The 144,179-nt window shown below is 38.7% G+C and overlaps 12 protein-coding genes and 2 pseudogenes across 13 annotated transcripts in view; 1 reads left to right on the top strand and 13 right to left on the bottom strand.

Moving 5' to 3' along the window:
- Window positions 1-8,752: 8,752 nt before the first annotated feature.
- Window positions 8,753-11,817, bottom strand: LOC109101868 (protocadherin alpha-2-like). Its single transcript, XM_042737896.1, has one exon. The coding sequence runs from the start codon at window positions 11,126-11,128 to the stop codon at window positions 8,753-8,755; it is 2,376 nt and encodes a 791-aa protein (XP_042593830.1). The 5' UTR covers window positions 11,129-11,817.
- LOC122139560 (protocadherin beta-9-like) lies at window positions 11,703-20,132 on the bottom strand. The gene is made up of 7 exons (XM_042737715.1): window positions 19,905-20,132; window positions 18,360-18,455; window positions 18,060-18,293; window positions 14,659-15,450; window positions 13,963-14,115; window positions 11,833-12,591; window positions 11,703-11,738 (listed from the first exon to the last, which is right to left on the bottom strand). Exons 1-7 carry the CDS (start codon window positions 20,130-20,132, stop codon window positions 11,703-11,705), a joined length of 2,298 nt encoding a protein of 765 aa, XP_042593649.1.
- Window positions 20,133-20,858: 726 nt separating this feature from the next.
- On the bottom strand, window positions 20,859-23,769 carry LOC109101869 (protocadherin alpha-3-like). Its single transcript, XM_042737894.1, has 2 exons — window positions 23,712-23,769; window positions 20,859-23,599 (listed from the first exon to the last, which is right to left on the bottom strand). Exon 2 carries the CDS (start codon window positions 23,572-23,574, stop codon window positions 21,193-21,195), a length of 2,382 nt encoding a protein of 793 aa, XP_042593828.1. The 5' UTR covers window positions 23,575-23,599; window positions 23,712-23,769; the 3' UTR covers window positions 20,859-21,192.
- A 420-nt stretch (window positions 23,770-24,189) lies between these two features.
- Window positions 24,190-27,404, bottom strand: LOC122139588 (protocadherin alpha-8-like). The gene has a single exon (XM_042737893.1). The coding sequence runs from the start codon at window positions 26,712-26,714 to the stop codon at window positions 24,333-24,335; it is 2,382 nt and encodes a 793-aa protein (XP_042593827.1). The 5' UTR covers window positions 26,715-27,404; the 3' UTR covers window positions 24,190-24,332.
- Window positions 27,405-27,639: 235 nt separating this feature from the next.
- LOC122139561 (protocadherin beta-15-like) lies at window positions 27,640-33,916 on the bottom strand. The gene is made up of 5 exons (XM_042737716.1): window positions 30,618-33,916; window positions 28,682-29,054; window positions 28,448-28,594; window positions 27,746-28,105; window positions 27,640-27,669 (listed from the first exon to the last, which is right to left on the bottom strand). Exons 1-5 carry the CDS (start codon window positions 32,957-32,959, stop codon window positions 27,640-27,642), a joined length of 3,252 nt encoding a protein of 1,083 aa, XP_042593650.1. The 5' UTR covers window positions 32,960-33,916.
- A 4,904-nt stretch (window positions 33,917-38,820) lies between these two features.
- LOC122139595 (protocadherin gamma-A7-like) lies at window positions 38,821-39,735 on the bottom strand. The gene has a single exon (XM_042737903.1). It carries the CDS (start codon window positions 39,681-39,683, stop codon window positions 38,895-38,897), a length of 789 nt encoding a protein of 262 aa, XP_042593837.1. The 5' UTR covers window positions 39,684-39,735; the 3' UTR covers window positions 38,821-38,894.
- A 4,849-nt stretch (window positions 39,736-44,584) lies between these two features.
- LOC109101531 lies at window positions 44,585-57,245 on the bottom strand (annotated as a pseudogene).
- On the bottom strand, window positions 47,743-54,523 carry LOC122139599 (annotated as a pseudogene).
- Window positions 57,246-57,349: 104 nt separating the features above from the next.
- On the bottom strand, window positions 57,350-60,060 carry LOC122139598 (protocadherin alpha-C2-like). Its single transcript, XM_042737907.1, has one exon. The coding sequence runs from the start codon at window positions 60,058-60,060 to the stop codon at window positions 57,580-57,582; it is 2,481 nt and encodes an 826-aa protein (XP_042593841.1). The 3' UTR covers window positions 57,350-57,579.
- LOC122139597 (protocadherin beta-16-like) lies at window positions 60,004-63,310 on the bottom strand. The gene is made up of 2 exons (XM_042737906.1): window positions 60,606-63,310; window positions 60,004-60,131 (listed from the first exon to the last, which is right to left on the bottom strand). The coding sequence occupies exons 1-2, from the start codon at window positions 63,009-63,011 to the stop codon at window positions 60,045-60,047; spliced, it is 2,493 nt and encodes an 830-aa protein (XP_042593840.1). The 5' UTR covers window positions 63,012-63,310; the 3' UTR covers window positions 60,004-60,044.
- A 137-nt stretch (window positions 63,311-63,447) lies between these two features.
- LOC122139600 (protocadherin beta-16) lies at window positions 63,448-66,023 on the bottom strand. Its single transcript, XM_042737909.1, is given in 1 exon segment — window positions 63,448-66,023. A coding segment is annotated over 1 exon segment (2,421 nt). The 5' UTR covers window positions 65,884-66,023; the 3' UTR covers window positions 63,448-63,462.
- A 184-nt stretch (window positions 66,024-66,207) lies between these two features.
- pcdhb (protocadherin b) lies at window positions 66,208-68,404 on the bottom strand. Its single transcript, XM_042737717.1, has 2 exons — window positions 66,299-68,404; window positions 66,208-66,216 (listed from the first exon to the last, which is right to left on the bottom strand). Exons 1-2 carry the CDS (start codon window positions 68,402-68,404, stop codon window positions 66,208-66,210), a joined length of 2,115 nt encoding a protein of 704 aa, XP_042593651.1.
- A 9,282-nt stretch (window positions 68,405-77,686) lies between these two features.
- si:ch73-233f7.1 (uncharacterized protein LOC100537710 homolog) lies at window positions 77,687-85,445 on the bottom strand. 2 transcript variants are annotated; one of them, XM_042737912.1, is made up of 5 exons: window positions 82,761-85,445; window positions 82,554-82,667; window positions 80,742-80,800; window positions 80,218-80,336; window positions 77,687-78,832 (listed from the first exon to the last, which is right to left on the bottom strand). In XM_042737912.1, exons 1-5 carry the CDS (start codon window positions 85,077-85,079, stop codon window positions 78,501-78,503), a joined length of 2,943 nt encoding a protein of 980 aa, XP_042593846.1. In that variant the 5' UTR covers window positions 85,080-85,445; the 3' UTR covers window positions 77,687-78,500. The 2 variants fall into 2 exon arrangements, with proteins under 2 accessions (XP_042593846.1, XP_042593844.1); XM_042737910.1 differs by having other exon boundaries at window positions 82,554-85,442.
- A 46,446-nt stretch (window positions 85,446-131,891) lies between these two features.
- Window positions 131,892-144,179, top strand: part of LOC109049401 (fibroblast growth factor 18-like) — a 19,755-nt gene continuing 7,467 nt past the window's right edge. The window contains exon 1 of the mRNA XM_042737913.1: window positions 131,892-133,646. Within this exon, the coding sequence (XP_042593847.1) occupies window positions 133,615-133,646 (32 nt within the window). The 5' untranslated portion in view covers window positions 131,892-133,614. The remainder of the gene's footprint in view (window positions 133,647-144,179) is intronic.

Genomic DNA, 144,179 nt, shown 5'->3' on the forward strand with positions numbered 1-144,179 from the left:
AATCTCTTCCACACCCTCAGCAGAACCGTTAGCGCTGACTGGATATAAGATCACTGGAACGTTGTCGTTCTGATCCAGAATAAACACGTTTACTGTCACGTTACTGCTCAGAGACGGAGTTCCAGAGTCTGTAGCAACAACTTGGAACTGGAACATTTTAACAGTTTCAAAGTCAAAGCTTTTTAGCGCATAAATCTCCCCATTTTCAGAGTTAATATTAAGGAAAGATGTATATTTGTTTTCCTCGTTATTTTCTCTCAGTATATGATAGCTGATTATAGCATTTTCGTTTGAGTCTTTGTCAGAAGCAGACACAGAAAATAATATTTTGCCTGGGACGTTATTTTCCATAACATAAAACGCATACGGGGAAAATGAGAATTCCGGAAAATTGTCATTTACATCTGATATCAGAACAGATATAGATTTAACAGAAGACAGTGATGGCTCCCCTGCATCATTTGCAGCTAATCTTATGTCATACTGAAATATCGATTCTCTGTCAAGTAATCCAGAAGTAACTAAAGAATAAATATTATCGTGTGATGACGGCATTAGTTTAAAAGGTATTTTATCAGATACCGAACAGGAGATTTTTCCATTGCGCCCAGAGTCTAAATCGGTGACGCTTATCAAAGCCACTGTAGTACCAGGTCTAGAATCCTCTGGAATGGCGCTTGAAAATGATGTCACCTCCATTTCCGGTGCATTATCATTTACATCGACTATTTTTATGATTACACTTTTATCCGTCGCAAGAGGAACAGTTCCTTTGTCAGATGCCTGAATGTCAATTTCATATATATCTTTTACCTCAAAATCTAAAAGACCAGTCACAATAATTTCTCCAGTGACTGAATTAACTTGAAAAAGTTCGTGTAAATTATCGTCAACATTATTTCCTAAAGCATAAACTACTTGTCCATTTTGACCCTCGTCCAAATCAGTGGCATTAACCTGTACAATTGTTGTGCCCACGGGTGCATTTTCATTCAATACAACAGTGTAAGTGTCTTTCGTGAATATAGGCACATTATCGTTAATATCCAGTACATCAATAAATATTTCTATTGAGCCAGACTTAGGAGGTCTCCCTCCATCTAACGCAGTCAAATCTAATTTTATGTTTTTCGTCACTTCCCTGTCAAGTGGCTTGTGTAAAATCAGAATAGGAATTTTAACATCTTCTCGGTCTTTAATTTCAAGACGGAAATGGTCGTTGTGGCTGAGTTTGTAGGTTTGAACCGAATTGCTTCCACTATCAGGATCACGCGCTGCGTGTAGCGGATATCGCGCGCCTGGCAGAACAGATTCCCCAATTTCCAGGCGCTTTTCATTCTCGGGAAACCGTGGACTGTGGTCGTTTACATCTAATATCTCTACAGTGACATAGTGAATTTCTAGTGGGGTTTCTAAAGCAATTTTCAGATTAATTAAACACGGTGTGCTTCTCTCGCACACCTCCTCTCTATCTATTTTACCATTAACATACAAGACACCGTCATTCTGATTCACACTGAACATTGACTCGCCTGAAGTCGAGACGATGCGAAATCCTCTTTCCTTTAGTGTTCTGTGATCAATACCTAAATCCTTCGCGATATTTCCCACAGCAGCTCCGTCCTTCTGCTCCTCCGAGATCGAGTACCGTATTTGTGCCCAAACTGCTCTCCAAAACAACAGCGATACAGCAATGAAAGCGAGTTTCGCATTCATATCCAGCTGATGAGAGCGTCTTCTTTGTTCCATTTTTTTCTGATTTTACAAAAACCCGTTCCAACGAAACTTCACGATCAATCTACAAATATATGTTGTATAGTTCCATCGTTGCTCAGATTTACGCTGAAAGCCAATCAGACAATAGAAATACGCTGTACTCAATCCTGACAAATCTAACAGCACCGGTGCTAAAAACGAGGAAACACGAATAAACCGAGAGGGCGGAACAAGAAAAGAAAAACAGAAAAAAATACCTTAACCGTTTGACGTCACGAGTCTTTCTCTAGGTTACACTGACATCTCTCGATCTAAAGCGTTAGTTACATTGCAGCGTCCAAAAACATTTAACTGGTGTCAAATGCAGGTAGTTTTATCCTAATAAAAAAAAAAAATCCATATAAACCATGATTTAAGCTATGCTGAAGTACCCAATAGTATTACATTAGATCATACATATTGTTTTATGAAAACAAGTGAGTGAGTGAAAGGAAAAGAGAGAAGAAGAGATATTCTAAAAAAGACCCAACTTGCAAGACCAACCTCATAATTTTAAATTAGACAGTATGCCCTTAGAACACACTTAGAACTACACAAACCTTAGAATAAACATCAGCAGCACAGGAAACTTCAAAACTGCAAACAATCAGGGGGACAGGGCATAAAGAGTGTTGCATTGTTGAGAAGAATATTAATTTACATTTCAATCAGAATCTGTCTGAAAATAATCCAGTCAGTTACAAAAACCATCACACTCTATGGATGTGCGATCTGGGGTCTGTTCACAGACCAGCTGTTTACTAAAAGGACAAACACCATTAAAGACTGTAAGCAGAGTTCAGCAAAAAATCTACTACTATTACAGTGTAAAATTCCAAATAATCCCTTCAAGAGCAAATAAAGAAGGGAACACACACATAATTAAAATAAAGCAGCCATTAAATTCCATGACCACCTAAATAGTAGTACCACCTAATAGTGTGCTTTGTTAATGTAAAATCCTAAGTCTAAATCATAAATAAATCAGAATCTAAGGCAGAGATACTAACGGTGTTCCATTTGAAAAACAGTACTTAACCGAGCAGGTTCAGTACCATGGAGAGCAGCCAGCTTCTGTCTTAAGACTGTTTCCTACAACTAATACACAGATGCATAAGTCATTTGCTTACCTCTCCAGAACATCTCCTCCTGTGATCTGGGATCACTAGAGTATTTCCATTACTTCCCGGGACAATAGTAGAGCCGATACTCATTCTGGGTCCAACTAACATGTACCGTTTGTCTCCAGATCTGTACTGGATGCTGTGACACAGAGTCCCATCATAATTTGTATCCTGTAAATACTTGGACGAATAGTCTGTCGATTTAGAGCACTGCATTGCAATCAGCACGATGATGCTGATGACAAAAAGCAATGAAACCGAGCCCAAAGTGATGATCAAATAAAATGTCACGTTGGTTTCCTCCTCGTCTTTTACTGTGTTTTTCACATCAGAAGCTGCAAAAGCCTCTTTGGGCTCCACAACTTTGACAATCACAGTCGCAGTTGCGGAGAGAGAAATGTTCCCATTGTCTTTGACCAGTATGATCAGTTTATGCAGGGCCTCGTCTGTTTCTGTGAATGAGCGAAGGGTTCTTATCTGTCCTGTGTAGCGGTCCAAACCAAAGAGACTGTGGTCACTAACTTCCTGCAGTGAAAATAATAACCAGCCGTTGTATCCTATATCTGCGTCATAGGCTCTGATTTTAGTCACCAAATGACCTGCGTTAACATTACGGGGAATCTCTTCCACACCCTCAGCAGAACCGTTAGCGCTGACTGGATATAAGATCACTGGAACGTTGTCGTTCTGATCCAGAATAAACACGTTCACTGTCACGTTACTGCTCAGAGACGGAGTTCCAGAGTCTGCAGCAACAACTTGGAACTGGAATGTTTTAACAGTTTCAAAGTCAAAGCTCTTTAGTGCATAAATCTCCCCATTTTCAGAGTTAATATTAATGAAGGACGTATATTTGTTTTCCTCACTAGTTTCTCTCCATGTGTGATAGCTAACTATAGCATTTTCATTAGAGTCTTTGTCAGTAGCAGAAACAGAAAATAAAAATTTGCCTGGCACATTATTTTCCATCACATAAAATGCATACGGGGAAAATGAGAATTCTGGACTATTGTCATTTACATCTGATATCAGAACAGTTATAGTTTTAAGAGAAGACAATGATGGCTGTCCCAAATCTTTTGCAGCTAATGTGATGTAATACTGAAATTTTGTTTCTCTGTCTAAAGGTGAGGTGGTAACTAATGAATATGTACTATGCTGTGAAGAAGCTACTAGTTTGAAAGGCATGTCATCTTCTATAGAACAAGTCACTTTGCCATTGAGTCCAGAGTCTAAATCAGAAACACTAATCAAAGCCACTGTAGTACCAGGTCTAGAATCCTCTGGAATGGAGTTTGAAAATGATGTGACCTCTATTTCTGGAGCATTATCATTTACATCAACTATTTTTATGGTCACGCTCTTATCAGTAATCATCGGAATTAGTCCCTTGTCAGATGCTTGTATATCAATCTCATAGCTGTCTTTGTCCTCATAATCTAATACCCCCTTTACTGTTATCTCACCAGTGACGGTGTTAATATCAAACAGCTTTCTTGCTTTACTATTAACACTTTTACCAAATGAATAAACTACCTCACCATTCGGGCCCTCGTCCAAATCTGTGGCGTTGACCTGTATCACAGTTGTACCAGCAGGTGCATTTTCATTCAGCATGACCGAATAAAAATCTTTTGTAAACAATGGCACGTTATCGTTTATATCTAATACATTGATAGTTATCTCCATTGTCCCAGACTTGGCAGGCTTTCCCCCATCGACAGCAATTAACTGCAATTTAATGTTTTGAATAACCTCTCGGTCTAAAGGTTTTTGTAAAATCAAGATGGGAATTTTACCGTCTTCTCCACGATCTTTGACTTCAAGGCGGAAATGATCGTTATGAGTGAGTTTGTAATGATGCACAGAATTACTTCCACTATCAGAATCGCGCGCAGCCTCAAGCTGGAATCGCGTGCCGGGAAGGGCAGATTCTCCGATCTCTAAATGCATCTCACTCTCAGGAAAACTCGGAGCGTGGTCATTTATGTCCAGAATCTCTATAGTTACATAGTGGATTTCAAGTGGATTTTCTAGAGCGATTTTCAGATTAATTAAACATGGGGTGCTCCTTTCGCATACCTCTTCTCTGTCTATTTTACTGTTCACATACAAGACACCGTCATTCTGATTCACACTGAACATAGACTCGCCTGAGGTCGATACGATCCGAAATCCTCGCTCTTTTAAGGTTCGATGATCTATGCCCAAATCCTTCGCGATATTTCCCACAGCAGCTCCGTCCTTCTGCTCCTCTGAGATTGAGTACTGAATTTGCTCTCGTCCCATTGCACCAAACACAAGCAGTGCAGCCAACAAGAGAGTCAATTTCGTGTGCTCCATCTGCCTTTGCGCGAATTTTCTTTGTTCCATTTTGCAGATAATACAGGCTGGTTCTACAACAGTTCCTCTACATCACTCGCTCGACTAGATATAGCATTTCTTTTACACCTAAAGGTTTACATTTACTGCAGAAAAAAGAAACGAACCGCTTAATAGCAAAAGCAAGAAATCACTAAATCCATCGACCAGTAGGAAGGACAAGCAAAAATGCAAAGGGGAGGAATAAAAGTAGTTGACGTCATGAGCCGTAGTCTAGGATTACACTGACACCTCGCGACCACTGCATTCTGTTGCACAGTAGCTATGTATCAAATATGAGAATCATGCTGCGCGTCCACATAGATACACATAAATACAGCACCAATACAGAAAATAATATAAAGCAAACAATATAATAAAAGATCAGCACCATAGACAGCAATCCACGTCTTTCCCAAGTTCAGAAACAATTTAGTGACCGTTTTACTCCAGTTGAACAATACGCTCCTTATGATAGAGTCTTATGATAGAGATCTTACAAACAGCAAAAAAAAGAAAAAGAAAAAAAGAAAAAAAGAAAACAGGAAAAAGAAAAAACTCTTTCTTTCTTTTTTTTAATGAAATTAACAACATCATTTCTGTTATGTTCTTAAAATGTGCTTACCTCCCCAGAATCTCTCCTCCTGCGATCTGGGATCACTAGAGTATTTCCATTACTGCCCGGGACTATAGTAGAGCCGATACTTATTCTGGGTCTAACTAACATGTACCGTTTGTCTCCAGATCTGTACTGGATGCTGTGACACAGAGTCCCGTCGTAATTTGTGTCTTGTAAATATTTGGACGAATAGTCTGTCGATTTAGAGCACTGCATTACAATCAGCACGATGATGCTGATGACAAAAAGCACTGAAACCGAGCCCAAAGTGATGATCAAATAAAATGTCACGTTGGTTTCCTCTTCGTCTTTTACTGCGTTTTTCACATCAGAAGCTGCAAAAGCCTCTTTGGGCTCCACAACTTTGACAATCACAGTCGCTGTTGCTGAGAGAGAAACGTTCCCATTGTCTTTGACCAGTATGAGCAGTTTTTGCTGGGCCTCGTCTGTTTCTGTGAATGAGCGAAGGGTCCTTATCTGTCCTGTATAGCGGTCCAAACCAAAGAGACTGTGGTCACTAAGTTCCTGCAGTGAAAATAATAACCAGCCATTGTATCCTATATCTGCGTCATAGGCTCTGACTTTAGTCACCAAATGACCTGCGTTCACATTACGGGGAATCTCTTCCACACCCTCAGCAGAACCGTTAGCGCTGACTGGATATAAGATCACTGGAACGTTGTCGTTCTGATCCAGAATAAACACGTTCACTGTCACATTACTGCTCAGAGACGGAGTTCCAGAGTCTGTGGCGATCACGTGAAACTGAAAAGTTTTAATTGCTTCGAAGTCAAAACTTTTAAGGGAATGAATAACCCCGGTTTCTGAATTTATGTTCAAGAATGAGGTTATCTCGTTCTGTGTCCCTACACCTCTGTTCATTTGATATGATATCAAGGCATTTTCATTCACGTCTTTATCAGATGCTCTTACTGAGAATATGGAGGCTCCAGGAGCATTATTTTCAAATATGTATAGCTCAATGAAATTACTAGAAAATTCTGGCTGGTTGTCATTCACATCTGCTACTTGGATGCTTAAGGTTTTGATAGATGATAAGGCCGGCTGACCTAAATCTGTTGCTGTAATTGTGATGTCATAACGGGGCACAAGTTCACGATCCAAACGCCCCTTTGTCACCAGCGAGTACATATTATCTTGAAAAGATGGTTTCAACTCGAAAGGAACATTGTCTGAAAGACTACATACAACTTTACCATTAACACCAGAGTCGTTATCTGTGACACTAATCAGCGCAATTACTGTTCCAGGTTTAGAGTCTTCAGCAACAATATTAGATAATGAAGTCAGCTCAATTTCAGGTTTATTATCGTTTATATCTTGTATTTTTATAATAACTCGACCTTGAGCAGACAAAGGAGGCTGACCTTTGTCTGAAGCCTGCACATCCAGTTTGTAAACGTCTGCATCCTCAAAGTCTACCTCGCCTTTCACCGTTATTTCGCCTGTAATGCGATCCAAGTGAAATACGTCATAAACTTTGCGCTTTAAAGTTTTACCAAGCGAATACTCAATTTCACTGTTTGAGCCCTCGTCGCTGTCAGTTGCCTTTATTTTAATCACAGTCGTTCCAACTGGGGAATTTTCATGTAAACTGACAGAATATGTGTCTTGATTGAACACCGGGCGATTATCATTAATATCCAGTACGGTAACGGTGATGTTAAGGGTACCTGATTTTGGAGGGTTTCCACCATCGAGAGCTTTTAAAATTAGCAGGTGCTCTGATTTATGTTCGCGATCGAGTGGTTTTTTCAATACTAAAAAGGGGATTTTTTCCTCATCGCTGCTTCTGATGTCAATCTCGAAATTTTCATCCTGACTCAGTTTATACAAGCGAACAGAATATGGTGAGGCATCCTGGTCTCGTGCTGCGTGCAGCTGGAAGCTCGTTCTTATAGGGGTGTGTTCTGCAATCTCGAAATGTTGATTCTGTTCAGAAAAACCAGGGTGGTTGTCATTTATGTCTGTTATTTCTACTGCAACGTAGTGAATTTCTAAAGGATTTTCGACCGCAGTTTTTAGATTTACTACGCATGCACCGTTCCCTTCACAAAGCTCCTCTCTGTCTACGCTTTTATGAATATACAATTCGCCATTGTTCTGATTTACCTGGAAAAACGCGTCTTTAGAACCAGAGACTATACGGAACCGTCTGTCGACCAATGTACTCACGTCAAGTCCAAGATCCTTAGCAATATTTCCCACAACAGATCCCTCTTTAATTTCTTCTGGAACAGTGTATCTTATCTGAGCTGAAACCCGCGGTCCGAAGCAGAGAAGGAAAGAGAAACACAAAGCCATCCACCAGTTCTCCCATCTGCGCCTCTGTTTAGCCATCGTTAAAAATTGCTTTAAAACAGCTTAAAACAAGTAACGATGGTGTTCAGTGGAAATGTTCTATTTCCGGATGCAACATTCTTGATTAAATCACATCGATAACATTTTAGAACATTTCCTATATTTCCGCTTCTCGCGATATACTCGTCAGCTGCTGTCAGTTTAACTGAACGGAACAGCCATGCGCACCACACATAGATAGGCAGGGCCAAAGCTTTACTTCATATCCTTATGTAACACTGACACCACATGGTATAAAAGAAGTAGTGAAACTAAACTGTCACGTAAATAAAAGAAAGAAATGCTGATCAACTCAAGACATAACATTAGAACAAAATTCAAAACAAGCAATCATTATGCTTCGACATGGTGGAAAAAAAAGTCCAACATTTCTGTAAGTATTTTTCAAACAAACTAGGAAACGAAAGCATTGCTGCTAAGCAAAGGTGAAACATTTCAGCAACATGGACAAGGAATATCAACAATTACAATTCGATGACAGTAGGCCTGAGAAAGTGTTGTTTAATATATTTCACACTCTTACCTCTCCAGAACCTCTCCTTCTGCGATCTGGGATCACTAGAGTATTTCCATTACTACCCGGGACAATAGTAGAGCCGATACTCATTCTGGGTCCAACTAACATGTACCGTTTGTCTCCAGATCTGTACTGGATGCTGTGACACAGAGTCCCGTCGTAATTTGTATCCTGTAAATAATTTGACGAATAGTCTGTCGATTTAGAGCACTGCATTACAATCAACACGATGATGCTGATGACAAAAAGCACTGAAACCGAGCCCAAAGTGATGATCAAATAAAATGTCCCATTGTTTTCCTCCTCGTCCTTTACTGCGTTTTTTACATCAGAAGCTGCAAAAGCCTCTTTGGGCTCCACAAATTTGACAATCACAGTCGCTGTTGCTGAGAGAGAAATGTTCCCATTGTCTTTGACCAGTATGAGCAGTTTATGCAGGGCCTCGTCTGTTTCTGTGAATGAGCGAAGGGTCCTTATCTGTCCTGTGTAGCGGTCCAAACCAAAGAGACTGTGGTCACTAACTTCCTGAAGTGAAAATAATAACCAGCCATTGTATCCTATATCTGCGTCATAGGCTCTGACTTTAGTCACCAAATGACCTGCGTTCACATTACGGGGAATCTCTTCCACACCCTCAGCAGAACCGTTAGCGCTGACTGGATATAAGATCACTGGAACGTTGTCGTTCTGATCCAGAATAAACACGTTCACTGTCACGTTACTGCTCAGAGACGGAGTTCCAGAGTCTGTAGCAACAACTTGGAACTGAAACTTTTTAACAGATTCAAAATCAAATATTTTAAGCGCATGGATAACGCCGCTTTCATGGTTAATACTGAGAAACGAAGACATGTCACTCTCTGTTCCATTTCCTCTAGCTATCTGATATGAGATCGCGGCATTTTCATTTAGATCTTTGTCTGACGCGCCCACAGAGAATACTGATGCACCAGGAGTGTTATTTTCCACTAAATACAGCTCGAGGGGATTTTTGACAAACTCTGGTTTATTATCATTAACATCAGCCACCTGCACAGTAACAGTTCTAAAAGAAGAGAGAGGTGGCTGACCTAAATCGCTGGCTTTGATTGTGATTTCATAATCTGCGATAAGTTCCCTGTCCAAGCGTTCTTTAGTTATTAAAGAATACATGTTTTCCTGAACAGATGGCTTTAACTCGAACGGAACATTGTCTGAAAGACTACAAACAACCTTGCCATTAACATTAGAGTCTTTATCTGATACACTAATCAGAGATATTACAGTTCCAGGTTTTGTATTCTCGGAAATTGTATTAGAAAGGGACGTGACGTCTATCTCGGGATTATTGTCATTTTCGTCTGTGATCTTTATAATGACTCTGCAATCAGTGGTCATCGGCGGCTGACCCTTATCCGTAGCCTGGACGGTCAATCTATGTATCTCGTTCTCCTCGAAATCGACTGGCTCTTTAATCTGAATTTCGCCAGTTACGCTATCCAGGCTAAATATTTCATGAACTTTTCGTCTACTAGTTTTTCCCAGAGTGTAAATAACCTCCCCATTTAAACCCTCATCAGAATCAGTGGCATTTACGCGTGCTATTACTGTCCCTATAGGTGTGTTTTCTGGAAGCGTTACTAAATATATATCTTTACTACATACAGGGCGGTTATCGTTGATATCAAGAACAGTAATAGTAATATTTAATGTACCTGACTTTGGGGGGATGCCTCCATCCACAGCAGTCAACACGAGTCTATGCTCTGAATTTTGCTCTCTGTCTAAAGGTTTAAGTAAGACTAAAATTGGATTCTTTTCCTCTTCCTCACCGTCTCTCATTTCTAGCTCAAAAAAATTACTCTTTGATAATTTATAAAGCCGAATAGAATAGCTTCCAATGTCAGGATCTCTTGCAGTTTGGAGCTCGAATCGTGCACCTTCAATAGTGTTTTCAGCCATTTCAAAATGCTGTTCTTTCTCGGGGAAACGAGGACTGTGATCATTCACGTCTGTGATTTCTACTCCAACATAATGTATTTCAAGTGGGTTTTCAACGGCGATTTTCAGATTTATCAGGCACACGCTATTTCCATCACACAACTCCTCTCTGTCAATTTCCTTAGTTACATACAATTCACCGTTGTTCTGATTTACCTCAAAAAGAGCGTCTTTCGATCCAGAGACGATACGGAAACGCCTGTCCACCAGAGTATTCGCATCAAGACCCAAATCCTTTGCGATATTTCCCACAACAGATCCCTCATTTACCTCCTCTGGTATAGAATATCGTATTTGAGTTGAAACTTGCAGCCCGAACCTCAGCAGCAAAGAGAGACACAAAGCAATCCACCAGCACTCCCATTTGCGCCTTTGTCCTGCGGCTTCCATCGTTAAAATATTTCTTAAAAAAAAAAAAAAGAGAATAATAATACAATTTCAGATCATTTGCGCGAGTGAACTACTCATTCATGTCAGCATGTATTCATTGCAATATCATCGCTTTTAAATAGCAGAGGAAAATGGTCATATCCAGCTTCTCGTGATATACCCATCGCAGTGAAAATGAACAGAACAGCCATGCGCACCACATATCAATGGACAGGGCAAAATCTCTCCTGAATATCCTTATGTAACACTGACACCACATGGCACAAACAGGTAAGCATGAATTGTTATATATGCCATCTAAGGAGACCATAAAATGACTGCCCGACACATACAGGAACGTCTGAAAGAAATCATTTTATAAATGACGCATATATACTTATAACAACATAGTTATTATACAATATTTCAAATGGGTAAACTAAAGAAAGAGATAAGCACTTTTCCAACAAACAATGATAGGAAAGATTGTGATTCTACAAAGGTGAAACATTTCAGCACCACAGACAACGGATATTTATTCCAACGTTCAAAACATAATTCCCAAGCAACAATGAATAAAGAATGCTCTTATTAGTCAGAAGATAAAATAACCCTCATAGTGAATTCGATCCTGAAAAAAGAAAGACAGAAAAAAGAAAGAAAATCCCAATTTGTTGACACTAAGCCTGAGAAAATGTTGTTTATGATAATTCACATACTCTTACCTCTCCAGAATCTCTTCTCCTGCGATCTGGGATCACTAGAGTATTTCCATTACTGCCAGGAACAATAGTAGAGCCGATACTCATTCTGGGTCCAACTAACATGTACCGTTTGTCTCCAGATCTGTACTGGATGCTGTGACACAGAGTCCCGTCGTAATTTGTATCCTGTAAATACTTGGACGAATAGTCTGTCGATTTAGAGCACTGCATTACAATCAGCACGATGATGCTGATAACAAAAAGCACCGAAACCGAGCCCAAAGTGATGATCAAATAAAATGTCACATTGTTGTCCTCCTCGTCTTTTACTGTGTTTTTCACATCAGAAGCTGCAAAAGCCTCTTTGGGCTCCACAACTTTGACAATCACAGTCGCTGTTGCTGAGAGAGAAACGTTCCCATTGTCTTTGACCAGTATGATCAGTTTATGCTGGGCCTCGTCTGTTTCTGTGAATGAGCGAAGGGTCCTTATCTGTCCTGTATAGCGGTCCAAACCAAACAGACTGTGGTCACTAACTTCCTGCAGTGAAAATAATAACCAGCCGTTGTATCCTATATCTGCGTCATAGGCTCTGACTTTAGTCACCAAATGACCTGCGTTCACATTACGGGGAATCTCTTCCACACCCTCAGCAGAACCGTTAGCGCTGACTGGATATAAGATCACTGGAACGTTGTCGTTCTGATCCAGAATAAACACGTTAACTGTCACGTTACTGCTCAGAGACGGAGTTCCAGAGTCTGTAACCAACACCTGAAACTGTCCAGTTTTCATCGTTTCAAAATCAAAACTTTTCAGCGCATGGATAGCTCCAGTTTCAGAATTGACATTCAGGAATGGTGATAAATCGTTTTTTGTTCCATCACTTCGAATTATACGATATGAAATGACAGCATTGTCGTTTAGGTCTTTGTCAAGTGCGCTAATGGAAAAAACTGACGCGCCGGGTGGATTATTTTCGACTAAGAAAAGCTCGAGAGGATTCTGAGGAAATTCTGGTTTATTATCATTCACATCTGAAACCTCAATGCTTAAAGTCTTTACTGAGGACAGAGGAGGCTGCCCCAGATCAGTAACAGTTAATAAAATGTCATAATGAGCAACCAACTCTCGATCTAAAGCCTTTTGCGTCACAAGCGAATACATATTTTCCTGAAAAGAAGGTTTTAGCTCAAACGGAGTTCCCTCAGAAAGACTGCAGACTATTTTTCCGTTACCACCTGAGTCTTTATCTGATAAACTAATCAGTGAAATAACAGTTCCTGGTTTAGAATCCTCTGGTACTAGATTAGATAGAGAGGTTACCTCTATTTCTGGTTTATTATCATTTACGTCTGTAACTTTTATGACTACTCTACAGTTTGTAGTCATGGGAGGCTCTGCGCTGTCTGACGCTGTGACGTCAGCTCTGTATACTTCTGTGTCTTCGTAATCAACATCACCTATAACACGAAGTTCACCTGTATTCTTGTCTATTTCAAATGTATCATATACCTTTTTCTTTAAGTTGCTCACAAATGAATATATTATATAACCATTCTGTCCCAGATCTGCGTCTGTGGCATTTACTTGTAATATGAGACTCCCTACAGGAAGATTTTCAGTAATTGTTACTGAGTAAACATCTTTACTAAACACAGGTCTGTTGTCATTAATATCAATAACATTTATGGTAATGTTCATAATTCCTGATTTCGGTGGATTTCCACCGTCTAGAGCGATTAACACTAAGTGGTGCTCACTATGTCGCTCCCTATCAAGGGCTCTCTGCAGCTTAAGAATTGGTATCTTGTTGTCCTCTCCGCCATCTCTGACTTCCAATTCAAAATGTTCGTTATGACTCAGTTTGTATGTACGAAGGGAATTTGCTCCAGAATCGGGGTCGCGAGCTGCAAGCAACTGAACATCAGCACCAATTAAAGTATTTTCTGCGATCTTTAAATCCTGTTCTTTCTCGGGGAAAACAGGTGCATGATCGTTGATATCCGTAATCTCAACGCCTACATAATGAATTTCGAGGGGATTTTCAACAGCAATTTTCAGATTCAGTTGACAGACATTATTGTCGACACAAAGCTCTTCTCTGTCGATTCTATTTTGAACATACAACATGCCATTGTTCAGATTTACCTGGAAAGGAGCATCCTTAGATCCAGAAACGATACGGAATCGCCTGTCCACCAATGTACTGACATCAAGATCCAAATCCTTAGCAATATTTCCTACAACGGAACCCTCTTTTACCTCCTCTGGAACAGAGTATCTTATCTGAGCTGAAACCTGCTGTTCGACGCAAAATAGAAAAAAGAAGCACAGAACAATCCACCAACAATCCAGTTTGCGTCGTTGTCTTCCGTGCCCCATCGCGAATATTGGAATGATTTGTCCATCAGCTAAACAGCACATTAAATGGCGTGCATTTCATGTGTCGTACAGGCCTGGAATCTAATCCAAAATATGGGCATGCTCTTTAACACCAGCGTAATTATGTCCGTGAGCCTTTCTTCTTAACAGCACGCTCACACAAGCCTCTCCAAGTGAGGAACAATGCCTTTCACGTCATCACAAGCAGATCGGTTTCTTTCGCAACATTAATGCAGCACTGACACCGGGCGGATTTGAGTGTATAGCACATTCTTAAAGAAATAGAGCACTATCGGAGAAAAAACTTCGAAAACTCGCAAAAACTGAGAAGAAGGGAAAAAAAAAATAAAAAAAAAAAAAAAAAATATATATATATATATATATATATATATATATATATATATATATATAGCAACCTGGAATTAAAAGAATCCAATATCAAAATATATTATCACATCTTACCTCTCCAGAATCTCTCCTCCTGCGATCTGGGATCACTAGAGTATTTCCATTACTGCCCGGGACTATAGTAGAGCCGATACTCATTCTGGGTCCAACTAACATGTACCGTTTGTCTCCAGATCTGTACTGGATGCTGTGACACAGAGTCCCGTCGTAATTTGTATCCTGTAAATACTTGGACGAATAGTCTGTCGATTTAGAGCACTGCATTGCAATCAACACGATTATGCTGATGACAAAAAGCACTGAAACCGAGCCCAAAGTGATGATCAAATAAAATGTGACGTTGTTTTCCTCCTCGTCTTTTACTGTGTTTTTCACATCAGAAGCTGCAAAAGCCTCTTTGGGCTCCACAACTTTGACAATCACAGTCGCAGTTGCTGAGAGAGAAACGTTCCCATTGTCTTTGACCAGTATGAGCAGTTTATGCAGGGCCTCGTCTGTTTCTGTGAATGAGCGAAGGGTCCTTATCTGTCCTGTGTAACGGTCCAAACCAAAGAGACTGTGGTCACTAACTTCCTGCAGTGAAAATAATAACCAGCCGTTGTATCCTATATCTGCGTCATAGGCTCTGACTTTAGTCACCAAATGGCCTGCGTTCACATTACGGGGAATCTCTTCCACACCCTCAGCAGAACCGTTAGCGCTGACTGGATATAAGATCACTGGAACGTTGTCGTTCTGATCCAGAATAAACACGTTCACTGTCACGTTACTGCCCAGAGACGGAGTTCCAGAGTCTGTAGCGAGAACATGGAACTGGAACGTTTTAGCAGTTTCAAAGTCAAAGCTCTTTAATGAATAAACAATTCCTGTCTCGGAATTTATATTTAAGAAAGATGACAAATCATTATGACTTCCGTGACCTCTAATTATGTGATAAGATATCACAGCATTTTCAGCTGTGTCTCTATCAGAGGCGCTTACTGTAATTATCGAGGAACCGGCTGCATTGTTTTCCATTAAGTAAAGATCTAAAGGATTTATTAAAAAATCCGGGGTATTGTCATTCACATCAGATATTTGAACGTTTATAGTGGTCGATGCAGTCAAAGACGGCTGCCCTAAATCAGAGGCAGTTATTATAATGTCATACTGTGAAATCATCTCTCTATCTAAACGATCTTTTGTCACTAAAGAGTACATATTGTCTTTGAAAGAAGGCTTTAGCTCAAAGGGAATATTTTTGTTTAACTGACAAATCACTTTACCATTGATTCCTGCGTCTTTATCAGTCACACTGATGAGAGAAATTACAGTTCCAGGTTTAGAATCTTCAGGGATGTTCTTTGAATGTGATGTAATCTCAATCTCAGGCCGGTTGTCATTCACATCAATAATCTTAATTACAATTCTAGATTTTGCAGACATTGGTGGATGCCCTTTATCCGAGGCTTGAATATCGAGTTTAAAAACTTCTGTCTCTTCAAAATCCACTTCCCCCTTTACACGTATTTCTCCTGTCACCTGATCGAGCTCAAAAACGTCATGGACTTTGCTATTTAACGTTGCAAAACTGTATTCAATATCACTGTTTGTGCCCTCATCCATATCAGTCGCATTTACTCGAACAACCATAGAGCCAATAACAGAGTTTTCCGACAGTGTCACAGAATATGTCTCTCGACTAAATACAGGGCGATTATCATTTATATCTAGAATGTTAATTGTAATGTTAAGAGTACCAGATCTCGGAGGATTCCCTCCGTCAACTGCTGTTAAAAGCAGCTTGTATGTAGTTGTAATCTCCCTATCAACAGCCTTCTTAAGGACCAAAAATGGCAATTTATCCCCATCACTCTCTCTAACTCGAATTTCAAAAGGATCATTAGGACTTAATTTATAGGACTGGATTGAATTCGTTCCAGAATCTGGATCTTTTGCAGCCTGTAACTGATAATCAGCGCCAGGGAGCGTATTTTCATAAATTTGCAAGCGCTGGTCTTTTTCAGGAAAACTAGGGGAATGATCGTTTATATCTGATATTTCTATTTCTACATAATGCATTTCCAAAGGATTTTCAATAACGGTTTTTAAATTTACCATGCAAACACCACTGCCAGCACATAAAGACTCTCTGTCGATTTTCTTATGAACGTACAAAACGCCATTTTCCTGATTGATCTGAAAAAGCTCCTCCTTAGATCCAGAAACGATTCGAAAATGCCTGTCCACCAAACTACTTACTTCCTGACCCAAATCCTTTGCAATATTTCCGACAGCGGTCCCTTCTTTCACTTCTTCTGGAACTGAATATCTTATCTGAGCTGAGACATGCTGTCCGATGCCAAGAAGAAAATAAATACACAAAGCAATCCAGCAGTACTCCCATCTGAGCCTTTGTCCTCCAGCTTCCATCACGCGCGATTAGCAAACAGTTTCTCTAGGATCAAATATATATATCCTCGATTATGAAAGACCGTACTCAAGTGGGGATTTCAAGTACATAATGAAAAAATAAGAAAATAAGAAACTGGTCTTTTAAAGAACCGTCAGTATAAGTCCATGCATCCCAAGGCTTTCTAGTGTGTGTGAAAAAAACAACACAGCCCTACTCGCGTCATCATCAGGGCAGGACTCAATATTCTGAACAAATCCTGGAGCAACACCGACACCAAGTGGTTTAAAATACTTGAAAATATTTTGAAATAAACCACTGTCGTTTAAAATACTAGAAAATATTTTGAAATAAACCACTGTCAGTGATAAAAACACTGGAAAAAATGTCAATTTAAAATTTAAAATGTTTTCATAAAATGCAAAAAAAAAAAAAAAAAGTAATTTAAGCATATTTCTATCACAGAAATTATGCATTTTACAATCAATCATATTCTGAAGTTTTGCATCAAACTTCAGCACCAACGCAGTGGACAGCACCCTGTAAACTGGTTACTTACAATTACGATCAGATAATCAAAATATCAAACAAAGTAGGCTACTAAACAAGACTATGCGCTGTTAAGTCATAAGTAAAAATACACAATATTGTATATATATATATATATATATATATATATATATATATATGTGTGTGTGTGTGTGTGTGTGTGTGTGTGTGTGTGTGTAAAAGCAAACTATCACACTGATTGTAATTAGAAATAATCTGTCACTCTTACCTCTCCAGAATCTCTCCTCCTGCGATCTGGTATGACTAGAGTATTTCCATTACTGCCCGGGACTATAGTAGAGCCGATACTCATTCTGGGTCCAACTAACATGTACCGTTTGTCTCCAGATCTGTACTGGATGCTGTGACACAGAGTCCCGTCGTAATTTGTATCCTGTAAATACTTGGACGAATAGTCTGTCGATTTAGAGCACTGCATTACAATCAACACGATTATGCTGATGACAAAAAGCACTGAAATCGAGCCCAAAGTGATCATCAAATAAAATGTCACGTTGTTTTCCTCCTCGTCTTTTACAACATTTTTAATATCAGAAGCTGCAAAAGCCTCTTTGGGCTCCACAACTTTGACAATCACAGTCGCTGTTGCTGAGAGTGAAACATTCCCATTGTCTTTGACCAGTATAAGCAGTTTATGCAGGGCCTCGTCTGTTTCTGTGAATGAGCGAAGGGTCCTTATCTGTCCTGTGTAGCGGTCCAAACCAAAGAGACTGTGGTCACTAACTTCCTGCAGTGAAAATAATAACCAGCCGTTGTATCCTATATCTGCGTCATAGGCTCTGACTTTAGTCACCAAATGACCTGCGTTCACATTACGGGGAATCTCTTCCACACCCTCAGCAGAACCGTTAGCGCTGACTGGATATAAGATCACTGGAACGTTGTCGTTCTGATCCAGAATAAACACGTTCACTGTCACGTTACTGCTCAGAGACGGAGTTCCAGAGTCTGTAGCGAGTATGTGGAAGTGAAACTTTTTGACTGTTTCAAAGTCAAAACTTTTGAGAGCACTAATTAAGCCTGTTTCAGAATTGATGTTAAGGAACGAAGTCATGTCACTTTGTGTTTGGTCGCCTCTTACAATAAGATACGTAATATGAGCATTTTCATTTTTGTCTTCATCAGTGGCGCTTACAGAAAATATGGACTGTCCGGGTGGATTATTTTCAAACAGATAAATCTCAAGAGGGCTGTGGGGGAATTGCGGTGTATTATCGTTGACATCGGACACCTCTATGCTCAGAGATTTTGAAGCTGAAAGAGCTGGGTTTCCTAAATCAGTAGCTGTTACTGTAATGTCATAATGGGACGCAATTTCTCGGTCCAAATTCTCTTTGGTTACTAGAGAATACATGTTCTGCTGAACATATGGTTTCAACTCAAAAGGTACACTCTCTGACAAGCTGCAAACAACTTTACCATTAATCCCTGAATCTCTGTCCGTTATGCTAATAAGAGAAATGACTGTCCCGGGCTTTGAGTCCTCCGAAACAGTATTAGAAAGCGACGTGACCTCAATCTCTGGTTCATTATCATTGACATCAATAATCTTAATGATAACTCTGCAGTCGGTGTTTGATGGAGGGCGCCCTTTATCAGAAGCCATGATGCTCAGACTAAAAATGTCATTCTCCTCAAAATCAATTTTGCCTTTGACACGGATTTCACCTGTCACCTTGTTTAGTTCAAATACATCATGTACTTTTCGCTGCACGTTCCTACTGTAAGCATATTCAACTTCTCCATTAACGCCCTCATCTGGGTCAGTTGCATTAACAAATGTTACAGAAAAACCGGGAGAGGCGTTTTCTTTTAACGTAATAGTGTATGTGTCTCTGTTGCATACTGGACGGTTGTCGTTAACATCGAGGACCGTGACAGTTATATTTAAAGTGCCGGATTTTGGTGGATTTCCACCATCGACTGCAGTCAAAGTTAATACGTGCTTCTCCCGAATCTCCCTATCTAAATGTTTCTTTAAAAGAAGAAAAGGATTTTTATCCACGTACTCACTGTCTCCTATCTCAATATCAAAATGATCATTTTGACTGAGTTGGTAGGAGCGAATTGAATGTATGCCAACGTCTGAATCTCGCGCGGTTGGAAGACCAAAGCGAGTTCCCTTTAAAGTGTTTTCCGCTATTTCAATCTGCAAGTCTTTTTCTGGGAAGGAAGGGAAGTGATCATTAACATCTGTTATTTCAACCTCAACATAGTGAACTTCGAGTGGATTTTCAACTGCAATCTTTAAGTTTAGCAAACATGCGCCATTGCCATCACAAATCTCCTCTCGGTCGATTTTCTTATGAACATATAAGATGCCATTGTTTTGATTTACCTTGAAAAAACTGTCCTTAGATCCAGAAACAATACGGAATCGTCTGTGCTCTAACGAACTGACATCAAGACCGAGATCCTTAGCAATATTTCCCACTTGTGATCCCTCTTTCACCTCCTCCGGAATAGAATATCTGATCTGTGCAGAAACAGGCTGATCACAATGCATCAGCAAACACAAAGCAATCCACCAGTATCCCCATCTGCGCCTTTGTCCATCCTTATCCATCGCGAGGAATTAAAACAAAAATATTCCAGAACCAGACATGTATTATCAGTGATTACTCTCAAAAAGATAATCCGTGTAGTACCAGAAATCAGGAAATAGTTTAAATTATGTCCTACGTCGCATAGTCAGTCCACCGCAAGCACTATAATTTTCCTCGGCTCACAGTGGCTCCTAAAATGTATAGAACAATGCAGCACTGCGCATGTCACCATTTAGGGCAGGACATAATCTCTCCATCATATCACAGTGCAATACTGACACCGAGCGGTCTACTGTTCATTTCAAACAACCAATCTCTAAAATATTATAAATGATTCTAAAGGATTTAGCAACTCTGTATCGTGCACGGTAAAGTGTTACATCCCCTGTCGAACCCATTACAAAAATGAAAATACCATTAAAAATGTAAGTCACTATAAATGAAAATATAGAAATTTAAACAGATAATGGACATAAATCCATTCAAAGTACTTAAATAGAAAAGACAAAATGCGTTATTGCTTAAGAATGCACATTAAATACATTTTCAGGAAAAAAAAGGTACAAAAGTTGTCACCGGGCCTTTTCAAAAGGCACAACTTTGTACCTAAACAGTCCATATTGGTACCTTAAAGGTACATTTTAGTACCTAGAGTGCACATATTAGTACCTAAAAGGTACAAAAGTGTACCTTTTGAAAAGGTACTGCCTCAGTGACAGCTTTTGTACCTTTTTTTTCTGAGAGTGTAAGCTAAAGTAAACAGTATTAAATACACATTTGGAAAAAAAAATAGCAATTATAGGACTTAAGTTTACATGGTTTCAGAAACTTTCGACCACTGACCGTGTTTTTTAATGAAAAAAAAAAAGAATGAAAAAAGGGAATTTCAGCACCAACGCAATGAACAGCTCCATGCGATCCGCGGTTTCTTACAACACGATCAGACAATACAAGCTGTCAAAGTAGGACACTGAAAAGGATTTTTGTGCTGTATAATCATAACTACTTTAAGGCATAACATTTTGCATGAATAACTATTAGGTTTAACAATATCAAAGCAAAACAGTAGCTGTAGTCTAATTAGAATGAATCTGTTATTCTTACCTCTCCAGAATCTCTCCTCCTGCGATCTGGGATCACTAGAGTATTTCCATTACTGCCCGGGACTATAGTAGAGCCGATACTCATTCTGGGTCCAACTAACATGTACCGTTTGTCTCCAGATCTGTACTGGATGCTGTGACACAGAGTCCCGTCGTAATTTGTATCCTGTAAATATTTGGACGAATAGTCTGTCGATTTAGAGCACTGCATTACAATCAACACAATGATGCTGAGAACAAAAAGCACTGAAACCGAGCCCAAAGTGATGATCAAATAAAATGTGACGTTGTTTTCCTCTTCGTCTTTTACAGTGTTTTTCACATCAGAAGCTGCAAAAGCCTCTTTGGGCTCCACAACTTTGACAATCACAGTCGCCGTTGCTGATAGAGAAACGTTCCCATTGTCTTTGACCAGTATGATCAGTTTATGCAAGGCCTCGTCTGTTTCTGTGAATGAACGAAGGGTCCTTATCTGTCCTGTGTAGCGGTCCAAACCAAAGAGACTGTGGTCACTAACTTCCTGCAGTGAAAATAATAACCAGCCGTTGTATCCTATATCTGCGTCATATGCTCTGACTTTAGTCACCAAATGACCTGCGTTCACGTTACGGGGAATCTCTTCCACACCCTCAGCAGAACCGTTAGCGCTGACTGGATGTAAGATCACTGGAACGTTGTCGTTCTGATCTAGAATAAACACGTTCACTGTCACGTTACTGCTCAGAGACGGAGTTCCAGAGTCTGTAGCGAGAACATGGAACTGGAACGTTTTAGCAGTTTCAAAGTCAAAACTTCTTAACGAATAAACAATGCCTGTCTCGGAATTTACGTTTAAGAAAGATGTCAAATCATTATGTGTTCCACCTCCCCTAATTATGTGATAAGATATCACAGCATTTTCAGCTGTGTCTCGATCAGAGGCGCTTACCGAAATGATGGACGAACCGGCTGCATTATTTTCCATTAAATATAGATTTAGAGGATTTATTAAAAAATCCGGCACATTATCATTCACATCAGATATTTGAACGTTTAGAGTGGTTGATGCAGTCAAAGACGGCTGTCCTAAATCAGAGGCAGTTATTATAATGTCATACTGTGAAATCATCTCTCTATCTAAACGATCTTTTGTCACTAAAGAGTACATATTGTCTTTGAAGGTAGGCTTTAGTTCAAAGGGAATATTTTTGTTTAACTGACAAATCACTTTACCATTGATTCCTGCGTCTTTATCAGTCACACTGATGAGAGAAATTACAGTTCCAGGTTTAGAATCTTCAGGGATGTTCTTTGAAAGTGATGTAATCTCAATCTCAGGCCGGTTGTCATTCACATCAATAATCTTAATTACAACTCTACAGTTTGCAGATAGTGGTGGATGTCCTTTATCTGATGCCTGAATATCCAGTTTATAAACTTCTGTTTCTTCAAAGTCAACTTTCCCCTTTACACGTATTTCACCTGTAACCTGATCGAGCTCAAAAACCTCATGCACCTTGCCGTTTAACGTTGCAAAGCTGTATTCGATTTCACTGTTCGGACCATCATCTATATCAGTTGCATTTACTCGAACAACCACAGTGCCAACAGCAGAGTTTTCCTGTAATGTCACAGAATATGTCTCTCGACTAAATACAGGGCGATTATCATTTATATCTAGAATGTTAATTGTAATGTTAAGAGTACCAGATCTCGGAGGATTTCCCCCGTCAACTGCTGTTAAAATCAGCTTGTATGTAGTTGTAATCTCCCTATCAACGGCCTTCTTAAGGACTAAAAAAGGCTTTTTATCTTCATCATTCTCTCTAACTCGAATTTCAAAATGATCATTAGGACTTAACTTATAGGACCGGACTGAATTCGTTCCAGAATCTGGATCTTTGGCAGCCTGTAACTGATAATCAGCGCCAGGGAGCGTATACTCGGAAATTCTAAGTTGATTTTCATTTTCAGCAAAGCTAGGAGAATGATCATTTATATCTGTTATTTCCACTTCTATATAATGGATCTCGAGAGGGTTTTCAATAACGGTTTTTAAATTTACCATGCAAACACCACTGCCAGCACATAAAGACTCTCTGTCGATTTTCTTATGAACGTACAAAACGCCATTTTCCTGACTGATCTGAAAAAGCTCCTCCTTAGATCCAGAAACGATTCGAAAATGCCTGTCCACCAAACTACTTACTTCAAGACCTAAATCCTTAGCAATATTTCCCACAACGGTCCCTTCTTTCACTTCTTCTGGAATCGAATATCTTATCTGAGCTGAAACTTGCTGTCCGATGCCAAGAAGAAAAGAAATACACAAAGCAATCCAGTAGTACTCCCATCTGTGCCTTTGTCCTCCAGCTTCCATCACGCGCGATTAGCAAACGGTTTATCTGGGATCAAATGTATATATCCTTGAGTATTAGAGGCCGCAGAAGGATATTTTTAGCAAGTACATAGCAAGAATATAACCAGGCCTAAATATGAAATCGTGTTTTTAGGTACCTTCAGTGCAGCGTATTGTCCATGCATCCCGAGCCTTTCCAGTGTGTGTGAAAAAGCAATACAGCACTATTCGCGTCATCATCAGGACAGGACTCAATGTTCTGGACAAATGCTGGAGCAACACCGACACCAAGTGGTTTGAAAACGTAAACGTAAACATAAAAGAGCTATATTTAAGTTTACATCCATCCAGTATTTTTGAGGACTAACATGGGTGTTTTTAAAATATTTTCCAGAACATACCAAAAAAAAAAAAAAAGAAAAAGGCACAAACAAATTTATGTTTGCATTGGGTGCTTTTCAGAACCCAGAACAGCGGACAACTCCCCTGCAAGCTATTGTGATTTTGCAAAGTAACACATGTTCCTGAATCAACATTATTGGCCATCAGTGGGAAATGACAGCCGATTAACAAGGGTGTAGAAGCACCTAACCCTGATTGTAAGACTAAAACAGATATTTCCTGAATAGTTATATCTCAATTCCGATTGGTTGATTGGAATGTTTTTCCAGGATGCTATTTAATGAGACTTTGTGCTATGAAATCATAATGTAAAAGAATACCTTTCTGCAATCATAACATATGAAAATAGCAAACCAACACGTTGATTGCAATTAGAATTAATCTTCTATTCTTACCTCTCCAGAATCTCTCCTCCTGCGATCTGGGATCACTAGAGTATTTCCATTACTGCCCGGGACTATAGTAGAGCCGATACTCATTCTGGGTCCAACTAACATGTACCGTTTGTCTCCAGATCTGTACTGGATGCTGTGACACAGAGTCCCGTCGTAATTTGTATCCTGTAAATACTTGGACGAATAGTCTGTCGGTTTAGAGCACTGCATTACAATCAACACGATGATGCTGATGACAAAAAGCACTGAAACCGAGCCCAAAGTGATGATCAAATAAAATGTCATGTTGTTTTCCTCCTCGTCTTTTACTGAGTTTTTAATATCAGAAGCTGCAAAAGCTTCTTTGGGCTCCACAACTTTGACAATCACAGTCGCTGTTGCTGAGAGTGAAATGTTCCCATTGTCTTTGACCAGTATGAGCAGTTTATGCAGGGCCTCGTCTGTTTCTGTGAATGAGCGAAGGGTCCTTATCTGTCCTGTGTAGCGGTCCAAACCAAAGAGACTGTGGTCACTAACTTCCTGCAGTGAAAATAATAACCAGCCGTTGTATCCTATATCTGCGTCATAGGCTCTGACTTTAGTCACCAAATGACCTGCGTTCACATTACGGGGAATCTCTTCCACACCCTCAACAGAACCGTTAGCGCTGACTGGATATAAGATAACTGGAACGTTGTCGTTCTGATCCAGAATAAACACGTTAACTGTCACGTTACTGCTCAGAGACGGAGTTCCAGAGTCTGTAGCGAGCACATGGAACTGGAACGTTTTAACACTTTCAAAGTCAAAGCTCTTTAGCGCGTGAATGACACCAGTCTCAGAATTTATATTCAAGGCAGATGCCATGTCGTTCTGTATCCCTCCACCTCTAAGGATATGATAAGTTATGGCAGCATTTTCATTAATATCTTTGTCTGAAGCACTGACAGAAAATATAGAAGCGCCTGGAGAATTGTTTTCAGTTAAATAAAGCTCTAGAGGATTTGACGAAAATTCTGGGATATTGTCGTTTACATCTGACACCTGTACAAACATAGTTTTATAAGCTGACAGAGAAGGATTGCCTAAATCTGTTGCTGTTATTTTTATATCATATTCGGAAACTAACTCTCTGTCTAAGCGTTCTTTCGTTACAAGGGAATACATGTTATCTTGAACAGAGGGTTTCAACTCAAATGGCACATTGTCAGATAGGCTGCAAACAACTTTTCCATTGATTCCAGAATCTTTATCATTTACACTAACGAGAGAAATAACCGTTCCAATTTTTGCGTCCTCCGAAACTACATTTGAAAGAGATGTTAATTGTATTTCTGGATTATTGTCATTTACATCTTCAACTTTAATTATAAGCTGACAATCGGTGTTCAAAGGAGGAAGACCCTTGTCTGAGGCCCTTATCATTAAACTGTAGATATCATTTTCTTCGAAATCAATCAAGCCTTTAACTCGTATTTCACCTGTCGCCCGATCTAATCGAAATATTTCACGTATTTTTGGTTTCGTGTTTCTGCCATATGTATATTCTACTTCACTATTTAGCCCACTATCAACATCACTTGCATTTATAATTGTCACTACAGTGTCAATAATTGCATTTTCACGCAATGTTATCGTTAAGGTATCACTACTGCATATGGGTCGGTTATCATTCACATCCAGAACAAATACAGTGATATTAAGCGTACTCGATTTTGGTGGATTTCCGCCATCTACTGCAGTTAGTAGTAACCTGTGTTTTTCAGTAATTTCCCTGTCTAATGGTTTCTGTAATATTAGGAAAGGGGTTTTATCTCCGTATACAATATCTTTAATTTCCAAATCAAAATGCGCATTCTTGCTCAGCTGGTAATGTCGAACTGAATTAGCTCCCACATCCAGATCTCGAGCAGTTTGAAGTTCAAATCGTGTTCCAGTAACAGTGTTTTCCGCAACCTCTATGTAGAAGTCTTTATCGTGGAAAGAAGGCGAGTGATCATTCACATCTGTGATTTCAATCTCCACATAATGGACCTCGAGGGGTTTTTCGACAACTATTTTTAAAGTAATCAAGCAGGCGCTATTTCCATCACACACCTCTTCTCTGTCAATGTGCTTATCCACATACAAGATGCCATTGTTCTGATTTACCTGGAAAAGAGCTTCATTTGATCCAGACACAATACGAAAACGTCTGTCCACCAATGTACTGACATCAAGACCCAAATCCTTAGCACAATTTCCGACAGCAGATCCCACTTTCACCTCTTCTGGAATAGAGTATCTTATCTGCGCTGAAACCTGCTGTCCGAGGCACACAAGCAAATAGAAACACAGAAAAATCCACCAGCGCTCCCTTCCGCGCCTTTGTCCTCTAGCTTCCATTGCGACTGTCGGCAAATGTTATTCTAATGATCAGTATATTCTGGATGATTAGATTCCATAATGTAATGTTGGATACATCATGCGAATCAAAATGGGTCCACTGTTAATACAGTTAGCACAGTCTGTTACCGTTATAATGTTCATCAGCTCCTGAATGTTTCATCATGAATGCGAGGAACAATACAGCCCGTTTCGCGTCATCATCAAGGGCAGGACTTAATCTGCTACATAAATACTAGAGCAACAGTGACATTTAGTGGTCTACAGGAAGACAAATTCTCAAAAGCTTTTCTTTAAACACGTAGAAAACCACGTAATAAATTGCATTCTGTGGCCCACTATACCTACATGCTACTTCATTCAATTAAAGTGCATAAATATCACATAAAACAACTCGTGCAGACGCGTGTAAGAGCACAGTAAAGTCGTCTTTAATTCACAATAAATCCAGTCCATTCTAAGGGAACCGCAACTAATTTCAGCACCAGCGCAACGGACAGCTCCCGCTACGCTGTCATTACTTGGAACAACAGCAAACATTTAAACATCTGGTAAAGCAAACACATTGTACTTTTTGTAAAGCAAACAACCGTCAGAAATTATTAACTTGCGATTTAGCTCACCAGTCTTATGAGAAACATATTGTGCAGTCTGTATGTGAAGATGGAGTTAATAATTACATACAAAGAAAAAAAAATCGACATTCTTACCTCTCCAGAACATCTTCTCCTGCGATCTGGGATCACTAGAGTATTTCCATTACTGCCAGGAACAATAGTAGAGCCGATACTCATTCTGGGTCCAACTAACATGTATCGTTTGTCTCCAGATCTGTAATGGATGCTGTGACACAGAGTTCCGTCGTAATTTGTATCCTGTAAATACTTGGACGAATAGTCTGTCGACTTAGAGCACTGCATTACAATCAACACGACGATGCTGATGACAAAAAGCACTGAAACCGAGCCCAAAGTGATCATCAAATAAAATGTCACATTATTTTCCTTATCTTCTTTTACTGCGTTTTTTACATCAGAAGCTGCAAAAGCCTCTTTGGGCTCCACAACTTTGACAATCACAGTCGCTGTTGCTGAGAGTGAAATGTTCCCATTGTCTTTGACCAGTATGATCAGTTTATGCAGGGCCTCGTCTGTTTCTGTGAATGAGCGAAGGGTTCTTATCTGTCCTGTGTAGCGGTCCAAACCAAAGAGACTGTGGTCACTAACTTCTTGCAGTGAAAATAATAACCAGCCGTTGTATCCTATATCTGCGTCATAGGCTCTGACTTTAGTCACCAAATGACCTGCGTTCACATTACGGGGAATCTCTTCCACACCCTCAGCAGAACCGTTAGCGCTGACTGGATATAAGATCACTGGAACGTTGTCGTTCTGATCCAGAATAAACACGTTCACTGTCACATTACTGCTAAGTGGTGGAGATCCTGAATCCTTTGCAAGAACTTGGAACTGAAACTTTCTAATTACTTCAAAGTCAAAGCGGTTTAAGGCGTAAATAACTCCCGTTTCAGAATTAATGTTCAAAAAAGTCGCTATGTCATTTTGTGCAGCGTCCCCTCTAATAATATAGTAAGAAATCATTGCATTTTCATTTAAATCTTTATCAAATGCGCTCACAGACATTATGGGGAAACCAGGTGCATTATTTTCTGCTAAATATAATTCAAGCGGATCTTTAGAAAATTCAGGGTGGTTATCGTTAACATCTGATACCTGAACGCTCAGAGTCTTAAAGGATGATAAAGGAGGCTGTCCTAAATCAGTGACTGTTATTGTTATGTCATAATGGGACACGAGTTCTCGATCTAATTTCCCCTTCGTTACAAGGGAATAAATATTCTCTTGAACTGATGGTTTCAGCTCAAAAGGAACATTATCAGAAACACTTGGTACTGTCTTCCCATTTAAACCAGAGTCTTGGTCACTGATGCTAATTAATGAAATTACAGTACCAGGTTTAGAATCTTCAGAAACAACACTGGAAAGAGAAGTTACGTCTATTTCAGGGGCGTTGTCATTGATGTCTATTATCTTAATAGTAACGACAGATTCAACGATCCACGGAGGCTGGCCTTTATCAGATGCCAGTACGTCTAATTTGTACACCTCCGTTTCCTCAAAGTCCAGTTCACCTTTAATATGAATTTCTCCTGTGGCACTATCCAGTTTAAAGAGATCGTAAACTTTGCGCTTCAGGTTTCTTCCAAAGGCATATTCTACAACACCATTTGAACCCTCATCCAAATCAGTTGCATTAAGTTTTATCAACACCGTTCCGAGTGCAGCATTTTCTTTTACTTCTACGGAATATGAGTCTTGACTAAACACGGGACGGTTATCATTAACATCAAGAACAGTAACAAGTATGTTAAGATTTCCTGATCGTGGTGGATTTCCACCATCGATTGCAGTTAGTATTAATTTATGCTCTGCGGCGTTTTCACGGTCAAGAGCTTTCTTTAAAACTAAAAGCGGTATTTTTTCCTCATCTCTATCCTTTGTCTCAACTTCGAAAAGCTCACTATGACTCAGTTTATACGACCGAACATTATTCACGATCGTATCAGCATCTCGTGCTGCCTGTATTTGGAAACGCGTCCCTGTGGGTGTGTGTTCTGCAATTTCAAAATGCTGCTCCTCTTCTGTAAATGTGGGTGAATTATCATTAACATCAATTATCTCCACTCCAACATAGTGTATTTCTAAAGGATCTTCGACCACCATTTTCATATTAATCAAGCATGCGCCATTTCCATCACATAGCTCCTCTCTGTCAATTTTTTTAAAGACATATAAGACGCCATTGTTTTGATTTACCTTAAAAAGAGCGTCCTTTGATCCAGAAACGATACGGAATCTCCTGTTTACTAAAGTGCTGACATCAAGGCCAAGATCCTTAGCAATATGTCCTACAATGGATCCTTCTTTCAATTCTTCTGGGATAGAATATCTTATCTGCGCTAAAACTTGCTGTCCAAAACACAGAAGCAAAGAGAAACACAAAGCAATCCACCAACACTCCCATTTGCGCCTTTGTCCTCCAGCTTCCATGATGGAGCGATTACTGTGAGACTGCCAGAAATATATCCTCGGCGATTACAAACAACAGCATGACCTACAATTTATCTGCATAATTCAATACAATTTAACTGAAAACATGCAGAGAACAGATCACATACTTAAACGCCATTTCGGATCGTACTATCCAGGATAAGGAAGACAATACATGCCTGCGCGTCATTATCCTGGGCTGGACTTAAAACTTGAAAACTAAAATTAGAGCAACACCGACACCGAGTGGAGAACTGGACCTTTCAAGTCATCTCCAGCGTTAGCGTTTACAGTATCTTTCAGTTTCCAGAACCTTAAACATTTCTTAAAATATGTTTTATGGTCAAAAAAAAAAAAACACTTTTATTAATCGGTAAAAAAATATATTTGCACACTTCATGTTGCTTCAAAAAACGAAGAAACAGACAGGTCTTGTCTCAACAACAACAAATAATAATAATAATAATAAACTATGCAAAAAAAAAAAATAAATAACTATGCAACACAGTGTGATTTTGGACACCAGGGCTTGTTTAAAATAATATAAAATACTGTTTATTCTTTAAAATAAAATGTTTTGATTTTTGTAAAATGGGGTTTATTCTTAAAAATAAAAGATTAAAATGTAGGCCACCTAAGAGTAAGCGGGGCGGGGTTTGGTGTAAATTGTGCATGTGCAACTGCACTAATCGTATGAATACGAGTGTGGTGGTACGACTGACATTAAAATACGAATGAAATGCTCAATATGCAAATGCACCGAATGAAATCCTTACAAAATTGTGCAAACTGCACTAAATAACTGACATTATATAAATGCCAATATAAATACCGAATCCTGCGATCTGGGATCACTAGAGTATTTCCATTACTGCCCGGGACTATAGTAGAGCCGATACTCATTCTGGGTCCAACTAACATGTACCGTTTGTCTCCAGACCTGTACTGGATGCTGTGACACAGAGTCCCGTCGTAATTTGTATCCTGTAAATACTTGGATGAATAGTCTGTCGATTTAGAGCACTGCATTACAATCAGCACAATGATGCTGATGACAAAAAGCACTGAAACCGAGCCCAAAGTGATGATCAAATAAAATGTCACGTTGTTTTCTTCCTCGTCTTTTACTGCGTTTTTCACATCAGAAGCTGCAAAAGCCTCTTTGGGCTCCACAACTTTGACAATCACAGTCGCTGTTGCTGAGAGAGAAACGTTCCCATTGTCTTTGACCAGTATGGTCAGTTTATGCTGGGCCTCGTCTGTTTCTGTGAATGAGCGAAGGGTCCTTATCTGTCCTGTGTAGCGGTCCAAACCAAAGAGACTGTGGTCACTAACTTCCTGTAGTGAAAATAATAACCAGCCGTTGTATCCTATATCTGCGTCATAGGCTCTGACTTTAGTCACCAAATTACCTGCGTTAACATTACGGGGAATCTCTTCCACACCCTCAGCAGAACCGTTAGCGCTGACTGGATATAAGATCACTGGAACGTTGTCGTTCTGATCCAGAATAAACACGTTCACTGTCACGTTACTGCTCTGAGACGGAGTTCCAGAGTCTGTAGCGAGTATGTGGAAGTGAAACTTTTTGACTGTTTCAAAGTCAAAACTTTTGAGAGCACTAATTAAGCCTGTTTCAGAATTAATATTCAGAAAAGATGTCATGTCACTTTGTGTCCCATTCCCTTTAATGATCTGATATGAAATCACAGAGTTTTCATTTAGGTCTTTATCAAAAGCACTCAGCGTGAGAATGGGCGCGCCTGCAGCGTTGTTTTCAATCATATATAATTCGATGGGATTTAGGCTGAATTCGGGCGGGTTATCATTAACATCTGATACTTGCACGCTCAGAGTTTTATATGAGGACAGTGGAGGCTGACCCAAGTCTCTCGCTGTTATTGTGATATCATAATGTGATACAGTTTCACGGTCCAGGTTCCCTTTAGTCACTAAGGAGTAAATGTTTTCCTGAACTGATTGTTTTAATTCAAATGGAACGTTTTCTGAGAGAGAACACACAACTTTCCCATTAACACCATTGTCTCTGTCAGTAACACTAATGAGTGAGATTACAGTACCAGGCTTGGAGTCTTCAGGCACAACATTCGATAGTGACGTCACATCAATGATCGGCTCATTATCATTTAAATCAAGTATCTTTATAATTACTCTACAGTCAGTGTTCAAAGGTGGCTGTCCGTTGTCAATTGCCTGTATGTCCAGCTTATAAACACTGTTCTTTTCAAAGTCTACCTCTCCTATAACACGGATTTCCCCAGTTAATCTATTCAGGCCAAATATATGAAATATGTTTTCGTTGTTGTCCCCTCCGAAAGTGTATGACACTTCACCATTTGGACCGTAATCAGAATCACTTGCCATAACTTTTATTACCAAAGTTCCAATTTGCACATTTTCGTGCAGAGTTGAAGAATAAACATCCTGACTAAAAAAAGGACGGTTGTCATTTACGTCAAGAACAAATACTGTTATGTTTAATGTTCCTGATCTTTGCGGATTGCCGCCATCTATTGCTGTTAATGTTAAATTGTGTTCAGCTTTGTGCTCACGGTCAAGGGGCTTTTGTAAAACCAGAAAAGGCAGCTTATCTTCTGCCCTGTCCCTTATTTCTAAATCAAAATGCTCGTTTTGACTCAATTTATACAAGCGCACAGAATTCGATCCAATATCAGGGTCACGCGCGACTTGCAGCTGAAAACGCGTTCCTTGCAGAGTGTTTTCGGATATTTCTAATCGCTTTTCTTTTTCTGTAAATGTAGGGGAGTGGTCATTTACATCAGTTATCTCAACGACAATATAATGAAGCTCAAGTGGATTTTCCGCCACTATTTTTAGGTTAATCAAGCATGCTCCAATACTTTCACATAGCGCCTCTCTGTCGATTTTTCTTTGAACATATAAAACGCCATTGTTTTGATTTACCATGAAAAGCGCTTCATCTGATCCAGAAACAATACGGAACCGTCTGTCCATCAAAGTATTGACATCAAGTCCCAAATCCTTGGCGATATTTCCTACAAGGGATCCCTCTTTTACCTCCTCTGGAACAGAGTATCTTATCTGAGCTGAAAGCTGCTGCCAAAAGCACAGCAGAAAACAGAGAACCGTCCTCCAGGACTCCCCTTTGCGCCCTTGTCCTCCAGCTTCCATTGCGAACGACAGAGAAATCCAGAAGTAAATGCAGCTACCTGATCAGATTATACATAAATATTCTTCTTAAACGAACAAACAAAGGTGACGCGCGAAAAGGTTACAAATATCCAACGTTACGCAGTTCTGTCTTTGGCCGTCTTCAAACAAAAAATAATCCTCCCTTTGGGTTGAACAAAATGTCTATTGCAAGCTAGATATGGGGGCAGGGTGAATAGATGCTTTTCCCTGTACAACAATGACACCATGAGGTTTGTTTAGAATGTCACATAAGCCGAACCGCTTTGGCTGAAATAACAAATAAACACGTATTGTCTTCTTTCATCCCGAAGACAGTCGGAACCTCTGAAATAAATATTTCCGGAATAGAGATAGAAGCAGAACATATTAAATGTATAATAATACATTAAAATAATAATAATAAACAACAGTAAGGCTAAGGTAAGGATAAAAAAAAAAATCTGGCTCAAGTTCAAAATATCCGGTTTCGCTCAATTTATAAATCAAAGAATTCATGCTGTAGACCTAATAAGGATCCTCACTTTCTTGCTTAAATGTCTTAACCTAGAAAATGTTCTGCTATTTCTATAGCAGCAAATATTTATCAGACAAAATGTATTTTATATGAATTTTCAATAACAGACTCAGACATATCAAATAAGCAACAATTCCATTTCACAACGCATACATCTATTAAAAAGACTGGGGAAAAATTTGAGAACGTCTTTTGCTGGAATATCAAGGGACTAATCTCTTATTTGTATTTATGTAAAGTAAAAGAGCAATAATATGCTAGCTCCACAAGCAAAATGGCACAATAAGTGATTTTGACTCTCAAATCTATCTTGACATCAGCCCAATATTTTATAAACAATGAAAACAGCCATGCCAAAAAATCATGAATGACAATAGTAAGGGAGAAGGAGAACGTCAAAAACGTTATATGCAAATGTTAATTAACAAGTGCAAAAATAATAAAACAGTTAGTCTTACCTCTCCAGAATCTCTCCTCCTGCGATCTGGGATCACTAGAGTGTTCCTATTACTGCCCGGGGCTATAGTAGAGCCGATACTCATTCTGGGTCCAACTAACATATACCGTTTGTCTCCAGATCTGTACTGGATGCTGTGACACAGAGTCCCGTCGTAATTTGTATCCTGTAAATACTTGGACGAATAGTCTGTCGATTTAGAGCACTGCATTATAATCAACACGATGATGCTGATGACAAAAAGCACTGAAACCGAGCCCAAAGTGATGATCAAATAAAATGTCACGTTATTTTCCTCTTCGTCTTTTACTGTGTTTTTCACATCAGAAGCTGCAAAAGCCTCTTTGGGCTCCACAACTTTGACAATCACAGTCGCCGTTGCTGAGAGAGAAACGTTCCCATTGTCTTTGACCAGTATGGTCAGTTTATGCAGGGCCTCGTCTGTTTCTGTGAATGAGCGAAGGGTCCTTATCTGTCCTGTGTAGCGGTCCAAACCAAAGAGACTGTGGTCACTAACTTCCTGCAGTGAAAATAATAACCAGCCGTTGTATCCTATATCTGCGTCATAGGCTCTGACTTTAGTCACCAAATGACCTGCGTTAACATTACGGGGAATCTCTTTCACACCCTCAGCAGAACCGTTAGCGCTGACTGGATATAAGATCACTGGAACGTTGTCGTTCTGATCCAGAATAAACACGTTCACTGTCACGTTACTGCTCAGAGACGGAGTTCCAGAGTCTGTAGCGAGAACATGGAACTGGAACGTTTTAGTAGTTTCAAAGTCGAAGCTTTTCAGCGCATGTATATGTCCGTTGTCTGAATTTACATTGAGGAAAGACGCCATATGACTTTTTGCTCCATCTTCCCTAATTATTTGATACGTTATAGCAGCGTTTTCATTCAGGTCTTTATCGAATGCGCTTACAGAGTATATGGAGGCTCCTGATGGGTTATTTTCCATCAAATAAAGCTCTAACGGATTGTAAGGAAACTCTGGAGCGTTATCGTTCACGTCTGATATCTGCACTTTCAGTGTTTTGTCTGAGGAAAGAGGGGGCTGACCAAGATCTGTGGCTGTTATTGTGACAGCATATTGAGACACAAGTTCTCTATCTAATTTTGCTTTCGTCACAAGAGAGTACATATTTTCTTTAAATGACGGCTTCAATTCAAAAGGCACATTGTCAGATATGCTACAAACAACTTTGCCATTGACGCCCGAATCTTTATCAGTAATACTAACAAGTGAAATGACCGTTCCTGGTTTTGAATCTTCGGGAACTACATCAGACAGTGAGGTAACTTCTATCTCTGGTCCATTATCATTTTCGTCAATAACTTTAATGATAATTCGACAGTTGCTTGTCTTCGGTGGTTGGCCTTTATCTGATGCCATAACACCGACTCTGTAAACATTATTTTTCTCAAAATCCAAAACGCCCTTCACCCTAATCTCACCAGTCTTGTCCAAATCAAAGGTGTCATAAACATGTTTTTCGATATTCTTCACGAATGAATAAACAATTTCTCCATTCTGACCTTCATCTAAATCAGTGGCATTCAATTTAATGACAAGTGTACCAACAGGAGCGTTTTCTGGTAATGTGACTGAATAAAGCTCTTGACTGAATTTTGGCCTGTTATCATTATCATCCAGCACAGTGACATTAATAATGATACTCCCTGATCGTGGTGGATTCCCACCGTCAACAGCAGTCAGTGTTAGACTGTGACTGACCTGATGCTCCCTGTCAAGCAATTTACGTAACTTCAAGACGGGGACCTTTTTCTCTCCCCCATTTTCGCGAAGCTCAAGTTCAAAATATTCGGTTTGGCTCAGTTTATAAAAACGAACCGAATTTATGCCTGAATCAGGGTCCTTTGCTTCCTGCAATTGAAAGTCCTCACCCGGTAGGGTTGATTCTGCTATTTCTAACAGGACGTCTTTATAAGCAAAATTGGGTGCATGGTCATTTACATCGACAATTTCTACTTCTACATAATGAATTTCAAGAGGATTTTCAACAACAGTTTTCAGACTTATCAAACAAGCAACATTTTCATCGCACAGCGCCTCTCTGTCGATATGCTTTTCCACATACAAGATGCCATTGTTCTGATTTACCTGAAAAAGGCCGTCATTTGATCCAGAAACAATACGAAAACGTTTGTCCACCAAAGTACTGACATCAAGACCCAAATCCTTTGCAATATTTCCCACAACATATCCTTCTTTTACCTCCTCTGGAACAGTGTATTTTATCTGCCCTGAAACCTGCTGTCCGTAGCACTGCAAGTAGAAACATAGAGAAATCCACCAGTATTCCCATCTGCGCCTTTGTTCTCCAGCATCCATGCTAAAATCCGTCGTCTGAGGAGCAAGTTTAAACTGATTCTCCTTGCGGCTACCGCATGAATTTATTCAAATGATTCGAGGACGAACATAAGGACATATTTCGCTCAAATCACGGAACTAATCTCTTGTATATGCTCCGACTGAAAAAGCAGTGCGCTCTAGCCTGGGTTAGCATGATGCAAACCAGATAACTGCCCCATAAACCGTTTTCTTGTGTAATACTGACACCATGAGGTCCACTACAACATGTCAATATTTTAAATATGTTTCTATGCACTTAAGATAAAGCATACCGAGAGCAAATATTCGACCCATATGGCAGATATGACAAGTTAAAATATTATTTTTTGTTCTTTGGATTTAGGATAAAGAGTGCAGATATTAGATATTTGTGGCAGATACGTAATACGATTTGCCTAGACCCCAGTGACGGGTAGGTTTAGGGGCGGGGTTTGGTGTAGGTAATTCGTACAAATTCATAACGAATGTGCAACTCGTAAAATACGTACGATTTGGCAAAAATCGTATGAATTTGTACGAGTGTGGTCGTACGTATTCGTACGAATTAGCCACCTCGTAAAATATGTACGAATTGCCGTGAGATCGGGCTGGATATGACTGTATTAAATAAACATTAATATATAGCACATATGCATGTTTGATGTTTAGCTACAAAATAACCATAAACCGTAAAACCTTACAATCCAAAATGTCACAGCACATTTCAGTACCACTGACATAGACAGTTCCGCGCAAAAAAGTAGCTTGCATCAACTCCTATTATTACTAATTCTAAATAAAACCTTACAATCCATATATATACATTTATTTTCATTTGTTGTTGTTGTTGTACTGCTATGAATTCATGAACTAATTCATTTTGTCACCTATAATAGTAGGATAATAAGAAAAAGGTTTGATACGTTTTTTTTTTTTTTTTTTTTCATAAAAAAATTAAAACGGTGTGCAAAATAAATTAGTTCAAGAAATGCACGGTCCTGAGCCGTAAATAGATCAAGAAATACGCGGTCCCGAGCCGTAAATAACTGTATTTTTCTATTAGAACAAATTAGGCAAATGATGATAATACCGTATAATGTAATGCATGTATCCCTACGAGAGCGTTTGTCACCAGAGCCTCACGCATGAATGTCGCAGAGAGGCGGTAAATAAACAGGGTAAAACTTACAAAGCAATATATATATATATATATAATAAAAACAGAGATTAGCTCTCCAGCACCTCTACACTGTTTATCAAATTCAACCCTCTAATGTAAAGAAATCGCCAGCACGTAAATATTTCCAGTTATCCTGGGTCCAGTTAACATATAGGATAATGTCTAATGTTTGATGTGACACATAGTCCTATACGCATTCAAAAAGAGCATTATAATTTTCTTAATACAGCATTAATGATTAGAAGAGAAAATAGTTTATTCGTCTACATAGATTCGTACAGCAAAACACAACACCTGTCACAAATCTACCTTAGAACCAGCCCAAACAACATCATATACAAAAGACAGTTTAAAATCAAACAGTGCAAAAAAAATAAGTCATTCCTTACCTCTCCAGAATCTCTCCTCCAGCGATCTGGTATCACTAGAGTATTTCCATTACTGCCCGGGACAATAGTAGAGCCGATACTCATTCTTGGCCCAACTAACATGTACCGTTTGTCTCCAGATCTGTACTGGATGCTGTGACACAGAGTCCCGTCGTAATTTGTATCCTGTAAATACTTGGACGAATAGTCTGTCGATTTAGAGCACTGCATTATAATCAACACGATGATGCTGATGACAAAAAGCACCGAAACCGAGCCCAAAGTAATGAACAAATAAAATGTCACGTTGTTTTCCTCCTCGTCTTTCACTGCGTTTTTCACATCAGAAGCTGCAAAAGCCTCTTTGGGCTCCACAAATTTGACAATCACAGTCGCTGTTGCTGAGAGAGAAACGTTCCCATTGTCTTTGACCAGTATGAGCAGTTTATGCAGGGCCTCGTCTGTTTCTGTGAATGAGCGAAGGGTCCTTATCTGTCCTGTGTAGCGGTCCAAACCAAATAGACTGTGGTCACTAACTTCCTGCAGTGAAAATAATAACCAGCCGTTGTACCCTATATCTGCGTCATAGGCTCTGACTTTAGTCACCAAATGGCCTGCGTTCACATTACGGGGAATCTCTTCCACACCCTCAGCAGAAAAACCGTTAGCGCTGACTGGATATAAGATCACTGGAACGTTGTCGTTCTGATCCAGAATAAACACGTTCACTGTCACGTTACTGCTCAGAGACGGAGTTCCAGAGTCTTTGGCCACAACAAAGAATTTAAATGTTTTTAAAGACTCAAAATCAAAGCTCTTCAATGAGTAAACGGTACCATTCGCCTCATTAATACTCAGGAAAGATGTCATTGTTTGGTCTGAATTTATTCGATCAATTGAATACGATACACGTGCGTTTTCACCCTCATCTATATCAGATGCATTTAACGAGAAGACAGCAATTCCTGGTTTGTTGTTTTCAACCACGTAGAATGTATATGGGTTTTGAGCAAATGTGGGGCTGTTGTCGTTAACATCAGTTACATCGACGTGAATGGATCTTGTTGATGTTAACGACGGAGTTCCTAAATCTTTGGCTGTTATAGATATCATAAGACGATTTCGATTCTTTGTCAATGTATTCTTTAGTTACCAAAGAATAAAAGTTTCCATCAGGCGACGGCTTGAGGTCAAAAGGTATATCCTTAGGCAGAGCGCAAACTATCTTTCCGTTCATACCTGAATCCAGGTCTGTAACCCCCATCAAAGCTACGACAGTCCCAGGAGGCGCATCCTCGGGAATGTGGCTGGATACTGAAGTGACGTCAATCTCAGGCCGGTTGTCGTTGACATCCTCAACATTTACAACCACATTACAGTGTGTAGACAAAGACACGGCTCCCCTATCCGCAGCCAGTATCTTTAGTTCATAAACCTGCCTTTCCTCAAAATTTAGCCCACCTTTTATCTTTAATTCCCCCGTCAAACTATCTAAATCAAAAACCTCAGATGCTCCGTTCCTGAACTTGTTCCGTAAAGAGTATTCAATATCTCCGTTTAGTCCTTCATCTGAATCTGAAGCATGAACGCGGAGCAGAAATGTACCTTCGGGGGCATTTTCTTTCACAGTCACTGTGTATTTTTGTTTATCACAGACGGGAGTATTATCATTAACATCTGACACAATAATTGTAACATTCACAGTAGCTGATTTCTGTGGCTTGCCACCGTCTGTCGCAGTTAAAATTAGATTATGCCTTGCGCTTTTCTCTCTGTCAAGAGGTTTTTGTAAAATGAGAACAGGAATCTTACCTTCGTCTCCCATGTCTTCCGTTTCTAAACGAAATAAAGTTTTGGCTCAGTTTATATGATTGCAAGTTGTTTGAGCCTATATCCGGGTCGTGCGCTGTTTCTAACTGAAATCGTGCCCCTATCATTGCAGATTCAAGTATTTCCAATTTATAGTTTTCGTCCAGAAAGCTCGGTGGATTATCATTGACATCGATAATGTCCACTGATATCTGGTGCATTTCGAGTGGATTTTCTATCACTGCTTTGAGATGAATGAGACAGGGGTTGGTTTTAGCGCACAGTTCTTCTCTGTCTATCCTCTGGTTCACAAACAAAATGCTGTCTTTATGATTTACCCGAAATAGCTCTTGCTTTGTCCCAGCAACGATACGCAAATTCCTGTTTTCCAGTAAAGCCGGATCAAATCCTAAATCCTTTGCAATGTTCCCCACAGTGACTCCAGTTTTTGATTCTTCTTGAAGGGAATAGTTTATCTGGGCAGCATTTCTTCCGGAATTGAACAGCAGACACATCAGATAAAAAATCTTGCTCATCCATATTATTTGATTTTCGCTCGCCATGCTTTCTCTGAACGCCGTTAAAATAGTTTTGGCGAATGCGGTCAACTCATTTATGCTATTGCAAATTACAAATTAATAGACAGATCTAAAATCCTCCTGGTTGTTCATTGTTCAAAGCCAAAGCGACGTCTGACAAGACAGCCCACAAAATAAATCTGCTGAACACGACTGTCAGAGATGATTGGTATTGTAGCGCCACTCACAGCGATTTTGTAGAACTACATAATTTCCTTCACAGTGCATCTTATAGTGATGTTATTGTGGACCAAAAATGAAAAATTATGATTATGATTATGATTATTATAAATAAAATTATACAAGTTACACATTATACAGTTTATAATTATAAAATTGAGGAATCAAATGCACTACTACAATAAAAGAGAACGGAATATCTCATTAGATTAAAAATAAATAAATAAATAAACTTTTTAAAAATATATTTTCTTGAAATACGCATTTAAATAATGATTTATCATGTTTTAAGAGAATAAATGAGCTACAATTTATAAGAAGGCAGTGGTCTGGTGTCTAACTGCATGGTGAGCAGTGACACCTTGTGGTTCAGTTACAAAAATCACGTGACAAACTCGGCCCCACCCTCCTCTTTTGTTCTGCTCTCCCTCCCACCACAGCTGCTTACGTATGAGCTTTCCCATATCTGCACAAACCTCATACCAGACAAAAGACACCAGGGGGCAGAGCGAAGTGAATCACATCTCAGGCTCCTTTTTTTTTTTATTTTTTTTTATTTTTATTTTTTTTTTTACGGACGTGCTTTGTGGTAGTAGAGATCAAATATACACATCAATCACACGTGTTCTCATATCATATAAAGGCGGTCATAGGTTTTTATACATTTCTGTGTTTGCAGTGTGTGTGTTTGACATAGACTGCCCGGATCTGGCGAGTTGAGCCTTTTGTCTGTGCATCAAATTACAGGCTGCAGCATCATGCACCCCCTCCCTCCCTGCAGTCCGTTACCGTGGCAACGGACATTTGGATAGACGGGTCGCTGTCCGTGGTGCTGAACATTGCGGTCCCCAGAGGAAAGCGTTAATGAAGGGAGGGGTTTGGGAAGACCAAAGGAAGACCAAATAAATTCATCGCTCACGAAAGAAATCTCAGTGAAAACATTGCAATTTATTTATTTATTTATTTATGGATTGAACATATTTATATATTTATTTTTTATCATTCCATATAAAATTGTTCTATCCTGTTTAACCCACGTTCCACCGTCTGTCTTTTATTCGGTCGCTATAGAGACAGGCTCCCGTTGCCTAGAAACCAGCAGTCAGCTGGATTTCTCAGATTGAGGCCTTTTTCCTCTGCAGTGTTTGGGAAAGCATGGTTGTTTTAATGGTGACACAGTTAGCTGATCTGTGGTTTAGAGAAGGCCTAACAAGAGGAATCTTTGTGTGTGTGGACCTTTATGATAAAATGCTGAGGACAAATGTGTATGACAAATGAAAAGTGTGTGTGTGTGTGTGTGTGTGTGTGTGTCTGCTGCAGCAGTTTTTAATAGTGCTGCAGTCTCTCTCTGTGCTGTAAGGCAGGAGGAGAGAAATCTGGGTCAGGAGGAAAAGAGAAGCAAAGAGCAGTTACTTTTTTTTTTTTTTTTTGTTTTGAATCACATAACTGGAATAGGGCAGTGAGGTAGCCAGGATAGTGGTTAATGCTTTATTATTTCTATTTAACATTTGATAGAATTAACAGAAGGAAAAAAAAAGTTTGTGATGAGAATACAAGTTTTATAGTGAAAATGCAGATATGAAATGTGGTCTGCCTGATTTTCTTCAATGCATTACATCATCTGCAGTGATGACCTCATCTTTACCCACCCGAACAAAAGCACACTCACCTACCACCCCACACAGATGAGAATCATGCAAAAAAGATTAATATAGGTCACTTTGATTGTATCACTGATGATCAGAAGGTAGATACGTTATAATCAAAAACACTGTCTCTTCCCTGTTTAAAAGATAATCATAATAGTATACTGTACAAACAACATGTTTTTATTTTTACTCCAGTGCGTGCTCAATTGGGCTACAGGCTGATTGCTTCTTACATACTGAGAAGTCATTTAAAAGCTGAAATCATATTACAAGTGCAATGTCACATCACGTTATGTACTTCTGAATTACACGGAAATTACAGAAATCACATTATTTTCAATTATGTTTTTATCTATTGTAAATATGGAGTACAAATACATTATACTCATGAGCAAAGAGGGTCTGGTAGTTTCTCTGAGGCAGATCATGGATGTGTTCAGCTTTAAGTAGGCAGTTTGTCTGCTTTAGAGCACAAATACTGGTAGAAAATGAATTAGAAAAACATTTGCTTAACTGTATAAAGATTCATTGGACAGCAGGGAAATTAAAAATAAATATATGGAACTACAGGGCAGTGCTGTATATATATATGTAGGTAGGTAGGTAGGTAGTCCATTTTTATATCACAAAATTAGGCTTTTGGGTAAATGAATTCTTGCCACTTTTCTGTGCAGTGAGAGATGAGTGACCTACTTACAGCTGCTCATACTGGCAGACATATTGATCCTTAATATTTTATCATTCTACTAAAATGTATCTTTCTTTCTCTCTGATTGTCTCACATAATGTTATCTTACAACACTGCTCATGTCTGAGCATCAGCCAATCCTCTGAGACAGCTAGTTAAGAGCCTTAAAATGATTACTTCCTGTTTAAAATACCACATGTAAACATCCAGCATTTGTTTCTCTAAAACAGAAAATCAAATGAGAACAGAGTAGATGTATTTTGTATTGTTGCATTGCTTTGGCAAAACACACATGCTGTGCATTCCAGAGCGAGCCGGTCACTGAACTGACCCCAAGACACCCTGACCTTTTGACCTTCCTTGGAAAACTGCCATACCCTCAGGAAGTTAGGAATAAATGACACTGCAGAAAGGCTGGAAACTATCAGAAAAACAACAATACCAAATCGTTCACTGAAATAAAATATTGATGTCCATATATTGCACAACTGATATAGCGAGCAAATACAAAATATCAACAATAAAAAAGCAGCAATATTAAAGTTTATATTAATGCATTAATATTAATACATAATATTAATATCAGGAATTGAAAATAAAAATGTTAAAAATAAAGGAAAAAATAGAGTATTTGGCTAGTGCATTTTAATGCACCAAGCAATGTATTTCATTTTTTTCCCCAAAGCTTTTCCATGAATATTAAACAAATTTCATTATATTAGATGATTATACAGTTGATAATTAAACATTAACAGTTCTCATCTGTTCTTGTTTTAAAGAAAATAAAACCCATCCACCACCTTGAGTGCTCTTTACAGTTAGCCTTACATTTACATTTACAGCCTTATTTCAAAGATTTAATGAAGTCTGATGGTTGATGCAAATCTTTATCGCTGAAATATTGTGGTGTTTTTATAAAGGACAAAATGAAGGAATTCACTGTTTAACGGTCTCTATTAGAAGTCAGTGGGTTTTTATTGGAGACCGAAATCTATGGGCATCAGGGAGAGGCTACTTAATGAATCTCCTACACTCATCTTAGAAACCGCTGTGACCTTCAGATGTCTGACTCTGCACTATGACATTACAGTGCGGTGTTTGCATTTGTGCATTCATGAATGTCAGACACCACAGAGGAAGCAGTCATAGTGATTTTACAGCCTCCACTACACTCTATCATATTAAGAGAGATCATAACTACTGTGATACTCTACACTTTCTGAGTCAGATCAGTGCTTAGATTTAACTTGATTCTTTACATACTGAAACGTAAAAATACAGACACATACAGCAATACAGACATAATACAACACTAAAGAGACTATACTATACAGCACCAGAAATCAAATTTGCTGTGACCTCTTCTGAATACACTGGATAATACTGGGCAATATTCTGATAGAAGTCTTTATGAGATCCAAGAAAACACATAAGAAAGGCTTTATACATCCATTGCAGGGAAAGAGAAGCTTTCAGTGTCCAAATTCAGTCTAGCAAATGCCCCACACTCTTTCAACGTGACTGAATCATTTAATCCTCTTTGTGCTTGTTTACTATATATTTTTTAATGATTTTTGTATTTTTTGTGCTTGTTTACTATATTCACTTTTTTTTTTTTTTGCAATTAAGTGTCCACACAAGTTCATATGAGAATATTCTGCTAATAATTTATCTCCCCAATATCTTTACCAGTCACTAAATATAATGAAGATAGAATGTGGAACTCTAAGCATGCAAACACAAGCATACTGGTTTTGCAGAACAGTTTCTTTGATAAAGACATGAGCTGTGCTGTATGAAGATATGCATGTGTGTGTGTGTGTGTGTGTGTGTGTGTGTGTGTGTGTGTGTGTGTGTGTGTGTGTGTGTGTGTGTGTGTGTGTGTGTGTGTGTGTGTGTGTGCGTGCTCACAGATCACAAGTCCAATCTTGACCGGTCAGGTTTAAGAGTGTTTCTTAATATCAGAAGCAAAAGATATTCATCGTTCCTCTGGTCAGACCTGGGCAAACTCTCCGAACACTGATGTGAAGATGTAGGCATCGTTCAGGGTTGGTTTCATCTCTGCATGATGGTGCAGGGGAATATGATGGATACAGGTGGATAGACATGCAGGCTGATGAGAAGTTTTTCATATGTTGCTCTGGCAATATGGTTGGGAGGATCCTCAGGTGGAACTGCTGCTGGTGGTGGTGGATGCCTGTCAATGAGAAAGAAAAACTGGACGTAAGAAGCTAGACTTCAGATATTACTCACTTAGTGAGAGGCCAGAATCTGAACACATCTCATGCAACCAAGGCCTTCACTCAAAGGCTTCAGGCAAAACGAAAGGTGGAACCTTGGTTTGATTGACAGGTGACGGGGGGTGGGTTGATCAATGAGAACCATGCTCAGATATCAGGTGAGGGTGGTTGGGGTGATGGAAGGGCAGTGAGCTGAAAACTGGGTGGTTGTAGTTTGTTTTGCATCACTCTGATTCATTTGTGAAGAGAAATTCAACAAATTCAACAGAACCAGTATGTGTAATTGGAATCCACCAGTCAATTCACCAACCATTCAAACACACAAGTAGACAAACCATCCAACAAACAGGTTGAGGAGCTCAACTGATGTTTAGTAGATGAACAGACAGTACATATATCATTAAAAACCAGATCATGCACTAGAGCCATATTTGCTAAAAACAATCTGCCTAATCAGTGTTTAAAGGAACATTATTCTGCCATGTACTAACCCATCTGTCATTTCAAAACTTTGACTTTTTCATCTGTGGAACACAAAAAGGAAAAAAAAAATGTCCTAGATGCTTTTTTTTGCAGACTATGAAAGTGAATGAAAACAGACACTGTAAAGCGCATTTAAAGATAAGAATCACTTATATAGAGAGAGAGAGAGAGGGGAATTTGACAGCCTCCATTCTTTGTCACTTCCATTGTAGAGAAAAAGAGCAGCATGAACATTCTCCCACAAAACAAAGAAAATCCTATGAGTTTGGAAAGACATGAGGGTGAGTAAATAATCAATTTTTACTTCTGTATGAACTTTCTTTAACTGATTAATGAATGCATTCTGGCAGGAAATGTTTTTAAGAGCAACACTTTCACCCTCAGCCACTGTCAATCAAACCACAGAGAATCAGTTATTATTAGCATTTCTGCTGGTCACAGGTGTCTATAAAAGGTGGGGTTTATGATGCTGAATAACATAATTTGTGCTGAGAAAAAAAAAAAAAAAAAAACAGCAGATTTAAGGATTTTAGTTTAACAATTGAGTTCCACAAGTAGGGGAAAAAAAATTAAGACTGCAAAGTTTAAATCTAGCAGCCTGTACATCTAAAAAGCTCAGACGACCAAGTGAAATGTCAAACTGAGTGTTGATATTGACCAGTTGAAGCATTTATCTGCATCTAAACTGAACAAAACTGATTTGAATTCAGTTGCATAAATTGGCTCCTTGGCTCCTCCTACAACAGGACAAGGCAAACTCCACTGACAAAAACCACCAAACACAAAGAGAAACACACAGAGTCACATATATTTCAGTAAAGGTCAATGGGCCCTGGGATCAGGTGCTCCAGAAATCGAGAGAATGGTGAAGTCAGGGCTGCATACCTCCAGCAGGAAAGGGGACCTCGTTCATTTTGAGTACTTTAAAACGGAAACAAAAACAGAGACATACATTTCAATATTTAGCTTTCAGCACAATCATTTTGGTGAATTTCACTGAACACTTTTCTGTCAACAAAACCACAATTCACATTGATCTTTACTTTTTTATACCAGTCTAAGCTTGTTTTTTTTTTTTTTTTTTTTTTTTTTGTGTATTAAGTGATGTAATCAAGAAAAGACATCTCAAATGTTATGTTGTCCTCTTTTTAAACATTGTTGTCTGAGACAGGGACTCCAGGAAACCTGTGACACAATGTGAAAAAATGTTAATGCATAACAAAAGCAAAACAAACATCATTATACAATTCGCTAAGAAGCACTAAGAATGAGAGAATGAGAGGAGAGACAGATTAAAACACATTATTTACATGAAAAAAAGGCTGCACAAAAAAAAAGAGGAAAGTTAAAGACTTTCTAATTTTGTCTTTCAATGGCTTACCTGTCCTTCAGGTAACACACTCTAACAGAAGAGAACAAATTAAACAAAGGCAAAAAAAGCTAAAAAAATATATACCAAGTACCTAATCAAATTCAAGTGTATCATGTTCAGTAAATAAAACATTATTTATCCATATTCACTACATGTATGGAAAATAAATCAAAAAGAAAATAAAAAGTTATACGTTGCTTGACGTCGCACAACAAGTGTTATTGCAAGGGATTTATGCCGATGCTAAGAAACACAGTGGACCCCAAAGTTTTTGGATATGTAAGCCACTCTTTAAAATTTAAAATAAAAAAAATTATATATATATATATATATATATATATATATATATAAACAATACTTTGTTTGTTTATGCAATAAAACTTTTGCAAACCAAGCAGCAACTGCCAAAGTTTGACTGAACTATCCAAATATTTGTGGGGCCACTGTAATTTGCCTGCTTTGCTTTGCTTTGTTTGCATGTGTGTGTGTGTGTGTGTGTGTGTGTGTGTGTGTGTGTGTGTGTGTGTGTTGCGTGCGTGTTTTTGTGACATATCTGGACACAACTTTGTATAATGACATGGGTATGAGTCGTATGACAAAGGTATTACAAGGAGAGGGTGACTTATTAGGACATAACCCATGTCCCCATTTTTCAAAACACTTATAAACCATACAGAATGAGTTTTTTTGAGAAAGTAAAAATGCCACAAAGTTTCCTGTAAGGGGTAGGGTTAGGTGTAGGGTTGGTGTAGGGCAATAGAATATACAGTTTGTACAGAATAAAAACCATTACGCCTATGGGATGTCCCCACTTTTCACAAAACAAACGTGTGTGTTTGTTTGTGTTTGTGTGTGTGTGTGTGTGTGTGTGTGTGTGTGTGTGCGCGTGTGCGTAAAAAAATAGCCTTGGAACATGAGAGACAAACAAAGAGATTTTAGCACAAATTTATCATATCATGGGCTTATGAACATCAGAACTGCAAGTGAAACAGCAACAGCAGGTCAGAAAAGTAGGTCAACCAGTTCTGAGAGAGAAGCGACATGCTTGCACAAATTTACATTTCATACACACACACAAACAATCTCGTTCACTGAGGGAAGCTGAGTGTATATGTACAACAGGTAAGATATATGGGGCTGTAGAACTGTAGAATTAGAACAGCAAAAACACAGTTAAACATTTTCAAGAAGACAATGTTCACTTTTGTCATTTTGTCTAAACAAATATAAGCATAGGCCTATATATTTAAAAGTGTATGTGAAATTTTAAGAAAATAAAATGAAGTGTAACTGAATGTAAATAAGAACAGTACTGTGTTGAGTCCAGAAGAAAGAGAATGAGAAAAAATGCACATATATAAACTCTTAAAATTCAAGAGAAGATGTGCTAAGAACAACTGAAAAACACTCCCTTTTGAACTTTAGCATAACTTCACAAGATGGAAAACTTGGAAAATATCATGTGAATGTGCACTTGAAAGGCGTAAAATGAAAATAAGCATTTCAGAGAGAATAGTCTGGGCTTACAAAGTGTATGGCTAAAGGCTGAAAAGTCAAACTGTATACACTGTTGTGTGGCTTCTTTGAAGAACTATTTCACCTGTTGATAAGCCTATATAAGCCTACCTGTAGAGTAGATGCAGCTGAGTCGCTGGTCTCGGTCAGTCCTGTGCTCCTCGGTAAACTGGACACGACATATCTCGCTCCCTTTGGCACGGGCTGTCTGACCACCAGCTTTCCTTTCCTGGTCTCTGCTAGAAATAAACTGTACCAGTAGGCATCGTTGGAGACCAGAGTGGAATCCGCGATGGTCGAGTTCCTCTCGCTGATCACACTGTTCCTGCACGGAGGAGCCGCTTTGCTGGGCTTCGTTTTCTGACACTTCAGCACGATGGTGACCAATATAGTGATGAGTAAAAGAAATGAAACAGAGCCCAGTCCGATCACCAGATACAGGTTTAAATCGGAGAAGATGTCATATCCCAAAGGCACCTCAGTCATGTCAGCATAGTTTTTTAGGGCGGTCTCCACCGTGGACAGTTTGATGGTGACTGTAGCAGAGAGCGCGGGCTCTCCGTTGTCCTTGGCGATCACAACCAGCTGCTGGTGCCGCGAGTCTCTGTAACTGAACATTCTCATGGTCCGGATCTCTCCGTTATATTGATCCAAGCTGAATAATGTCGCGTCAGTGTTGTGGAGAAACTGGTACGTGATTCGAGAGTTGTGCACTGAATCAGAGTCTATGGCGATGACTTTGGCTATCAGAGTCCCTTTATCAGTGGATCTCGGGATCTTTTCCTCCACCACCGAGCCGTGCGCGCGCCATGGAGCCACTATAAGTGGCGTGTTGTCGTTTTGATCCATGATAATAATGTGAACGGTCACGTTACTGCTGAGAGGAGGAACGCCAGAGTCTCTGGCCTCGATGTGGAAAAGAAACTCCTTCTCTATCTCATAGTCAAACGTCTTTAGCGCGTAAAGATTACCGTTCTCTGGGTTAATGGAGAACAGCATGGACATGGAGGTGTTCACTATTTCCTTCTCTATGATAAAGTATACTAGATACTGATTTTCATGGAGATCTGGGTCTATAGCAGTTAAAGAGCTCAGTAAAGCTCCAGGCGCGTTATTCTCCATAACAGGTATCGTGTAGAATGTCTGTGGGAACTGAGGAACATTGTCGTTAACGTCAAGAAGCTCTAAAGTTACAGTTTCATTGTCAGATAACGGCGGGTTGCCCCTGTCAGTCACGGTAATAGTGATGTCATATTCTGGAACCTTCTCACGGTCTAACGGTTCCGAAACTAATAATTCATAATAATTATCAGACGTTTCTTTGAGTGCAAAAGGTAAATCATCAGAAATATGAATAGCTACCTGCCCATTTTCTCCTGAGTCTTTATCGCTCACACTAACAACTGCAATTACAGTATTTACAGCTATATCCTCTTTCACTGGACTTGAGAATGATTTCAGAGAAATTTCAGGATGATTGTCATTCATATCTGTGATTAAAATCTTTACTTTACATTTTCCAGAGAGACTATTAGCTCCTTTATCTGTTGCTATAATTTCCATATCATAGATTCTGAAATCCTCATAATTAATCATCTCTTTTACTCTGATTTCACCACTGTCAGGCTTTAATTCAAACGTTGTCTGTGTTTTCTCAGATGTATACAGACTAAAAGAATAAGTGATATCTGAATTGGATCCTTCATCTCTATCCGTCGCGTTTAATTTCACTACAAGGCTTCCAATCGGTGAGTTTTCTGTTAGGTTTATAGTATAACTATCTTTATCGAATTGAGGGGCGTTGTCATTAGTGTCCAGAACGCGCACAATAATACTAGCAGTGCCAGAGCGCGCGGGGACTCCTCCATCCACAGCAGTGAGTATCAGATTATGAATGGCCTGCTCCTCGCGATCTAAAGCTTTTTTCAATATTAAATCAGCAAATTTTGAACCATCCCTCCCTGTCTGTATTTCAATATCAAAGTTTGCACTCTCACTCAAATGATAACTTTTAATGGAATTTGAACCAATATCAGGGTCAACCGCATTACTTAGAGAAAACCTCTCGCCAACAGCAGTAGATTCAGAGACGTCCAAATTAATCGTATCCCTACGGAAGTAAGGCGCATTGTCGTTAATATCCATTATTTCCAATTCAATGTTAAATATACGAACTGGGTTCTCAAGTATGACTTCCATTTTTAAATAACAAACTGTTTTAGATATGCAAAGATACTCTCTATCAATGCGCTCCAAAATAAACAGGTCTCCGCTGTCTTTGTTCACATCCAGGTATTTCTTATTTGCAAGGATATCTAACCTGATTTTTCGTCTTCCTAACGTTTGCACATCGATTCCTAAATCTGCAGCCAAATTCGCAACCACAGAGCCTACCTCCATCTCCTCCTGAATAGAATAATGGGTGACAGAAGACGCCATGTAAACCAGTGCAGAAAGCAGAAGCAATGTTGCGACGTGCTTCATCATTGTATGCTGCGAATCCATTCTGTATGTTCAGCTTGTTGTCTATGGGAGCCCAAAAAACAGCTTTCCTTAACAATGATGATCGTAAATGCAAGGCATTCAGCAGATTCCAATATTGACAGCTTTCACCTGCGTTCTACAGAAGTGTCACAGTGTTAGTCAATGCAGAAAGCATATCTGCGGAAGCACTTGCATCCCCACACGCTTTTATAAAGACTCGCTGGTGAGCATGAACTGTCATGGCGACTACAAAATAAATAAATAAATGCAAATCATCGTTTTTGTTGGGGCACAGCGACCCGTTGCGTATGTTTTGAAGAATTACTACAAATATATAAAATAAATTCAAAATAACATTAGTAACTCATTTTCATGATCAGAACGAAAATGTGGCGGAAATGTGTCGACTAAAAATATGAGAACACAATCGAAATGAAATAACAGAGCACTACGGTATTTTAAATAAACGCTGAAATTAAAATTCAAATGTATTTTAATGCAGTTCAAGTTACCTGTAGAGTAGAAGCAGCTGAGTCGCTGGTCTCGGTCAGTCCTGTGCTCCTCGGTAAACTGGACACGACATATCTCGCTCCCTTTGGCACAGGCTGTCTGACCACCAGCTTTCCTTTCCTGGTCTCTGCTAGAAATAAACTGTACCAGTAGGCATCGTTGGAGACCAGAGTGGAATCCGCGATGGTCGAGTTCCTCTCGCTGATCACACTGTTCCTGCACGGAGGAGCCGCTTTGCTGGGCTTCGTTTTCTGACACTTCAGCACGATGGTGACAAATATAGTGATGAGTAAAAGAAATGAAACCGAGCCCAGTCCGATCACCAGATACAAGTTTAAATCGGAGAAGATGTCATATCCCAAAGGCACCTCAGTCATGTCAGCATAGGTTTTAAGGGCGGTCTCCACCGTGGACAGTTTGATGGTGACTGTAGCAGAGAGCGCGGGCTCTCCGTTGTCCTTGGCGATCACAACCAGCTGCTGGTGGCGCGAGTCTCTGTAACTGAACATTCTCATGGTCCGGATCTCTCCGTTATATTGATCCAAGCTGAATAATGTCGCGTCAGTGTTGTGGAGAAACTGGTACGCGATTCGAGAGTTGTGCACTGAATCAGAGTCTATGGCGATGACTTTGGCTATCAGAGTTCCTTTATCGGTGGATCTCGGGATCTTCTCCTCCACCACCGAGCCGTGCGCGCGCCATGGAGACACTATAAGCGGCGTGTTGTCGTTCTGATCCATGATAATAATGTGAACGGTCACGTTACTGCTGAGCGGAGGAACGCCAGAGTCTCTGGCCTCGATGTGGAAAAGGAACTCCTTCTCTATCTCATAGTCAAACGTCTTTAGCGCGTAAAGATTACCGTTCTCTGGGTTAATGGAGAACAGCATGGACATGGAGGTGTTCACTATTTCCTTCTCTATGATAAAGTATACTAGATACTGATTTTCATGGAGATCTGGGTCTATAGCAGTTAAAGAGCTCAGTAAAGCTCCAGGCGCGTTATTTTCCATAACAGGTATCGTGTAGAATGTCTGTGGGAACTGAGGAACATTGTCGTTAACGTCCAGCAGCTCTAAAGTTATAGTTTCATTGTCAGATAACGGCGGGTTGCCCCTGTCAGTCACGGTAATAGTGATGTCATATTCTGGAACTTTTCACGGTCTAACGGTTCTGAAACTAATAATTCATAATAATTATCAGACGATTCTTTGAGCGCAAAAGGTAAATCTTCGGAAATATGAATATCTACCTGTCCATTTTCTCCTGAGTCTTTATCACTCACACTAACAACTGCAATTACAGTATTTACAGCTATATCCTCTTTCACTGGACTTGAGAATGATTTTATAGAAATTTCAGGATGATTGTCATTCATATCTGTGATCAAAATCTTTACTTTACATTTCCCAGAAAGACTGTTAGCTCCTTTATCTGTTGCTACAATTTCCATATCGTAGATCCTAAAATCCTCATAATTAATCATTTCTTTTACTCTGATTTCTCCATTGTCAGGATTCAGACTGAATGTTTGCTGTGTTTTTTCTGAAGTATACAGACTAAAGAAGTAAAATATATCAGAATTCGTTCCTTCATCTTTATCAGTGGCGTTTAATTTCACTACAAGGCTTCCAATAGGTGCGTTTTCTGTTAGATTTATAGTATAACTGTCTTTATCGAATTGAGGGGCGTTGTCGTTCGTATCCAAAACGCGGACAATAATGCTAGCAGTGCCAGAGCGCGCGGGGACTCCTCCATCCACAGCAGTGAGTATCAGATTATGTGAACCTTGTTTTTCTCTGTCTAATGACTTTTTCAGTATCAAGTCAGCAAACTTAGATCCGTCTCGTCCAGTCTGAATCTCAATACTAAAATGGTCGCTTTCACTGAGATAGTATGTCTTTACCGAATTTGAACCTGTATCAGGATCTACAGCATTAGTGAGGGAAAATCTCTCTCCTATTGCTGTTGCCTCTGATATATCTAAATGCATTGTATCTCGTCGGAAACGTGGCGCATTATCATTTATGTCCATTATTTCAAGTTCAATATTAAACATTCGAATAGGATTCTCTAATGTGGCATCCACTTTAAGCAGACAAGTTGTGACCGATTTAATTGGGCACAAATTCTCTCTATCAATCCTTTCTAAAATGTACAGCTCCCCAGTATCTTTGTTAACATCAAGATATTTTTTATTTGCGACGACATCCAAACGTATTTTACGTTTACTAAGGCTTTTCAAATCCAATCCCAAATCAGACACCAAATTTGCAACCACAGTCCCTTCGTCCATCTCCTCTGGAATTGTGTAGTGAGTAACGGCAGATGCTTTCTGAAATACAGCCGCAAGGAATACGAAGATTGAGACGTACCTTAACCAAAGCCTTGCTTTCGGTTCCATTGTTTTGATTTTCCTTATATTGCACACAGAAAGCAGGTCCAACGAGTTCCAAAACGTGGATTTGTTTCAAGAAAATAATTCGCGCAACGACATGTAAGAAAATACAGCTGGGCCAATAAATGAAAGTGCGAATTGTCCTGCCTGAAAGAAAGACTGCAGCGTTGCCCACAAATGAAGAATCAGCAATGGCGACGACGAAGGCAGTATGACTAGAAAAGTATTTTCTTGGTGGACAGCGACTCTATGCGCACAGGAGCGAGGAGTGCAGTGTAAAGAGTAACGTTAGAAAAGTGTTTCATTAGAAAAGTATTTTAAAATATTTCACGTTGGTTAAGGTATGGATCAAAAACGTTAAAATAAAATGAAAGAAAAATTAGAATACCTGTAATAAAGCATTTCGTATATGCAAACCAAAGCAAATGACAAGTGCAAGTCGGGTAATTTACAAAACAGTGTGTCAATAAAATTGATTTATGTCACAGGTGAATAACGCAAGCAACAAGTCTCCTAATTGAACGCGAAAAATAATTTAGAGGTTGAATGCAGCTGAATTGTCTCTGAACAATAAATCACTGCATTGCAGTGCGTAAAACTAATGCATAATATCACTTATCTCCTGAACGGAATTATTGACAAATACAAGCAAAATAAAACCAAATACGCATACGCAAAGTTGACCATAAAAGAATATTTACTTCACCAGGAAGAAAAGATCCATAGATTTGATTCGACTTTTTATTATTATTATTATTATTATTATTATTATTATTATTATTATTATTATTATTATTATTATTATTATTATTATTATTATTCACTATGTGGCAATGCTTACCTGTAGAGTAGACGCAGCTGAATCGCTGGTCTCGGTCAGTCCTGTGCTCCTCGGTAAACTCGACACGACATATCTCGCTCCCTTTGGCACGGGCTGTCTGACCACCAGCTTTCCTTTCCTGGTTTCTGCTAGAAATAAACTGTACCAGTAGGCATCGTTGGAGACCAGAGTGGAATCCGCGATGGTCGAGTTCCTCTCGCTGATCACACTGTTCCTGCACGGAGGAGCCGCTTTGCTGGGCTTCGTTTTCTGACACTTCAGCACGATGGTGACCAATATAGTGATGAGTAAAAGAAATGAAACAGAGCCCAGTCCGATCACCAGATACAGGTTTAAATCGGAGAAGATGTCATATCCCAAAGGCACCTCAGTCATGTCAGCATAGGTTTTAAGGGCGGTCTCCACCGTGGACAGTTTGATAGTGACTGTAGCAGAGAGCGCGGGCTCTCCGTTGTCCTTGGCGATCACAACCAGCTGCTGGTGGCGCGAGTCTCTGTAACTGAACATTCTCATGGTCCGGATCTCTCCGTTATATTGATCCAAGCTGAATAATGTCGCGTCAGTGTTGTGGAGAAACTGGTACGCGATTCGAGAGTTGTGCACTGAATCAGAGTCTATGGCGATGACTTTGGCTATCAGAGTTCCTTTATCGGTGGATCTCGGGATCTTCTCCTCCACCACCGAGCCGTGCGCGCGCCATGGAGACACTATAAGGGCGTGTTGTCGTTCTGATCCATGATAATAATGTGAACGGTCACGTTACTGCTGAGCGGAGGAACGCCAGAGTCTCTGGCCTCGATGTGGAAAAGAAACTCCTTCTCTATCTCATAGTCAAACGTCTTTAGCGCGTAAAGATTACCGTTCTCTGGGTTAATGGAGAACAGCATGGACATGGAGGTGTTCACTATTTCCTTCTCTATGATAAAGTAGACTAGATACTGATTTTCATGGAGATCTGGGTCTATAGCAGTTAAAGAGCTCAGTAAAGCTCCAGGTGCGTTATTCTCCATAACAGGTATCGTGTAGAATGTCTGTGGGAACTGAGGAACATTGTCGTTAACGTCCAGCAGCTCTAAAGTTATAGTTTCATTGTCAGATAACGGCGGGTTGCCCCTGTCAGTCACGGTAATAGTGATGTCATATTCTGGAACCTTTTCACGGTCTAACGGTTCTGAAACTAATAATTCATAATAATTATCAGACGATTCTTTAAGTGCAAAAGGTAAATCTTCAGAAATATGAATATCTACCTGCCCATTTTCTCCTGAGTCTTTATCGCTCACACTAACAACTGCAATTACAGTATTTACAGCTATATCCTCTTTCACTGGACTTGAGAATGATTTTATAGAAATTTCAGGATGATTGTCATTCATATCTGTGATTAAAATCTTTATTTTACATTTCCCAGAAAGACTGTCAGCTCCTTTATCTGTTGCAATAATTTCCATATCGTAGATCCTGAAGTCCTCATAATTAATCATTTCTTTTACTCTGATTTCTCCATTGTCAGGATTCAGACTGAATGTCTGCTGCGTTTTCTCTGAGGTATATAAACTATAAGAGTAAAGTATATCGGAATTAGATCCTTCATCTTTATCTGTCGCGTTTAATTTCACTACAAGGCTTCCAATGGGTGCGTTTTCTGTTAGATTTATATTGTAACTGTCTTTATCGAACTGAGGGGCGTTGTCATTAGTGTCCAGAACGCGCACAATAATGCTAGCAGTGCCAGAGCGCGCGGGGACTCCTCCATCAACAGCAGTGAGTATCAGATTATGTGAAGCTTGTTTTTCTCTGTCTAAAGGCTTTTTCAGAATTAAATCAGCAAACTTCGACCCGTCCCTCCCTGTTTGGATTTCAATGTCAAAGTGATCATTTTTACTCAAATAATAAGTTTTAATCGAATTCGTGCCAATATCAGGATCCACCGCATTACTGAGTGAGAATCTCTCCCCCGCTGCTGTAGATTCTGATATGTCCAGATGGATAGTATCTCTCCGAAACTGGGGAGCATTATCGTTAATGTCCACAATTTCAATTTCAATGTTAAAAATTCGAACAGGATTCTCGAGTATCACTTCCATTTTTATAAAACAGGTTGAGGTTTTAACAGTGCAGAGGTATTCTCTGTCCATCTTTTCTAATATATAGAGCTCTCCCGTCTCTTTATTGATATCCAGATATTTTTTGTTAGATATAATGTCGAGCCGCACTTTTCGTCTGCTCAGTGTTTTCACATCCAGTCCCAAATCTGAAGCTAAATTAGCGACAACAGAGCCTTCCTCCATTTCCTCTGAGATGGAATAATGCGTAACAGCAGACGCTGTGTCCAAAATAGCGCAAAAAAACATAAGGACCGTTACATACCTCCACAACTGTGACATTACGCGTCCCTCCATTCTGCAACGTTTGAGATATTTGCATTCCTCGCAATCGTGAGACGTTCAGGGAAACGAATAAGACATTCAATGAAGCTCTTATCACGGCGAGCTCCTTTGTGCGCTTTCCTTCTAAAGGAAGTCTGTCATGGCGATTGTTATAACCCTGAGCAAAAGCAATTTCTTAGAGAACAGCGACGCTCAGTGAGTTTAGGCTGAAGTTGCACAATCCGAAAGGAATAAAACTGGTTTACAGTCGTTATTCTGTTTCGCACGTATTTTATATACATATATATATATATATATATATATATATATATACATATATATATATATATATTATTTTTTATTATTTTTTTAAATTAATACACTTTGTGTGTGCTTTTGGTCAGAGAAAGCTGTGATTATAATACACAAAATACAAAGTGTTTTGTGTATTATATTTTAAGTAAATGATTTTTAAATAAATAATAGAATTTATAAAGCAATAACTAATTGCGCATGAATTTAAACAGAAAACTCTTATGAGTAGAATGATATTGTCGCTACATTGAAAACACTGAGTATTGTATACCAGGGCGCACCACCTCTTCTCATACATTCTGAAAGGAAATTGTTCGTGAAAGGCCGTGTAAAGCTCTGTTTGATGATTGTTTGGATTGATTTACCTGTAGAGTAGATGCAGCTGAGTCGCTGGTCTCGGTCAGTCCTGTGCTCCTCGGTAAACTGGATACGACATATCTCGCTCCCTTTGGCACAGGCTGTCTGACCACCAGCTTTCCTTTCCTGGTCTCTGCTAGAAATAAACTGTACCAGTAGGCATCGTTGGAGACCAGAGTGGAATCCGCGATGGTCGAGTTCCTCTCGCTGATCACACTGTTCCTGCACGGAGGAGCCGCTTTGCTGGGCTTCGTTTTCTGACACTTCAGCACGATGGTGACAAATATAGTGATGAGTAAAAGAAATGAAACCGAGCCCAGTCCGATCACCAGATACAGGTTTAAATCGGAGAAGATGTCATATCCCAAAGGCACCTCAGTCATGTCAGCATAGGTTTTAAGGGCGGTCTCCACCGTGGACAGTTTGATGGTGACTGTAGCAGAGAGCGCGGGCTCTCCGTTGTCCTTGGCGATCACAACCAGCTGCTGGTGGCGCGAGTCTCTGTAACTGAACATTCTCATGGTCCGGATCTCTCCGTTATATTGATCCAAGCTGAATAATGTCGCGTCAGTGTTGTGGAGAAACTGGTACGTGATTCGAGAGTTGTGCACTGAATCAGAGTCTATGGCGATGACTTTGGATATCAGAGTCCCTTTATCGGTGGATCTCGGGATCTTTTCCTCCACCACCGAGCCGTGCGCGCGCCATGGAGACACTATAAGCGGCGTGTTGTCGTTCTGATCCATGATAATAATGTGAACGGTCACGTTACTGCTGAGGGGAGGAACGCCAGAGTCTCTGGCCTCGATGTGGAAAAGGAACTCCTTCTCTATCTCATAGTCAAACGTCTTTAGCGCGTAAAGATTGCCGTTCTCTGGGTTAATGGAGAACAGCATAGACATGGAGGTGTTCACTATTTCTTTCTCTATGATAAAATAGACTAGATACTGATTTTCATGGAGATCTGGGTCTATAGCAGTTAAAGAGCTCAGTAAAGCTCCAGGCGCGTTATTCTCCATAACAGGTATCGTGTAGAATGTCTGTGGGAACTGGGGAATATTGTCGTTAACGTCCAGCAGCTCTAAAGTTATAGTTTCATTGTCAGATAACGGCGGGTTGCCCCTGTCAGTCACGGTAATAGTGATGTCATATTCTGGAACCTTTTCACGGTCTAACGGTTCTGAAACTAATAATTCATAATAATTACCAGACGATTCTTTGAGCGCAAAAGGTAAATCATCAGAAATATGTATATCTACCTGTCCATTTTTTCCTGAGTCTTTATCACTCACACTAACAACTGCAATTACAGTATTTACAGCTATATCCTCTTTCACTGGACTTGAGAATGATTTTATAGAAATTTCAGGATGATTGTCATTCATATCTGTGATTAAAATCTTAACTTTAGACTTTCCAGAGAGACTATTAGCTCCTTTATCTGTTGCTATAATTTCCATATCATAGATCCGGAAATCCTCATAATTAATCATCTCTTTTATTCTGATTTCTCCATTGTCAGGATTCAGACTGAATGTCTGCTGCGTTTTCTCTGAAGTGTATAAACTATATGAATAAAGTATATCTGAATTTGAGCCTTCATCTTTATCTGTCGCGTTTAATTTCAGGACAAGGCTTCCAATTGGTGCGTTTTCTGTTAGATTTATAGTATAACTGTCTTTATCGAATTGAGGGGCGTTGTCATTGGTGTCCAGAACGCGCACAATAATGCTAGCAGTGCCAGAGCGCGCGGGGACTCCTCCATCCACAGCAGTGAGTATCAGATTATGAACTGTTTGCTCCTCACGGTCCAAAGCTTTCGTCAAAATTAAATCGGCAAATTTCGATCCATCTCTTCCTGTCTGTATTTCGATGCTGAAATGAGTACTATCAGTTAAGTAATAGGACTTCACGGAATTGCTTCCGATATCTGGATCGAAAGCATTGTTCAAAGAAAACCTCTCCCCAGCTGAAGTAGACTCTGATATATCCAAGTGCATTGTGTCTCTCCTAAAATGTGGTGCATTATCATTGATATCAGTTATTTCTATTTCGATATTAAACATTCGAATTGGGTTTTCTATTGTAGCATCTAGCTTCAGAAAGCAGGTTAATTTGGAATTGCAGAGATGTTCTCTGTCTATCTTCTGTACGACATACAGCTCTCCGGTTTCTTTGTTAATGTCAAGATATTTTTTAGATGCGATCGTGTCCAAACGCATCTTCCGTCTATTTAACGTTTTAACATCCAACCCGAGATCAGCTGCCAAATTTGCAACCACGGATCCTTCCTCCATTTCCTCAGGAATAGAATAGTGAGTTACCGTAGACACAGGCTTTAAGGATTCGGAGAGAAGAAGACACATCCAAACGTACCTTAAAATCTGGTTCGGAGCTCTCACAAAGGAATCCATAGTTTGTGAGCTCGGTGTAGACCTACTATTCCCGGTTCGAAACGTAACCTGTCTTTAAAACTGACGTAGCACTGTAAAGTAAATAGAAAGAACGAAGCATTCAACCTTAAATGAAAGAACGGATTGTATAGCGAACGATGGCTGCAGCGTTGTCTGCACAATAAACAGTCATGGCGACGATGACTGTTATATATTATAGCCAGATATGTTTTAAAGGTGAACAGCGACTCTCTGCGCACAAAAGAGAGGGGTGCACATTAATGCGCACAGGAACAAATTTTATCCATGAAGAAAGAATAATCTGTATTTTAAAAGTGTTTTTTAAATGAACTGAGCATTACTTTAAAAATAAAATACGTTTTAAAAACTCGATCACTGCTCACTGTTTTTTTTCCCTGTAAAAGCAACATTTAAAGATAATCACAGCTCCAAATGTTTAATTAAAAATATGTGTTTAAAATGAGAAACAATAAGAAAGGGCAACAATAAGAAAGGGTTAAATAATATGACAATTAACTGAAGAAGAAAAATATATCGGAGCCTACCTGTAGAGTAGAAGCAGCTGAGTCGCTGGTCTCGGTCAGTCCTGTGCTCCTCGGTAAACTGGACACGACATATCTCGCTCCCTTTGGCACAGGCTGTCTGACCACCAGCTTTCCTTTCCTGGTCTCTGCTAGAAATAAACTGTACCAGTAGGCATCGTTGGAGACCAGAGTGGAATCCGCGATGGTCGAGTTCCTCTCGCTGATCACACTGTTCCTGCACGGAGGAGCCGCTTTGCTGGGCTTCGTTTTCTGACACTTCAGCACGATGGTGACCAATATAGTGATGAGTAAAAGAAATGAAACCGAGCCCAGTCCGATCACCAGATACAGGTTTAAATCGGAGAAGATGTCATATCCCAAAGGCACCTCAGTCATGTCAGCATAGGTTTTAAGGGCGGTCTCCACCGTGGACAGTTTGATGGTGATTGTAGCAGAGAGCGCGGGCTCTCCGTTGTCCTTGGCGATCACAACCAGCTGCTGGTGGCGCGAGTCTCTGTAACTGAACATTCTCATGGTCCGGATCTCTCCGTTATATTGATCCAAGCTGAATAATGTTGCGTCAGTGTTGTGGAGAAACTGGTACGCGATTCGAGAGTTGTGCACTGAATCAGAGTCTATGGCGATGACTTTTGCTATCAGAGTTCCTTTATCGGTGGATCTCGGGATCTTTTCCTCCACCACCGAGCCGTGCGCGCGCCATGGAGACACTATAAGCGGCGTGTTGTCGTTCTGATCCATGATAATAATGTGAACGGTCACGTTACTGCTGAGCGGAGGAACGCCAGAGTCTCTGGCCTCGATGTGGAAAAGAAACTCCTTCTCTATCTCATAGTCAAACGTCTTTAGCGCGTAAAGATTGCCGTTCTCTGGGTTAATGGAGAACAGCATGGACATGGAGGTGTTCACTATTTCCTTCTCTATGATAAAGTATACTAGATACTGATTTTCATGGAGATCTGGGTCTATAGCAGTTAAAGAGCTCAGTAAAGCTCCAGGCGCGTTATTCTCCATAACAGGTATCGTGTAGAATGTCTGTGGGAACTGAGGAACATTGTCGTTAACGTCCAGCAGCTCTAAAGTTATAGTTTCATTGTCAGATAACGGCGGGTTGCCCCTGTCAGTCACGGTAATAGTGATGTCATATTCTGGAACCTTCTCACGGTCTAACGGTTCCGAAACTAATAATTCATAATAATTATCAGACGTTTCTTTGAGTGCAAAAGGTAAATCATCAGAAATATGAATATCTACCTGTCCATTTTCTCCTGAGTCTTTATCACTCACACTAACAACTGCAATTACAGTATTTACAGCTATATCCTCTTTCACTGGACTTGAGAATGATTTTATGGAAATTTCAGGATGATTGTCATTCATATCTGTGATTACAATTTTTACTTTACACTTTCCATTGAGACTATTAGATCCTTTATCTGTTGCTATAATTTCCATATCATAGACTCTAAAATCCTCATAATTAACTATTTCTTTTACTCTAATTTCTCCATTGTCAGGATTTAGACTGAATGTCTGTTGAGTTTTCTCTGAAGTATACAAACTATAAGAGTAAACTAAATCTGAATTTGAGCCCTCGTCTTTATCTGTCGCATTTACTCTGACTACAAGGCTTCCAATAGGTGAGTTTTCTGTTAGATTTATTGTATAACTGTTTTTATCGAACTGAGGGGCGTTGTCATTAGTGTCCAGAACGCGCACAATAATACTAGCAGTGCCAGAGCGCGCGGGAACTCCTCCATCCACAGCAGTGAGTATCAGATTATGTATGGCCTGTTCTTCTCTATCCAAAGCTTTCTTAAGAATCAAATCAGTGAATTTTGATCCATCACGCCCGGTCTGAATCTCGATTGAAAAATGATCGCTTTCACTGAGATAATATGTTTTAATCGAATTAACACCGATATCAGGATCAACTGCATTATTTAAGGAGAATCTTTCTCCCACAGGCGTTGACTCCGAAATGTCCAAATGCATTGTGTCCCTTCTAAAATGTGGAGCATTGTCGTTAATATCAATAATTTCCAACTCAATATTAAACATTCTCACAGGGTTTTCGATCGTGGCATCCAGTTTAAGAACACACGCTCCTGCTGCCTTAGTTGTGCATATGTGCTCGCGGTCGATTCTGTCCACAATAAACAGCTCCCCCGTTTCTTTGTTAATATCCAGATATTTTTTATTTGCGATAGTGTCGAGACGAATCTTGCGTCTACTTAATGTTTCAACATCTAATCCCAGATCAGTTGCAAAATTAGCCACTATAGAGCCCACGTCCAATTCTTCAGGTATAGAATAATGAGAGACAGAAGATGATGAATTCAGCACAGAGATTAAAATGATGGCGAACACGTACCTTTTCAATGGTTTGCTTTTCATTCGTGATTCCATTTTTTTTTCTCTCTCGATTTATATTCCAATGAAACCAAAAACCAATAGTATTGCGGTTACAAATATACCATTTTGATTATCAGGAAGTAGAATAAGCCGTTTTGCGGTGTTCATGAAAGAAAAGAGCATACAGTCTTCAGCCAACAAAGCAAATACGTCACCAGCACTGGCTGTGATGAAAGATAAACAAAGAGGAGTAGTTTTCATGGAGAACAGCGACGCTGTGCGCATTGGTTTCCGTGGTACATGGAAGAATTTTAGTACTAAAACATATATAAAATAAAATCTGTGTCATAAGAAGCCAAACGACTATAGATTTTTAAATTTTGTAAAGGCAAATGTACAAATAGATGCAAGACAGCAACAACAACCAGTATGTCAGTTAGACTTTAAACCTGTACCGTGCAAAGTGAATACAGCGCATACTACAAAAACCTTTAAAAAGTAAGACTTAGTTTTTTACCTGTAGAGTAGATGCAGCTGAGTCGCTGGTCTCGGTCAGTCCTGTGCTTCTCGGTAAACTGGACACGACATATCTCGCTCCCTTTGGCACAGGCTGTCTGACCACCAGCTTTCCTTTCCTGGTCTCTGCTAGAAATAAACTGTACCAGTATGCATCATTGGAGACCAGAGTGGAATCCGCGATGGTCGAGTTCCTCTCGCTGATCACACTGTTCCTGCACGGAGGAGCCGCTTTGCTGGGCTTCGTTTTCTGACACTTCAGCACGATGGTGACCAATATAGTGATGAGTAAAAGAAATGAAACCGAGCCCAGTCCGATCACCAGATACAGGTTTAAATCGGAGAAGATGTCATATCCCAAAGGCACATCAGTCATGTCAGCATAGGTTTTTAAGGCCGTCTCCACCGTGGACAGTTTGATGGTGACTGTAGCAGAGAGCGCGGGCTCTCCGTTGTCCTTGGCGATCACAACCAGCTGCTGGTGGCGCGAGTCTCTGTAACTGAACATTCTCATGGTCCGGATCTCTCCATTATATTGATCCAAGCTGAATAATGTTGCGTCAGTGTTGTGGAGAAACTGGTACGCGATTCGAGAGTTGTGCACTGAATCAGAGTCTATGGCGATGACTTTGGCTATCAGAGTCCCTTTATCAGTGGATCTCGGGATCTTTTCCTCCACCACCGAGCCGTGCGCGCGCCATGGAGACACTATAAGCGGCGTGTTGTCGTTCTGATCCATGATAATAATGTGAACGGTCACGTTACTGCTGAGAGGAGGAACGCCAGAGTCTCTGGCCTCGATGTGGAAAAGAAACTCCTTCTCTATCTCATAGTCAAACGTCTTTAGCGCGTAAAGATTACCGTTCTCTGGGTTAATGGAGAACAGCATGGACATGGAGGTGTTCACTATTTCCTTCTCTATGATAAAGTATACTAGATACTGATTTTCATGGAGATCTGGGTCTATAGCAGTTAAAGAGCTCAGTAAAGCTCCAGGCGCGTTATTTTCCATAACAGGTATCGTGTAGAATGTCTGTGGGAACTGAGGAACATTGTCGTTAACGTCCAGCAGCTCTAAAGTTTATAGTTCATTGTCAGATAACGGCGGGTTGCCCCTGTCAGTCACAGTAATAGTGATGTCATATTCTGGAACCTTTTCACGGTCTAACGTTTCCGAAACTAATAATTCATAATAATTATCAGACGATTCTTTGAGCGCAAAAGGTAAATCATCAGAAATATGAATATCTACCTGTCCATTTTCTCCTGAGTCTTTATCACTCACACTAACAACTGCAATTAATGTATGTACAGGTACATCCTCTTTAACAGGGCCAGAAAATGATTTGATGGAAATTTCAGGATGATTATCGTTCATGTCTGTGATTAAAATAGCCAGTTTACATTTTCCAGAGAGACTAATAGATCCTTTATCAGTTGCTATTATCTCCATATCATAGATCTTGAAATCTTCATAATTAATCATCTCTTTAACTCGAATTTCACCTGTTTCTGAATTCAAATTGAACGTCTCTTGCGTTTTCTCGGATGTATATAAACTGAATGTGTACGTTATTTCGGAATTTGACCCTTCATCCAAATCTGTTGCATTTAATTTAACAACAAGGCTTCCTACTGGAAAATTTTCACTTAAATGCACAGTATAGCTGTCTTTATCGAACTGTGGGGCGTTGTCATTAGTGTCTAGCACTTGGACAATAATATTAGCTGTCCCAGAGCGCGAAGGCACTCCGCCATCTACAGCAGTCAGTATCAGATTATGGACTGCTTGTTCTTCGCGATCTAATGCTTTTTTCAGTACCAAATCAGCTAGCTTAGAACCATCTCGACCGGACTGTATTTCGATAGTAAAATGATCACTTTCGCTAAGATAGTAAGTCTTAATAGAATTAGATCCAATGTCTGAGTCCACTGCATTGTTCAGTGAGAAACGCTCGCCGGCTGGTGTCGATTCAGAAATGTCTAAATGCATGACATCTCGTCGAAAGTGGGGTGCATTGTCGTTGATATCTAATATTTCTAATTCGATATTAAACATCCTAATTGGATGTTCGATTGTAGCGTCGAGCTTAAGAAAACAAGAATTTGTAGTTTTGGATGGGCAGAGATATTCTCGGTCAATCCTTTCGACAATAAAGAGCTCTCCTGTTTCTTTATTTACATCCAGATATTTTTTATTTGCTAACACATCTAGGCGCATCTTGCGTTTCGTCAGACTCTGTATATCCAAACCAAGATCAGTGGCTATATTTGCAACAACAGATCCTACCTCCATTTCCTCTGGAATAGAGTAGTGAGTAACGCAAAATGCTGGGTTTAATAAGTCAAAAATAATCAGGAAAAATAAAACGTACCTTCTCCATTTCTGTGCGTTCATACACGGTTCCATTTTTTAGTTTAAGATACAAGTCCAATATAATCCAAACAAGCAATGGAAACTGACAATAAAATACGCAGAGGAACAAAGAGACTTGCAAAGAGAGGATCACTCTACCAGCTGTAGACTGTGACGTTACATTATGGTGACCAATAAGTAATTTCCATCGTGTGTATTGCTAGACAACAGCGACACTTTGTGCATGATCTTAAAACATCACATTTAATATAGAGCCAGCTCATCTGAATTAGATTATAACAAAGAGCTGTTTATAACAAAATACTGACCATATTATTCGTGGGAATTAAATATGATGAACATTATAAATGTGATTTGTCACCTTGACTTAAAAAGCATATACAAACAAAATAGTATGAAAATGAGATTTTCATTAATAGTTTTACTACAGTTTAATAGTTTTTCTTACCTGTAGAGTAGATGCAGCTGAGTCGCTGGTCTCGGTCAGTCCTGTGCTCCTCGGTAAACTGGACACGACATATCTCGCTCCCTTTGGCACAGGCTGTCTGACCACCAGCTTTCCTTTCCTGGTCTCTGCTAGAAATAAACTGTACCAGTAGGCATCGTTGGAGACCAGAGTGGAATCCGCGATGGTCGAGTTCCTCTCGCTGATCACACTGTTCCTGCACGGAGGAGCCGCTTTGCTGGGCTTCGTTTTCTGACACTTCAGCACGATGGTGACCAATATAGTGATGAGTAAAAGAAATGAAACCGAGCCCAGTCCGATCACCAGATACAGGTTTAAATCGGAGAAGATGTCATATCCCAAAGGCACCTCAGTCATGTCAGCATAGGTTTTAAGGGCGGTCTCCACCGTGGACAGTTTGATGGTGACTGTAGCAGAGAGCGCGGGCTCTCCGTTGTCCTTGGCGATCACAACCAGCTGCTGGTGGCGCGAGTCTCTGTAACTGAACATTCTCATGGTCCGGATCTCTCCATTATATTGATCCAAGCTGAATAATGTCGCGTCAGTGTTGTGGAGAAACTGGTATGCGATTCGAGAGTTGTGCACTGAATCAGAGTCTATGGCGATGACTTTGGTTATCAGAGTCCCTTTATCGGTGGATCTCGGGATCTTTTCCTCCACCACCGAGCCGTGCGCGCGCCATGGAGATACTATAAGCGGCGTGTTGTCGTTCTGATCCATAATAATAATGTGAACGGTCACGTTACTGCTGAGAGGAGGAACGCCAGAGTCTCTGGCCTCGATGTGGAAAAGAAACTCCTTCTCTATCTCATAGTCAAACGTCTTTAGCGCGTAAAGATTACCGTTCTCTGGGTTAATGGAGAACAGCATGGACATGGAGGTGTTCACTATTTCTTTCTCTATGATAAAATAGACTAGATACTGATTTTCATGGAGATCTGGGTCTATAGCGGTTAAAGAGCTCAGTAAAGCTCCAGGCGCGTTATTTTCCATAACAGGTATCGTGTAGAATGTCTGCGGGAACTGCGGTGCGTTATCATTGACATCTAGCAAGTGGACTGTTATAGTTTCATTATCAGATAAGGGAGGATTCCCTTTATCCGTCACAACCAATATGATCTCATATTCTGGGACAATTTCACGATCTAACGGTTCTGACACCAGTAACTCATAGAGGTAGTCAGAAGTTTGGTTTAAAAGAAATGGTAAGGCTTTGTTCATTGTCAGATTTACCTTACCGTTATCTCCCGTGTCTCTGTCACTGACACCCACCAGAGCTATAACAGAGCCAACTGGGATGTTTTCCTCTACGGTATTCTTAAGAGATTTTATGGTGATCTCGGGATAGTTATCGTTCATATCCTTAACATACACAGTAACTCTGCACTGACCTGAGAGTGGAACGGGGCCATTGTCTTTAGCCTCAAGAAACATCTCAAATATTTTCATTTCTTCATAATCAATGGTACCCTTAACTGCAATTTCGCCAGTTTTTGAATTCAGCGAGAACATCTCCTGCGTTTTCTCAGAAGTATAAAGCGTAAATGAGTATGTAAGGTCAGCGTTTGGGCCTTCATCAGCATCAGTAGCCTCTAATTTAATAACAACAGTACCGGCTGGAGAATTTTCGCTCATATTCAGAGAATAAACTGCCTGATCAAACTGAGGGGCGTTGTCATTTGTATCTTGAACGCGCACAATAATACTTGCTGTGCCAGAGCGCGCAGGGACTCCGCCATCGATTGCAGTGAGTATCAGATTATGAACAGCCTTCTCTTCCCTGTCTAAAGCCTTCATGAGAACCAAATCGACATATTTTGTACCGTCACTACCAGAATGTATATCAACGGTGAAATGTTCACTTTCACTTAATTTATAGGTCTTGACTGTATTGGCACCAACGTCTGGGTCAAAGGCATTGGGCAAAGATAATCTTTCCCCCGGTGTTGCGGACTCTGAGATATCCAATTCAATTCTATCTCGCCGGAAATGGGGAGCATTATCGTTAATGTCTATGATGCCCAATTCAATATTGAAAATACGCAATGGGCTTTCAATTATTAGGTCTAATTTTAAAAAGCACGTCATAGTTTTCGTGTTACAAAGAGATTCCCTGTCCATTTTCTCAACAATAAATAGCTCGCCAGTTCTTTTATTAATATCAAGATATTTGTTGTTATGGAAAATATCAAGTTTTACCTCTCGTTGTGCTAGTCCACTAACATCCAGCCCTAAATCAGCGGCTAGATTTGCAACAACGGAGCCGCGCTCCATCTCCTCCGGTATGGAATATCGCGTGACAGACAAAGCCGTTTCCCATTTTGCCCAAAGTACAAAGAAAAACGGAACCCACCGTTCATCTGGCTTCATCATCAATTCCAGCAGAAGACACAAAATCACTCAGAAAGGATCAGTCAGATGGAGTTACTAGTCGTGTTGCTCCTTAAAATATTCCTGTAATGATTTAAAAATGCTCCTGCTGAAAAAGAAGCTGTTCTCAGGACCACCAGGCTTCTGGCATATCACAGCTTCCTTTTAAATGAAGCGTGTGTCATTTACTGGCCAACAGCGACGCGCTGAGACAGAGTCAAGAACTGTATATGTACTGGATTAAAGTAATAGAAGACATGCTCTTGCAAATCGTTTTATAGATTTAATATTGTTCATCATCGAAAATTATCTAAGCCATTTGTCTGTATAAAACGTAGATCAGTGAACTTTCCTGTCTCTCTCCCTCTGTGTGTGCGTGCATGTGTGTAGCCTGTGTGGTTCTCCTTATTCTCCCTTTCTCTATTTCATTATGGTGACACTGCATAAAATGTTAGGAGATGCTTTGCATAATTGGCATTAGTTATTAGTATTATTATTATTATTAGTGCTGCCAAACGATTAATCGCGATAAATCGCATCCAAAATATTTTTTGTTGACGTGTGTATACTGTGTACATTAATTGAGTCATTCCACAAAACCAGTACGATTTGGAATTACACATTTTTAGATTTTTTACCAAAAATGATTAATTTTCTGAACACCCCACATCATTAATCACATATTTAACTTCCTGAAAAACATATTTTCCCACCTCAGGCATCAAATCCCTATTATTATTGGTCATTATTTTAAGATATGGGCACTATTAATCCTCAACCCCGTTATGGACACTATGGGAGCTCTCTGAATATGATCATAAAATGTATTTGTAATGAAATCAACATTTTCCAGATGTTCCTCACACTAATTCAGTATTTGCACATATAAAGGTAACATAAAATCTCACACTTTTGCTATACTAAAGCCTGAAATTTAATTTTTTTGTGACAGCAACCTCATCATTTTTGATCAAAGAAGTGGGTTAACTTCATAATTTGAGTTTTCTTATGATTGCTCTGAACATTTCAGACTGAGTTCAACAAACATTACATTACTTTTTCATGAACTTAAAAAAAAATAATAAAAATAGATGTGTGACGGTGTTGAGACTAGGGTAACAGGGTTGAAGATGGTAACGGGGTTGAAGAGACAAATACAGCTTAACATATAAATTGATGTTTTTTACTCAAATTCACTGTAAGATTTTCTAAGATTTTCTATAAACACTGTATTTCATTATGTGACCAAGAAAGACAACAGATATAAATTGCAATTGAACTGAGTTTTATCAAATACAGGTTATACGTTTGTTTGAAATCTTTGCTCAATTTACCTCTTTAAACATGGAAAACATGAAGCACAATGTTCTGGGTTTTCCACCAACATACAAACCCCTGTACATATCCTGAAAGTATTAGCGCTTCACTTTTTTCCATTTTTTACAACCAAATGGATTGAATTATTTTCCACAAAACTCATACCCCAACTGAGGTTGAAAGCTAATTTATTAAAAATAAAAAATGAAAAAAATTACATAAGTATTCACATCCTTTACCATGACACTCAAAACTGAGGTCAGGTGCATCCTATTTCCGCTGATCATCCTTGAGATGTTTCTACAACTTGACTGGAGTCCACCTGTGGTAAACTGAGTTGATTGGACATGATTTAGAAAGGCAAACACCTGTCTATATAAGTGCATGTCAGAGCACAAACCAAGCCATGAAGTCCAAGGAAAACTTTCTGCAGCATTGAAGGCTCACAGAAGCATGCAGTCTCTGTTACCCTCAATGGAAGAAGTTTGAAACAACCAGGACTCTTCCTAGAGCTTGCCTCCTGGCCAAACTGAGCAGCTGATGGAGAAGGACCTTGGTTAGACTAGTGACCAAGAACCTGATCATCCTCTACCTCCATGATCATACATGGAGATAGGAGAAACCTACAGAAGGGCAATCATCACTGCAACACTCCACCGATCTGGGCTTTATAACAATGTGGCAAGACTCAACCCTCTCCTCAGTGAAGATACATGAAAACACACTTGGCATTTGCAAAAAAAGCACCTAAAGAACCCTCAGACTACCTAAGGCAAGATTTTCTGGTCTGGTAAACCTCAATTTCAAGCATCATGTTTGAAGGAAACCAGCTCTACTCATCACCTGCAAAGTACCATCCCAAAAGAAAAGTGTGCTGGAAACAGCCTCATGCTGTGGGGCTATTTTTCAGCAACAGGGACTGAGGGACTTGTCAGAGCACAAAAAAAGCTCAGTGCACAAAAATATTGAGATAGCATTAATGAATTGATTGAGATAGCATTAATGATAATGATTCAGACTGGGCATAAGGTTCACCCTCTAACAGGACAACAACCCTAAGCACACAGCCAAGATAACAAAGGAGTGGCTATGGGACAACTCTGTGAATGTCCTAAAGTGGCCCAGCCAGAGCCCAGACTTGAACCCAACTGAACAACTCTGGAGATCTGAAAACTGATGCACCGACACTCCCCATCCAACCTGATGGAGCTTGAGGGGTCTTGCAAAGGAGAATGTGAGAAACTGTCCAAAAATAGATGTGCCAAGTTTGTAGCAACATACTCAAAAATAATTGAGGCTGTAATTGCTGCCAGTGCTTCAACAAAGTATTGAGCAAAGGCTGTGAATACTTATGTACATGTGATTTTATTTTATTTTTATTTTTTTTTATAAATTTGCAAAGATTTCACACAAACTTTGTTCACATCGTCATTATGGGGTATTGTTTGTAGAAATTACTGAACACTGAGATGTGAAAATCTAGGCAGAACACACATGCACACAAACACATAGCTTTGACATGGACATTACTCCATTCAACATATGCATGTGGTATATTATATTAATCAAATATAATAATTCATTTAAATTACTGGATAACTTCAGAACCAAAGTGTTAAAAACACAATCCCATCACAATCTCACAACCCCATTATTATCAAATAAATAACAGGGTTGAGATTTTTTGCTCAAAACGGCCCCTGCCCTAAATGTAGTGAATACCAAGAGAGCACATGGTATCCATGATATTAAGAAATCATGTATATTGTTAAAATAACAAAGATCATTTTCACAAGTAATCGTTTTCTTCTTTATTTGATGTAACAGGGTTGAGTCTTTAAGCTTGACAATCACAATATTAATAATGTTATAGTTATAAAAGTAGGTGGTAACTTGCCTATGTCTGCTCACAGTGTTGTTCAGAAGAGTTATATGGTGTCACTTCCTATTAATGATATCACATAAGGATCAGTTCATTATTTTTATGGGAGGAGAATGATTTGTTCAACGGGGTTGAGGGGTTACTGAGGTACGGAACTAAATAATATGATTTTATTGAATAATCATGAATTTACTTAAAAAAAAAAACAAAAAAAACATTACCAACAAAAAAGTACAGATAGATATTTATGAGAATAGCAAATTGTATGGACTTTTTTTCTAATTGTATTATTCATATCGCAAGTACACTTTCATAGAAGGACATGACAGACATGACAAAATAGGTGGTGTCCACTGAAAAAAAAATAAAAAATAATAATAATAATAATTTCTAAAATATAGATAAAATGTTTGTCATGTTTTTATACCATATTAAAGGAGACATTTCAATTAATACAAAAAGATTTTAAAAATAGATTTTGGTGACCCAATAAAATACACTTAAAAAGGTCAGATGGACTCAAATCTTACCGGTTTCGTGGAATGACTCAATTTATGTATATATAAATGCAAACACATGCATGTATTTAAGAAAAATATGTTATGTTTACATATTAATTATATTTATATATAATATAAAATCTAAGAATATAAATATATAAATGTATATACATGTAACTATTTTCAAAATATATACTGCATGTGTGTGTTATATACATAATAAATACAAAAACTTTTTTTTGCTTGCATTAACCGTGTTTAATCATTTGTCAGCACTAATTGTTATTATTATTATTTTACTTTTTGTCAGGGATGCTACAGAATAACAGTTACATCATATTTCATACAACAAAGGCTCAGCGCAGACTAGTAGATGATTTTACATAGTTCTTTACAGCATTTTTTGACTTGCCTCTCTCTCTGTGAGCTGTGGCTGTTTCAACACATCCTCTTTTCTCTTTCTTCTAGGACTGGATGCCAGATGAATTCATGCACCCTTGAAGATTTGAAGATGTTTGGACCAGAAATCTGAATTGGGAATTAAATTGTTGTAATAATACATTTTTCTTTGGCACTTCTGTTTCCCTCTGCAAATAGACATTAATAATAATAATAATATTTGTAATTATAATTTTAATATAATAATAATAATAATAATAATAATAATAATAATAATAATGTCACTGTAACTTGTCATTGCAACTGAATTCAAAGTGAGTCCTCTAACAGTAATTACTCTAAAATAAACGTTTTGCTTAAGCTCTGTCTAATCATTCATGATAAGTATGCACTGAAAGACTGAAATCTTGTAAATAAAATGTTCCAGCAACTGTAATTTCTGTAATGTTGCATCTGCACTGCTTCTTAAACTTGTTGACATGTGATGCAGGCGACCTCTAGTGGTGTTTTATAAGACTGATTTCCTAAAATGCAGCTAACAAAAGCAACACTTAGCTTATTTATATTTTATATGAAAGGTTATTTTTTTTTTTTTTAAGTGTGTGTTTGTTTTTGATTTTGTTTTTGTGTTTTGTGTTGTCTTTTTTTTTTGTACGTCAGACATTAAAATATAATAAAATCAGGTAACATCAAGGGCAACAGTCACTCTAAACTACCCCCTTGCCACATTCCACCTCTGAAGAGTACATCAACAAGTTGACATTCAACGTGAAAGTCATCATATTTTTGTGGTTTTCAAGTCATTTTTAATTATATTAAATATGAAATAGTGTTTAATTTTTTCTAATAATGTATATGATCATGTATTTCCTGATCATATTTGGATCATTTGTTGAGATGTTTAAATGTGAATATTAAGATCCTGGTGAATGTAAATGGATAGAGGTAACAACTCATTATTTTATTTGTTCATTTAATTGTTTTTAACTGTTTTTACCTTGTTACCAAAGCAGATGCACAGCAGACATACTGTTCTGAGATGAGAGAAAATAGAACATTTGTGTTCCAATGATATATCAAAATACTTAATCTTGAAAAAAGCTTTATAAACAATAACATACTGTTTGTTGTGTTTGTTTTAATACAGTAATAGAATGATTCAATGTATTAGATAAAGTAGTTATAATCTCTGTATTAGTAATAAAAGTAGGTTTTCGTCACCACCATCAGATGTTTCAACTCTGTCAGCTCTGTCACCTCCGTCAGATGAATATTTTGATAATATTTGACTATGATTTTTTAAATTTGTTGAGGAATTGTTGGTCAAATGTGAAAATGTAATCTGTCTGCTAACATGAGAATGTGTTTTGAAATGTTATAGATTTAGATTTGTAAAGAATGATGGCAAGGTAAAAAGCACATTTTGATAAAAAAGAGAAAAGTCGGGAGGTTAAATCAAAGCGTAGCTCAGTAGCTTAGTACATGTAAGATACAAAAAATTTAATTTAATTTGTCAGAGTACAAGGTTTTATTTTTTCAATATTTCTCCCTGTTTTGTCCCACTTCTCAAGAATCAATGCACTGCATATTCACACAGAAAATTCAGGTCATTCGTTTCTTAGGTATCGTTCTTGAAAATTGAAAGTTTAAAGTAGCAATGAATAAAATATATGGAACTGATTAATGGCTAATACTGAGACAACTAGTTAGAATGCAGCTATTCTGACCCCACTCTATTTGTATTTATATTTACCAAAATGCATATGTATATTGTATGTGCGGTATGTGTATATACACAGATCATATGCACATTTGATATTCAATAATTGATATTATCATTATCAGTTCATTTTCATATGCAAAAAGACAAATATTTTCACTGGACAGCTCCAGGTCTCAGAGACAAAGATGTAAGAGAGCAAAATATCAGAGATTAAGGGAATTATGACACACCAGAGTAAATATTTATCTAACAAAACCTATATTTAAGGAGGGAATAAAACTCATCACTGTCTATTAAACTTCATAATGCAACCCAACAGCACGGGTAATGGCAGACTATGATGTCATAATATCAGACAGAGCAGCTCTGCTACTGGTTTAGAACCAAACAGGATGGAACAAAGAGAGAGAGTTTGGACTGATGTTGTCATAGAAACAGCTAGAGCTGAAACATTCTGTCTAGGACAAGGACAAGGACAAGGTCAACCTGGAGATGCACTTACTTGCTAAATGTCAAAGGTGAAGACCTAATCAGTGTACATCACAAATACTGATATTAAAAATGACCACTTCATCTTTATAGTTCAGTTGTGTTTGAGCCTTTAATGCAAGGAACTTCACAGTAATGACCAATAAAAATTACTGTTGGCTAATTTAAGCACTAGATTTAATCACAGCTTCAACATACAATTATTTAGAATTCAAGACTTTTTTTTTCAATTACACATAACAAATGAATTATAAACATTACTAAAAATAATTAACATATATGAGCAACTATAGCTACTTAGCACAGTCTGTCTTTCAGCCAGTCAGCGAAGACCACTGTTTAGTCACCTAATTAATATTCATGAGAGAAGTTTTGAAGTTTTCTGTGCGCAGATTGTTCCTACTTCTCAAAAGGATGTCATTGTTTGAATGTGACTCTGTGAGGTAAAAGCGGAGCTCCTCTAATTCCTGATCTGTAGTCTAGAGAGGGACATGTCTAAATTGCTCATCTCCTCACCTCCGGTTCACGGGCCCTCAGAGAGATGAACTTCGATTTAGAGAAGTGTGTTAGCACCATGGAGACCGTTTCTTCATTAACGTTTGTAATCTGAAAGGACAACCTAATTACCCCTCTCAACTGGGCGATACTCATCTATTGACATTCTGAACTCATTTCCCCGGGAAATTAAAATGGAAAGGGCGCGGGAGAGATTGCGTTTAGGTGTGGCATTTTCAGGGGGAGCCCAATTCCCCCCACGGGCCCGTCTGTTTCCCCGTCTTTAATTAAAATGATATTTAGACGATGGAGTTTTGTGTTTGTTTAGTTAATGAACCAAGTCTATTCTCTGTGGGAGGAAAAAGGGAATATAAGAAAGCTCATTAGCATATGTTAGCATTTGCAGTGTTTATTCGGTGCATGAGAGAGTGGCCTGGGTCATTTTATTTTCTTTGTGCTGAGAAATGTCTTTTCATGCGACTATGTAAAGATAAGAGCTGGTGAGAATTAATTAAGACAATAGAGCTGTTCAATTTCTAGTCCTTAAACCTGCAAGGGAATTAGCATTTTGAACCATGCAGCACTGTATTTATTTATTTATTTTTTTAATTTAGTGGTAAATATTACTTTCACATTTTTTTTCTGCAACAAAAACACAGTGTACATTGTTAATGAATTTTGAAGCACTTTTGTTACTTTGAAAAACATAAGTTGCTGCGACAGACTATGCAACTATTTTAGCACTTTTATTTTTTAGAGCACAAAACTGAATAAAACTGCAACAAAACTGCAAACTGCAATGCTGAATTAAAAGACAAAACAATACATTTCTGATATAACTGGATGCCACTCCTGTGAAAGTGAAAAAAATAATACTTACCGTTTGAAACATTCATTGATACAAACTGCATACTGTCTACTATCTTTACAAGTAAGCAGTATACAGTGTTCATTGCTCAGTATTCAGTAAGCAATTGGCTTGTAGTATTTTATTATTCGTAGTGTCACCTGTAAAAATTATCACAACACTGCAGTTTTATTTCAGAAAAAAATATTTAATTTTCATATTTGTATGTACATATTTGGAATGAATGGATTTTCACATCCTGTTCTCTTGTATGAGGCAGTAATGTGTCTCTAAGTGCGGATCCAGTCATTCCTACATGAGTATCATATTGAATCGATCAGTTTCACTTGGTGAGCATCCACCTTCTCCTAGCCCATAATTCAGTCTCATCATGACCACTGTATTGATTTATATGCTCACATGGTGTGCAAAAGGTGGGTAATAATCACATTTTGGCTGAAATGATTGTCAAAGTAAGAACAGTAGGAAAATATAAAAATAATAATGATATTCAGTACTGTATTAAATCTCAGGCCTGGCCTCTCACTGCTTCTCTAGTGTTAATGACCTTTGACCTTTAGGCCCGGTGTGGTCAAATTAACCAAGCAGATGCAATTACAAATAATAATAATACAGATTAAGTTTTATTCAGTTCCTGATATAACAGGACCAGCCATTTTCTTAGCTTCATTGGGATCATAAGAACTGGTCTCACTCCTTTAACTAATTCAAGTTCTTTTAAATATCCATTTGTCAGAAAACATCCAGACTATCCTTTCCTAAGGAACAGAACCGCTGTAGTTAAGTACAATAGGCCCCAATGACAGGACAGACAGTATGTCTTATGAGCAGGCCAGAATGATGTATCACACACACACACACTACTGTATATGAGTGAAAAGTGCATGTTTGAGTGATTGTGAGCACAGAGTGGTAACAGACAGAACCATCATAGCATAGCGGCACTGTGACATCATAAAGGTTTGATTCCCTGCCTGTCACGTGTCAAGTAGACTTGCAGCATAAAGTAGGTTTGCTGCTCATTCTGCCTGATTCACATTTAAAGCAATGAAACACAGTTTTTGTTTTGTTTTTTTTTACATGCCATTTACTGGTGGTTTTATCTGAAAATAGAGTGCAACAGTCGGTTCCAGAAGTAAAAGCTCCATTCATTATCTCCGCAGGGGAAGTGACTTGTAACAATAACTGATTAACCTTTAAAGACAGACCTATTGTGAATGACAAGCTTCTTAATTGATGGTAAATGCTTTTTTTTGAAGCTATCCGTTTGCATTATTTCTTTTTGTGTGTGTGTGTGTGTGTGTAATAACTGATTAACCTTTAAAGATGTGTCTGTTGTGTGTTTGTGTGTGTGTGTGTGTGTGTGTGTGTGTGTGTGTGTGTGTTTAACATCATAATTCCACGTGAAAACCCATGATTATGCAGAGAAATCTTAAAATGTAAATTTAAATATTACATTTAATATTCAAATTTACCATTAAATTAATAGTTTTATGATTCTCCATCATTTTTATTTTGATTATATTATTCCAAACACTTTATTGAATTTTTGTTCATATACCCTCATTAAAGTTATTAATTTCAGTCAAGTACTTTTTTTTTTTTTTTTGGCTTCTAATCTAAGTTTGTAATATTGTGATTAAATTAATAACTGGTTGGTTTGTTTATGGCTTAACTTTTTTAAATGAAGACTCTTTTTTTTTCAATAATGGCAAAAATACTTCTGGAACCAAGTCCACTGAGAAAGTGGTCAAGAACTGTTACGCTCTATAATCTCTGCAAGACTGTTGAACGGAAATCAGAAAAAGGTGAGGAATTTTAGACTTTGTGATAAGAACTTCTGTCCTGCTAAACAAGCTCACAGAGAGAAAACAGTTCTGCTCCTGAATAACATTCAAAGATTTAAAGCCACGATCCAGGCAAACTATGGCAAATCCAGTCTTTATAACATCAACCTGGTGTTATTTTAAAAACATTTTTGTTCCCTAAATCAACAGAAGTTGCATTGCATGTGCAATATGCATCAGATGGTCAATGAATGGACTGTGTCAGTCCATCTGAGACTACATAATGAGTGCTATGCTTTGGTAATAAGTCACTCTTTTTGTTCATCATCACAGCATAGATCCTTTCGTCTTATTTTATTCATTATATAAGTCATTGTTGATGACCTCTGCCCCCGTGTCGTCATGCGGGTCGTAGCTGCTGGGAGAGATGAACCTACGTTTCTTGCCGAAGGTGGAGAATGAGTTGTGGACATCAAGCTCACTGCGGTAGCTGGGCCGTAGGGTGCAGAAGCCGGACGGTGTGCCGGGGATGTAGACGTTGTGCTGGTAGTCCGGCGGAGGGTGCGAGTGGACCTGTGCCGTGGGCTGCTGCTGCTGCAGATGGTGGGTGGGGTTATGTTGGGGCGTGTAGTGAGGAGTCCAGGCCCTCTGAGAAACACTACCAGCTGGAGAATGCATCCGGTACTCTGAAAGGGTTAAAAAGAGAGAGAAAGAAGAGAACTACTTTAGATTAAATTATTAAAAATGCTTATTTAAAAAAAAAAAAAAAAAAAAAAAAAAAAAAAAAAAAAAAAAAAAAAAGCTTTTATCTGATCAAGAATACAGTAAAAACTGTATACAGTATATTTTGAAATATTGCTACAATTTAAAATAACTATTTTGTATTGCAATATATTTCCAAATTAGATTTATTTCTGATGCAAAACTGCATTTTCTGCATCATTACTCCAGTCTTCAGTGTCACTGCACTTTTTTCAGGATTCTTTGATGAAGAGAAAGTTCAAAAGAACAGCATTTTTTGAATTCAAATCTTTTATAATATTATACATTGTAAATTTCTTTACCATCACTCTTGATCAATTTAATTTGTCTTTGCTAAATGAAAGGTTTTTTTATTATTATTATTATCCTTACTCTAAACATTTGAATGGTATGTGGTTACTACAAAAATATGAAGCAGCACAACTGTTTTCAACATTGATAATAATAAGAAATGTTTCTGGAGCAGCAAATCAGCGTATTAGAATGATTCCTGAAGGATCATGTGATACTGAAGACTGGAGTAATGATGCAGAAAATTAAGCTTTACATCACAGGAATAAATTAAGTTTTAAAATATATTTCAATAGAAAAGAGCTATTATAAATTGTAATAATATATCACAATATTACTGTTTTACTGTATTTATGATCAAATATATACAGCTTTAGTGAGCATAAAAGTCTACTTTGAAAATATTTTATTAAAAATCTTCATAATTTTGAACTTTTGACTCTATTCAAATGAAACACTTTTGGAGATTAATAATTTATGTTGCCGAACAAATCATGAAAGTCTCTTCAAGAAATGTCTTATTTACCCACAAATTGAACAAGGCCAACGTAATATATTTCTCACTATTGCACAGAAATAAAAGACATTCAAAGTCTGGACCTTGAATCTGAACATTAATCACATATTAAAAATTTGAAATTTTCTTTAGTAGGGCCTAATAACACCCATGGTTTTTTAACATCTATAATTTGACTCATTTTAACAGGCTGATAAAATAAATTAAACATGCAAAACAACCACATTTCCAACATAAAGCAAAGTGATATGGCTATGTGCTGGTTTTTGCTTTTTAGACTTTCATCAGGCTAGATAATTTAAATACTGTTTCATATTGAGTGTTAAATGCAAAAAATAAAAAATAAAAATAATAATAATAATAAATAGATAAATAGATAAATAGATAAATAATAATAATAATAATAATAATAATAATAATAATAATAATAATAATAAATTCATTATATTGATAAAATAAAATAAACAGAATCAAATAATGTGACATAAAGTATAGCTGTACCTCTCGAGCGGGTTCCCCAGGTCCAGTACTGTCCCGCAGCCATTTGACCCACATAATTCTCTGGTTCGGCCTGCATGGCTTTACGCATCAGAGTGCCATCCATGTTTATAGAGTTGCAACTGCAAACAGATGATGGGAAATTAGGCCAGTCTGAGATAATGTAAGGAGATATATTGATACTCCAGTTTTCATGCATTAAAGTTCATTGTCTGCCAGGTTTTGTAATTTAGAAAGGAATAAAAAACTATTCATACACTTTTTTAATACACTTTTTTTTCTTTTTTTTTTCTTTTTTTTTTTTGACTTCTAGCATTTAGATTTATGCACACGACTTGCATGCATTTCCTGGAAATTCAACACATGGTCATTGCACTGTTACCACCATGTGCTTTTGTCTGAGCTACAGAAACACTTAGATTTTGTATGTAGTTTAACAGTTTTTAATATATAGTGTTACTACTAACTAAAAACACAAAGTTTATACAGTGTATCCCTATTCAGAGACAAGTAAACGTGTGCTTTACCTTTTCAAAGAGGAAGTTTGATTTTTGGTGAGGGCCCAGTCAGTGTTTGCTTGCTTCAACTGCAACACATGGAACAATAAAAAAATAAAAATAAAAAAAAAAAAATATCAGAACTTAAAATAAATAACTGATTATAACACAGATGTAGGATAAATGTTTATACATCCTTTCGATCTTTTTCGAAACTTTTAGAGTATAAAATTGCTATAGATATCCACAGGCACTCTGAATGATATTCCTCAGGCATTAAAGGAATCTTGTATGCCGCCTTGTGGACAAAAGAGTGAATAGCACATAAATTCTTTGGGAGCTGTGGTGCCTTGAGCAATGACTGTAGTGTCACGGTCTTCTCTTTCATCCTCAGATATGCTGCGGGGGTGGAGGAGGTGGAGAAGGAGGAGGAGGAGGAGGAGAATGGGGGTGTTATTTATTCTATGTCAAAGAGAGAGAAAGTAGAGATTCCACGCTCTATTAATTCGCTTAGAGACTTTCATAAGGAGAGCGCCATGTAAGCTTATTATTAGAACCGTTCTTCAAAATACCTTCCGTAGATAATTAGAACACCGACATACGATTTTAATCTTCAAAGGAAACCGCAGCGGGCAGGAAATTAATTTCGAAAACGCATTTAACTGTCCGACGAATTCAATTTAATTTAATTCCTCGTTTTATTTTAGAAACTCTAGTGCGTTTGCATTTTCCGCTGCAGCTCTGGTGAATTTATGCAGAATTTTCCAGCTTTAATATATTCCCAGAAGAAATCCTGTAAGTAGCTGACTGCACGCAAGAGTTGTACATCTGTTTGAGGTTTCGTATACCCTTAAGGGCAGAATTTGTCCTGAATGTGTTGGCCAGTGATGAAAATCAGTGGTATAAAAGAGGACTTCATGAATATTCTATATGAGACCTAAGGGCCACAGATTCTATGGACATTACAGTTTGCAATTCCCTCATTGGACGAGTTTATTCTTCACCGGCTGTAAAAAGTTCACTGACCCAAGGCAAGGTCACACCTGGCTCTCCAACAGGTCACCCTGACAACTGAATGATAATGATTTACATTTTATAGCCTGACGTTTCCACCTAGTGGATGTTAACAGAACACACACGCACAGCTTCTCCCTCGTTCTCGTTCTATGAGGGCAAAGTGGCAGAATCTACAGGCGCGACACGTCTCCATCGGCTCCTGCTCGCTCCCTAATGCTTTCATTTCCCCAGCCCCATTATGGAAGAAACCAGTCCGCGTCCCTGTGCCATTGTGTACTGGATAATTAGCTTGTGTATGTGTGTGCGCGCCCTTGATATACAGTTGACAAAGAATGTCTGTGCCTAAATGCAATAGCAGAGAACTAAAAAGCTTCTCCTGTTGAAGGTTAGCGATGGACTAAGTTAATATTTTAAGCATAAAAAAAAACATTTAATGTTTTGAAACATTTTAGAGAGATTAATAAATATATACTGAAAGAGAGAGGTGGATAGAGTGCGCACATAAACAAAGAAGAACTGGAGACAGGGCTAAAAGACGCACGTTGTCCTCGGTTTCTCTGGTAGATGCTGCTTCAGTTCACTCTCAATCAAGGTCATCGATTGACTTAGAGGTATTAAATGTTTATTGTCAAACAATTAGCGCCCTGCAGTTTTTCCTTTGTGCATTTGTACATAATCGATAGCCAATTAATTTTGTTTACCAGCGTATTTCACACTTATGTGCACAAGTGATACCCTTCACCAAAGTGACTCCAAAATAAATATCGCCTGACAAACTGAATGAAGCAAGTTGATGTTTAAGAAAGAGGGTGAATGCAGTTTTACCTCGTTCGGTGTAGTCGCTCCGTTGTTCACGGAAGAGCAGCGGCTCTGTGAGCTCAGCGCCAGGTTATCTGCTCCTCTCGCTGCATTATTTCTCGGTGTGCCGGGACTGCAAGGCTTGAGAAACATAAAGTCGCTCTTTGCAGATTCGGGCGTCAAACACACTTTGTAGCAGTAAGCTTGAGAGAGATTTCCAGGATTGCTGTTTACCTCCACGCAGTTCGTGGGCACTTTGGCGCCGGTGGAGATTTGCAGGTTGAGATTAGACTTTTTGAAGACCTCGGCGGGCGGCTCTGGTTCAAAGCTGCAGCAAGCGGCACCGAGTGAGGAGAGCGCGTAACCGCCGATGGAGTCGCGGTCTTTGTAGCACTTCACGGCCGTCAGGACGATGATGGCCACGAGGAAGATGAGCGAGACGGTGCTCAGTGACACGATTAAATAGAGCGCGAGGTTAGACGGGGGCTGGGGGCTGAGCGAGAGGTCACCGAAGTCGGACAGCGACTCCGGCACGGAGTCCACCACCGACAGAATGATGGACACGGTGGCCGAGAGCGGCGGCTGCCCGTTGTCCTTGACAAGTATGACGAGTCTTTGCCTGATGGCATCTTTGTCTACAAAGCGGCGGATCGTCCTGATCTCCCCGGTGTATAGAGCCACGCTGAACAGCCCGGGATCCGTCGCCTGCAGCATCTGATATGACAGGCGAGAGTTTTGCCCCGCGTCCGCGTCGAGCGCTGTGATTTTAGCCACAAGGTACCCAGCGTCCACCGACCTGGGCACCATTTCAGTAGCAACAGAGCCGTTTCTGGGCAGCGGGGACAGAATGACCGGCGCATTGTCATTCTGATCCAAAACGAACACGTTGACGGTCACGTTGCTGCTGAGCGGCGGGAACCCGGCGTCCTGCGCCTGGACACGGATCTGAAAGTTCCGGAGCTGCTCATAATCGAAAGAGCGCAGCGCGTAGGTGTTTCCGTTATCAGAATTGATGGAGACATAAGTGGACACCGGCATGCCCTGGATTTGACCGTCAAGGATGGAGTAGGACAAATACGCGTTCTGATTAGAGTCCGGATCGAATGCGGTCACTGAGCAAATGGAAGCCCCCGGGGCGTTATTCTCGGTCACATATACGGTATACGAGGGCTGAATGAAGCGCGGCGGGTTGTCGTTAATGTCAGACACTTGAACCAGAATCGTCTTCCTGGTGGACAGCGGAGGCGAGCCCAGATCTCGCGCCGTGAGGGAGATGTTGTACTCCGAGACAGACTCTCTGTCGAGAAACTCGCTGGTCACGAGTGTGTAATAGTTTTTAAAAGAGGAGTGCAGCTGGAACGGCACATTTCCGGGGATCTGGCAATCCACAGCTCCGTTCTCTCCGGAGTCGCGGTCCATTACACTGATCACGGCTATCACCGTTCCCGGGGGCGCGTCCTCCTGAACAGGTGTTGACACAGAGGTTAATATGACCTCGGGCGCGTTGTCGTTCACGTCCAGAATATCGACAAGCACTTTGCAATGCACGGCCACGGCTGAGGGACCCTTGTCTTTCGCCTGCACGTAGAGCTCGTACACGCTGGCCCTCTCGTAGTCCACGATTCCCTTCACCCGGATCTCACCCGAGTAAGAATCCACGCTGAACAGTTCGCGCACCTTCAGAGGTGCGTGCCCGCTGAACGAATAGGTGATCTCACCGTTTGCGCCTTCATCCAGGTCCGTGGCGTTCAATTTGAGCAGGAGCGTGCCTCTAGGCGCGTTCTCCACCAAGCTGACCCGGTATACGGAGCGGTCGAACACCGGAACGTTGTCATTCGCGTCCAGCACAGTCACCGTGATTTGTGCCGTGCCCGAGCGCAACGGGGAGCCACCGTCCACGGCTGTGAGTACCATCTCATGTGTCTTCTGCTGCTCTCGGTCCAACGGCGACTGCAGAACGAGTTCTGCAAACTTGCTGCCGTCGTTACGCGTCTGAATGTCCAGCACGAAATGTTGATTGGCGCTCAGCAAGTACGAGCGGAGAGAGTTCGAGCCCACATCCAGGTCCTGCGCGCTCTCCAGCGGGAACCGGGAGCCCGGCGCAGCAGACTCTGTGATCTCCAGATTAAACTCGCTCCACGGGAAACTGGGAGCGTTATCATTCACGTCCAAGATCTCCACTTCTACCCGATACAGTTCCAAAGGGTTCTCGATGACCACCTGCAAGTGCATGAAACAAACGGGACTTTGTTCACACAGCTCCTCGCGGTCGATCTTCTCGTTCACAAACAGAATTCCGTTCTCCAAATTCACTTCTAAATATTGTTTTCTAGCCCCGGATACAATCCGGAATCTCCGTGAGGACAATTTGGCCACGTCCAAGCCCAAGTCCTCTGCTATGTTTCCAACGAAAGCCCCGTGCTCCAACTCCTCGGGAACTGAATACCGAATCTGCGCCAAAACCCGGTCCAGTGCGCACGCACACAGGAGCAGACACACAACCTGCCCTGTCAACGTCCATCGCCTCCTCGGAAGCCTCCGGTCCATCTTCATAAAAATCAGATCTTTTCAGCTGCTTTCACAGAGAAGACTCATGTTCAGTTGTGAAAGATTCAAACAGTTTTTGGAAAACAATTTAGGTACACAATACACACTTGCATTGTTATCCAAAGTGGAATAAAAATAATCTAAAAACTGCATGTGTCGATTTACAACATAGATTGAAATTCGCAGCAAACTTGGAGTCTGTCTTGGATTGTGTCTGTCTTTGCGCGCAGCGCAGGCAGTGTGTGAGCAGGAGAGGCGAGCGCTTTGATTTTCCAGTGTGTCAGACGCTTTGAGGAGTGTGTGAGACGAGAGAGGGAAGTGATGTCTGTGTGTGTGTGTGTGTGTGTGTGTGTGTGTGTGTGTGTGTGTGTGTGTGTGTGTGTGTGTGTGTGTGTGTGTGTGTGTGTGGATGGGGGGTCGTATTGGCGGACGGCGACATGAGAGCACGGAGCACAATCACAGTACCGACAAATTTAACTCGCGAGCTACCGGGCGCGAGTAATCACCCTGAAATAAACGAGAAAGTTAGTCAACGAATTAATACCTAATTTCTCATAACGCAATGTAACTTTCTATTTCTGAAAAGCATCAGTCCTTAGTTTGTAATTCTAATACACTATAGCGACTTCAGAGGGTGTTATTTACTTGCAGGTGGGTTTTAAACACAAGCCAATAAATAAATAAACAAATAAAAGAATACGTTTAGGATTCGTGACCAGATAGTCTTGTAAATTCTTGTAAGCAGCAGCTATACTAATACCGACATATTTTCGCATATGATCCTATGCAACAAACCAGATCGAGTGACTTATAAGATTATGGATTGTGGAAGTTATTGTTTTGATGGGACAAATCCGAATCGTGTCTTCAGAAAGAGTGACACATGTTCGCCCAAAATTAATCTTTAATTTTCATGGATAATCCTCACCAGTCGATGATGCGCGCTCCCCACGAGCATCCTCAGAGGAATGTTCTAATTAAGAACGCGCACGACTCTCTCTCTCTCTCTCTCTCTCTCTCTCTCTCTCTCTCTCATAGCAGGCCTACACACACACACTCATTCTTGGAGTTTGACGTTTGGGCACATCTTGAGGGATGAAGGAAGGATCCAGTTGGAGGAAAAAGGAAAAAGGTCAGATTAGACTAGACCAGGTGAACACCACCTTGACCAGGCCATCATAAACTTAGAACAGCAAACCACTTATATATATATTTTTTTTTTTTTCAGCAGGTATATTCTTAAGTGTTCCGACATCTCGGCCTCCTCTGACCCATCTTATCTCTACAGAGAGGTGAAATCCTCCACCCAGGTTTAAATAACCGCAGAATACAATCTGCTGTCAGACTTAACCTCCAGCAGATGGTAAAGCTCCAGCAGAAATGATTACATTTGAAAAAAACAGGAGTTCCTCCGCTCTCGACTTCTTTTTAATTAACGGAGAGACGGATTAGTGCTCGGCTATCCGGGATCAGCCGTTCTTCAACAGAAGAATACAAATGTTTTTGGATAAATAATCCCCGGCGCATTTCACGGTGCCCGTCACATTAACATGCATTACACGAGCCCTTAAGCCCCGTTTCATCCGCCGGCTTATTGTCCACGGGGCACGAAAGTGCCATTACTTTCACCACAAGCTCCATTTAAACTCACTCACGGTAACCTTGCAAAACCCCTGTCTGTCTCTGTTGAATACTTTAGTAAGAAAAGAGAGATAGACGAAAACAAATGATGAGAGAGAAAGAGCTGGCCTTTGTAGGCTTCATCTTACATCTAGGCTACATAGAGAATAAAAACGCAGGGACTGAAAAGGATAAAATCACATTAACAAAAGACACCAGAGTGTAAAGTCTAGACTCATACTATACTGTTGTTGTGAGATTTCACCCGTTTCAGTCTACTTTAAATAATAAATGTAAGAGAAATAAATAACTGATAAATGAAGCTGTATAAATAGGCTGCCAGTAAAATTTCAATAATATATTTAGGGAAATGACAAAACTATCATTAAACATAGGCTGCTTATGATTCTTTGTTCTAATCGGTTGTTTGGACTTTCAAAAATGATCTTTGAGCTCCACCTGCTGTTTATCTTGGAGTGTTACAACAACGAGAAATCTAATTTGTATTGCTTTTTCAAATAAATGCAAAAATTGCATTATAATCATATTCGTTTATGTCTTACATCTTAATTTCAAGTCGATTTTATGAATTAAAAACTAAAAATGTAGGCATAAGTTTTTTTACTCAAAATCTAGTTATATCTACACATTGGGATAACTAGCCCCGATCTGCAAAAAGAACGCCTATATGAAAATGGCCAAAAAAAAAAAAAACAAAAAAAAAAAAATATTAGTCGAAAGAAACCGAAATATCAGCGTTCATTCCGAACAGTGAACTCACTACAAGACAGGCAACAGCCATTAAGACAAGACACAGCCTAGCTGTTATTAATTAGGGGAGATTGGTGCTTTTTCACCTTTTTAGTGAATGTTGTCAGTATACGTTTACTCATGAAAGTTTTTCTTTCATTATATGACCCACTGAACACATCACAGGGATTGTAACACTAAGCTGCAATGGGAAGCTGTCATTTATTATAGAGCCGGGGTACTCAACTTTTCATGTTCAGTATAATTTTAAGTAGGACAAGAACAAGCAAGATATAGATAAGTAATAACCTGCATTTCTAAATCAGTAAAAATGAAAATATTGTCTTAATGGTCCAAATTGTAATTTGTGGCCCTTCGCATTTTATGTGGTTTAAATGCGGCCCCTATGGCCTGTGAATTTGAGTAGCTACCCCTATTACAGTGTTTTCTAACACTACTAGCTGCAATAAAATTAAACAGTTCAGAAACCCAAAACAATGCATGAAGTAGCATTAAGTGTTGAAAAAATCCACCAAACCAGCAGATTCCATTATGCCGGCATTTTAAACATCAAAAATACGACAACTTGCACTGACTTATGAACAACTGCTTCCTACAACACAGTTCAAAACATTTGTGTATAACTACACTTCTGAACCTAGCTATAGATTTTGTGACAACTAGCCTCGATCTGGCCTACAATGTGAGATTTTTATAACAATTAAACATAATAATAACACTGCACAGTGAGAGATATTCTTAGTTTTATTCATCTTGCATATGAATAATTACTAATTTAGAAAAAAAAAAAAAATAGTATAGTTTGGTTTCAGGCTGACCAACAGTTTTACAGTCCATACTGCATGTAACTGACCCCTCGAATAATCATATTCGTTTATGTCTTAATTAATTTCACGTCGATTTTATAAATTAAAAACTAAAAACTTAAAAAAAAAAAAAAAAAAAAAAAAAAAAAAAAAAAAAAAAAGATTTAAGCTTCATATCGACCCTTATAGCCTACCAAAATGATTAGAAATTATTGACTGGCATAGGAGCAAGTCATCGTGGCATCAAACATGAAAACGTTGGACAGAGCCCGAGGTTCGATCCCCGGTCACCGGTTTCCCGGCAGCCCTGAGAGTGTGATTTGGCAACAATCAGAAGTAACCACTGAGATACACCAACGCAAGAGCCTCGACTGAAAATCTTCTTTAAATAGTAAGTAGTTTAACAGCTTATTACAAACTCTTGAGCGGCAAACATGACACAGTAGGCTAAATGTGTAAAAGGAAACTTGAAATATCAAGCCAATCTATAATAAATATATTTTAAAGTTTTTGTTTTAAACATTTTTAAAACGACAGCTTACTTGTTTGGAGTTTCAAACATGATCTTTGAGCCCCATCTGCTGTTCATCTCGAGGTGTGACAACAACGAGAAGTGAAACTTCTGTTCAAATTACATCGAATTTGTATTGCTTTTTTTCCCCAAGTATAGATAAAAATAGCAATAGAATCATATTATGGCAATTAAAATATCCCCTGTCTTACATTTTGATTTTACGTCAATTTTATATATTAAAAAGTAAAAATGTAGGAGTGCAAGAACTTGTGAAGGCACGCTGAGATTTAAGTTTCATACCGAGCACTTATTGCAAAGAGATTACAAATCACTGACTGACAAAAGCGCAAGATCTCATGGTATCACATATAAAAACGTTGGACAGCGCCCGTGGTTCGATCTCAGGTCACCGGTTTCCCGGAGACCATGAGATGGTGATTTTTCGGTCAATCGGAAGTAACCACTGAGCTAAACCAACGCGAGAGCAAAACACCGGAAAACCGACTTTAGGTCACAATGAGAACCTGACAAGTATCACAGTAGATTAAGTTCTGTGGTTACAAATAAACAGTCTGCTATTCCATTAGGCTAGTTATTTTAAAAGAAACTAAAAATATCGAGTCAACAGATATCGTAATTACATTTTATAGCATTTTGTTTGTTTTTAACATGCCTGAAACACGACAGCCCTGACCTGACGTTTAATATATATATATATATATATATATTATATATATATATATATATATATATATATATATATATATATATCTATATATATATATATATATAATATATATATATATATATATATATATATAATTATCAAAAATATATATATATATATATATATATATATATATATATGAAAATGACTCCGTTCAAAACATTTGTGTAGACTTCTGAAGTTTGCTTTCAGGCTGACCAGCATGCAATTGACCCCTCGATCCGTGCGGTCAAAAAATATTTGAAGTCAGTAAACAGAAAAGTAAGATTTTAATAGCACCAATCAATGCAAAACGTTGGACAGAGCCCGTGGTTTGATCTCTGGCCGTCGGTGACCGTCAACCAAGAGCTAGTTTTTGCTTGTTGAAGTAACCACTGAGCTAAACCAACGCGAGAGACACAGGGCTGAACAGGTGCTTTAACTACAATCACTGAAATCACGGAAGTCCAACACTTTAACAACAGAAAATGAAACCACGAAACTGAAGACAAGGAGCATATTACAATAAAACAACAACACCCATCCAAACGCACGGTAATAATTCAGATGATTAGCTATATAATATTACAAAACCTATCCAGGTTTTAATAAAACTTCTGTTTCAATACGATAGACGCTTACAGGGCGATTTACACGGTCTTGCTACGCCATCTACTGGACATATGTGCATTTACAGCTTAATAATAAAGAAAACGACAATTATTCTTAGAGTAGAAAGTCTACAAAATGTCAGAAGAAAGTCTACAAATGTCAGTAGAAAAAAAAAATCTTAAATATTATTACAATTCTAAATAACTTATTTTCAATTTGAATATATTTTAAAATGTTATTTATTCTTGTGAAGCAAAGATGAATTTTCAGCATTATTACTCCAGTCTCCAGTTTTCTTTGATAAATATATGGCATTTAAACAGATCTTTAAAATGTAAATGTATCAATGTAGACATTGTAACAGTGTAAAAGTCATGTCACGAAAGACTTGTAGAGAAGAGAGAAAACTTGTGCAGCATTTAACACTTTATATTTTGTTATCATATGCAAAGGCATTCATGCAATTTACAGTGTGATTCCAATATGCAGATAATTCCTGGGGCCACTTTATACCACAGTAATACAGTATCACCACCTAATACTGTATTTGCAAAGCTAGACAGGAAAGTTTATATTTAACTTGATAATACTATATATCATTATCCAAAAGAGGGCAGCAAAGACCACAGAATATCAGCAGAACCTGCAGACACAGAAGTTGCTATTATAGATGCTGAGTTTGCTGTTAGCTCTTTTTCCACACACCTATATGAAATAATTCTTCAGGCAGCTGATGTGTTTGACACTCTCAGTTGATTGAGGTCTTTGAAAACGAGGCAGATTCCACGCAGACCCGAAATCTGTAAAAGAACATTAATACATGCTTTTATCCAAAGTGATTTGCTCTATATTCAAGATATACATATATGTTTGCATTCTCAGGGAGTCAAACCTGACCTTGGTGTTGCAAACATTATGCTCTACAACTTGAGCTACAGAAACTCAGACAGAAAAAAAGAAAAGAAAAAAAAACAGAAAAAAATACATTTATCTTAAAGAGAAACAGACATGTATTAGTTTATAGTTGTCAGTAACAGTAGAGACATACAGCAAGAATTTGATTATCTTCGAGTTTATATTAAGATTTTTTTTTATTATTATTACAGACTTTAGTATCTAGTTAAATTTGAGCACATTTTGAGTTTTACTGAAGAGAAACATAAGTAGGAGAGAGCAGAAAAAGTATCCATTAAATCTAATTTCTGCTTAGAAGGAACAGCTGAGATATTAAAGAGATCTCATTTGTGATTTTTCTTTCCTACGGGTACATGAACCAGAAAGTGGCCTGTGTGTGTGTGTGTGTGTGTGTGTGTGTGTGTGTGTGTGTGTGTGTGTGTGCATGAACACCCCCTGTGGGGTGATAACCTGTAATTACTGCACCAGATGTGAACGAGAAATGGGGAGAGACAAAAAGAGAGAGACAGACTATAAAATATTGCAAAGATGGAAAGAGAAAGTCTCTGTTCCAAAACCTACTGAGTTGTCTGACTGTCTACTGCTACACAGGTAGTGTAATGATACTCCAATAAGTATAAATATACATAGTACACACAAACCTTGTTAGACTGAACTATTGTCTTTTTTTTTTTCAGCACTGAATTTTAACTGAGCTTACTGCAATGCATCAGAAATTAGAAATAGACCAAAATTAGGTAGTGTATTCATGCTTCCTTACACTGCAAACTGTAACTTTCTTCAGTATTTTGTTTTTTTTCCCCATTATAAATATCTATATATTATTACATTAATATATATTTAATTCAGAAGGAAGATATTAAGTCTTGTTTTCAGAAAATTGAGCAAGTTTGTGCTTAAAATTAGAACAATTATGTGTCAGTGAGGTCAGAAAAAAATATAATTTTATTCCCCTCCATTTGAATTATTTTTAAGTGAATGTATGTTTATTTAACAATGTTTAGATGTTTGTACTGGGAAACAAGACGAAAATGCAGTGCACCTATATAGGTAGAGCTCAGGGATTTGGAACCAAACCAAAGACTGGATGGGGAGGAAAATAGGGAAAATACTCTTTATAAGAATTTGACAGCATGACAGAGGTTAAGACAGAGAAAGAGCAAATTAATTCATGACAAACAGACAAAGAAAAGAGTGGAAATAGAAATGCTGGGTGTGGTGAGACGAGAGGTGTTTCTGTCTGGGAGAGGGTAAGATGGAAGAATAAAGACAGAGAGAAAGAAGAAGAGAGTTTCTTACACATGTTATTCAGCTGTGTAAACGGGCGAAAGGCAGGTCTGGGGTCTCGGGTTGCCAGTGAAAAGGGCTCATATTTATGAGAGACTGGCAGCCCCGACACCTCTTACACACACGTTAATATTATTATTATTACTGAGCACTCAAAAATGGAAAATGGCAGCAACCTGAGAGGCCTGGAGAGGAGTGCATGTGTGTTCGTGAGAAAACGCAAGTATGTCTGTGAGAATATGTATACATAAGAGACAAAAAAAGAGAGGGATAGAAAGAGTCCCACTGGAAAAAAAAAGGGGCAGAGAAAGAAAAAGAAAGGTTGCAGAAAGAGAAGTTTGGCACGAGGAGATGGATAGGGAGAAAGTGTAACGGGATCTACTGAACATATTAGTGCTGTCAAAGAGGGGAACGAGAAAAAGAAGGAGAAAAAGGGTGTCAGACACGAGCTTGTATTCCAGGACAAGATTATAAAATTCCCGCAAAAACGGCATAGACATGTTGGAACAGACAGACAGACACACACGTATTGAGCAAAGTAAATTCTTAACAGGTGGGTGGGGCCACTCAGATCAATGACAGATCCGTAATTTCCCTCAGGGTCATATTTAACCAGTCACAGATCTGGTTGCATAACCAGATCACAGGCCCGTCCAACGGTGTCACTGAATACTAGTCAAAGTTCACAAGGTCCAATGTTACATTCCCAGATTTCCTATGAACAGAAAGAACCGTTACCGGCACTTCAGTGAGACTTGTACAGCACAATTTGTGTGCTGTAATGAAATGCTGGCAATGTTCAGAAGAGAATACTAGGCTTGTTGCGCACTGTATACCGTATTTGATTTTTTAAAATAATATTTTAAAACAGCATGCAGTATGCAATAATAAACAATAGTATGATACATTAGGGTGGCCATATGCCTCCTATTTCCCAGACGTATCCTGGCCAGGATTTCTAAATGGCCTAAAGTTGTCTGGGTTTTGGCTTTGTTTCTGTATTGTTTTCATGCATGTTGAAGGTGCTGATTGAAAAGCAGTTTGCAGGAATTGTACGTAATTGACAAATCATGGAGAAGGTGCGATCTATAGAGAATGGTCAAAGCAATGCAAATACACGTAGATATGATGTATGAGAGCATGTCAATAGGAAAACAAAGCCAAAATCTGGACATTTTAGGCCATTTAGAAATCCTGGCCAGGACATTTCTGGGAAAAACAAAATGTATGGTCATCCTATGATACTTTGTTGGCACGTTCAACATTAAATTGCATGGCTTCCAGGTAGAATCTGGAAAGCAAATACAGTCAGTTTGCATTTCAAATATGTGCAAAGGTGCAGTGTGAGAAACTCCTCAGAAAGTCAGACTATTGTGTTTAATAGTTAAACATACTGAAAGTGAAACTGAAGTGAGAATTAAACACTCCAGCTTCATAGTTTCTTTGTCTATGTACAGCACTCTACTGCATATCTGGGCTGTTGTAGTTGGTTATTTGGGTAATTCATGCATACAGAAAATACATGCACAGTATGCATAAAGCATTAATAATATTTGTAGTATGTCTTTATAAACATACCTGTTGACAGACTCATGTAGTACCACTGCTTCCCTGAAGGAGGCATCACTCTGGTGATCTCTTCATTTGAAGTTGATTTGTATCATCAGCCACTTCATCCTCATCATCCTCACCAGCACAGCACATTCATCAATGAGAAATGAGCACAAGAGCTGAACAGAGAAAGGGAGATGAGGAGAGATGGGAAAGTTATCTGACCTGCCTGTGTGTGTATTCCCTGGTGTGTTTGGGTGATAACACACAGAACAGACCTGTAGATTTAACGAGAGTAAAAGCTGGTGATTAATAAAGAAGGTAGAATAAAAGTGCTGGAGACTGATGAGGACGAGGCCAAAATGTGTGTTTTTACTTAGCTATACTTGAGGGGAAAATTAGTCGCCAGAATTTAGCTAAATCTGACAAAATCTCCCTTGTGCAGACATTCAGGAACATTTGGAAAAATTGGACTTGATTGGAAAAACGATTCATTAATGAAATTAATGTTTCTTTTTTCTCTCTCTCCCTCTCTCTCTCTCTCTCTCTCTCTCTCTCGCTCTCGCTCTGTATATGTAAATGTTTTCTTTTAGGATTAGTACTTGGTGTGTAGTCATTATAATTAGCTTTATTTAAAAATGCAGGAAGTCTACAATATGTCCTCATTGATCTATGTAAATGTGGGCATCTGGAACATTTGTTTAAATGTGAACAGCCTAGAAACTCAATAATAATGATTTAAGTTGCTGACGGATGCTGGTTTAGATGTAACCGGTGGATGTTTCCATCTAGACCTGTTGGAAATTGAGTCTTAATGACGCAATCGGTCTAGGATCGGCCTAGAAAAGAGAGAGATGACAGATGGTTTCTACTGGAGGGAGTGACAACAATTACGGAAAAAAAGAAAAACAAACTGACCCAGGGGAAGATCAGTCCTGCTCATTTTCTGCTGAGTAAACTCAACACGTAATCATGTTTTCTCTGAAACGAATTAATTAACAACCACAGGCCAACTATGAGACAGAGAGTGAATTATAAGTGGTGTTTGCTATAAACAAACCTCTAATGCTGAGCATAAAATTTGAATTGTGCGTCGTCCCGCATCATTTGTGATTGTCATTCTTCAAATCATGTGTCTTAAGTGATCAGACATAACATTTTTACCTGCTGGACCATAAAACAAGCAAAAATATCCCATGGAAGAAGGAAGCATAGCCACATCTAGATTACAGATGTTCACATGAGACAGTAAGAAACCATGTGACAACGCACCTAGCAACTAATGAACACCCTAGCAATGCCCTGAAAACAACCCAAAATCACTGCAGTGAGTTTTATATAGAAACTTAAACATGTATTTATGCAGTATACTATTTTACATTTTCAGAAAACAGAAAATGTAAATACTTTCTATTCAAAGTTAACATAATGCAAAACAAGTATTTATTTTAAGATATTAAGTCTTGTTTTCTGAAAAAAAAAAAACAATAAGTGACTTTATGCTTAAGCTTATATATATATTCTGAAAGAATATCAAAAATAGCTTTTTTCCATGCTTTAAAATTATAATATATCTGCCAATGGGGTCACAAAAATAATCTTGTTTTCCCTTTGAATCAAGTTAATTCTTCGGATCCCAATGGCAGAAATTTGTTCTTGTCTAAGTGTACATCATTTGATAAATTTTTATACATTCTTATTTTTGTGATACATTCTTATTACCTCAAGTCATTTTGTATCTCAAGTAAGTGTATCTTGATTTAAGAATATTTAGATATTTGTATCAGAAAACAAGCCAGGATTCGCACAAGACAATAAGAAACCAGCTAGCAACCACCTAAGCAACGCCCTGTCAACAACCCACAACATCATTGCAGTGAGTTTTATACAGACAACATCACTCATATTCTCGTCAGAAAAAGTAAAAACCTAACTTTCTACTCAAATCTTATAGCTGCATTCATAACCGATTTTTCCCAACTCTTCTCTTTTCACCTTTCCTCTTCCCTCTCTCTCAAAATCGCATGTTATGGCTAAATGCCCAATGAGTCACAACTCTGGTAAAACCATCAGAGAGGAAAGAAACAAAGGGGGAGCAGGAGCGAGAGAGAGGGCAGAGCCCAGGGTTCATTCTCCACTTCCAGTCCAGTAGTTCATGCGTGCATGTCACTAACGTTTAATCTTCAAAGAGCAGCACGCGCGCACACACACAGACACACACACACAGAGAGAGAGAGAGCCAAATAACATTAGAGTTCTGTATCACCAGTACATGCCCTACCCATCACTCCCTTCTGGTTGCCGGTGGAAACCACACAAACAATCCCTCTTGGGCAATAGCAGGAGTCAGCAGAGGATGCAATGCTTTCTCTCTCTCTATTGTGTGCTAGAAGGCATGCACATAAATATGCATGCGTGTGTGTGTGTGTGTGTTATTGTCTGGATTACATTTTAATTCTTACATTTATATGAAGTGTGTGTTTGGCCTCAAAAATGTGATGATGTCACATTCTCTGGCAGAGCTGAACACTTTGAAACTGTTTGAGTGCATGAGCGAGAGAAACCTTCAAAAACTGTGCAAAACGTCGTAATCTGACAATCAATTTGACAACATCAGGGATGTTAACAAAATGTTGAACAAAGAGCGCAGCTTCCAGCGAAGTGTGTGTTTATCTAACGCACATGCAGGGGCAGTGAGTGACCAACACACAGACAAATTACCATCGAATTACTTTCCAGTGTCCAGCAGGTCGTATCATTCAATCTATTTGTTTTTCCTTTCAATAAACTGAACCATCTGCCTTGGTTTTAGCCATTAATAAACCATGAAAATAATACTGTTTGGATTTCTGTTCAAGTGTATACACATAATGATTATTGTCTCTTTTTGTCATCTTCAGTTGTTTTGGCTACACTGGACAAATTGTACATGGTCTATGCAATAAAATTATTAGAAAATTAAAGTAGTGACTGTCTGTGCAAAAGTCAGAAGAGCACCCCCACCCCCAAAAAAAGTCTTAGACGTGTTTTCATTGCAAAACTCAATTTCTTTTTGCAGTTTTTTGGTGTACAAGGTTAAAATTAACTAAGTGCGAGCACATTTTTCCCCAGAAAGCAGACAAGGGAAGAGGTTGTTTTCTCTCTTAAAATCTAATTAAGTGCCCCCTACGGCTCACTACTACATATCTGCACCAGTTCAGAGGATATAAAGCTTCTTTTAAGATCACATTTACCAAAATCAAACCTAAACCTCTCCTTAAATGGATAGTTCACCTCAAAATGAAATTGAATGTCCATGTTGACCGAAGTCTGGGGTCAGTAATGTTTTTGAAGAAAAGTTTCTTCTGCTCACTAAGGCGGCACTGATGTATAAAATAATATACAGTACAATCAGTAATATTGTAAAATATTATTACAATTTAAAATAACTGTTTTCTATTTGAATATTTTGTCAAATTTAATTTACTTCTGTGCAAAGCTGAATTTTCAGCATCATTACTCCAGTCTTCAGTGTCACATGATCCTTCAGAATTTATTCTAATATGCTGATTTGATACTCAAGAATCATTTTTATTATTATTATTATTATTATCAGTATTGGAAACTGTGAAAACCAGCATAAATTTTTAAAAAACACTTTAAAGTTTTACAAAAATGTAAAAATCGTTTGTAACATTATAAACATCTTTAGTGTCACGTTTTATTAATTTAATGCATCCTTTCTGAATAAAAGTACTACAAAAAAACAACAACTTTTGAACAGTAGTGTACTTGAAAAATCATATACACCTTTATGACACATTTATAGTGCTTTTTACCCTTTTTTGAAACTCAACAGCCCTAGTTTCAATTCATTTTTGTTGTATGTAAAAAGCCGCTTGGGTTTCAAGCAACACAAGGGTGCTTAAATGATGACACAATTTGTATTTTTGGTCGAACTACCCCTTTATTGTCACTTAACTCATTTGCTCTCTTAACCTTAAGAACGACACCAAACCCTTAGCTTGACCTCTGACCCCTCCATCCACCTCAAAGGGTGATTTGAGCAAAACTCCAAGCCTAAATAAACGATTTCTTGAAACGCAGTACCCACGCGTCCGCTCTCACCCCGGGGAGGATGCAGCTCAGGATTCAGGCCTTCCCAGAAACTCGAGCAGAACTCCTCCAATACAAACACTCATCAATAAGTAGTCACATCGCATACTGGACGCACTGCGACACTCCGTAAGACCTCATCTACATGAGAACATTCCCTCCACGCCTGTCAGCGCGCATATGTGTGTGTGTGTGTGTGTGTGTGTGCGAACAAAGGCGAAGAGGGGTCGAAAAACAATTACGGTAAAAAATGACTAATATGTCACAGACGTGCTGAAGTACTTTTTTCCCTCTCTTCATTCGCTCTTTTCATCCTTTCTTTTCAAAGTCACTATAATTACAAACAAAAGGGTTGATTTCTCTCCAGCTCTAGGCATGATAATGGAGAATCTAGTGGGAATCGAAGATACAGACACACACACATGCATCAACACAAAGTGACGAGAGGTTTACACAATGCATGCACACACTGTAAACGTGTGTGTCTTCTCGTGTACTTGTTCAAACACAGCTGCTTTTAGTTGGTAACAGAAGACATAGTGAATCAATACACTTAGAACTTGACATGCATGCATAAGTCTTTTTGTGAGCAACAGCGCAGGTGGTCATACGGAGGTAAATTAAGCACTGTAACAAGTACTGTCGTTTTACAGTACAAATATCTAAACAATCTTAATTCAAGATGCATTTACCGGAGAAGCACAATGGCTTACGATGTTACGTTTTGTTTTTCTGAACATTTGGATCATCTGCAGTGAATGGGTGCCGTCAGAATGAGGGTTCAAATAGCGGATTAAAAAACACGTTAATTGATGGACTGGATCGTGTGGATTACTTGTTGATTCTTTTTTTTTTTTTATCAGCTGTTTGGACTCTCATTCTGACGGCACCCATTTACTGCAGAGGATCCATTGCTGAGCAAGTGATGTAGCTGTGAATTTCTCCAAATCTTTTCTGATGAAGAAACAAACTAATCTATATGGATGGCCTGAAGGTGAGTACATTTTCAGCAATTTTTTTATTTTTGGATGAACTCTTTTAAGTCATTTTCCTTCTAAATGTATCTTGACTTAAGAAGGTGAGTACATTTTCAGATTTTGTTTGTTTTATTTGTATGTTTTAATAGAATAATTGTTTGAGGTGATTATTTGAGGTGAGGTCTAGTGATAGAGGAGCAAATCCTGCTTGATCCAGCAGTTAGGGAGAACATTTGGTCAATTCAAACTAGCACACACAAACACAGTAACACAAGTGCAAGCACATAAGCGCACAGCATGCATCTGAATTTCATCATCGGTGCTGATGCTGACGAGATGCCAAACAGTAATGACACCCAGATCACCTACACATGACTGCCAAGTGTGTGTGTGTTTATGCCCAACATTACCCATGGATTAACCACACACGTGTTTGGATGGAGTGTGGCTGCAATGAGACTAGAAGAACCCAGCTGCTAATGAACACGTCAAATGTGTGTGTTGTGTTTGTCAGTGTGCTTGTTTGTTTAATGCTTCGCCACAATTTGCAAGACTGATATGTGTATGTGTGTGTGTGTGTGTGTGTGTGTGTGTGTGTGTGTGTGTTTCAGACCAGAGATTAGAGCATCTGTTCTAAAGTGAGGAGCGGGTATTTTCGTCTTTCTCTCGTCATATGCCCCTGTCATCCCTCTATTTTCCATTTTTACACACAGCTCCAGATGTTGAAGAACTGAAATATTAAATTACAGAAATTGGCTTGTTTCTGCACTTTTGGCTATATCAAAACAGCCCTTCCCTAATGCAGTCTCTCTGTTAGACGAATAACATACCTTAAGCAAGTATGCAGACACAGTCGTGAATGCTTTGCCAATGCATTGCAATTGTACAGTAAGACGTTTCTTAAAAGTTTCATAAATAATACTTTTATTCAGCAAGGATGCGTTAAATTGATAAAAATTTCTGTAAAGTCATTTAGTCATGGTTTACTCAAAAATACTAGGCAGCACGACTGTTTTAAACTTGATAATATCTATATGATATATATATATATATATATATATATATATATAATATAATATATATATATATATATATATAACATTTCTTGAGCAGCAAATCAGCATATTACAATGATTTCTGAGAGATCATGTGACACTGAAGACTGAATTAGTGGCTGCTGAATAATCAGCTTTGCATTACAGGAATACATTTTTAGATATATTAAAATAGAAAACACTTATTTTTAAATTGTAATAATATTTCACAATTTGAGCATTTTTTTTTACTGTATTTTTAAAATACTTTTCAAAAACACTTCAGTGGTTCCACGCCTCAGTACTAGAAAATCTTTCAAATGTCTCTGTGTTATTAAATGAGTTACTAGTCAAGTATTTAGATAAGAAGAATTTAAATAACTTTATCTTACTAGCTGACCTAAAAAAGAAAGTGAAGTTAATGTTAATGCCCGCAATAGCATGTCTGATGCTGTGATTGCAAAGCATACTACAAACTGCACAACATGCAAATGACACATTTCAGAACACAACATTGTGTGATGTTTTTTTGGTAGTTGTTTAATTACTGGTTGTTATGGTGTGTTTGTCTTTTTTCTTAATAGTCGTGACTGGTGGTTCTCCCTCTTTCTGGTTCTAGGTGTGTTCTGCTGCACGGCTGTTCTGGATTAATTCTGGATGATTGTGGAGACTCCTGAAGGTTCAGACATTTTCTGGGCCAGCTGCTCAGAAACATTACAAAAGACATTAGCTTACCCATAAATTAGGGCCCAGCCACATCAGCAGATTGTTAATTCACTTTGAGTTCCCTGTAACCAGGTGCAAAAACAAAAACAACGGGCCTAAAACAGAGCCCTGTGGGACGCCGAGGTGCTCACTTACAGAAGTCTACTGAGAGATGACTCAAGCCTCTGAACATTCACACACAAACTCACACATACACATATACACACACTACCTGTGGCTATTGTTAAAGAAAGATATGTTTTCCTCACTTGGTAAAGCATGTATATGGATTTATAAGGCAGTTCAGTGGTTTGTGTCCAGCAGCATGATTAAACTATGTGTGTGTTTTTCTAGTATTCATATGTTTATGTACGCATTTGCAGTGAAGTGTGGAGACTTATGTGTGTCAGATGTAGGTTTATGTGTATGTGTGTGGCACATGCAGTGACTGCGTACGTCTGTTATGTATATGTGATGAGTGTGTATGTGATTGATATGTGATGTGTATGTGCGTGTGTGTGTGTGTGTGTGTGTGTGTGTGTGTGATGTGTATGTGCGTGGTGTGTGTGTGTGTGTGTGTGTGTGTGGGTGTGTGTATGAGCCCGTCTGCTCAGGGCATTGGTTGAATTGTTTCCACATGTGTCTTAATGCAGTTCTAGGCGCAATGGGTGGGGGAGAAAATGTGTGTATGTGTGTGTGTTTTGAAGGGGGGGCATCAGGTTTCATAGCACCACGAACCACATCTGGGCCTCCGTGAGCAGAGGTAAAGTTCCCACGACTAACCACACACACAACACACACATGCATGGGCTTATTGCATCAAAAGATGCAAAACATGATGTACACACATGAAAACCACATGGCACAGGTTAACAAGTGAGCAAACACACATGCACCAGCATCATGCACATGATGTAACATATCCAGCAGCGACAATCAAAAACACCACAAACACACACAAACACGCAGCACACACCCTGGTTCGTTGGCACGGCAGTTCTCTCTGCCATGGGCACACGGGCGTTTCACTGGCATTAAACACATGGTAGGAAAATGTGAATGTATTCGGTAATCGCTCCTCTATTACACCCAGAGAGGGAGAAAAAGAGCTCTCCTACATCTCATTTACACAACAAAAAGAAAAATGAGGGAGGAAAAAAAGAGAAAAAAGAAGAGAAAAATTCTAATAGGCTGCAGTTGGGCATGTCTGGACTGAGATTAAAGAGAGGGAGTGAGCAGAACAAGAATGAGAACATGAGAGAGGGAGGAGAGGTGTGAGGTAGAGGGGAATTGAAGGATGGATGAACAGAGGTCTTAACAACAATCTGGACACCTAACAGAATACACTTCAAAATGTCATTGCATTACACAACAAAAAACTTACAGCAAATGTTATTTAAGGTATAGAAAGATGCACAGGCACACTTTTGACAAAAAGACGTTTGGTGGTTTGAAATGATAAAACAGTTACAGTGTTGAACATGAAGCCAGCCAGTTTATTTGTGGTTAGTGGATGATGGATGTGATTCTCTACACCTGTTTGAACTTCAAAAGAACTGACTCGGTTGCCAACTTTACAACCCCATCAAATTTCTTGCCGGCCGATTTGTTAAAACAAACAAGCAAACAACAACAACAATAATACTTGTACTAATACTAATAATAATTTAAAATATGTAACAATAAATACAAAAATAAAATGACAATACAATAAACAAATAGTATATAAGTGCTACAATACAAACTGTGTAGCTTGTTTGTTCAGAGTTGTAAAGCAGAAGAACAGCTTACAAAAACCTAAATTAAAGCTGATAAAGATAAACAAAAGCTGTTAATAGGTCAGGATGCAGGGGCATTTTTCCCCACCAATCTGATGTTCAACAACAAATATTTGAACAAAATGTATATTTTAGTGCTCACTTCACTGTTGCGCTCTATCTTGCATGTGCCAAATGTTGGCAACTCTGTTCATGCATTCCACTTCAAATCACAGCTGATTCAAAGACACTGAAATGTAAAACATGAAGAAAAGCGAACTTCGTGAAAAGAAGAGATCATGCCATATACAAACACTTGCTTTGATATTCTTTACATGTAAGTGTAACTCAAGTGTCCCAATACTTTTCAGGGCCACTGTTTTGTTTTGTGCATGCATGTGGTTAAATAAATCCGGTCAGGCAGAAACACAAATCACACACACACAAATAGATCCCAGATTTGTTTACAAGCACTTGACCGGATTTACAAAACTACTGTGTAACTGAAGAGCCGGTTCTGATTTACCATCAGATTAGCGCTTTACAAAGAGCATGAGAGAAAGAGAGAGAGGATTGTTTAGTTACTGCAATTCATTAATGAGTTCAGAAACCTTTAACACACAGTGAGCCAGCAGTCAAACATACACACACACACACACACACACACACACACACACACACACTCACTTGCGCAACAGACCAACAGAGTCCAGGAAAACATCATTTTTACCGAAACATTCACATAACTACACACACATGAACGAAAATCTTAGCTCTTAGCATTTTATTTACGCAGTAATTTTGAATGCATTAGCTGTGAATACTGTATGACCTGTTATTCAGAGAACCAGGGAGATCCTGTGTTACTTGGAACAGGTTGGATGAAGTGTGGAGAACTGATGTGATGAAGAAAGAGATAAACATGACAGAAAGAGAGGAAGGTGATGAAAATGAAAAGGGAGAAATCGAGGGGAGGCAAATAAATATTAGTGGCCAAAAGAAAGAATAATGAGAAACTGCAGAATGTAGCAATGAGGGAATGTGATGGAAAAAAGAAGGTGAAAGGTGAAGACGAAGCGCGAGAGAGAGAAAGAGGACATTAGAGGGAGGAGATACAAAGCTTCTCAGATGTTTCTCCTAAGAAAAAGACCTCAGTAATCTTACACGCATCTCCTCAAATGATTTAAGAGATGTCAAGAAAGTTTGTACCACATTAAAGTCTGCAGTTAGCAGAGATCTCAGGACACTGCAAATTATGTTCTTACTCTGTATTTTCATTTTGTTTTCCAGTACAAATATCTAAACATTCTTAAATCAAAGTACATTTACTTGAGAAGCAAAATGACTTAAAATATTATGTCTTGTTTTCTGAACAACTAGATCAAAATGAAATGAAAATTTTATCAAAATTGAGTGAGTTTATGCATAAAACAAAAACTAATATCTGCCAAAGGGGTCTGAAAAATAAAGCTAATTCAAAGAGAAAACAATACTATTTTTCTGATCCCATTGGCAGATATTTATTGAAACCAATTTCCACCAAAAGAAAAAGAAAATTTAAAAATAATAATAATTTTAATCTTACAATTCTGACCGTTTTTCTCAAAGTTCTGAGTTTATATTTCTCAATTCTGAGTTTATATCTCACAATTCTGATTCGTTTTTTTTTTTTTCAGAATTTCAGAATTGTTTAAATCTTAAAAAAAGGTAAAAAAAAAAAAAAAAAAAAGGTAATTGTGACAAGTTTCCATAGATATTTTTCTTGCTTTAAAGGTGCCATGTGTCATGTCTGGCAAAAAAATCAAGTCATACTCCACATTCCATACCAGATGTGGGGGCAGTACGCCTCAATAAAGTGAATTGGTCTACTCTAGAGTAACAAACGAGAAACGGCATAGTCTCTATGCCTCCCGCCCCTACCTTCACAACAACCCTAGAGCCATAGCCGAAGCCTAGGGAGGACGTTTTGTCTCCAGAGGAACGTTGGGTGATGTCAAGTGATTTTGAAACATGACATCTTCAAGCTACTCCCCTTCACCTTTACCAGTGAATATGTTCATATTAGTTTTGTGTTCATATTACATTTTGAGTTGTATATACACATTATTTGAATTAAATTAATTTGACAGACAGCATTCTGTCAACATCATTGGTCAACATCAGACAGCTGATGTTGACCAAGCTAGCGCCAACCAACGTAACCAGAGCTGCCAACTCTCAAGCATTCACCGTGAGACACATGCAATTGACTCTTTTCAACATGCTTACACGTCACACATCAATTTTCTCACGCACAGAAAAACCACGAAACAAAGAGGACACGGAGACTGCCCCGCGGACATGCTGCCCGCCTGATGCTAATTTAGCAGCATATATCAAGTTTTGATTTTCATTAGCAAAAACTTGACCGCTCTGAATATAGTGAGTGAGTGCGCGCGCAGCCGGGGCGCTCTCCCTCACGTCTCTCTCTCTCTCTCTCTCTCTCTCGGGTTCATTATCATCGAAGACATTTCAAGCTTCTTAGGTAATGTTACATTTTAGCATCAGCTTGGTAGAGACGGGCTTTGGTAGAGAACAGGGGAAAACCGGATCGGATCTGTGTGGGTAAGTTATAGCTAGCTAATTATCAAACGCAGCTACGGTTAGCCATCGCTAACATTAGCACGTTTATCGAACAGCCTTCGATACATTTCTATGTTATAACTTCCCGAAAAAAATACGCAAACATATAACAAGCTTCTAGCGAAATACTAACAGCATCTTACTTACCAATCCAAAAGAAATGTTGCAAGTTCGGAGTCGAACCTCATTTCTTTCAAGTCCATCAGTTGTCTCCAGCGACGGAAAGCAGTGCCAATGTTTACTCTGGTTCGGCTCCTTTTCTTATCGGATTTGATTTGTGATTCCGAGCGCGGTTGTTTCCCTGTAGCGGGTGGTGGTGGTAGGGTGTCTCTTGCCAAGGGCTTCAGCCATCCTTCCGCTCTCTTCCCTGAACTGAAAATGAAGTAGTGGGCTGTACCTTCCACACGATTGACATCAGGTTCAAGTACGCCCACAAGCCGTGCGAGTTATTCGTGTATTGCAGGTTGGCTGGTGGTTATGTTGCCCGCATACCGCCTCCCATGGCCGAAACTAGTATTACGTCACCTGTCGGGCCGTGGCTAGTAATGCTAATGCTAATTAAGGTTGATATCTCTGCAGCACTATAACTTGACATTTTTTTAATGACATCATCGCCCTTATTTCTTCTCATTCTTTTGATGCGTGTAGGTCATTTTTTGGATATTTTTACCTCAATTTTTACACATGGCACCTTTAAGCCTAAAGTCTCTTATTTTTTCAGTTAATTTTGATACATTTTTCAGAACACAAGACTTCATCTTATGTCTTTTTGTAAATATACAGTGGGTACGGAAAGTATTCAGACCCCCTTAAATTTTTCACTCTTTGTTATATTGCAGCCATTTGTTAAAATCATTTAAGTTCATTTTTTTCCTCATTAATGTATACACAGCACCCCATATTGACAGAAAACACAGAATTGTTGACACTTTTGCACATTTATTAAAAAAGAAAAACTGAAATATCACATGGTCCTAAGTATTCAGACCCTTTGCTCAGTATTTAGTAGAAGCACCTTTTTGATCTAATACAGCCATGAGTCTTTTTGGGAAAGATGCAACAAGTTTTTCACACCTGGATTTGGGGATCCTCTGCCATTCCTCCTTGCAGATCCTCTCCAGTTCTGTCAGGTTGGACGGTAAACGTTGGTGGACAGCCATTTTCAGGTCTCTCCAGAGATGCTCAATTGGGTTTAAGTCAGGGCTCTGGCTGGGCCATTCAAGAACAGTCACGGAGTTGTTGTGAAGCCACTCCTTCATTATTTTAGCTGTGTGCTTAGGGTCATTGTCTTGTTGGAAGGTGAACCTTCGACCCAGTCTGAGGTCCTGAGCACTCTGGAGAAGGTTTTCGTCCAGGATATCCCTGTACTTGGCCGCATTCATCTTTAGCTCGATTGCAACCAGTCGTCCTGTCCCTGCAGCTGAAAAACACCCCCACAGCATGATGCTGCCACCACCATGCTTCACTGTTGGGACTGTATTGGACAGGTGATGAGCAGTGCCTGGTTGTCCACACATACCGCTTAGAATTAAGGCCAAAAAGTTCTATCTTGGTCTCATCAGACCAGAGAATCTTATTTCTCACCATCTTGGAGTCCTTCAGGTGTTTTTTTCATGTGTCTTGCACTGAGGAGAGGCTTCCGTTGGGCCACTCTGCCATAAAGCCCCGACTGGTGAAGGGCTGCAGTGATGGTTGACTTTCTACATCTTTCTCCCATCTCCCATCTGCATCTCTGGAGCTCAGCCACAGTGATCTTTGGGTTCTTCTTTACCTCTTCTCCCCCGATAGCTCAGTTTGGCCGGACGGCCAGCTCTAGGAAGGGTTCTGGTCTTCCCAAACATCTTCCATTTAAGGATTATGGCGGCCACTGTGCTCTAAGGAACCTTAAGTGCAGCAGAATTTTTTTTTTTTGTAACCTTGGCCAGATCTGTGCCTTGCCACAATTCTGTCTCTGAGTTCTTCAGGAAGTTCCTTTGACCTCATGATTCTCATTTGCTCTGACATGCACTGTGAGCTGTAAGGTCTTATAAGGACAGGTGTGTGGCTTTCCTAATCAAGTCCAATCCGTATAATCAAACACAGCTGGACTCAAATGAAGGTGTAGAACCATCTCAAGGATGATCAGAAGAAATGGACAGCACCTGAGTAAAATATATGAGTATCACAGCAAAGGGTCTGAATACTTAGGACCATGTGATATTTCAGTTTTTCTTTTTTAATAAATGTGCAAAATGTCAACAATTCTGTGTTTTTCTGTCAATATGGGGTGCTGTGTGTACATTAATGAGGGGAAAAAAAATGAACTTAAATGATTTTAGCAAATGGTTGCAATATAACAAAGAGTGAAAAATTTAAGGGGGTCTGAATACTTTCCGTACCCACTGTATTTTGATTTAAGAATGATTAGATATTTGTACTGGAAAATAAGACAAAAATACTAAGTAAGAAAATAAATTTTGCATCCAACTTCTAAATTACTGCAGGGTCACTATCATCACTTTTTTAATGTGTTTAATTGTGTTCAGCTGGTGTTTTTGTGGTTTTTAGATGTATAAAGTCCTCTTCAAGTCTCACACAGGGGTAGAGAATAGCATTCACTATTAACATGATCCACTAACAAACAAACAAACACAAAACGTAACCGTATTTGTCTTCAATTTAAATCCATCTATGTGTATCATTGTTCACTTTTAAGCATGTGTCTCAAATCCACAATTACACCAGACACGACGGCAGAAGAAAAGAGCAGGTGTGCAGGGAAAAAGAGAAATCAAGACTAATCTTAGACTCTCAAACTCACAGAGCTCGTAGTTTCTACTTTTCCATAAGCCTCAGCTGAAGGCAGAAAAGTGCATTGATGCTTTTAAGTTTTACTGTTATAATTTTGGGCAGTTATGGCATTAAGAATCACTTCAGGCTGCTAGATTTCTCTCCCTCTCAGACTGTGGTGGGGAACCATCAGCCAGAGAGAGACAAGTGCAGCTCTGTGGTGTGTGTGTCTGCCTCCTGTTTGGCAGAAATTGGCCGGGACAGTCACAATTACCCTGTGGCCGACCGAAGCATTTCCTGGGTAAGTGTATGTGCTGGGATGCTTTGCTGTGGTGGCCTACATCACCATTAACTGCTTGCTTTACTGAAACACCAAAAACACACCGCTGTCAGACCACATCCACATCAGCACAGAACATTGACACAGCGTTTTACGCTTTAAGTCTCATTCTTAATAATATTTCAGCTACAAAAATGAGCAAAATGTTAGCTTTGCTCACAACGAGAACAACAACAAGACATTAGCTACTTGACAGACATACAATCTGCTAACTTACACTTTATGCTTTAACTTAAAAGACTAGTTTTCACACTAATTTGTAGTTTTGTAATCATCTTCTCACCCCAATGTAGCTTATATAAACAAAAGAAGTGAGAAAATAAAAAATAAAAGCTATTTTAATTTAAACAAACAATTAATTTTTTTCTTTTCTTTTTATTTAATTTTTTTAATAATAATAATAATAATAATAATAATAATAATAATAATAACTTGGAAAGTAAATTAAAACTTGAATAAAAATAAACTGAAACTATTACTTAAATATGAAAAAATGTTAAGCTTGTAAAAGCAAATAAACTGAAAATATAAAAAAGTTAATTCAATATTATTATAATAAAAATAAATTGAAGTTATTTCTTTATTATTAAATATTGTTAATATTATACTATTAATTAAAAAAAAAATACAAATCTGTCAGGTTTATTAGGTTTATTTTGAAGTTTGACAGCTGTAGTCACCATCTAATTTCAGTATGTTGAAAAGAGCAGAGTGAACATTCTGCTTACTGATTCCTTTTGCGTCACATGTAAAAATAACATCACTTCTCACTCTTATGTGCTATTAATCCACTTGTTTTCTTTTTGGGTAAACTATCCCTTTGAAAGAGGTTCAACTGGACTTCACTGCACTTGTTTGTATTTGCAACTGAATCTGAGCAACTGGTACAGCCAAACCGCATTCACCCTCCTGTATTTGGAAGATCAGAGACATCTGCAGGTGAGATGGACGGATTGGTCGCGAAAAACAGCTGCAGACAGGAACACCTGTCATCATGACACACACACCAGAGAAAAGAGGGAATTAGAAGGGGAAAAAATGTGCGTCTATGTGTGCATTGGTTTTGCTCCACTCCTAAGCAGCCTAATAGCTTCAATAAGACTGTGGTTTACACACACACACACACTTCTCACTGTTTTGCTTCTCCAGGAAAAAGAACCCCAAAAACAGCCATTTATTTACTTTCAGCTGCATGTCTGTGGTATCAACCCTGCCAGAGAGTGAGAGAGTGAGAGAGAGAGAGAGAGAGAGAGAGAGGCACAGAGGAGCAGACAGGTTTGCCTAATTTGTTTTAAGATGATTTGTTATGTTGTTGTTGATCTTTCATCATCGTTTTGGAGACTTGACTGCTAAAGGACTCATATGATAATATATTTTCCTTTATTGGTAGATGGTTTCATCCAAAGTGACTGAAGGTAAACCTGATAGATTAAATCGTTGGAGGTCACAGAGTGGCTATGCTGTTGCTCACTAACAGACGCTCAAATTCTGTTGCAATATCCAAATGTATCATCGCCAGCTCTTACTGAAAATGAATTATAAGCAGTCGCAGGGTATCGGTTCTTAAAGGTGCAGCTGCACAAAACAGCCTGTTTAACTCTAAACAGTGTTATTTATTATCATTGAAATACTACTACATTTTTCTTAAGATTTTTTTAATTATATTTTATTTTCTTCTCCATATTTAGTTTTCATTTTATTTGTAATTCAAGTTTTAGAAATTTGGTTGTTTCTTAAATGTCTATTTTAATTAATGTTTAGCTAATTTTAGTTGTTTTAGTATTTGTTATATTTAAGTTAATTTATTGTATTTCAAGTTTCAATGGTGAGATAGAGGGTAAAAATGTTTTTGGGACAAAACACTTGACAAACATCTTGACAAAAAAAAGATAAAATAGATTTAAAATTAGACATGAACGCTTTAACATTCAGAAAGCTGGTTTAATGTTATTTTAGTATTATTTATATACTATTGTAGTATTTATTAATAGAAAAGTTGATAAAAAATATTTTTTATATTTTTGGTTTTCATTTATATTTTAGTTTAAATTTTTGTAATTTTTCATGCATTTGTCATTTTCATTAGTGTATATCCATTTCTGTTCTATATTTATTTATTTATTTATACATTTCTGTATAGCTTTATTTTTTAATTATTTTGTATTTTAATTCATTTTACTTTTAATAAGTTTAGTGTTTCAAATTGCTTTAATTAGTTACCAACATTTATTTTTCATTTAAATTTTTACGTTTTATGAAAAACTAAAAGTGTATATTTCATTTAATTTCAGCTTAATTTCAATTACAAAAACAGTTTTAATAGTTTTCATTTTAGCTGTGCTCAAACAACATAATGAATCTGCTTGGTCACCACCATTATTGTGCTTACATGTACTTTGTTTGTTTGTGCGGATAACTCCGCCTCCTACATCACCTGATCCCCCGGAGACAGACGTTACCTCGGTTACCTGCTCCCTCATTACTGTCTCTCTCACATTTCTCCTCTCACTCCCTCCCTTCTTCTCCTCCACTAATCTATTCCAGAGCATTCTGTGATCACATGGAAAAAAACATAGCAAGTGCACATATTTCTTCTGAAGCCAAGAGAGAGAAAAAAAAACCTAGGGGAGGAGAGAGAAAAAGAGGGGGAGAAAAAATAGAGAAAGAGAAGGAGGGGTAAATAGTTTATTCAGTCTGGGCACAGAGCCCTTTGTTGTGGTGGAGACCTGTCTTCTATTAGCAGCCTGTGCTGTCTTCAAAGACTGGAAAGACAAATGACAAGCCAAGAGTGAAGGAATACACAAGCCCACGAAAGAGAAGGGTTATGGAAGGGAGTACTAGTCATATGTGCTGGCGTTTAACTAGGGAACACGCTTCAAACTGGTCAGCAGGGACAGAGCAAGCTGCAGGTGGTTTCTGAAAGAAAGAAAGAAAGAAAGAAAGAAAGAAAGAAAGAAAGAAAGAAAGAAAGATTAATTAGTCAAATCAAGTGTCAGTATAATATATGCAAATCAAAGCATCCTGCTTTCAATAAAGATGACCAATCAGCAAAGAGGCAATAAGGAATGACATCATCACAGCTGCACCCAAAAATGCAGTGTGTGTGTACAATACTAAAAATAAAAGGCAAAGAATAAACCAGAACATGATCTACATGTAATTCAGGCTCTAAGTCAATATAAAAATCTGTTCACAATCCATTTTACTTTTGTAATGTGATGTATTTCTGAGGTAAACAGGATTTTCAATCAGACGAAATTTAGGACTTCTGAATAACATGCACTCATTTACATCACTTGCTCACCAATGGATCCTCTGCAGTGAATGGGTGCCGTCAGAACGAGAGCCCAAATAGCTGATAAAAACAAGTACAAGCAACCCACAAGGCTCCAGTCCATTAATGTGTGAAGTGAAAAGCTGTGTGTTTGTAAGAAACAAATCCATTCAGAGAAACCTAAAATTCTTCCAAATAATCCATAATCCATAATCCATAATATTGCTTCCTTCAGTGGAAAAGTCAACCTGTCTTCAGTACTGTCTCCTGTTTACAAGCCAAAACCCTTTCTAAACAAGTATGTGGTTGGATTTTGTTGTGACAGGACAACTGGGTATGGATTTTTTCACTGGAGGAACCATTATTATGGATATATTTTTGCAGTTGTTGTTTTTTATCAGCTGTTTGGACTCTCATTCTGATGGCACCCATTCACTGCAGAGGATCCATTGGCGAGCAAGTTATGTAATGCTACATTTCTCCAAATCCTTTCCCATAAAGAATCAAACTCATCTACATCTTGGATGGCCTGTGGGTGAGTACATTTTTGGCAAATTTTCATTTTTGGGTGAACTACTCCTTTAAGATTTTATTTTTTTGGTGAACTACTCCTTTAAGTAATTTAATTTTATGTAGAAAAATAATATGTAAAGTGACAAAAATCTGCATTTTCTCCAATGTGCCGCTAAACTTACTATGACTGTACTGGCACTGACACACAGAAAAACGGCACTGTTTTCATCAGACATCAGTTATTCTAATAAACAGTATCATCTGCTCTCGCAGCAACAGCCAAACCAGCAGCATGGAGTCCTCTCAAAACCAACTCTGTGTGCGTGTGTATGTGTGTGTTGGGTGTGAAAAGATTTTCCCACTTTTTTGGTCATCCAAGCAGGAAAATTTTGGTCATAAACAACATACATCTTTGAAAACTGACATGTGTAGAGCTGAAGACTGTTAAAGAGCTAAACCAACTGACAACACACACACATCTGCAGCATGCATTTGATCACGAAATGAGTTCTCTCTAATACCCCAATAATTGCTCATAAACAGCAATGAGTTTAAATGGAGATCATATGAAAAAATTTCCTGCTTCTCTTATGTTTCTCCTAAGATAAAAACTCCTGATAACTGACTTTGACTTTGCATCTATTTAGAAGAACTTAAAGTTGATATTCAAATTGAGCTAAGAAAGTCCAATATCCAAGCAGGAAAGTATTCTTCTGGACTATGTTTTACTGTTCAGAATGAACCACAAACACATTAGATCAGCTGATGGCAAACTACTGCACATAAAGAGATAACGCACACACACTTCTGCTTCTAAAAACCCCATCATAGATCAAACCCTGATCACAAACAGACCCTCAGATAGAGATGCAGCCATTCTCATGCATGCAACTATGACGCAACTGTGATCTACTATTCAAATAAAACTACAGCACACGCCAAACATACAGCAGGTCTGAAGCCATCACACGCCGGCCCTGAGGCCAAGAACTTGTATGTGTGTGTGCATGTTTTAAAACAATACTGCAACATATTTGTATCAGTAACATACTGGCATTTATGTTAGTAAACACTACAAACTACAAATGCAACCTTAATTTTAACGAAACTACTCCTGCTCTTAATAAATCAAGAACTCGATATTAAAACTGACCTTGTTTACATTATTACTTAATCTTCCTCGTTTTTTGTGAATCTATTATGTAGATGAGTTTGTTTCTTCATGGGAAAGGATTCTGAGAAATGTAGCATTACATCACTTGCTCACCAATGGATCCTCTGCAGTGAATGGTTGCCGTCAGAATGAGAGTCCAAACAGTTTCTAAAAACATCACAATAATCCACAAGTAATCCACATCAATCCAGTCCATCAGTTAATGTCTTGTAAAGTGAAAAGCTGCATGTCTGTAAGAAACAACTCTAAGACGTTTCTAATGTTTTAACTTTAAACAGTTTCTTCCAGTGAAAAAGTCCATTCCCTGTTGTCCTCTCGCATCAAAATCCACCCACATTTGTTTGGGCTGTTTTATCTTGTGAAGTAGTTCTTAATCTGTGCATATTTCTCTCCTGATTCAGGCGTGGTGACTTTTTCACTGGAGGAAGCATTATTATGGATTATGGACTAGTATTTTAACCAGAAGTGACAGTTTGAATTTAAAATAAGCCCTTTTGGCAACGTTCACACTGACAGTTTTTGGGATTGACAGCCTTTACTTACAGCTGTGAGTCCTGAAATGTCCCGTTCACACAGCAACATACAGTAGCCTCTCAAATATTTTCTGTATGAACGTGCAATGGGTGTCAAGCCATGCGTTTGTGTAGTAGAGCGGCTGCTGTGTGAATGTGGCCATTATTTGGCCAAGGATTGTTTATTTCAAACACGTAATTCATGTAGTAAATTTTCAGCAAATTTTATTTTTTTGGGTGAACTATGCCAATTGTAATTGAATGTTGTTATAGAAATTAACCTTATTGTAAATTTTATGGCAATGACAAGAACAGATTTGAAAGAAAAGCCTTTACAATCGGGGCATAAGAAGATGCTCTGAAGAAAACAATTTTAACACTATGTCAAGCTAACATTAATTTCAAATGTAAAACAGCTTTTTTAACTTTAGCAAAGAAGTGCATCTTCTGATCTGACTTTCAACAGGATCCTCATGCAACCATAAAACTGCTCACATACTTTGTGTAAGGCTGCTCCAGAAACACTGGTTCAGAATTTGTGCTGGTTGGCTTTGAGGCTAGAACTGGCAAACAAATATTCTGTATTCATGTGAAGCTTCTGGGCTGAATTATCCTTGTTATTACAGTAAGAACAATGATATTTGACCTATGACCTCAGCACTGACTCACGCCTGAATGTCAGACGAGTGCATCAGCTGACAGACAGCAGGAAAAACATGTTTATTTTGCCATTTAAAAGATGACTAACTCCACACTTCAATTGTTTTTTAACATAAAAAATATAAACTAACCCAAAACCTTAAAGAAATCTTTACATTTTCAGTTGATCATAAGTGTGTTTATATATATATATATATATATATATATATATATATCAATTATAATCCATGCACCACCCTGCAAACCCCCCATAATACCCCTACCACATACACACACTCATAATAAGTTTTCAACACCTCATTTCTCAACACTCAGATTATTCCCTAACGTGTTTAAAAAAAGTTCTCTGTCTGCGTTTCATTTTCTATTTCTCTTTCTGGGTCTCATTCCCACATATTGTTCCAGAATTCTGTCATATTCCTTATATCCATATAGTTCTATATGGTTCTGATGGTATTCCAGAACTCTCTCACCGTTCCTTTTTGTCACTTTCTAAAATTCTGCCACATTCCAGACGACTGTCGGCCTCCGTATCGCTGTCGCATCTTATATTCTCAGCTCACTCTAAACTCAACCTGACAAACTTTGCGGGAAAATGTGTGTATGTGGAAAAACCCCATCAGTGACACTAAAGAGGAGAGAGTGATGGAGGAGGTGTCATCGGATTTGCACTTGTTTTTTCTCACCATTTCTTTTTACTCTCTGAGGGATAGGGAGTAGAGAGAGAGAGAAACAGATGGATAAATGTGCCAGAATCATTTTGGTGACTTTGATCTTTGAACATCAATACTTCTGATATTGCAGCTGTAACGGGAGGATCAATCCCAAGATAATAATATAAATACAGTTTTTTGATAACTTGATAGTTCACCCAAATATTGAAATAGTTAAAATAGTGTCATATACTTAACCTAATGTTGTTCTAAACCTGTATGACCTTCTGTTAAACACAAAACAAGATATTCTGAAAAACAATATTGGACTCCATTTGTGTTTGCTGTATGGAAAATAAATTAAAATAAACATTTTTTGCATATATGCAAGAAAAATAATAATAATAATAATAATAATTAATAATAATTATAATTTTCTGTAATTAATCCTAATATTAAAATTTGTGATCATAATTTTTTTAAATGTAGAAACAACATAAAGACTGTATATTTTAAAAAATTGTTTAACAGTATCTTTTTACTAAGTACTACGAATAAAAACCAGTATCACGGATACCAATACTGATACTGATGCCTCTAGATTTATTTTATTTATTATTATTATTTATTATTTTTTTATACATTTCTGGGGTTAAAATGATCAACTATAGCCATGTAACATTACAGGAAAAAAATGTGGTATCATTTTGTAACATTTAATAGACCTAAACAACTGTTATTTAAATTTAAATTTTCATAACAAACTTCATATAAACTAATTATAATAAAAGCTGTATAGACAGACAGACAAACAGACAGATAGAAAGAGGCTTTGGAGATACTTGGTATTGAGTTCAGGTGAAATTGCAGTTGACAAAGGGCCGTGTGCTGCTGGGGGGTCTGGGGGCATTATGCCCCAGGCCGGGCCAAACCGCACGGGGCAAGAGGGAGCTCACGGCAGCCCCTCCAGATGGAACACGTTATAGAGCCACGCTAATGAAACACAGACGGACATCAGGCTTCACGCCCGGCTATTCTAATGCTGCTTAATTTGTTGTAGTATTTGTTGGACAAACGAGAGCTCTCGGATCTCTGGGGACAGGGGTAAAGATTCAAAGGTCACGGGGTGGAGCGTGGAGACACGTCTAAAGCCCAGAGCTACTAGCGGGATCAGGAACAGGTCTAAAAAACACACAGAGAATTCTGCTTGATCCAATTTTAGAGTCTTGACAAGCATCATTAGGTACTTTAGATCCCAGCTGTGTTGACGGTAGAAAATTGCATCCAGCCATCAGCGAGCAGAAAGACAGACTGAAAGAGATCCACGGTAAAGCCCCTATAATCTGTGGAGTGGTAAGTGATTGTGGAAGAGCCAGTGAAAGGCACACGTGTCACGCGCAAACACACGTTTACTTAGTCTAAATGGGGACATAACATAGACTCTCATTGTTTTTATATACAGCTAAGTAAAAATATTATAGCCCAACCTTAATCTTACCATCTTTCTTACGTGTACAAATTTGTCCTTAAAATATGGTTAAAGGGATACTCCACCCAAAATGAAAATTTTGTCATTAAAGGGGTGGTTGACTGTTTTTTTTCTATGCTTGATTGTGTTTATGGGGTGCAGTCTAACATGTGTTCATGCGTCGTTTTTTAAAAAACACATTATTTTTTACATAATTTACCTTTATTCCACATCGATCTGTCCCTTCTCTGACAAACGCGTTGATTATTTCCTGTTTTTATGAAGCCCCTCCCTCAGAAATACGCGATGGTCTGAGATTGGTCAGCTGGCTCAGTGTGTTGTGATTCGCTAAACTGCCTCTAGAGCGCGTCTGAACATCCTGCCCCTCAAGCTCAGAATGTGCTCCGGTTGTAAACAATGACGTCCTCTATATTGCTTATCAATTTGAGCCTGATTGAGACGCAGAGAATATTAATGAAGAGGATTGTGCAGAACCTGTGCAAGTACGGCTCTTAATGGTATGTTTGTTTGTTGTTGTCTAATACTTTTAGATACGCTGTTGTTTGTAAATGCTACTGTTTCTGATAGATTTTATTATACTTATTCTGATTAAAGCTTTAATATAGCACAGCAACCACACGCTGTATATACCATGCATTATACCATGTATAACACTTATCGTTGCTTTGTGAAAATAAGTGTAAAAATGGAACAGTTTGTTGATGCTGATCTGATGATCTGAATGAGAGAGAGAGAGAGAGAGAGAGAGAGAGAGAGAGAGAGAGAGAGATGCAGAGCAGGGCGACGCGAGGAACAGGATTGAGAACCGCTGCTTAATAAAATTGGTTTTGAGACTTGTGAATCCATTTGAATCATTAGAAGAGAGTATCGTGATTCATATATGAACAGATTTTTACGTGCACCCCTAGTTTTCTCTTCCTCTTCTCTAAAGCAGCACAACATGGCCTCTGCCCCTTTGTTGCGTGCTCCCGGGGGGAGGGTTTATCTGGGTTCGTGACGTAATGGACCCAGGAAGAAGCTTGTTGTAGTCCCTTACCATTTCAGCACTGCAACATTTCAGATATTGTTTATGCTCAAACAGCAACATTACACACTAACTAACGTTAAAAAAGTGAAATCGCAATCAACTACCCCTTTTATCACTTACCCCCATGTCGTTCCAAACCCGTTAAAGCTTTGTTCATCTTCGGAGCACAATTTAAGATATTTTAGATGAAAACCGGGAAGCTTGTGACTGTCACATAGACTGCCAGGTAAAATACACTGTCAAGGTCCAGGAAAGCATGAAAAGGATCGTCAGAATAGTCTCTCAAACGCTTATTTTTTTTACAATATTTAAATATTTATTTACATAATATATGTGTGCGTACTGTGTATATATATATATATATATATATATATATATATATATATATATATATATATATATATATATATATATATATATATATATATATATATATATATATATATATATATACAGGGGCGTCAGACTGGGGGTAAAACCAGTACTGATTACCAGGGCCGCAAAGGAAGAGAGGGCCCTTGAAAAGTCTGGAAAATATTTTATTTTACCTGGATATTTTCATGGGGGCCCATCAGGACTGCCTATGCATAGGGCCCGGGATCTTGTGCAACGCCCCTGTGTATATATATATATATATATATATATATATATATAAATATATATATATATATATATATATATATATATATATATATATATATATATACACACACATTATAAACGCAACACTTTTGTTTTTGCCCCCATTTTTCATGAGCTGAACTCAAAGATCTAGGACTTTTTATATGTACACAAAAGGCCTATTTCTCACAAATATTGTTCACAAATCTGTCTAAATCTGTGTTAGTGAGCACTTCTCCTTTGCCGAGATAATCCATCCACCTCACAGGTTTGGCATATCAAGATGCTGATTAGACAGCATGATTATTGCACAGGTGTGCCTTAGGCTGGCCACAATAAAAGGCCACTCTAAAATGTTCAGTTTTATCACACAGCACAATTCCACAGATGTCGCATTTTATTGATGGCATTTTGAATGCACAGAGATACCATGACGAGATCCCGAGGCCCATTGTTGTGCCATTCGTCCACGACCATCACCTCATGTTGCAACGTGATAATGCACGGCCCAATGTTGCAAGGATCTGTACACAGTTCCTGGAAGCTGAAAACATCCCAGTACTTGCATGGCCAGCAAACTCAGCGGACATGTCACCCATTGAACACGTTTGGGATGCTCTGGATTGGCTTATACGAAAGCGTGTTCCAGTTCCTGCCAATATCCAGCAACTTTGCACAATTACGGAGTGGACCAACATTCCATAGGCCACAATCAACAACCTGATCAACTCTATGCGAAGTAGATGTGTTGCACTGCGTGAGGCAAATAGTGGTCACACCAGATACTGACCGGTTTAATATATATATATTAAATATTTATTTATAATATAAATCATATGAATTTAAATATAGACAAAATGTATACTGTATGTTTGTGTATTTATGTATACATAATAAATATACACAGAACACACACATATATTATTTAAACAAAAACTTTTGTAAACTTTTTTTTGATGTGATTAATCACGATTAATCGTTTGACTAATTTATATCAAATAGAGGCAGCATAGGTGAGCATAAGAAACCTTTCAAAAACATAATATATATATATATTAAATTTTTTTACATAAATTGTCAATTATATACACTGCTCAAAAAAATTCAAAGGAACACATTTGATTCAGAGTATAGTATATCAAGTCAATTAAACTCCTGAGATATTGATCTGGTCAGTGAAGTAGCAGAGAGGGCTGTTAATCAGTTTCAGCTGCTTTGGTGTTACTGAAATTAACAACAGGTGCACTTGATGGGCAACAATGAGATGACCCCCAAAACAGGAATTGTTTTACAGGTGGAGGCCACTGACATTTTTTTCCCTACTCATCTTTTCTGACTGTTTTTCACTAGTTTTGCATTTGGCTAGGGTCAGTGTCACTACTGGTAGCATGAGGCGATACCTGGACCCTACAGAAGTTGCACAGGCAGTCCAACTCCTCCAGGATGGCGCATCAATACGTCCCATTGCCATAAGGTTTGCTTTGTCTCCCAGCACAGTCTCAAGAGCATGGAGGAGATTCCAGGAGACAGGCAGTTACTCTAGGAGAGCTGGACAGGGCCGTAGAAGACTTCATGAGGGTGGCCTGAGGGCCCGGCGTCCTCTAGTGGGCCCTGTGCTCACTGTCCAGCACCATGGAGCTTGATTGGTATTTGCCATCGAACACCAGAATTGGCAGGTCCGCCACTGGTGCCCTGTGCTTTTAACAGATGAGAGCAGTTTCACCCTGAACACATGTGAGAGACGTGAAAGGGTCTGGAGAAGCGGTGGAGAATGTTACGCTGCCTGTAACATCATTCTACGTGACCGGTTTGGTGGTGGGTCATTGATAGTCTGTGGAGGCATATCCATGGAGGGACGCACAGACCTCTGGAGGCTAGACAATGGCAACCTGAATGCCATTAGGTATTGGGATGAAATCCTTGGACCCACTGTCAAGCCCTATGCTGGTGCAGTGGGTCCTGGGTTCCTCCTGGTGCATGAAAATACCTGGCCTCATGTGGCGAGGATGAAGGAATTTATACCACTGAATGATACCACAATCACCTGACCTAAATCCAATAGAACACCTCCGGGACATGATGTTTCGGTCCATCCAACGCCGCCAGGTTGCACCTCAGACTGTCCAGGTGTTGTCAGGCATGCATACAATCATGAGGAGGCCATACAAACTGCTGCAATTGAATTTTAGCAAAATGGACTAGCCTGCTGCATCATTTTTTCACTTTGATTTTTGGGGTGTCTTGAATTCAGCCCTCTGTAGGTTGATTGATTCCAATCAATGATCAATGATTTCATCATCATAATCATGTGACACTTTAGACTGAAGAAATGGCTGCTGAAAATTAACAAAAAGAAAAGAACAGGATTTAAAGAAGCTGGAAAAGTCTTACACTTATTCTTAAGTCAAACCATAATGAAGTACAACTCAAATAGGTCTAGCTATGTAAGATCAATTTAAAATGTCACTGCATCCCAAAACATGCCAGAATACAATACTCAAAAAGGGGCGCTGTAGTAGACCTAGAGTAAAATGTCTTGTGGACGACATGTTTACTTAATCATAACTAACATTTGTATGCTTTTGAGAACAAAATGTACCAACACTTTAGCCAAAGTTAGTCAGTGTGTTGCATAACAAACCATGACTTGGGTAACATGTAGAAATCACAAAAAACTAAATTTTCCTTGCAAAAGTACGGCAGGGAGTGGGGGGATGATGTAATGAATCATGTCATCTTTACAGGTTAGTAGAACACTAAAGATCTTAGTCTCAAGTACTAGTGCTCAAATGGGATGAGAGGTCGTTCAACTCAACAAGGTGTCTATAAGTAGACTTAACTCAGGTGCGTCTTTCTACCACAGTCTTCTACTATGGTTAAACAAGTCAAAGTTAGTTCCACTGTTGACTTGTTGGCAATCTGCAATGACCACACATCTGGTTTAATTACAGACATCTGATAGAAACTCTATCAGCCCCTTGAGTACTGAGGTTTGTTACGGCCGCTGTAACATGTTAAGCACCTCACGCCTGCAACGCATTGGTCAAGCGTCATGTCTGAGAGTTTGTTTCTGGCCTCATTCTCCCTGGTGATTATAAGGTGCTTTATTGACGTGACTAATGAAGGAAGCCGTAGCCAAGAGTAATTACACAGCACATTAAACGCTTTCATAAACAGTACAGTTCCTCCTCTGCAAAGCAGCAAAATGATGGAGAGGAGAGAAAAAAAACCAAGGTGAAAAAAGGAGGAATAAAGTTATAACCTGACAGATGAAGAGGGAAGCAAAAAAGGTGAGGACGAGAAAAAAAACGACATCCAGAATATTCAGAATCCAACACAAACCACATCTGCTCTCACCATCAGCAAAGTCTGAAAACCTGACCTCATATTCCAAATATACACAATCATACCATACACCTTACACACACACACATACCTTATACACATGTCATCACAATCCGTCTCATAACAAACACACAGAGCATATGTCAGGACAATCTGGAACACGTTGACAATACACACACACACACACACACACACACACACACACACACAGAGAAATTTTCAGGACGATGTAAATACAACACACACACACACACACACACACACACACACACACTCGGGGTCATGCAGAGGAGACGGCGTCCGCTTCTGGTCCACTGGCATTGGAACGATGTGAAAAGTGTGAGAGAACATATTATAAATCTTCTCAGCTTGGCTCTTAATTAGGTGACATAATTGATTCGCTGACAGGCAGGTAAGTGGCTGCTCATTATGGTAGGATTACTGCTTGCTCATTTGTTCAGTTAATTACCGATCCATTCGATTTCTGCTTGCACTGAAAGGTGCTGTCAGCTGTTTTGCAAACATCTGATAGATTTAGCACAGAAGACAAGCCTGAGAGGCACAAAGCAGAGAAAACATTCCCCCTTCACACATGCAATTAACATGCATTTTGCATCCGGCTAGTAAATAGATATTTTTAGCCTTTTATTGAAATTGCAATGCATGTTCAGAGTGATCTAATAGGGATCTGATAGCATTTATCATGCAAAATCCAAATCTTACAAATCACCAAATGCAGTTTTAGTAATCATGTGCTTGTTGCACCAGCTGTGTGCAAATTACATTTATTTATTTTTTTACGTAAAGGGACACTAAGTTATAACTTACGCACAACTATATAATTTGCATTGCACCATCAAACTTAGCTGATAAGTAACTATGTATAAAATAAATATTTATGGAAGCCTCCGACCTGGAGTAATGATTGGAATAAAAAAACAGATTGAATAGCATCAATACTATAAGCTTTTGCTTTTCCTGTCAGTCATAAATGATGATGTTGAAACATTACGTGAATAAATTACTATGTTAATGCCTGTGTGTGGATCAGTCTGTGTCGTACATTTCAAATAAAAAACAATCATAATAAATAAATGTAATTTCCTATGTTTTCGTATCAGTATTTATTTATTGTTCCTTAATGATTTCAAATAGTGTCCGACTTTTATTTACATATAGAAATACCTATTATGTTATTCATGATTAAGTAGTATCATATTTCAATGGAAATTTATTTTTACTGTCTATTACGTGAGGCAAAAAAAAAATTGGAATCAAGAATAAACTGAGATTTACTGAATTTCAGCACAAGTGCTTCACGTATTTGAAAGCTGCTATTGGATTACTGAGGATAAACATAATATTACGCGACTACACATTACTTGAGTTATAGTTTACGACCTACAGCACTAGCTTCGAACAATGCTGCTAAGAACAAATGATGCAACCGAATAAAGTACAGCGTTAGTTATACACCACCAAGTAGTTTCTAAGCTTCTGATGTCAACTTGCATTCCAATTTTAGAAACATCTTACGAACTTTAACATGGTAAAGTGCAACCCAGTTGTGATCCAACAACTAAAAAAATGAATGTTAATGCCAGGTGTAAAAAATATATCTGTCAAGTAGTAGGGATATTTTATGAATGCTATTGCAAAAAAGAGCATCTTCATGTCACTGAACCACAGTTAAGCAAATCAAAAACTTTAAAATATAATGATTCTTTCCCAAAACATTAGGGGTGAACATATAAACTTATAAAAGTATTACAATGGATGCTATGGCCTGCTTGTGTCATTCGTTAATCCCAGCCCAGACATTACCAATGAAATGGCAGAAAGCTTAAAAATTCAATAAAATATTTGAGTACTCATATGGTATGTATGATTTCCAGGATATGATCTCCTTCCCGAATGCATCATCGGGAAAGAAGCAATTGCACGAAACATGAGTTTCTCCATTCCAGAAGAGGACAAATGCTTCCATTTCAGCTGTGGCAGGGCAAGACGATGATGTCAGTTTGCTGTTTCTGTCGGCGGACACATGTCAGAGTCAGTCAGCCATTCAAAAACAATACCTGCTGCTAATTATACAATTACCTGTTAACCATCTCCGCCTGTGCTTTTCCAGCGAGTCGAGGAGAACGAGTTCCAGGATCTGAGCCCTGCAGCCCCCTGCGTACTGACCCCAAAATCCCTCCAACAAACACCAACAACCGCCGTGCTCCTGGGCCGCAGTGCCATACCTGTTAGTAATTGTTGGCAGCATTCGCTGTGTTCTCCTCCATTAAGACAAGTTCATTTGGCTCGTCACTCCATTTTCTAAAGCCAACGGCAAACATTAGAACTCTTGTGTTTGCTGGGGAATGTTGGCTCTCCGTGCCAGGAACTTCAGGAATAAATTTACTCCAGTTGCTGGTATTTGCGGCGAAAAGACGTTTGCACTTGCTAACGGAGCCTTGTGAATTAAACTCATAGCTGACATTCACTGGGCCTTGCAGTACAAGTAAGCCACTACCTGCAAGGACACACTGCTCCTGTCAGATTCGCGCCAACGTCCAAAGGCTTTGCCGATTGGGTCATTGGTCACATTGAACCAGTTGATCTGCATCTGCCTCCTTTGACCCAAACACACACTTTACTGTACACAGTATACAAAGAAAGGTGCTACTGCTCAAACGTTGCTCTTTTGTAGCTCGGGAGACTTAAAGTATCAACAACTTAGATGTCAGATGCCTTAAAATTACTTGGGAGAAATAAAAAGAGACACAAATGGGTCACTAGTTGTCATCCAGTAAGAGTCTTGGTGATTAAAAAAGTATTCTATCAAGTAAAAACCATTACATTAATGAAAATTTTACTTAAGTACAAGATACCAGTCTAAAAATTCCTTAAAAGTAAAAAGTAGCTCATTAAAAATTAAGAGTAAAAGTTACTTAGTTACATTTTAACAGTGGAAGGGAGGGTGGAGGGCCACACTGCACAGTTTGTCACCCTAAGTAAAAAAGTCAGTTAAATTCTGCAGGGCTATGGCCCTCCAGGAACTGAGTTTGACACCCCTGGGATAGGAGCATTAATCTCAAACTATTTGAATCAGTTATTTAGAAAATGACATTTGGGCTGTTGGAGTATCAAATCTTTTCAATGAGAGGATCGCAGACCTTCATGATTGGCATCGGACAGTTTTTTGTTTATCTTGGACAAGAAATTTAACCTGCTGAGAAATGCAGATAAAATGTTGAATACTCATTTGAATATTAAAAAAAAAAAAAAAAAAGAGATCTTGTATGTGTTTTCACAGTAGATAAAGAGTCATTGAATCTTACGCAAAAGTCTGTGCTTTTTACTTTGGGATTATTTTTTGAGTATAACAGAGCAAAAACAGGCAATATGGTGTCTAAAAATTGGCAAATGTCTTAATTAACTAGTTACTGACCTGTTGTAAAAATATATATATATATATATGTGTGTTGTGTGTGTGTGTGTGTGTGTGATTATGATTTTTTAGAGGAACAGACGGCATTCTTTGTGTGATTTTGATTTACTATATGAAATGATATAAATATGTAAATTTTCTGCCCCTATATCTTTAAATTTTGTGATCATTCTAAATGCATTTCAACAGACTGAATCACACAGTGAAAGAACGCACTATAAATGCGCGCGCACATCATGAAAACAATAATTAGATATTATCGCAGACGACTGTCTTTTTGGCTAGTGCAAACCTCTTGCTAAAATGTCAAAGCTTCATTTTAACCACCAATCAACGATGCAGTTATTTAGCTTATACATATTTTGAGGATTTTATAATGGCTTGGACTTCATAGAAAGTGCTTACACTCTATGAATATGGCCAGGGGTCCCTTCATTTCCTTCGAGCTCAACTTCCAAACATGCGTTTTCAGCAGTGTTGCACCACTGTCGTGTTTTGTGCGTCGCTCTTTCTTGTGAACCAGTTTGATGCTGCATTATTTTTGCCAGGGAGCGATTTATTCCATTAATACATGTAGCGAAGTACGACTTCAATACAAATATACTACAAGTATACAGATTTAAAAAAAATACTTAAAAATGTAGAAGTTTTGACTATTACAGTAACGCAAAAATGTAATTCGTGTTACTTCTCAGCAATAAATTTGGAGGAGCATGGATCAGTTGGAGTTCTGAGATTTGTTGCATAGGAGGCTCTCACAGATTGTGACTTTAAATGTCTTTTTTCCAGTAACGTTAATCCTTCCATTTTACTCACACAGAGAAACAAGAAAAATAAAAACAGTTTCCAAATGAGAGTCTATTTAGGTTATGGCTTGACATAAAGTGCCTCTATGGGAGGATGACTGTTAAAATGAATGTAGATTGAGATCTTATTGGAATTGTTATTCCAAAGACATGTGTTACTGGTATGTTTTCTCCTAACATTCCTTGGCAAATGCGACCCAAATGACTATAGGATTGTGAGCTCTTGATTGAGATGAGATCTCTGGAATTTTTTTCACATTATCTTGGCAAAAGCACAGAATCTCTGAGATCTTTGGAATTTTATTCCAGACATTGGTATCTTGGCAAATGCGTTCAATTTTTGTTATCTTTATTAATTTTTGTTTTGATTTGTTAGAAAGGTTTCTCTAAATGACAGGTGGTTGAAAAATAAGAGTGTCTGAAAAGTCAACTGAAAAGGGAAGCTATTTACATCTGGTAAAAGACAAACACTTAAAATGTAAATTTCAATAATTTTCACAAGACCAGAAATGTGTTATGACTTCACAGCGAATGCATGCAGTTTCTGCACCACTTAGTGTTGGGGTCTCCAATCCCACTAATGGAGAGCTACCTTCCTGTACATTTCAGTTCCAACCCCAAACAAACACACCTGAAGTAGCTAATCAAGGTGTTCAGGGTGACCCGTAAATGACAAGCAGGTGTGTTTGATTACAGTCGGAACTAAAGTCTGCAGGACTCCAGAAGCAGGGTTGGAGACCCATGAATGCAGTGGTTTTCAATCCTGGTCCTGGGAACCCACCACTCTGCACATTGTGTGCCTCCCTTATTTAACACACCTGATTTGGATCATCAGCTTGTTAGGAGGGAATTCCATGAACTGAACTGAGTGTGTCAGATAAGAGGGACATACAAAATGTGCATAGCGGTGGGTCCCTAGGACCAGGATTGAAAACCCCTGACTTAGTATCAGCAAAAAAGAATTGCAAAAATTAGGGTTTTCAAACAGGTTTCCCAAACATTTCCACCATTTTCCACTGGTTGGCAAATAGACAGTCCCATCCCAAACTAACGCCTTTGGCTGAGTCAGTGTTGCTGCGTCAGGCTTCTCAAACAAACGAAGAGACGTTGTGAAATCAGTTATACTCTTCTCTGAAATCAACTGCCAAATGCCTTACAGCTGTTTCTGCATATGAAGTTGAGGGCAATTACAAAAGTAAGCTTTATGTGATTTTTTTGGCACATTATCTAAGACCTATCCTTATCTATAAATACAGTATTAACTGTAACAGTCAGTGAAAGAGCAATGCTTTAGCAGCACTTGAGGGAAGCGTACGCTGCTCCATGTCACCGGTGTCATGTTGAAGTGATCGCATTCAACATTTCGCACTCTTTTTACAAGAACTGCACTGCGGCGAGAAAAGTAAAGTTATCCCTCATCACCAAGACAGCTGTGATGGATTCCAAACACAAAGCGAAGCGCGGATTGATCTCCTAGCACAAGAGTCGGCACCCCGCCACCTACATCGTCGCTAATAAAAACAATATTTCATCTCTTATTCTTGCTCGGTCGCCCCAGTCTCCTTCATCTCCTCGCAGTGATATCACACACACACACACTGCTTGCTGTAATTAATTCCTGACCTGTTCCCCTCGCAGCTGTCCTCACTTGCGGTACAAGTGGCTAACAGGTTCTCATTTCAAAGCTCTGTGCAAATTCCACAGCTCTGCAGCACTTGACGGTTTCGCCAGGGCCCGTCATCAAAGACACTCAATAATGTGTCTCATACATTTACACATTGGGGAACGGTTTAGATTTAGTGAGTCAATGATAAAAGGGGTTTCATTGCAGATAACGACTTTATGATGAGATGTGACGAGCTAGTTCAACAGCCTTTCTATCAAGTGCGCCCCTAATGAGAAATATGAGACAGTGGACTACAATCACCGTGCTGCGCTGGAACGGTACAATAATACAACCCCCCAAAAACCACAACTGTGTTGCCACAGATCTTAATCCAGTTTAGCTCAGGTCAGACAGGTTAACCGAGAGACCAGAAGGTTTGTAACCACTTTGCATTAATGCAAGCCTAGATTCATCCAATCTGGTTTTATATCTATCAACCACAGATCTTTAAAAAGACACGTGTGGTTTCCTTGTGCGGTTTAAAAAGCTCTTTACTGGTAACCTGCGGACTAACCTCACCACAGAGGGACTGTTATTTCCATACCAGACCCACGATGTTCATCATCCCGGCCTGTGAAGGTGCGATCAAACTGAGATGTCTGAGAGGACATTGGTTTAGTTTTACAACATAGGGATGTTGTATAATTGTGATTTTTTTTTTCTGTTCTTCACCATTTCCACAGGCAATGTGTAAAACCATTACAAAAACAAAAATCTAACTTTTTACACTTTCTAAAACTTCAAATTATTTATGATTTTGACAATTTCAATGACCAAAAGATGGTCTAGTACCAAACCTCTTCCTCCTCCTAATTCAAAACATTATTGCTTACTCACACATATTACGTATTATTGTACGTATTATGTATAAAATTGACTAAAGTCACACAATAGAGTATAAATATTCAAAATATACACAAATTAAAACACGCCTAATATGCCCCTTTTTACTAGATGTAATATAAGTTTTAGGTGTCCCCAGAATGCATCTGTAAAGTTTTAGCTCAAAATACTCCATAGATCGGGGTGTCAAACTCTGTTCCTGGAGGGCCGGAGCCTTGCAGAGTTTTGTTCCAACCCTGCTCCAACATAGAAACCATGTCGTTTTTAAATAAGCCTGAAGGATTTAATAATCTGGATCAGGTGTGTTTAATTAGGGTTGTAGCTAAACTCTGCAAGTTTGAAACCCCTGCCACATATTATTTATTATATCATTTTGAAAATGCCAATTTTAAGTGGAAGCAGAAACGCGCTGTTTTCGTGAATGTCTCTTTAAATGCAAATGAGCTGCTGCTCCTTGCCCCCTTTTCCAGAACAGGGCTGTGCCTTTACAGCTGATCCCTCGGATACTCTGCTAAAAAATCATGTGTATAAAGGTGAAATCATGCGTTTTAAAGCCATATCAGTTTACACTTCTGATGTACGGTTTTCTGAGCACACACATCCGAAGCACGTGCACAGAAAGTGGCTGTTACATGGCATGTGAGCACTAAACTAAGTTTTTCATTTCTTATTTCATGTCTCTTTCATGTCTTATTGCGCTTAAACTGTCAAATACACACAAGTTTGTTAAAAACATACAAGTTACAAAAACACTGTCAGTTATGTCTGTGAAGGTAAACAGCTGGGGAAGAAATCACATGTTTATATTAGATTGGTGTATTAAGTGACAGCAGCATAATATATACTATATATAAATGACTCACTGATCTTGAATGCATAATTTGCTGTAGCTCTAATAATAAGACATTTCTTACTTGAATGCTGCTTTTAAATGCTTTCACGTGAAGTTAACCATGCTGGACTCTCCGCTAATACGGCGTTGTCTGTCAACAGTCATGGGTGGGGCCTGTAAAATGTGAAAATGGGATTTATTGGGATTTAAAAATGGAGCGGGTGGATTTTTATCATTATAGGTTAGTGGGTATGCACTGCCAACAAAAATTTATGTTCAAATAACATGTAAAAGTGAATTTTGCACAATGGGTGTCCCTTTAGTATACAAAAATCTAACTTAATATCCAGAAAAATATGTTATTTATGGCTCTAACAATGTAAAAATGGACTAGACAAAATGTCCAAATAAACAATCCTTGCTGGAGAGTAAAATGCAGTGATTTCCTATCAGCAAGCACAAACACCCATAGGGTACATGCTATGAGATCTGATCTTACAAGTCAAAACACTGTGATTTTTTATAGTTGCTGACATGTCAGATTGATTCAACCAATGGTGAATGTTTGGGACAGGACTATCTGTATTGTTGACACTTAGATTGACCAATGGTGGATGTTTGAGGTGGGACTATTGTTTTGCTGATTAATGGAAGACGGGAAATTGAAAAGTCATTATTTTTGCAATTCTGTTTGGTGACATAAGTCTGTGCCTAAATTTGCCATATAAATCTGCAGTATGCTTGACATGTTATTATTAGTGTGTATTTTGTGTTGCAGTGAGCATGTAGAGAAGCCAAGAGCCCACATGTGCACACTCTCTCTCTCTCTCTCTCACACACACACACACACACACACAGCTGGCCTCGAGTCTTTGTCTGACTCAGACTGTATTGAGCTGCAGTGATTGATGTTAATTGTAGAACAGAATTGAGGTATTAAACACAGAGAAACTCACAGCCAAACACATTGCCAAGACAGACTCATTAACCCACAGCTCTTCCTCTCGTACCATCTCAGAGCAAGCCATCTCAAACAGAGACAAGCTCATCGTGATTGGGTGTGTGTGTGTGTGTGTGTGTGTGTGTGTGTGTGTGTGTGTGTAGAGCTACAGCCAAAGATCAATAGCCCAAAGCTGCAAAAGCAAAGACATGGGCAATCAATACTGCCGCTACAAGCAGCGAGCAGGGACTGAAGAGAAAGAGAGGGGGAAAGACGAGAGAATGAATTAAAGGGACAGGACAAAAAGAAAAACAATCTTCACAAATCAGCCTTAAAATTCAGAGCAACAAAGCCAAAGAATCCAAGAGTTATACACTTAGCAAAGGGTTCTTATACTTTTTGACCAATGAATTTCCGTGACTTTTCCATGACCTTTCCAGTCGTTTATGATTACTGGATGAAGATTCACTAATTAATCATTCAGAGCAATTTGTGAATCAGTGTGACTAATTCATTGAAAAGAAGCAACTCAAAAAGAACAATTCGCACACAAATCAGACATCCCTATGGCTCATGAGTAAGATTCACTTGATACAAGAACAACATCTACCCGATGAAATATTTTAGAGCATAATTAGTGCACAGTGTGCGTTTACTATAGAAATTTCCATGACGTTCAAGATTAATTTTCCATGGCCCGGAAAGCATGATTTTAACATTCCTCAATATTTCCAAAATGTTCATGATTATGGGAACTCTGTTAGAAAATAAAACAAATCCAACTGAGTCTGAGCACATCAGGGCATATACATGGAAAAATATAAAACATATTTAATAATCTGTAATATTTGGAAATACAATTAAAATATATATTACATTTATTATATTTTTATATAATATTAATATATAAATTACATTTTTAAAATAAAATTAAATAAACAAGCCAGTTTTAATCTAAATCGGTGTAGAAATGCTCCATTGTATACTGCACATTATGTAAGATTTACATAATATGCACAGTATGCATATCATGCATATATAACGTAGAAATAAGAATGGTATGCTACTGAGAAATCAGCTTAGGTGTTGCACTTGAATACCTAAAGGGTCAATGAGGCCGGAGATCCTACAAACACCCTCTAGTGGAAGCACAGCACAAAACACCAGAGGAAACTGGATGTTGGATGTGACGGACGTTGGGAAGACCGGAGGGAAACAGTCTCTAAATGTCAGGTGGATTAATAATGGTTCTTATCTGCCTCTTCTTTCCTCCTCTCCTTCCCTCCTTTCCTCTCTCTTCCTCTGAAAAACAACTTTCTTTCCAATGGCACATACTTCACGAGGTGGGAGAGGTTGAACAAGAAGCAAACATGAATGTATTTAAGGAGAAAGTCAATGTGTGTGTGTTACAATGGGTGGAGGGGACCAAAGGGATGACCTGCAAGTCCAAATCACTGACTAAATACTGACCCTCATGTCCCACTATTAATAACTGTCTCCCAGATCACACACACATGCATGACTGTGTTGTGTGTATACTTAGTTATACTTTGAGCTCAAAAAATGTTAGTTAAAAAGACAGAGGACATCCTGAATTAGACAAACAAGTCCTAAATATGGTTTTAATTGGGTACCTGCTTATAAATACAGTCTAATCATGATTAGGCGGATCTGTTCTCGCTTGATTTGAAGAGGTTTACAGCCAGTCATACTGGGAGACCAGCAAACCCTCTTATGCTGGTTTAAGTTTTTCAAGAGTATGGTGGGTTTGGTCAGTTGCTTTAGGTCTATATAAAAACAACAGATGTCTATGGTATGTCCTCATCTAGATAGCTAAGTAAAAAGTGTGTGTGTGTGTGTGTGTGTGAGAGAGAGAGAGAGAGAGAGAGAGAGAGAGACAGAGAGAGAGAGAGAGAGAGACAGAGAGAGAGAGAGAGAGAGAGAGAGAGAGACGAGTGGAGGGGGTTCGGAGAGGGTGGGTGAGTGTTGGCTTGGCTGACCGTCTGCGGTTCTGTCGCGGTGCTGAGAAATGTTCCTTTTGGATCGGACCGTGAGCTTTCATACCTCCCTCTCGCTTTCAAACGAACCGTCTCTCTTCACTCTGCCCTCTTGAGTTTTACAGTCATGAAACGAAGACTCAAAATGCATCAAAAGCACTAAACTTCTGGAAGCACCGTAAAGCGATCTGGCTGATGTTGTGCTGGTCCCGGTTTACGCAAGGTGGGGGATTTGGGTTTGAACCAGTGGCAGATTTTTACTCTCTTATAGCGGCTGACCCGGCCTGGGCTTGAGGCAGGGGCGCGATGCGTCCCAGTGGGACCGCTGGCGCGTGCGCGCGTGCTCCTTTGTTGCCCACGGTGACATTGTAGTCGGGCGGCATCACACAGAGGCTGAGTAATCTCGTTTGTATCCAATAAGTGTGTGTGTGTGTGTGTGTGTGTGTTAGGGGGGAAAGCAAAAGGAGAGGGAGCGAGGGAAAGAGAAGGGGGGCTGGGGGAGGGAGGGAGGGTGGATTGATCTGAAATCTTGTTCTGTGGATTTTTTTTTTTTTTTCCTTCTTCTTGGAGTGATTTCTGCGCTCTGCCGTGGAGCTTCAGAAGACAAACGAGCGGAGAGGAAACAAGCCGCGCAAACGCTTTCCAGCCTTGTTAGTTTTCTATCCAACGTTTAACGTGAATTTGTGAATGAAAGCGGCTGAAGAAGAGGAGGAGGCGCAGGTTAAGTGGACGCTGCTTCCAGTGCACGGATCGCCTGCTTTAATGCGCAAAAAGAAGACGCGTTTTCTCTCACAGAACCAAGCGCTTTCGTCGGGAAGACTTTTGCGCTGTACTGGGGGAGTTGCAAACTTTCTTAATTTTTAAAAATAAATAAAAAGCTCAGATTGCATTCTTTCCTCCTTCAAACATTTTGGAGGTGATGTCATCGGCCCGTGTTTTGGCTGCTGTTGCGCTGGAGCTCCAGAATTGAATCCGGGAAATCAGGTGCAGAGAGCTGCGAGCGTGTGCCGCTTTCCTTCTGCTTTCACTTTACCCCCTTCATCTGACCTGGACCGCGCCGCCGTCTCTCCGGCGCAGCAGCCATGACCGAGCACGCTCCGCGGTACCCGGAGTCCAGCTCGCCGCCGCCGCGTCTTCGTTGCTCCATCCCCGTCCAGGTGCTCTGCCTCCCGCAGCGCGTCATTTCGCCAGTAGCGGACCAGCAGTGACACGAACTCTCATGCGTGCGCATGCACTCCACGGAGTTTTAATCCTTATCTGTGCAAAGACATTTTCTGAAGGAAAAGTTACGCTCGGACTGCTTGAAAAACACTGGGCGCGAACCTTTCGCTGGCTGTCGAAAAGTTTTTACGAGCGGAAACGGCGCATAGGTGTGGGTCGCGTTTGAACTTCGTTTCACCTGTTCCACAGACTCCGGAGGATTCAGCTTCGCCCCGCCTCCTGCCCGTTACCGACCGCGCACCCCAACCATCCGTGTCGGCGGCGGCGGCGCTCACACCCCGCTGACCCCTTGCCGCCCGTTGACGGTGAAAAGATGCAGTCCACCGGCGCCAGCGGGAACATCCGCGGAGCCTGCATTCAAACGGATTAAACAAACCGGAAAGACGTGAAGCTGTGACCCCGAGAGCCGTTTCGCAAGCGCGCACGGAGCCACACTGACGCGGAGGAAGCGATGTGGGCCTTTCTCTCCACGGTGGCTGTCTTGTAAGTCATTTGTGAATGAGCTCATGCAGAATGACTCTTAATGAATCGTTGCTTAAGTTGTAATACGTAAATTCTTAATCAAAAGCAGTCTGTGTGCCACACGCTTCACTTGACGCGACAAACTCCAAGTCTTGCATACATAATGATCTCATGACATCACCCCTCTGGGTTGCCATGGACACAGAGGTCAATCACACCCAGCACAGGTTAGGCCCCTTCCAATGAAAACAGGTCACTCCAAAGGTGTGGCTGACACTATCCAAATTTTTCTTTCTTTTTGGTTGTGCACACATGGCAGTCATCTTGAGATGGTTATCATTCCTTTCCAAACCTGTGGATGGGACCAAAGGGCCTCTGATAATCCACTCTGCCCAGAATCCCGACGCTCCCCCGGGCAGGCAGAGTGGCTGTCTGGTCCTGTCCCGCCAAATTACTAATAATAACGCCCAAGAATGGTTGTTCTAGCAGACATGGAGCTGGCATCTTATCTGTTGTCTGGATAGAGTGGAGAGCCTGTGACCTTCTCTAACAGGAAACTGCAGTTTAGAGACAGAAAAACATCAAACAGAGCTTTAACATTCTCAGATGGTTATGTAGAATTAGCCGGGAATTGTGCAAGTGAGACTAGATCGTGTTTGCCGTATTGTTCTCAAGGCTGAGTGTCATTACAGGCTGATTCACTTTATCTAATAATAATCTAAAAAAGTGGTTTCAGTGGTTCAGGGTCTGTAGAAACAGAAGACGACAGCAGATGCAAATGTGTCAAAGTATTATTTTTTCTGTTTCAGACATGTTTTATTCAAAGCTTTTCTCAGTGGTGCACCTGCGGTTCAGTCACTAGCTCAAGGCCATAGCGATAAGCAGCAGACAATGGAAAATGATTTGATTTAGTGCACTCATGCAATCAGAACAGAAATTTACAAACCACATGTTCTTCAAAAAGAAAGATGAAATGCATGGAATTGATCCTATTTACAAACCAATCAATCAACTCAACTGAGCCATTTCTGAGTGGAAAGTAATACTACACCCCAGTATTAATTGCCATGCTGCCTCATCCATTTCTGAGTCAATTCAAAGTTTATATCTCATAATTATGACTTCTGAGTTTTTTTTTTGTTTGTTTGTCTCGCAATGTTAAGTTTATATCTCTCAATTCTGAGAAAAAAGTTGCAAGATGTGAATTCTCAATCCTGAGTATAGTTTTATAGCTCACAATTCTGACATTTCTTCTCTGAATTCCAAGTTTGTATCTCACAATTTAGAATTTCCATTGCAGAAATGATTCATGTGCACTTTAACAGAAGGAGTGAAAACCTAGGAAAAGAAATTCCCATATCAGGACAGATACAGTGACCTTGACTGAGTGCTGTGAAAACCAAGGCTTTTGCCATGACATATGTAACATGCAACAGGCCACAGACGGGACTTTCTGTTCCTGTAGATCTTTCAGAGAACATTAATCTTGAGCATCGACCCGACTCGCAGCACCTACAGCCCTGACTGCATTTCTCTTTGCTTCCCTGTGCTGCTATATTGTTTAAACTTGGCCAGTGGTGTAAATTGTGCGGGGTGATTTGGGATACGACTCCACCTCTCTGCGCTCAACTCTACACACGAATGCCTTCAGGAATCGTTCTGTCTCAGGTTTGATGATGTCATCACCCTGCTTGTTTTGGCCACCGACAATAGCGCTCAGTAGAGTAAAGCTCGCAGCTACTTTCTTTCTCTCTTTCTCCCTCTCTTTCCCCTTTCCCCCCACCTTTCTCTCTCTCTCTGGCAGGCCGCATGCTCGTTGCGGTTTGGGAGGGATATGGAGAATCCGAGGTTGCAGTTGAAGTAGTTTTTTTTTTTCACATTTTCTTTCCCTCTTTCCCCCCTCACTCGCTCTCTCTCTCAGTGAAGCACTACTGTTTTAACAGCTGAGAGTTCTTACGGGACCCAGAGCCAGTCTCACCTGCGCAGCCAGGGTTTGGCAGCTACACCAACCGTACGTGCACAGATCCGCAGCCAATGTGTGCTGATCTGCAGCCAGCATGCACAGATCTGCAGTTTGCATGTGCATACAGTGTGTGCAGAGCCACTGCGCATGCATGACCTCAGAGAAACACTAATGCATATCAATCAATTTTACAACATCTGTAAACACGTAGATGCCATCAAAGCCCACCAAAGCAATAAATATACTCAATAACATTCATAAGACCTTATTAATGACCACATAAAATGTTTGACAGGCACAGAAAATGGAAGCTTTATGTCTATTAGCTATTGTATAGATGGTATAGACAATACCATTCAAAATTTTGGGGTCAGTAGGATTTTTTATTTGATGAAAGAAATTATTAATTGTTCACAGGTGACAGTAAATAATATTACAAAAGATTTGTTTCAGATAAATGCTTTTCTTTTGAACTTTCTATTCATCAAAGAATCCTGAAAAATAAAATTGATCATGGTTTCCATAAAAAATTGAAGCAGCACAACTGTTTCCAACATTGATATTAATAAGAAATGTTTCTTGAGCAGCAAATCCGCATATTAGAATGATTTCTGAAGGATAATATGACACTGAAGACTGGAGTAATGATGCTGAAAATTCAGATTTGATCACAGGAATAAATTACATTTTATAATATATTCATATAGAAAACAGTTTATTTAGATGGTAATAATATTTCACATTATTACTGTATTTTTGACCAAACAAATGCAGCCTTGGTGAGCATAAAAGACTTTTAAAAGAAATGTTAACGACCCCAAACTTTTGAAATGTATTTGTCATTTGTTTAAACAGCTTCATATATATTCACATCAGAAATGCAGACAGCATAGATCAGTGCACAACGGGTATGCATGGATTAAAAAAACTGCACATAGGTGTTTATGTGAGCAGGTGCACATGCATAAACACACATGAGAACCTGGTCAGCACATGCACATCTGCTCAGTTATGGTGCGAAGTGTGTGGCCGTTCGGCGACTCAGGTATGAAGGGTCAAAACGCAGGTGTGTGTCCGCCAGACAGATGAAGTCTGTGCCATTTAGCATCAGGATATACAGATCGTCTCTGTTCCATTTACATTTTTAACGTGTTACAGTGAACACAGACAAACACACATGCTTGTGAACATAATGGGTCAGTATGAGGGAAGAAAAGGGCCTCGTATCGGTTTTGGAGAAAGATGCTCATTTTACATTTTCCTACATCTTGTTTCTCTTGACGTGGAGGAGTTTAGTAGTGGAGGAAAATGTTTTGAGAGTGTGGTGACACCTGCGTTTCATGACTTGTTTTATGTGCTGAATGAATACCAGGAAATGAGAGAACAGAATGGTAGATCATCTCCAAGAATCTGATTGGTTGGAATTGCTCATACATAATTCAGCATCAAGGGATTTGCTAGTTAGTATGACCCTGTAACTATACCATCTTGATGTAAAAACCATCCAAAGTAGTAAACGTTTGTCCCCTAATCACTCTGGAGCTGCAGGGAAATGATATAAAAACATTTTATGGCATAAATCCCATATACACTGTAAGGTCATATCATATAAATTGAATGAAATAAACTATTAATCACAGCACAGGGTTTGGAATCATGGCTGCATCCAAAATCGCACACTTCCCTTCTTTAAAGTAGGCAAAAAGTATTTTTTCTGAAGTGCACATCTCATGGAGACTTTACTATCCCATGAGGCCATGGGAGAGGATTTGTCAACTGCAGTAAAGCATGGTAGGTCACATGACAATGACAACATGATGAATGTAGTAGACTCCACATCCAGATTACATTAACACTACACATATTCATACTATACAGAACATCCTTTTTTAACAGTTGCAGAGTAATTCCTTATTCAAAAGAAGTACCTACTCAGACAGTATGCGATGTCAGACGCAGCCCATATGCGCATCTTGTGGCCATCAGCCAATCAGTGTTGTCATTCCCTGCAGCTCCAGACTCATTAGTCACATGGCATGAATGGCTCAGGTGATTGGCTCACAAAACCTGTATGCAAAATACAAGGATGGCAGGTTTGCGTGATTTGCGTGTCTTTTTTTTATGTATTGGAAGTTTTAATTTTTTGGTTTTTAAGGTTTTGATTGATTGATTGATTGAGTGGTTGTGGGTTAATATGTTAATATGATGGCAAACATTGTTTTTCTTGTCCTTCGAAATAAGAATTCGCTCCACTATGCAGACACTCTAACAATCACAATGGAAACTAAGTTGCAAAAGCGACTTGTTCAGAAATCATCATGGTTTTGACAGTTATGGCATTTACATATCAAAGCCTATTTTCTGAGCAACCCACCAAATATTCAGCGCTATTCAGCAACTGAGCCTGCCATAGAGAATGACAGCTTGAGCCTGGATAACAGAACGTTCTCAGAACATTGTTGGAAGGTTCTCTCAAAGTTATGAACAAACGTGCTTCCAGTAATGTTAAGAGAACGTTTGTTCATGTTCTCAAAACGTTAGCACAGAAACGTTATTTATGCATCGTTCATGGAACTTTTTTTTAAAACGCTTTTTAAATGTTACTACTTGTTTCAGAACATTTGAAAAGTAACATTCTCATTATGTTTGCAAAATGACAAAATGGAATGGTCCTTTAACATTTAACTTAATGGTAAGATTAGCAAAATGTTATTCTTACTGGAACTACAGCAGTATACTCAGAGGTTAGTCGATACTAACAAATACGCTTAGAAATCTCTAATAATTGGCACATTTATCTTCCAAGCTTCCAAGGTACTTGCACTTTTGTTGTAGTTTAGTAAAAATGCAGACAAGTATAGGATCATCAGGCAGACTATTACTATAAATCATGTGTGAGTAGTTGTTAAGCGTACAGCAGTGGTGAACATGGGTTTTTTGTACATTGTGCAGTTATTATTGGGTGTGTGTTCCTGTGGTTTGTTGTTTAATGTAGGGAGTGTGTAACTGATCATAACAGTAGTCTATATGACTTGTGCACTACATTCTAAGTATTCTGAAACCATGTTTTTTATGAGAAACAAATTCATTAAAAATGATCTAAAATGTCAATATTTTATTTACTTTATATTTTATATTATTTTGCAAAAAATTTAATATACATACTTTACCTTAGGGTAAGTTAATTAAAAAGTTTGGGGTGAACAGTATTAGCATTTGCAAAAAATTATATTATACACACACTCACACACACACAACACACATATATGTATATACTCACACACACACACACACACACACACACACACACACACATATATATGTTTTTAATTAGTTTTTATTTTTCACATACTTTACCTTAGGGTAAGTTAATTAAAAAGTTTGGGGTGAACAGTATTTGTATTATTTTTTTAATATATATATTTCTATATAGTTTTGTTTTTATTAATTTTTTATTATTATTACATTTATATTAGTTTTTTTTTAATATTTAATTTCAATTAACTTTTGTTTTATTTCAAGTAACAAAAATTATTTTATGGTTTTAGTTTTAGTTATCTAATAATCCTGTCCTGGATCATTCCTTTAATTGTGTGGTTTTGTGATGCAATATGATGCATTATGAGTACATGTGTATGTTAAGTGTGTGTTGTTTTGTGTGTGGTGTGTGTGTGTGTGTGTGTGTGTGTGTGCGTGCGTGTGTGGTTGCAGCTGTCAGCTAGTTAGTTGTTTCCTCTCTCTCATATCTCTTCATAGCTGAGGCAGTGTGGGGGAGTTGATCATTCTCCACTTCCAGACAGGGAAACAAGAGAGAGGAAGGGAGAGAAAGAGCGAGGGATTAAAAACGACAAGATGAAAAACACTCTCAATTCCTTTCATATCTCCTCTCTGGCATGTTTTCCTCTGTTTGCAGCGCCTCCATTGACCCCGCCAGTGATTTCATTTGCGAGCTGAAATTTTGGGATGTAAACAAGCGATGGTCTGCAGCTGAATCATCCGGAATAAATCAAAAACTACCGTCTTATCGCGATCGACGAATATTAATGTCGAAAAGAGCGACAACCCGGGCGCAGTTCTCACCGATCATAAGGTCAGCCAGAGGAAACCTCATTGACTGGGAATCTCGCAGAATGAGCCCAGCGATTTGCTGTTACATCAGGGGTCAAAGGGCATTTCTGCAATTGATCGTGTCAGAATCACTGGGAGCATCTTGCTTCTAAAAACATCATAAGACTTCCTTTGCGGGTGTCTCCAAATAAGCACATAAGCACAACACTGAGATGTTAAAAGATGAATTGCCATTTATGCATCGCCAACCTAAATCACAAACATATTAATGTAAACTAAACATTTTAAAACACTCCACTGGTTTTCCATTGGTTGGACAAACAGAGAGCCTGTGCTAAACACATGCCAGTGGTGACTGATTACTTATAATTTACTCTACTATAAAGGTTCTTTATTGGCATTGATACTGTAGTTGCATGAAGAACCTTTAATGTGTATAGAATATTTCCATTGCAGCTTCTTGGGCTCTTCAGATTATTAAAATGTTCTTCACAGTAAGAAACAAATGGTTCTGTTAAGAATTGATCACTGAAATGAACCCAAAGTAGCTCTTCGGTTTTCTCACTATGAAAACCCATTAGGGGACCTTTATTTGTGAGATTGTATAGTTCATGCTTACTAATTATTAAAACCAAGTATACTTTTAAGATTAACAAATGCTAAAATTACACCCTAAAAAGAGTGCATAGTCTGATAAGAGAGTCTGATAACTAAAACTGAAACTATTAAAAACATTTTTGTTAATTTAAATTAGGGGTGCACGATAAATATCGGCCGATAATTAATGCTTGTCAGTTAACAACGGCTCTGTGTGAAATCACGCACCTGATGGAATTTACCGCTGATTAGAGAACCGACTTTACTGACAAGATTCACATTAATTATCGGCCGATATTTATCGTGTACCCCTAATTTAAATAAATTTGATATAAAATATGAATATTCAATGAAAAACTTAAACTAACCAAACATTAGAAATGTTGCCTTGTCAGCTACCTGAAATAAGTTGAAGCACTAAAATGATTAACTGGGAAAAAAAATAATAATAATAAATAAATAAATTATTAGAAGAATGCTAATAAATATTACAAATATAAACTTATTAAAAAATAAAACTACAAAATAATTCAAATATATACAAAAAAAAAAAAAAATACTATAAATAATACTACTATATAAATAATAGTATTTAAAAATATTTTAAATTAAAAAATAATACAATTACTAACTGCAAACAAATTTGTAAAATATTGGAAAAACCAAATCAAATGAATTAATTAAAAATAAATGAAACCTAAATAGTAATAAAAAAAAAAAAAAATCTAAAAAGAGAAAAATTAATTAAGTACAAAAATAAAATGCAAATTCAAAACATTAATAAAAAAATATAATAGTATATAAACAATAGTATTAAAGAAAAATAACACTGGTGCTCACATTCTAATCATTGTGTGAAATATATAAAGACATATTTAAAAAGATTCAGATACATTCTGCTGAATGTTGTAACAACCTAAAGGAAATGTTTTGGCTATGTAAAAAATGTATCTTCCAGATGAAAATATGCTTTCAGGGATTTGTCACACACTAAACCAACCCTCACACGAACCGGCTGACAGAAGTACATTTACAGCCGATTTACATAACATACCAGTAGTTGGTTTAAAAGTCAACTATTAGCGAGAACATTTTTGACTAGCATTTTGGCCTCACAAGTATGGCAAAAGTTGTCCACACACCCACATACTCATGATCTCAGACATTCGGTCATGAGGAGGTCGCGGGGTCACTGGCGAGACGATAAGGAGAAAGTGATGTGTTCCGCTTGGTTCACACCCACTCTCAGCTTCTCTATGAGTGACATCACATTGACCACACCCACACCACCCAGAGAGAGAGAGAGATTCTGTGAGTGACATCACATTGACCAGAGAGAGAGAGAGAGATCCAATTTGCTGCTTTCATCAAACACTTGCCAAAAGTGCGCAAAATACAGAGGGAGGGAAAGATGGAGGAATGTATGCATTAGCTGCAAGAGAGAGAGAGAGAGAGATAAAGAAAGTGAGAAAATATGAAGGTAAACACAATAAAGGTATCATTAAATCACTGCTATTTAGTACAGCTGATATACTTATATAGTTTTTGTATATTATATTTTCTGGTTTCACATTAATTTTAAAGTAATTTTGTTTTAATATATATATTTTATTTTTTTATATATTTTTTTTAAATATGCATATGCAGTTTTTATAAATTTTTAGCTTTAGTTTTAGTTATGTAGTACAAAATAAACTAAATAAAAATGAGAACTATTGGTTTATTATTAGATTATATTAGATTTTATTTGTTTATTTTTCGGTTTTCATTTTAATTGTAGTAACATTTATTTAATAAAAATAATAAACTATCAATCAGCTATCAAGACAGAAGGCATTAGTAGACTGTGTCCAACAGCAAAGTTTTGATCATGTTGATCATTTAGAGCCTTCAGAAATTTAAATATAAAAATATGAAATCGTAGGATCATAGGGTTAATTAATAACTACACAGGAAATCCATGCTGGAGACTCTGGCATCTCAGATTCATCCAAGATTAAACGATCTGAGCTAATGTTATAGCTCCATACTCTTAGTGTAGACAACACTGAGTCATTTCTGTCTAGTTTTATTTCTCATAAGAAGGAATTTTAAGAAACTGCATTGTGAGGCAATAGTGTCATTATTAAGCTCAATTTAGTTCAATGTTGTTTCAATTTAGTTTCAATAATGCTCCGAACTCAAGCCAATGATTGATCAGATGTTTCTGTGTGCCGGGAAGCTCAAACAGTCTGTCTCACAGTGTTGAATCAGCCGACAAATGGTTTACTTTTAGTTGTCTCTGCATATTAAGCCGGGACAGGAGAAAGTGTTTTTACATCAGAGAAATTGCACACGTCATCGTCAAGCGTCTCTGAGCAGAAGTGAAATCTGTTCCTCCGCTGGTTTCTGATTTCTGAGTTTTGAGTAGGCGTTAGTCGTTTGTGGGGTTGTGGTCTCCTTGTTGGCTGTCATAACATCGGACTTTTCACACTGACTTATGTTGAGCAGACGCACTGATCCCTCCTGCGGGCCTGTTCGATTTCAAAGTGGCGGTCCCCTGCCAGAACAGGGCCTGTGGTGATGGAGAAGTTTAGCGTGGGCCCTCATCCACTCACTCTTATACGCTTAAAATCTTACTCACACCCACGGCCTTCCAAGTTTCCATGAAAATGTGAGTTATGCTTCAAATGTCAGGGTTTTCCCTTTTCCAACAACATGTGGCGATTAAACCAAGAAGGGAAAGTAGTTTAGAATTGTCATTAAATTAAAATTCACATCATCTATTTTCTAAATGCATGCTATTGTGAACAATTTATCTGTGCATGTTTCATTTCTTTAAACAGTGTTTTAACCTTGATTAATCAAAACCCAGTTAACAAAAATATATTCTAAGAACATTTTGTTAATGTTCCTATTAATTTATGAAACTATTTTTCCCTGAATGTTCTGGTAATGTCCAGTTTTGTTTTGTTTTTTCTTGGTTATACAAACGTTTGAGAAAACATTAAAGGGATAGTTCACCCAAAAATGAAAATTTTCAGTCTTCAGAACACAAATTAAGATATTTTTGATGAAATCCGAGAGCTTTCTGACCCTCCATAAACAGCAGCGCAACTGACATATTCAAGGCCCAGAAAAGTAGTAAAGACATTGTTAAAATAATCCATGTGACATCAGTGGCCTTGAACATGGTAGTTGTGTTGCTGTCTACGGAGGGTCAGAAAACTCACGGATTTCATCAAAAATATCTTAATTGGTGTTCTGAAGATGAACAAAGGTCTAACAGATTTGGAATGACATGAGGAGGCGTAATTAATCACAAATTTTCACAAATAATATGGGAAAGTTACTTTTGAATGTTCTCTGAACATTCTGAAAAAAGTAGCAAGTAGTAGCATTTGAAAAAAAAAAAAAAAAAAAAAAAAAAAAAAACAAGATGGACATTGAACTAAAACATATTAGAAAAAAATGTGTTCCATGAATGTATAAATAACATTTTTTGTGCTACTGTTGGAAACGTTATTGAAGACCAGATAATTTGAAAGACAGAATGAACATTTTATTAACACTGGAAAAAAATTATTGTTCATCATTACTGGATCTTCTGGTGAAAATGACATATGGTGACAGATGCAGGACTTCTCCAATCACTTAGTTCATCTAAACCCCACCCTTGTCTGAGTGCCACACCCACATCTTAACAGCCAATCAACAAACGATGCACAGGCCAAAATCCACCCTACAATTTTACTTTTTCAATAATGGACGCTTTTCACAAACTGTGATGATGCATTTCCACAGTTATTAACATCATAAATCTAGCAAAGATTTTCATATTTTCATTTTTTTTTTATGTATGTGCATTTATTAAACTGTATTTTTGTTTATTACCTTACTATTAAATTATTATTAAATGCTGCTGTCACTGTGTAATCCCTTGATTA

This window comes from Cyprinus carpio, chromosome B14 (genome assembly GCF_018340385.1).
Source record: "Cyprinus carpio isolate SPL01 chromosome B14, ASM1834038v1, whole genome shotgun sequence".
Classification (NCBI taxonomy): Eukaryota; Metazoa; Chordata; class Actinopteri; order Cypriniformes; family Cyprinidae; genus Cyprinus; species Cyprinus carpio.

Excerpts from the sequence above, each read along its gene's own strand:
- LOC109101868 (XM_042737896.1), bottom strand. The coding sequence starts at position 11,128 with ATGGAAGCCGCAGGACAAAGGCGCAAATGGGAGTGCTGGTGGATTGCT.
- LOC122139560 (XM_042737715.1), bottom strand. The coding sequence starts at position 20,132 with ATGGATAAGGATGGACAAAGGCGCAGATGGGGATACTGGTGGATTGCT. Across the intron at positions 18,456-19,904 it reads CTAAGGACAGTTTTTTCAAG|AACGACAACGTTCCAGTGAT; the intron begins GTAAATCAAAAC and ends ATTCTGGATCAG. Across the intron at positions 12,592-13,962 it reads CTAAGGATGCTCCTTTCCAG|TTTCAGGTGTTGGTTACAGA; the intron begins GTAAATCTGAAC and ends AAAACTGGACAG.
- LOC109101869 (XM_042737894.1), bottom strand. The coding sequence starts at position 23,574 with ATGGAAGCTGGAGGACAAAGGCACAGATGGGAGTACTACTGGATTGCT.
- LOC122139588 (XM_042737893.1), bottom strand. The coding sequence starts at position 26,714 with ATGGAAGCTAGAGGACAAAGGCGCGGAAGGGAGCGCTGGTGGATTTTT.
- LOC122139561 (XM_042737716.1), bottom strand. The coding sequence starts at position 32,959 with ATGGAAGCTGGAGGACAAGGGCGCAAAGGGGAGTCCTGGAGGACGGTT. Across the intron at positions 28,595-28,681 it reads AAGATTCTAAACCTGGTACT|CTGAAACCATCAGTTCAAGA; the intron begins GTAATTTCATTA and ends GTTCCTTTTGAG. Across the intron at positions 27,670-27,745 it reads AGGCTTTTGCAGCTTCTGAT|TGCTTTTTGTCATCAGCATC; the intron begins GTAAAAAACGCA and ends GCTCGGTTTCAG.
- LOC122139595 (XM_042737903.1), bottom strand. The coding sequence starts at position 39,683 with ATGGGAGACGAAGGTAAGATTCCTGTTCTCATTTTACAAAAACCTCTT.
- LOC122139598 (XM_042737907.1), bottom strand. The coding sequence starts at position 60,060 with ATGGATTCCTTTGTGAGAGCTCCGAACCAGATTTTAAGGTACGTTTGG.
- LOC122139597 (XM_042737906.1), bottom strand. The coding sequence starts at position 63,011 with ATGGAATCACGAATGAAAAGCAAACCATTGAAAAGGTACGTGTTCGCC. Across the intron at positions 60,132-60,605 it reads CAGCTGCTTCTACTCTACAG|TGCTACGTCAGTTTTAAAGA; the intron begins GTAGGCTCCGAT and ends TTTACTTTACAG.
- pcdhb (XM_042737717.1), bottom strand. The coding sequence starts at position 68,404 with ATGACGTGCTTTTTAAAATTAGACCTAATAATTGAAAGCCCATTGCGT.
- si:ch73-233f7.1 (XM_042737910.1), bottom strand. The coding sequence starts at position 85,079 with ATGAAGATGGACCGGAGGCTTCCGAGGAGGCGATGGACGTTGACAGGG. Across the intron at positions 80,337-80,741 it reads CAAACTTCCTCTTTGAAAAG|TTGCAACTCTATAAACATGG; the intron begins GTAAAGCACACG and ends ATCTGTTTGCAG. Across the intron at positions 78,833-80,217 it reads CTGGGGAACCCGCTCGAGAG|AGTACCGGATGCATTCTCCA; the intron begins GTACAGCTATAC and ends TAACCCTTTCAG.